General features: G+C 41.6%; 4 protein-coding genes across 12 annotated transcripts; 1 reads left to right on the forward strand and 3 right to left on the reverse strand.

Moving 5' to 3' along the window:
- The first annotated feature begins 5,979 nt into the window (after nt 1-5,979).
- Nucleotides 5,980-86,910, forward strand: CYFIP1 (cytoplasmic FMR1 interacting protein 1). 3 transcript variants are annotated; one of them, XM_075737298.1, is made up of 31 exons: nt 5,980-6,206; nt 25,069-25,192; nt 25,346-25,435; nt 26,839-26,916; nt 27,943-28,044; nt 29,272-29,453; nt 31,106-31,202; nt 31,331-31,459; nt 32,757-32,861; nt 33,036-33,127; nt 34,325-34,442; nt 35,164-35,286; nt 37,722-37,847; nt 38,144-38,310; nt 39,612-39,759; nt 41,640-41,793; nt 43,018-43,174; nt 43,759-43,855; nt 44,198-44,274; nt 44,368-44,476; nt 45,056-45,175; nt 47,156-47,355; nt 55,403-55,490; nt 68,739-68,882; nt 70,430-70,520; nt 79,050-79,180; nt 81,454-81,526; nt 82,790-82,884; nt 84,071-84,309; nt 85,248-85,395; nt 85,844-86,910. In XM_075737298.1, the coding sequence occupies exons 2-31, from the start codon at nt 25,076-25,078 to the stop codon at nt 86,006-86,008; spliced, it is 3,762 nt and encodes a 1,253-aa protein (XP_075593413.1). In that variant the 5' UTR covers nt 5,980-6,206; nt 25,069-25,075; the 3' UTR covers nt 86,009-86,910. The 3 variants fall into 3 exon arrangements, with proteins under 3 accessions (XP_075593413.1, XP_075593432.1, XP_075593424.1); XM_075737317.1 differs by having other exon boundaries at nt 6,046-6,206; nt 33,039-33,127; XM_075737309.1 differs by lacking the exon at nt 5,980-6,206 and adding an exon at nt 19,291-19,448.
- On the reverse strand, nt 60,459-65,429 carry LOC142598546 (fibronectin type III domain-containing protein 9-like). Its single transcript, XM_075737397.1, has 2 exons — nt 65,079-65,429; nt 60,459-62,417 (listed from the first exon to the last, which is right to left on the reverse strand). Exon 2 carries the CDS (start codon nt 62,279-62,281, stop codon nt 61,610-61,612), a length of 672 nt encoding a protein of 223 aa, XP_075593512.1. The 5' UTR covers nt 62,282-62,417; nt 65,079-65,429; the 3' UTR covers nt 60,459-61,609.
- A 2,336-nt stretch (nt 86,911-89,246) lies between the features above and the next one.
- Nucleotides 89,247-102,408, reverse strand: NIPA2 (NIPA magnesium transporter 2). 7 transcript variants are annotated; one of them, XM_075737339.1, is made up of 8 exons: nt 102,130-102,408; nt 99,719-99,775; nt 94,833-94,893; nt 94,267-94,489; nt 92,549-92,605; nt 91,709-91,799; nt 90,986-91,146; nt 89,247-90,240 (listed from the first exon to the last, which is right to left on the reverse strand). In XM_075737339.1, the coding sequence occupies exons 4-8, from the start codon at nt 94,403-94,405 to the stop codon at nt 89,603-89,605; spliced, it is 1,086 nt and encodes a 361-aa protein (XP_075593454.1). In that variant the 5' UTR covers nt 94,406-94,489; nt 94,833-94,893; nt 99,719-99,775; nt 102,130-102,408; the 3' UTR covers nt 89,247-89,602. The 7 variants fall into 7 exon arrangements, with proteins under 7 accessions (XP_075593454.1, XP_075593464.1, XP_075593471.1 ...); XM_075737349.1 differs by lacking the exon at nt 102,130-102,408 and adding an exon at nt 101,761-101,807; XM_075737356.1 differs by lacking the exon at nt 102,130-102,408 and adding an exon at nt 101,302-101,387.
- A 2,426-nt stretch (nt 102,409-104,834) lies between these two features.
- NIPA1 (NIPA magnesium transporter 1) lies at nt 104,835-120,505 on the reverse strand. Its single transcript, XM_075737409.1, is given in 6 exon segments — nt 104,835-110,148; nt 111,461-111,621; nt 112,909-112,999; nt 116,900-116,947; nt 120,147-120,399; nt 120,401-120,505. Coding segments are annotated over 6 exon segments (1,170 nt in total). The 3' UTR covers nt 104,835-109,636.
- Between the last annotated feature and the right edge of the window lie 327 nt (nt 120,506-120,832).

The raw sequence follows: 120,832 nt of genomic DNA on the forward strand, positions 1-120,832 counted from the left end.
GTGCATGTCCTGTGATGCCACCAGGACCTTTTCATCAGCCCCATGGCAGTAATTAAAAAGCTATTTACGTGTTTGGAAAAAAGAAGGCTTGCAGTGAGGTTTGGGGTATTTTAGCTATTTATTTGCTCAAATTTCCTTGTAACATTTTTGTGGTTTTTTTACAGAGCAGTATTGTTACTTGGCTTCTGTGCTGGGTCCATTCCTTCTGGACATTTTTTGACCTTGTTTCCAAATTCCCATTGTTATCAGTTATCTGTGAATTGATTTGAATCTTAATTTTTGGACATTCTTTGCTGAGGAGACCTAGCACATGTGTATGCTTTACTTACGCTTCTGGAATTTCAAGTAAGCAATTGCAGCAATGTTAGAAAAATGATGTCTAATTTACTGCATGTGTGTATAGATTTAAGGGGGTTCTGTCATAGTCTAGCTAAAGGAAAGCAGAAAAAAATACCCAGCAAAGCATGTAGAAACTGAACTTTCTAAGCTTTTAAAGGGGTATCTTCTAATTTAAAACCGTATTTTTAAAAAAGCCCGCTAGATGGCAGATCTTAAAGTTTCAAGGGAATTTTTTATTAGTTGATCTCTTTCTGGGCTCATGGCTGTTGCTTTCATAATATCAAAAGGCTAATCTGTATTTAAATGAGAAGGCATGTGTTTCCCCTGAATACATCTGATCTAAAAATCATAAAATAAGAAATAATTATTTTACAGTTTTTTCTAAAAAATCATTCTTGATTATGGAGAAGAAGTTTTAATGAATCATTGAAGGAGGAGAAACATAATCTGGTTTTTAGTCATAGCCAGATTATTCTGATCCTAGAGTACTTGAAAGTAGAAAGAGAGAAACTGTTTAGATCTTGGGCTCAGCCATGTTCTTCTATTTTATACTAAGGCACAAAAAGGCCTGCCTGGGTCTTTGAAACATGGGAGTAAGTACTTAAATTATCTACAAGGGAAAGTGAATGGCTTTAAAAAGCAGCAGTGATACAGGTGGAACAACAAGCATGGATTTGGGTGCTTAAAAGTAAGGATTTGGTTAGGTGGTATTAGAGAAAATTGTAATATTAATGGTAAGATGTTATGTCTGACATTTAAAATTCTTTGGAAAAGAACACACTGTATTATTGGATGCTGTCACAGTTTCATCTATACTTCATTTCCACATTTGTTTTCTTTATCTTCTGGGCGCACTCTCTCATAAAAGTTGCAGCATAGAAGCCCTTATCTATCTGGCTCAGTACTTTTTTTCCTTCTCCTTGTCTTTCCTGTGGGCTTCTATAATCTCTAGGCCACATTTTAGCACAGATTTACTAAATTTTCCAATGCTTTCTTCCTTGTTTAGTTTTAATAACCTTAATTAACCACTCGGTCCTTGAGAACCTTTGCTTGTGTCAAGCTATTGATATCCAAAACTTTAGCTACCAGTTGTTGATTGCATGTTTTCCATAGTTGCATGGATTAAAGATAGTGTCTCCAAATTGCAGACTGATTAAAAACATTATAAAAATCCTTCTTTTTAATCTTACTAACTGTAGAGATTTGTAAATTTTCCAGCTTTCCTCCTGTACACAGGTGGACAGCTGGAACTGTGTCTTTAGCACACTTACAGAAAAACCTTTCCTCACTGGTACAATTCTTATTGGATTGTGCAGTGGCTTGTTGTGCTATGCATTTATTGCTGGGAAGACTGTAGGGGATCACAGGTCTTGGGGTCATGTTAGCTAATAAAGTTGCCAGCATTAGAGGGGCAGGGTTGGGGTGAAGAGTGGGTGGGATGAATTGCCCAGCGTGCGTGCCCTAGTTTCTTGTATTGATGTCCTGCATGAGCAAAATGAATGTAATTTATAGTAGAATCAAGATGGGATTTAATGCTTGTTCCTGTCTGTCAGGGAGTTAGTTGGTGGCTGGACTCTGGTGCGGCTAGCAGCACAGCGTGCATCATTCTTGGAAAGCAGAGTAGGGGGATATGGGCCCGTTTTACAGATAGAGTGAAATCCCTCTGAGTTAGCAATATAATGTTTATCTAGGCATTTCAGGGAGAACTAGGAAACCCTGCTTGCTCAGATCCATTTGAGGTAGCGGCAACTCAGCACTAGGAGGAATATCGGAACCAGACATCTGCACATCTCGTCATGTCCTAATGAGCGTTTAGGACCGTGTAGCATGCTTGCTGTTGGGAGCTGTGCTCTTGGTGGCTCGTGCTCTCAGGGGTAGGAATCTGGCTTTTCCTGGAGTTAGAGGTAGGTGTGGGTGACCAGATCACTTTGCATTTGCAGAAGGCCTTGCGAAGCAGAGAGCTCCTGGCTGTAGCAATGGTAGGAGTTACGTCTTTACGTAGCTGGCCAGGCTTCCTGCTGTGGGCAGGTTCTCACTTTCTGAGCGGGCTGCTCATGGAGACCTCTGAGACAGTTGCTGCTTTCTGCTCCATCTCGTCTGCTTAAACTCTCTCAGTGCTGTGCCCTTTACATAGGCGTGTACCTCCTCCTGAGAACTGAAACAACAGGTTTGCTATATGTAGTGTGGAAGCATACAATCTTTTTGTGGGCTTGCTTATGCTTTAAAACCATTTGCTACATCTGACACAAAATGAAGTCTGCACTGATTTCTTGAGTGAAAAATCTTGTCCAGTCCTTTACAGTATGGACAGGTGGCTGGCCTGTTACTAGAGGTTGGATTTTATTTTTTTAACCGATTTCTATACAATTACCTATTTTCTTTCTTCTTAGTTTTGCATGTCCTGTTCTTGGGGTCATTGCTGCCATTGCCCATCATGGCTTCATAAATACCTTTCTGTGTCAGGCTATGACAGTTTCCTGTGTTGCCTTACCTCCTTTCCAAGGATGAAAAGATCTCTGTGGACTCAGCAGATTAAAGAAAAAAAAAAAATTAGATATGCTGTTAAGCTTAATTGCTAAAATACCTGAGTGGAAAGACAGTACATCAGCATCTTAGACATAGCAGACACCTTGTGGCAGGTCCACAAAATTCCTGTTGAAGCTCTTGGACTGCTGTGGAGTGGAATTCTTCCGTGAATTCCTGTAGGCTCCTGCTGAAGACTTTCCTTCATTGACTTTGGATAAATACTACAAAGCCCGAAGACAGAAATTCAAAATGAAAATAGCTGGAATTCAGGAAGTAGACTTGTGGGTGTCTGTGGCTAGCATAGTGCCTTGAACAAAGGCTTTATCTGGTCTTCAGACAATTGCATTAAGCTTGTTACTACCATATTATCTGATGTTCATCTGATATAGGTGTAGGGTACATAAATTACCAGGAGCATGATACATTAGTGTTACAGATCTTGCTCAAGATCATTGACAGGCGTGGGTTAAATATCAGGTTTAAATAAATACCACCCAGGAAAGGGCTGTTTGGCATCCTAAGTCTAGCCATTGGCTTCATAAAACCCACACCTGTATTCCTGTGGATAGGAGATCAGTTAATAGCTTGATGAGGAATATGTAGACACACGTATCTTTAGCTAGGCCCAGAAGGCCCACGTTCAGTGTGGCAAGGATAATTAAGAGGGATGGATACAGTAGAGGGAGGAGGAGGTCACAGAGACCTGCTGAACCCCTCTAATCAAGTACTGTCATTGCAGTATGTAAATTCCACAAAAGTGGAAAGAGCAGGGAGTCGTGAGGGCATTATAGAGTTAAATCAGGCAGCTGGAATGGTGTGATGTGGGCTCTTATTTTAAAATAGTTTTGATAAGCATGCCTCATGTTACGTGAGAATATAGACATCCGGATGGTAAAATGTGACTGCCCTCTAATTCCAGTATCAAATAATCGAAAACCAGTACAAATCTTGACTAGCTGCACGTCATCATCAATTATTGTCAATATGTTTTATCTGACCTTGTAAGTAGCTATAAATTTGAGTATGGGAATATTGATAACGAGCAGATTGCCCCAGCAGTGGGGAAATCCCTCGTTCGCCCACTCAGTTCCTTTAGAAGGAGCACAGCAAGACCTGGGGCATCGGCCAATCCTTAGAACAGGCTGTTGGCACTCAGACGGCATGGCACCGCTTGGTGCAAGGCGGCTGCTCCTGGCACCAGGTGGCTTTCGGCAAGTTCGGGAGCTGCAGTGGCAGTCTCGCTCGGGAGCACTGCGAAGCGTCACCATCCAGGGGCAAGCTGCTGCTGATCACATCTCACTGGGAGCTCTTGGCTTCGCTTGGAGCAAGTCCTCTGTCCTTGCTGCTCCCCTGTGGCTCAATAGCAGAGGTCTTGTTGTTGATGTAGGCCAAGTGGCTGCATTAAGACAAGGCTGTTCTGAAGTTGCACTCGCTCAGGACAAGGAAACAAAATCAATCCTGTTACAAAGGTGAGTTGTTATTTTTCTTTAGCGAGCTTGTTTCCCTAAGCAGGGTTTGGGGAAAAGGGCATGGGATGGATTGCATTGAACATCATCGGCTGTCACTTTAGAGACTGAAGCGTCCAGCTCAGGTTGTGTTTTGACTGAACTGGGTTTAGAAGCTAATAAGGAGCTGTGATGGGTGAAATTCATTAATTTGGTATATGTACTCAAAATGCTTACGAATATATACAAACAGAGAAGAATAAGCAGCCATGTCCTAGAAAAGAAATTGTTTCATAGAAAAGGCTATATTGCAGTACTGGGAAAAATATGACTGTGAAGATGCATCTGTGATATGATGAAATGGTAACAATAATGTTTTGCAATGATGCGTAACTTCTTCTCCACGAGCTGTGGGAAGCCTTAACGATAGGAGTGAGTGGAATAATAGGATGAGCAAGTACTTGAAATAATGAGAATTAGGGGGTTTAGCAACTTATCCCCACTTTTCAAAGGCTTTCTTGTAGATGCTGTTACAAAAAGGCTAAGAAAACTTAATAAAGTGGAAACTTGTTTGGGAAAAAAAAACAATGGACGAAGTGAAGGACTAATTATTCAGTTCTCAGCACAAAATTCATTAATAGCAGTGTCCCACTAGCAGTTGTTGAAAACAGAGACCTAAAATTGCTTGCTGCAGCAATACTGTGTAGTTTGCAGATGATTAGAGAGGATTTTCAAGAGTAAATAAAATGTTGGATGCAACTTAAAGCAAATACAAGCAAATAGGCTTTTAGACAAAATTATTTGGAAGTTCCCATGCACTCAACTAACCCCTACACATAGAATCTGCAAACCTACTATCTGCCATAAAACAGTGGATGAAAAGAACAATCTTGACAAACATCAGTGAAAAAGAGCTGCTGATTTCATTTTGTGGTGCAGCATCAAGTTCACTAGATGAAAGAAATAAAAACAGAACTTGCAATGGGAGAACGTTACATGGAAAAGATAGGCAAAGTTTAAAATGAGCAAGTATATACGGATTTGTTGTGTTTTACAGAAAATTAAAACTGAGAGGGTGTCAACAGCCACTGGAAAACAGCAATTCTTGTTTTTTCTGTTTTTAGTTTCAATGAACAGTGGCGTTTCGGGTACGAAAAAACATGCATGAGCACCTTCTAGAGGACGTTTAAAAGGGTTTCCTGCGGGAAACCTTTGCTTCTTTAAGGTTAGGTCCTCCGTCCTTACTGCTGCGCTCTTTCCCTCGCCATCCTGCCAAAATTGTCGAGTGGGAAAAACCCGAGTGACCTGTGAACGCCGCCCCGCAGTGCCCGGGGTGCTGGATTTGCCTATGTGGGGTCTCACGGTGATGCTGGCGGCGCCGCTTGAACGAGGGCGTTGGAGGGTCATTTTGCAGAATCGGACTTTCGTTCGTATACAAGGTCGTCTTTACGTACAGATTTATCTTCTTTTACATATACGGCAGAGAAAAGGTCGTTTTCATTATAAGCAGAGAGACGGGTCTCGCTGTGGCAGTCGAGCATGCAGTCTTGCTGCCCGCGGCAGCTCCGGGACGGCTCCTGGCTCCCCGGGAGGAGGAGGAGCTGGAGCTTGGCGGGGCGGGGGGGGGGGGGGGGGGGGGAAGGGGCGGCAGGTTTGGGATGAGGCGGGAGGAGGAGGAGGAGCTGGAGCGGCAGGAAGGGTGTTTCCCTGCGCTGCTCCCGGTTGAAGTGACTCAGACAGGAAACTCCCCGCCAGGCGCGGCCCAGGAGCGGAGCCGTCGGCCAACGCGACCCTCGGCGGCGGACGGACCGGGCTGAGCGGAGCCCCTGGGCAGGCGGACAGAGGGGCCCCTCCCGCCGCCGGGCAGCGCCGTTCCCGGGAGCCGGCGGCGAGCGGGTGAGCAGCGCTTCCCTGGGCCCGGGAGCGGCCTGCCCGCGGGGTGGGGGCCGGCTCTGCGGCGACGATTCCGCCGCTTCGGATGCGGCTTCACCCTCCTCCCCCCGTTTATCTGAGGCGCCGGACGGTTCCGCGCACTTCTCGCTAGTGACCGCGGTCCCCATACGCTTATTTTTTATTTATTTATTCCCCGCGCTCTGTTTGTGGTGCTCCCCTGGGTTGACCCCCTCGCAGCAGGCTGCGGGGTCGGGCCTACCCAGCCGTGGGGGCGCGGGGTTGCCGCTGCTCGGGCGGAGCCGGGCCCCGGGCGGCGCCTCAGCGGCGCTGCTGTGGCGGGGCGGCGGGAAGGGTCGTCCGGCGGCTTGGCCGGGCGCTGCGAGGCGGCCGTCGGGCCCCGCCGGTGGGTGAAGCCTCGGGGGTGGTTACCTGAAAGCTAATTTTAGTGTCGTCTTCTGGGTGCGGGGTCTGAAGTGTTCTCTCTCACGCGTAGCCCGTGTGTCTGTAACACAGGGGTGGTCGGAGTTCCGCTTCCCGGAGCGGATTAGATAGGAAAAATAAAAGTAAAAAGCTCGAAGCAAGTTCCTCCCGCTCTTCAGATGAAGGAGATGATCTAGTGTCTTTCTAAGGACATAGAGTGACTTCCTCGTGAGGAAGTTGAGTTTTATCCAGTTAAAATAACTATGCTGTAGCGAGAGCAGCATGGAGCTGCCCGGATGGATGGTCTGGTACCCCATCCCTCTCCTACCTGTCTCTGACGAGCGAAGAGATGAAGGCAGGTGCACACTTCATCTGTGTGAGCATTCCTGTAGGTAATCAGCAGCTCTGCTAATCGACTTTGCCTTCAGTAGGCTCTCATTGCCTTGATTTTTATTCCTGTGCCGTTTGATGACAGGTTCGAGTAGCATTTAGACATGTAAATGGTTGGTTGTGCCAGGGAGGCTGCTAGGAGGAAGTTGTCTTTGTGGGATGTAGCCAGTCTGCCTGAAGTGGTGGCTGGAGAATGCACATTAGAGAGGGAGGAAAGCTGTCTGGAGGAATTTCTCCTTAATTAGAAGGTCATACCAGGCTTTGCTGTAAACTGTGGGAAATGGAAGGCTTAGGCTAATGAGCAACTACAGTCCTTATTGCATTCCAGTTTCTTATTTGCCGTAACTTTAGCGCAGTAAACTTACTGATCACATACACATGCAGTGTCACTGGTTAGCATGTTTTTCAAAGTGGAACTTCTAATAATGCCGTAAAGTAATTCTGTGATATCTGGATTATCTTTATATTAATTGCACTTAGACAAACTGTTTTATGCTCAAACTGAGTATCTCTGAGCTATATGCTTGAAAATGTGGTGTTTGTCCTTACTTCAGTGTTCTGGTTCTTGGCTCTAAGTCCTACTTTTACCTTCTAAAAACTCTTTCTGGCTTTTTAAACACAGAGCTCTTCCTGATTTAATGTAAAAGGCTCTTTAAGCATTCCCAGACAACTGGTCTGTGAAGTCTGGCTGGTGTAGGCAGCCAGTGTCTCTGTAGCTGCCAGGAAGGAGGAGGAGGAGGAATTCAGAAGGAGCCTGTACAGCAGGAAGGCTTAGTCCCAGTATCCTCAAAGCTTGCTCAGCTTGTCCTCTAAGAAATATACAGTGGTGTTTCTCTGCAGCAGCTTCGATGATTTTTTTTTTTTTTTTTAAAAGGACAACGTGATTGACAGAGTATCTCAATTGTACTTTGCGGTTTTCAGATTGCCACATCCAATTTATTTAGTTTGAGAATAAACCTCTGAAAATCTTAGAAAAATAAACAAAACACCACCACCTCAAACTGTCCTGCTGAAGATGAGTAAGACTTTGTGAATTTTGTTTACAGACCTTGGGTTTGGTCAATCCCTTTTGAGGGTCATGATGAGGAGAGTGGAGTGGTGTTTGAAATGTGTTCAGCAGTGTTAACTTAAAACTTCTCACTTCATAGATACCACAATATTTAAACTTAAGTGGAGGTGAATTATGTAAGTTTTAAAAAAATAAATACTAAATCTGTGTTCTAAGAAAGGGAATGTTCCAAGAACAATCCCGGCTTTTCAGTTCTTAACTTCTGAACATGTGACCTGCAAAAGCTGGTAGTCTTTTAGTGTGGTGTACATGAAATACCCATGTGTTCATGAAGAAAATTCTTACTTCTTCAGTTTGCCTCAGGTGGAGATTGGCCTCTGGGCTTGAACCCACAAATTCTCTTGACCTGTTACACAGACTTTAAAGCATAATTAAATAATTAACAGATCTCTGGTCCAGATATGTGTTTTATGTTAGAAGTGTGTCTGATAGACTTCTTAAGTTTTGGTTAGTGCTTTGTTTATTCATTCTGTGAGAGAGGTGCCTTGGAGGGTGGCTTGTTCCCAAGGATAGATTTCACAATCTTGTCATAACTCTCCTCTTGGAATCCTCTAACTTTTATTTTTAATTTTGTTTCTCAAAGATTTCCAACATATTCAGGCTGAGGTGGAAGGTTCGGGGTGGTTGGATTTGATCTGCAAGGCTGGAACAAAAAATCCCCACAGAGCTCCTTTTCTTGATTTCAGTTTTATTCATCCTTTGGCCTGAAAGCTGCTAGAACTGCTTGCAGTGCTATACAAGACATAATTAATTTTAGCATAATTTCCGCACGTATTTATGTGAGCATCAATATGGTTTTATTTAAAGTTGTTGCTCTATGTTCTTGAGGCAAGTTCTTCATGTGGTTCCTTTGCTGTACCAACAAATAAACTTTGTCGGGCAGCGTGTTATACCATAGTGAATCAGAAGTCAGCCATATGATTGACTCCACTTCTCTTGAAACAAGGACAGTGTGAGTTTCTGAATTTTCATTGTTTATGTACTTTTAAATAGCTTTAGTTACTATGGCAAGCCCCAACTTAACAAGCAATTATTCTTGAACCAAATTAAGTGCTTGTTTACCTTAGGATGCTGCAGGAGCTTGACACAACCCAAGGGTGAATGGCCAGTCACGTCTTTCTGGTGGATCCATCCATGCACTTGGGAATGTGGTTCGTTTAAACAGTCCTGAGCTTCCGTTTGGACATGCTCTCAGATCACACAGGGAGGGAGTGATAAATATAAGGGACTTGGAAACCATTGATATTTAGAACATATACCTCATTACAAGTAGCCTCTGACAGACCTTATTCTTGCAGGGCATTTTGTTAGTTTTTGGCTACATTGTTATTTGAATCCATAACAAATGAAAGCCACCTGTATGTGTCCTTTTTGTTGGTGCTGTGTGGTGCAGGGTTGGGCTGGGGTGGAGTTAGTATTCTTCACAGTAGCTAGAGTATGGGGCTATGGTTTGGATTTGTGCTGGACACAGCGTTGCTAACACAGGGATGTTTTCGTTACTGCTGAGCAGTGCTCACACAGAGCCAAGGCCTTTGCTGCTTCTCACACCACCCCACCAGCGAGTGGGCTGGGGGTGCACAAGGAGTTGGGAGGGGACACAGCTGGGACAGCTGACCCCAACTGACCAAAGGGGTATCCCATACCATATGACGTCATGCTCAGCATGTAAAGCTGGGGGAAGAAGGAGGAAGAGGAGGGACATTTGGAGTCATGGTGTTTGTCTTCCCAAGTACCCATTACCCGTGATGGAGCCCTGCTTTCCTGGGGATGGCTGAACACCTGCCTGCCCATGGGAAGTGGTGAATGAATTCCTTGTCTTGCTTTGCTTGCGTGCAGCTTTTGCTTTACTTATTAAACTGTCTTTATCTCAACCCACGAGTTTTCTCACTTTTGCTCTTCCAGTTCTCTCCCACATCCCACCAGGGAGTAAGTGAGTGAGCGGCTGTGTGGTGCTTAGTTGCTGCCTGGAGTTAAACCACAACATGTGTGTATGCAGCTCTGACACAGTAATATGAAAGAAAGACATTTCTGAATTGTGAAATATAACTGTATACCTACAAAAAGTTACTGAGAACTTGTTAATGATATTTATATTTTAAGCTATGGACATCAGTTTAGGATTCTTCTTTACTATACATCTGCCTTTAGAAGCTGACATTTGTAAAGCTTGGGTACACTTTGCTGTGTGATACTGATAACTGAAAGTGCGTATTGATTTGCTTGTTCTAAGTATAATTCCATTAATCCACATCACCTGACTTTTCAGTGGTCAAATTAATGTATGATGCATCAATGAGACTTGCTACAGGCAGGCAGAGGGTGCAAAACAGCAGATAATCTTTCTATCTCTTGGCACCAAAAATGTTGTAACAAATCTTTTGAGTAGATGTTTCTTATCTCTCATAAACGCACTGGGAAAAAAAAACCAACCCTGAAGCTTGTTTTCTCTATAGGACTTAAAAGATTTTTCTCTGTCAGTGTGTATTGTTTGCTCTCTACCTCTATTATGTCTGTAAATATGTGTCCATTCATAAATGCATGTGTTGTGGACAAAATCCTGTGTTCAGACAGTTAAATGTTTTTTGGGAAGTGCATCAGTTTCAGACTTCTAGGGTGGTGATAAAAGTGGGTATGGCACAAATAATTGTCAGGCATTTGCCACCTCAGTAGAAAACCCCCTCCCCTCAGGCTGTCAGCAGGAGGGCAAGTAAATTTATAGCTGTGTAGCCTTTCTAGAGAAAGACCATTGTAGGGGAGGTGATTTAAGGTTGTGGGCTGCAGAGTTGAGAGTAGATCTGGCTGGGGATGCTGGGGAGGGGGCCCAGCTCTCTGAGCTTCCCTGGCTGGGAGGTGGTGGTCCAGGGGTGGCTAGAAGCAGCACTCCTGCTGTGCTGCCATATCCCTTCCCCATGTCTTCCATAGCTATTTCATCCCGCCAAACCCCTGCTCCTGCTGTCGGGGACCCAAAAAGGGCATCAGTCTCACGGCCTGTTGAGGTACTGAGCTTGGAGAGGAAAACCCTTTGCAGCCAAACAAGCTGCTTGCTGGACGCTCCCTGTGTGGGACTCACCTGGCTGTGATCTGCCAGGTGGAGATTTGCAACCCTCCAAGTCACGTAGTGAGGTCACCGTTAAATGCTTCTCAGTAACCTGAGAGAAGTAAAGGTGAACGTGGTGGTCCTTCAGCTGGGTGGCTGCTCTGTGGTTCTGCATGTCTGTTGCTGGGATGGGTGCCCTGGCATCATGGGCACAGCTTAAAGTGAATGATCTCCCCAGGAGGGGAGGTTCTGTCTATTAACTTTAATAAAGCTTTTCTTTCAAATAATTGGGTAACGCTAACATGTGAGGAGCTGATGCTTCTGTTCCTGCTTTTGTTTGAGGTAAATGCCAGAGCAGCAGGCTGTGGTGTCCCCCTTTCCCTGGTTTACAAAGTAGTTACTCTTGGAGTGAAATCGCATGACTTCTCTGTGCTTAGACCAGATGTTGGGAGATTTTCTCAGTTTAACAGTGTGTCTCTCAGCAGGCCTCTCACAGGGCTTGTTTCTGCAGGTCTGCTTTTCAGGAATGTTGGTCAGGAGGTAGTAGAATGACCAAGCGTCTTTTTAAAGCCAAGAATTACTCATTTGGAGCAAAAAATGCAATTCCCCCTCCTCTTCCTCCACCAAAAGACATCTTAAGACTTTAGACAGTGGATAGACTTACGCTTACTAGATGACACTCTCTACAAATGATTAGAAGGGTTGAGTCTCAGTAATGTTCTTATGAATAAATACAATATTAAGTAAAAGAAAAAAATTAAATGATGGTTTTGGTTTTAGAAGAAAATATTCAGATTTCAAAACCAGTACTATGGCTTTATGTTAGGCCATGAGTCTCAAGAGTTGGCAGGCTAAGTAGTGATTCCAGCTGTGTAAACGGTACAGGGAGCTTTAGAAATGCTTACCTTTATGCAGTTATAGGTATGCAAGAGATTTGTTTCCAGGGTCTACATAAAAAATATGGTATTGCTGTATGTCACTTTAAAATACTTTAATTCTGATAGGAATGTGAACACTTTGTTGGAAGGAAATAAAAATGCTATAGATTTGAACTTGATTTATAGTCTTCTTTCAGTGTAGCTCTAATTATTTTAAGTGGATTCACTGACATATAAAATCAATAAGGAGAGTGTGCTGAATTATGTATTCTGAATGTAAAGTTCAGGTAAACTATCGTGGCACATTGCTTAAGATAGATGTGGGTGCTTATCAGGTGATATCATAAGTAAAGCTTTGATGAATTTTCACTAAAACTGCATATTTTCATGTATTGTATAAAAATGAAAGTATAAAATGTTACAGATAGTGAGGTCATTCAGAGGAAAAAGAAAGCTGAAGACTCTAAAAGCTATTTGCTTATTTCTTTCTCTCCACCCTGCCCTGTAGTATTTCCTTAATTTTTTTTAAGAGAACTATTACATTATAACTTGCTTCTTGTCTGATTCTCCCCCTCCTCCGCAAAATGCATGTGGTGGTACATTTTTTAACAGCTTCTGAAGATTTTTTTTTAAATACTGGTATTTTGCAAAATTGTACATTACTTTTATACTGTGTTGGATATTAAATAAAAAGCTACTTTTAAGCATGAATAGTACCAATTTGCTTAAAATACTTCCCAACTTATTTTTCAGATAAAGAAGCATCCTTTTTTTTTTTTCTTCAATGAAAGTTGAGGGAGTTATACTCTTGATTTTTGCTATATACTTTCAGGTAGAGGGAAGGAGTAGGAGTGACAGCACACAGCCTTTGTGTTAAAGAATAATTTTTATTGATTTGTTCACTTTTAAAACTTAAAATAAATCAGTGCTGAAGCCAGAGCTTCACCTGCAGGTTTGCATCAAAAAAACCTGCTGGATATAATTAATGTCTGTCATGTCATCAGGGGCAAATGCTGTAAGATGGAGCTGGAGGCATACTGCGGAGGCGATGTGGAAGGGAGACTTGGGGGGCTGCTCCTACCTGGGCAGCTGCCCCTGGCGGTGCTGTGGCTGGCGGCCTCCCCGCAGGCAGGGGCTGCTGCCGGGTGGGCTCCACTGAGAAGCAATGTCTAGAGGAAGGGTCCAGACTCTTTTCAGTGGTGCCCAGTGACAGGACAAGGGGCAATGGGCACAAACTGGAACACAGGATGTTCCATCTGAACATGAGGAAAAGCTTCGTCACTGTGAGGGTGACCGAGCCCTGGAACAGGCTGCCCAGAGAGGCTGTGGAGTCTCCTTCTGTGGAGATATTCAAAACCCGCCTGGATGTGATCTTGTGCAACCTGCTGTAGGTGATCCTGCTTTAGCAGGGGGGTTGGACTAGATGATCTCCAGAGGTCCCTTCCAACTCCTACCATTCTGTGATTCTGTGACCCTGGAGCAACTGTGTCTGGAAATGAGATCGGGAAGAGAGTGCTATCCTCCCCTCCTCTGAGCAAACAATGTTTTCTTCTTTATTTCTCCCCAGTCTTGTGAAATGAAAGTACAGTTCAGGAACTCACATGCTTAAATAGACAATTTTGCTAAGATTGAGAGCTTGCGTTATTGCTTAGATTGAAACCTAAAGACTCCAGACTAAAGACTTTCTCTTGATCTCTGTGGCTCATCTCCCTCACCTGTAATGTGACAGACTGGTGCTCAGCTCACCATGCACTGCCTCTTTCAGCATTTGCATGCAGGTACGCCCTTTCTGATTAAAGTAACAGCAGTCCCTGCACACCAGATACAAAGGACAACCAACCAAACCCGTATCGAATGGGCATGAGTGATCTGTGACAGCAGTCTTTCTGCAGGAGGAAGGGCGCTGTGTCTGAGCAGTACTGGGTTAACTCCATGCACAAGTGCTTTCTCCTCTTCTTTCCAGGGTAGTTACTGCTCTTGCTGCTTCCTTCCTTGTTCTTTGCAGAATCCTTACCTTGGGAATCTTATCCTTGCTAAGGAATAACAGAGCTTTTCACAATTGCTGAACATGCCATAACTGCTGTGCTTCAGCGCTAAGCTGTAGTTTTGTCCAAAGCAATGTCGTGCAGCATTGCTTCCTAACACGCCCGTGCAGCAGCAGGAAGAATCAGAAACAGAAGTATGGAAGAAATGCACGTTGAGGACAGCTGTGGGAGGTAACAGGAGCTGCACAGCAAAATGGCCAAAGCAGCAAAACGAGAAGATGAAACAACAGGGAAGGGGAGGAGTGAACTGGGTGAGAGGAAAAGAACATGAAAAAGAGAAGGGGAGTTAGTCAAGAAGCAATAAAAAGAAAGAACTGGAAATTGAAGGACAATTAAAACATAACTTGCAGTCGATGCAACTCAAAGATGTAGTATTGGGGGAGTGTTAAAGGGGTGAGGCAAGTGTAGCAAACAGATCTCAGCACACTTAACCTCGAATGAGGCAACGGTTAAATCTTTTAACTTCATTCCAGCCTGAAGAGAGGCCAAGTATTGTGGAAGAGTTTTTAATATGTATGTAGGTTTAGGATTAATACAGAGCTGAGTTAGAATTCTGAGTGAACATGGAAAAAAATGTAAGAATTAATTAATAAATCAATACAGGCCCCCTCAGCCATCTAGCTCCACCAATAGCAGATTTTTAAATTTTATTTTATATTGAAGTCATATCTTGGACTTCAGTCTTAGGTACACAGATAAAACAAACCAAGAAAAACCCTTCTGTGAATTCTTGTAGCACAAATGCCATTGCAGAGGGGGTTGTGTGCTGCAGACCAAGCTGCAGTGACAGGCCCTCCCTCCTTGTTCACATGCGTGGGATGCCTTTGGAGCAAACTACAGGGTTAGGCTTCTCCCGTATCATTGTAATGGATTCTGAAATAAAACAAGTGGCTACAAACAGAATCGGTTTCCCATTTTTGAAGTGCGTGTATCGCACTACGCTTGAGATTCCTGCGCGAGGATAGCATTTGACCCTACGTTTTATCATCAGGTTGTTGCATCTCTTCTCCAAAGCTTCAAGACGTAGAATGATGCTGCAGGTGCACAGTACTAGCCAGGCTGCGTATTGAAATACCTGGTGATCACTTGCTACGTTGGCTGCTGCAGGCACTGCTGCTGTAGAATTACTATGTGCTCATCCAGGTGCTACTGCTGGCTGCTAGCACAGCAGGAACAGAGAAACCCACTCTTGTGCTAACTTGCTAGGAGGAGTATAGTGACTCCAGCCTTGTGCCGTGGTATGGGAGCATGAGGGTTACACAATGTTCTCTAATTGTGGGAGAGTTTTCTTACTGATGCTATGAAAAGGAGTAGCTAGTAGACCTGAATCTGGTGGCAGGCATCAAGAAAAGTGATTCTGGCCCACCATGGCTCACCAGTCTTGATGTAGGCTTTGTTCAAAGACCCTGAGAGTTCCCATTCATAACCTGTTGTGACAGTAGTGAGGTCTCAGACCTTCCTGTCATTGGAAACGAGCTTGAATTCATCCAGGACGTTGGAAGGGAACACCTATAGTTAATTGGCAAGCGTGACCATTTGTTGTCTGAGTGCTGGTGGTCAGTGTGTCAGTGAGCCATTTCAGCTACATGACGGCATCGTTAAGAGCGATGTCCTCCTGACCTTGATTATGATGAGGGAGGGAGGAACAGTACTGACTCATGAAAGCATGGCTTTTAGGTGGCATAAATGGTGGTGCCATTGCTTACCAAAGTATCTGATGCTGCGCAGAATTTGGTGTCCAAGGTGATAAGACTGGTGCATCACTGAGCACTTGAACTTTGGTTGCACAGTCATAGCATAGTTATTGCTTGTGGAAAGAGAGGGGAATCACTTGTCGTGATGTTTCCCTGCAGGGGACAGAAACTGGACCAGTAGCAATGTTGACTACCTTAATGAAGAAGGGTGAGTGAAACATTCACGCATGACTGAATACAAAGTGCTTTTAGTTTGGGAAATTGAGATTTTTCTAATAAAATATTTTCTGTGCTCTGGCATTATGTTTTCCTCCAAATCTGTGCCTGCTCGTGGAAGCCTGCTTCCTCCCCTGCATCCCTCCGACAGCAGGGCAAAGCAGTTAACGTGAGCCACGCTGCCCCATAGGAGTCTAATACTAAATTAATTGTTTCCATTATGTGGCCATTCTTCTGGGACTTGCTGTGGTGCTGGGATGGGATAATTCAGCACTGGAATTTTTGTTTTCCCTTTTGCACCTATTGAGCCTTTTTTTATTCCAGTCACAGATGTATTTTTGAAAGCTTAACAGTATGTCAAATCTGTTGCACAAAGGACTGTCAGCTGCTGTTTGCTTTCTTCTATCTTTTACTTTAAACAGGCAGGCCAGCAAATGATATGAAAAGCATTTTTCTTTGCTCCTTCAGCTTATGCAAATCTGTTGCTTAGGAACGAAGAGGAGCTCCAGTCCCGAAAGGAACATCTTACGTTGATCCCCTTGGCAAAAAGGCAGTTTGTGCTGTCCAGAGCACAGAAAAAAGAGCATTCAGACAGAGAAGATCCAGCCCGTTGCTGGTCTCTGAAGCACTTTAGTTATCAGTATATTAAAATGTTTTCTGCTCAGTCTGAATTGATAGGTTTAATTAACATAGAACTAAAAGGGAATTTTTGAGAGAGATCTTGGAGGTTTGAAAGAAAATTGAATATTATAGTAATCGCTGTGCTGTTCTTGAAAGAGAAAATCCCTTCCTTTTGTTAGGTTTTCCCTTCACAAGGACCTTTTGTGATCAGAGTCTCACAATTTAACTTGACTAAGATACATTACACAGAATATTGAATCGAATTTTCTTCATAGAAAAATTATTTAATTGATTTTCTGCAAGCCAGTAACATAGAAGAATGACACAATGGAACAGAAGAAACCTGAAAATGTTGTGTTGCTATAGGGATAAAACTTCTGCTGCTGTGCAGACCAAGCCTATTCCTGTGGGAATGTTGTCACTAGTTCCTATGGAGTTCACTGAGATTGGTTCCACAGACCCCAGTTCAGCAGGTCATTCAATCATCTTTTAAAATTTATCTCTATTTTAATCTCACTCCTTCTGTGCATGGACTGCGAAATGTCTTTGTTCCTCCTTTTTGCAGGATATGCTTTTCTTTTCCCTCTTTAACTGTTGTATGTAGAACTTTCAGTATCCATGCCAGGCTTGAGATTTTGTTTTAATTTAAGATTCAAAGATGCTTTTGCAGACTTAGGAAAGAAGAGAGGCAGTGTCAAAGGAAGTGCTGTTTGAAGTACAGACAGACTTCCTCTTTCTCTTATTTTGAGCCTGGGAACATGTACAAGCACTTGGAGATCAAATGCATCTATTTAAAAGCAAAATGAAAAAATGTGTCCAGTGGACTGCAAAAAGGCACAAGCCATCCCTTCCCAACACCTGTTTTTGGTCAAGTGAAACAGTGTTCTCATCTGCAAAGTCATAAAATATTCTAAAATCCTCCATAATCCAGCAGATTTTTGTTAGTCATTTAAACTCCACCTTAATTATCTCACTTTTTGGCATGATTCTTCTCCATATTTTTGGCTATGAAATAGTTTTTTTCCGCTAACAAATTTCAGTGTTTGAGATCTTTTTGGGTTACACAGGGCATGGTCTTTCAAAAAAACAATTCCCTGAAAGTCCCAAAACACCTCTGCTTTCTTGGGCTGTGTTCTCATGCTAATATTTGCGTGTGTTTTCTTGTTGTTCCAAGAGCTTACGTTGTACTGGGTGCAGGTGGGATGTGCTGCAGCATCTCTTCTTGCCCCACTTGTGCAGTTGCACGACCACATCGCTGAACATACTGCGGTGACTTCTCCCGCAGTGGGAAAAGAGAGAGAAACTGTGCTCGAGCGGGTCAGGCTTTGCTGATCCCAGCTCGGAGCGTGGCGTGCGGTCCCTGGCTGCCAGCTGCAGCCTAGAACTGCTGATCCAGCCTTTTGTGACTGGGGGGCCCCAACTTCTCTTCTCGTGTGGTGGGAACTTGCCCTGCAGTTATGGTGGCCGTAGGATATGGTTTTCCTGAACTGTTTTAGGCTGTTTGAAGTGTAACTTTCTGTATTTTGAATGGAGTCATGCTTCTTTTAAACTTCAAGTTTTCTTGGAGCTCATGGTTAAATGACTGAAAATACAAGCTTTGGACAATTTCTTAATTTTGTTTTTTTGAGATGTGTATTTCAGATACTGGTGTCCAAGAATGGTGAAGTAAATGAGTCCCTGAGGCCTGACTTGTAGGGTTTGTAAAAATGAAGAGTTTATGATAATTTCAGTGCTCAACCCTCTTTTTTTGCATCTGCATGGTGACTTTGTTTTGCGCTTTGTTCCTGGAAAAGCCCTTGCACTCTTGTGTTTCCCTGCGTGCCTTGTTGCTTTTCATTAATTACAGGGGGAGGTTAGCCAGTGCTGCTGCTCTGACTCTTCTCACCCTGTGATTCAGTGTGGCTCAACTCCTTGCCCATTTAGCTCTTCCCACCTGCCTGGCCAAGCACAGTTGGAGATGGTGGTGTGTATGTTTGGGGCAGGGAGGGAGAGGGTCTGCACCAGAGGAAGCAGCGGTAGGTGGGCTGCTCTGAAGAGGATAGGACCTCAGGAGGGGTTTGCTCCGCTGTCGCTGCGATGGGGACAGCCTAGCAGCAGGCGGTTCATTCAGGAGCAGATGGGACATGCCTCATTTTTCAGCACCCCTCTTCAGAGTCCATCAAAAAGTGGGATGAATGAGTGGAGGGAAGTTATTTCATCCATCACTTTTTCAACTGCCATTACTAGCTTGTTGCAGCCCGTCATGCCAGGGCAGCTTGAGGACCCGACTGAACCCAGCTGAGCAAAGACACTTGTTTTACTCTCAGACTACTGGGGACATTCTGGTAATTGAGCTGAAGTTAAGCTGAAAAAAAGTGCAAGTCCTTTACATTATTGTCTCTTTCATACGTTTGGGGTTTTTTTCATCAGAGGTTAATGATAAAAGTAAATCACTGTTCATGAACATAGGCTGTTGCCTAAATGAGATGAGCCTTTGCTCACCTTATCAGCTGGAGTGCCCTGGGCGGTGAGGTTGGCTGCTGCGCCTCCACCTGTAACATCGGTGCTGGGGAGGGGTTCCCTCTCCGCAGCATCGCCTACTTACTCCTCACATCTTTCCCTTGCTGTGCTACCAGCTACAACCTTCTTTCATTTTCCATGGAAGTTTACCTTCCAGGGCACGAGATGAGCATGTGGTAGCAATAGACTCTGTTGTGTCTGTTGCCCGATCTTTCCAGTATACAGCAGTATGGCAAAAGTTGTGCTGTAAAGAGCTGACAGCGAAAGCCACCTGGAAACTGTCACTGCTGCAAGCAACCTGCCATGTTTCAAGTGGGAAGACTGATGGCTTACTGCTCTGATGGTTCCGTGATGATAAATCCTTAAGGACTTCAAGGTGGGGGTACTCAGATGTTCCCAGGGTGTCAGATCTTGAGGATTGCCATAAAGCTTGCTGCAGAATAGTCTAAATCAGTGTCTTCTGAAGAGAAGTTGCTTTCATTGTAGCTTGATACTCTCTACTTTTTTTTTTTTTTTTTTTTTAAACCAAAGGGCTGAATTACACTATTTATCTGTTTTCTGTGGGAATCATCATGTGACAATCTTTGCCCCGGGGTAGTGCCAGTTTGCAAGTAATTTAAATGGCATATGTACTTGTACCTCTCCAAAGAGTTACTTCCCATTCTTTCCCTATATATTTTCAGCGTACTCAATATACATTTTGATTTTTTTAAAAAATATTTTATGATAACGTGATACCATCCTCATATCTCCTGATCTTGTCTAATGCAGCCATAGAATTTCATCTGATAATTTTTGTAGTGAAGGCCTTTATTTTTCATCTGTAAGTAGACATTATCAAACCCAGTTATGTGATGTTGAACTTTTAATGTTGGAAATGGGTGTCTTTTTAAAATTCAGCTGGATAGATTCTTAAGGCCATTAGAGGCCATTTCTGGGAAAGTCTTGGCCAAATGATTGTGGCAGAGGCTAAAGAGGAACCATGTGGTAATTTCTGCATTTATTACAATGTCTCAAGAAGCCTACAGTTACTTAAGTTCATTTGCTTCACCCATATTTATTTTTTTTTAAACTTGGTTGCTAGCTACAAGTACATCTGTTGGATTGTGTGCACTGTTGCTGAACAAGTATAAGAACTATCTCATCATCAAGCATCATTTTCCTGTTTTAGCTATTTATAGACTGAGTGCCCAAGTTCTCTTTTGATCTTCTCTTTGATAAATAATCTGACCTGCTTAACTCTGTCACTGCAAGAAATTTTAAAAATGCAAAGGGTTTTTTTATAACTACTTAACTCCCTAGAATTTGGGGGAATTTAATTAAAAACAAAGTTAAAAACTTTGAGCTCCTCTCTCTCACAGTCATTCTGAAGTTAATGCTCTTTTCTCTACTCTCTGCTTTCTCAGTCCTTACCTTCTGTTTTTGTATTATTTCTTCTGGTCACTTTTCTATTTTTTGCCCCAAAGACTTTTTGCTATAATTTGCTCCTGTTCATTTTTTTTTTTCCCAGGTAGTTTGAAGTCTAAAAGAGCAAGGCTGAGAGAGATGCATGCCAGGTGTTTTCTGATATGCTTGGAGTTAAGAATATAGATCTTTTTGGAAAGACTTCAACGTTATTCTGTAAGGATGGAGATGTGAAAAGAGTCTCTCTATTAGGATTGACACTCCTATCCTCTAAATACCAGAGCAATGTTGTTAGCAGGGCACTGCGTGCCACGCAGTTGCATGGCTGTGAACAGTACAGAAATTATGACATTTTAAAAAGATTGGCAAATCTTTTGTCTGAATATGTTTCAATAATAAGCCAGCTCTGAAGTTAAATCAAAATACAAGCAATGCTAAAGGGACATCAAGATCTGGTGCCTTTTTTTGTTTTGTTTTTCTTGTGAACAAAATGTGATGGAGGCGGCTCAGTTGAGCTGCTCTGCAGCACAAGCTTTTCTGAGCAGGTCAAGCCCAGCCAGTGCTCATTTCCTTCAGAACTGAAGAAAAAGAAGATTATCTTTAATTTAAGCTAGACAGTGGCCTTGCACTAACATACTCAGTTTCCCTAAAAACCCTGTGATTGATATCTCTGATCCTTGGACACAGTGGCACTTGGCACTGTAAGGCTGAAGCTTGTCTGTGCAAGAGACAGGGATTTTCTTGCTTTGAAATCCAGAAAAAGGATCTGAGAATCAGCACAGATGCTGCTGTCTCCTGCTTAGAAAGCTGGGTGTGCTCATCAAACACCAAAATTTAGCAAAATAGCATGCTGGCATATGTGATTTTCTCTGCTGGAGAAAGGATGTCAGATAATGAATATATTTTAATTAAGTTGTGTACATCCAGGAAAATGTGTTCAAAATGCATCCAGGAGCGCATTTTGATTTTACTGCTGTAATCACGGGTCATGATACAAAGTTACAAAAAGATTATTATTTCAGAAATAATTCTTACGCATCTTCTACCTGAGAAAATCCATCCTGGGAAATCTTGGGTAGGTACAAAGCTGAAAACACAACATTGTAGGAATTTAGTAAGAAAGTAATTCTCACAGCTTAGGTAAATTTACCTATGTAACTATAATTGTCAGTATGACTACAGGGTTTTAATCTGTTCTCATTAAACTCCTAATCAGACTGTAGCTTCTGAATTTTTTAAGCAGGTCTTTGAAGTTCCTTATGTTCTTTGCCATAAAGGAGTCTGTTAAGGTATTAGCTCTCCTGCCAAGTAATTTCACCTGCAAGAACTCATAGGGAATGACTTTTAAGGAGGCAGAACCATCCAATTTTGTGTCTTGGGAATTTTAGTTTTCTTAAATTAATTTTTCTGAGACTTAAGGGGGAAGAAAAAATCTGGTTTTGCCAGCCCTCTGTTGTTGTACATTAGAAACAACCATTGTCTTTTGCAGCTGGTTTTATTAACAACAGCAGAAAAGAAAGGGGAAAAAAAAAAAACCCCTGAACTTCAAGGAAATCTTTTCTGTCCTGGTCCCAAGGCTTACACATCAGGCGAGGATGTGGCAAGGACTTCGTGGTGCTGTCACCTGGCTGTGGGATGTTGTCTCCTGGCTAACACAGCATGAGCGTAGCCGAGCTGCCCCCAGCTGTCCCCCCCCGCTGTTGTCAAACCTCTGCTGCTCGCTTCTCGGGGGGGCGGAGGGGAAGCGTGAATCATGCCCTCACAATATTTGCAAATGTGTCAAAGCTGAGCAGGAAGGAGCCGCTTCCTCTTTCATGTCTTGCTAGGTGTCAGAGTAAAAAAGCTGGAGAAGAGGAGCATTGAAGTTGGCCAGTGAAGCACCAGGCATGTGGAGACCTTTGGCAAAATTACGAAGTGGAGCTGTCAGCAAGCGACCTTAAAACAAGAAGGCTTTTGTAACAGGCTGTGCCAAATTGCTTATGTTTTCCCGGTTTGAAAAATGCTGATCTGTCTTTGGGAAATCATGCCAAAGGGCTTGGGAAAATGCACCTTCCCATATTTATTTTCACAACCCAGAGGGCAGCAGGAAGTTTTTGTTTCTTAGCTTGTGGCTCTGGCCTGGTAACAGGGCTTTTGCAGACTTATGCTATTAAATAGATAGCAGTGCAAGGGACATGAGATTTTGATTTCGCTTATGCTTTAGTTTCTATTTTTAAATTCTTTTCCAACTATTAAAAAAAATCCACAGTCTAACGTCTGATAGTCTGAACACAGAAATCCAATTCTGGAGGATTACTCCTGTGCAATTGTAAATATTGAGGCCAAGAGCATGCAGGTGTGCTTTCTGAAACAGCACATGCGGGGATTAAGGGCCATATATTCAGAATATTTCCTTGTATTACTGAGGAAACACAAGTCAGGAGCCTGGCTTTTGTGAATGCCTGGCTTTTTTCTGCAGCAGGGACCTGAGTCATCGATGTACTGTGTTTTGGGAGGAGAAGGAAGATGTGTGGGTTGGGGAGAGGGTGCTGATACTTGCCTTGCACTCAATGACAGCTCCCCTTTGCGTGGATAGGTGCACTAATTTGTGGTGTAGAACGGGCAGCCATTTTTTCGCTGTGATTTTTGGAGCACAGGTGGAGCAGTTTTTTGTAGCATGCCCCTGTTGTGCTTTCTTGGAGCTGGTGCTTTGCGGCTGTTTGCCTGTCCAGCGGGGCAGCAGGGGAGAGGGCTGTGGGCCCATCGGTCCCACCGCTGGCGTGTCCCGGAGCAGCCGCTCAGCCAGGTGCTCCTGCTTCGATAGAGAGGCTAAGAGGAGGAAAAGTTTCAAGTTGGAAGGAGCATCTCTGTTAAACTAACTAATGTAAAGTGTTGTGTTGTTTTCTTTTTTAGCTAAAGCTTCATCTATAGATACTCGGACTAAAAATTAAAATATTGTTTATTTGAAGTGCTCTGACTTCTTGACAGCTCTCTTCTGTTTACTCTGGGGTAAAACTGTTGAGAATGTGACCTCCTCACAGGATTTTTGCCCAGATGTGGAGGTTTTTTGGCATTTGTTTATTTATTGAAAGGAGGATGCCATGGTTTTTTGCTGGTCTCTAATTTGAGAATAACTGTGGGTCTTGTGATGGAGCTTGAGCTGGGTGTAGGCAGGTGCTGGGCAAGCGTCCTGGCACAGGTCTGCCAGCCAGCACTCCTGTTGGTACAGTCCTTCCTCGTTTTTCATCAGGGAACACAAATTGCACAATGTGGGTGTTCATTTATTTATTTAGTTTAACAAAACCTCATATGCTCAGGCTTGAAGCAAGGCTTAGGCTGGGATTTCAAGAAGCAAAAGGCCCCTGGACCTTTCCAATGGTGGTTGTTTAAAGTTGTCGGTGAGCTCTCTCCATACACGGTTTGTTAGCTTTGTGGCAATGGCTTGGGACACAGGGTTCGTCTCTGAACCAACCAGATAGGTAATCACTTCTGGCTCCTTCCTTCCCTTTGCTTTGGGTTTGGGGTATCTTTTTTTGTTGGCTGAGCCCTTCCTTGGAGGTAAAGCTGCTGTTGTTTCTATGGGGCTTTCCCCAGGAAACCATAATTAGGTAAGAGAAAGTGAGGAGGCTTTTCTGCCAGGCCACTAAAAGTGCAGCGAGCGGTGGGATTGCCAACCCATCCTGGCTCTCTTGTGGTGAGCGTTTGGCAAAGCTGTGGTGAGATCTGCCCGTTCCCCCGGCACGCGGGGGTGGCAGGGCTCCACAGGGTGACATGTGCCAGGCAGGGCCCCGCTCCTGTGGAGTGTGGGTGCTCAGCGTTCCTGCCCTCCTGGTTAGAGCTGAGGGCAGTGTTTCTTTCATGGTAGGTGCACAGTTTTGCTCTGGTAAGTGGGGGAAAATAACTTGCAAAGCCCTATAGAAAAAAAAGAGAGCTTTATTAGAGGTGTTACTTTAAAAATGAGGGATTTTTTAGTCCACCAAGGAGGATGAGATCATTATACAAAATGAATGATTGGGTTGTTCCACCCTGTGCTTTCTTCCTATAATTTCTTCTTGTTGCTGTTCTTGATGCAAAACCCCATGCTGCAGTGGCAGCCATCAGAGGTGTATGGAGATTGCCATGAGCTTGAGGTGTTTTGGGCCTCTCCGTGACTAACTACTCAAAGCGGATCTGCGTGTCCTAGGACATGAAACACTGGAGACTGCTGGTGCCTTTTGACAGCCAGGTCTTCTGAAGATGGGCTGGTAGTAGTATCTGTGCATAAGGGTTTGAAGACACATCAAAACTGAGCATTAGAGGTCATCCTTTCCTCTATTTTTTGGTGTATTTCTGGTGTGCAGCAGTAGGGGAAGAGAAACATTTCTCAACTCATAAAAGTAATGAGGAGGATGCTAGTCCTAAAAGTCTTTTTTTAAACTTGTATACTAACACCGACTGGGTTTCAGTTTGACTGTTTCCTTTCTATTTTGGTTGAAGGGAAACCCTGCATTTCCCACAACATAACTAGTTCCCTGCTCTTCATATTACTCATTTGTTTTCTGTGTATATAGTAACACATAAAAACTTACATGTATGCATGTATACATATCTGTATGTATGTATTTTTTAACCAGGTGCAAAATGACTGCTCAAGTGACACTGGAGGATGCCTTGTCCAATGTGGATCTCTTGGAAGAATTACCATTGCCAGATCAGCAACCGTGTATTGAACCCCCGCCATCCTCTCTACTGTACCAGGTATAGTTTTTCCATTTCCATTTGCTGTTAAGCAAGAGTATGTGCTTAAAAAAACAAAAAAAAAACAAACCAAAGTGTGTTTATATTTGCAATACATACAAAACTTCTTTTCCCTACCAAAGATTTAATTCTGTATTTTGCTTTTTGCCTTAGCCAAACTTCAACACTAATTTTGAAGACAGAAATGCATTTGTCACTGGCATTGCAAGATACATTGAGCAAGCTACGGTCCATTCTAGCATGGTAAGTAGATGTTCAGATATATACTTTTGTATTACTTGGAAAAAAAGGAGAGGAACACGTCTTCTTGCAGTTCACTGTAAGAATTGTGGTCACAGAAAACCAGAAACCAGGTTATATACAACACTTCCAGGAGGCAGTAAGATTAAAAAGTGTGTGGCTTTTCTTTTTTCGTTCATATACTTCTTGATAACTTTAACATTTCTTCTTGATCAGCCAATGTTGCTCAAAAGTTTCCTGCTTTCATTGTGTGTTTTTCCATTATGCTGAGGTGCATTAGTTGTATTGACAGCTAGCTGCTGTAACTTGAATGGAAAAATTACCTTCCAGCCTCCCAAATTTCCGCTATTTCTCTGTCAGTTTAGTGGTGTTGAAGGGTTTTTGCTGGCTTCCTCGCTGAGCAGTGTGTATATTAGTGGTTTATTGACGCCCTTTTGTGTAAGGTGTTCTGTGGTTTTTAACAGTTCCACAGTAGAAGATAAGACCTCATGCTAGTAACTCCATCTCTGCTGATGGCAGAGCTATTTTGAGATACAAAATAACTTGCAGGCTGCAAATGCTGGTCTGTGCTCAACTTGTCATTTCATGGCATTCATGGTAAATGAGGAATAATAATCTTGTAATTCTAGAGGCCACTTCACAAACAGTGGAATGAGCAAATTAAGCTCCTGATTACATGCTACTGAAAATCATGTGAATTTACACCAGATAATTTTAAAAGTAATCTGGTGACTCCTTAACCTGTTTTGATTGTTTGGATGTTGTTGGACCTCTCCTTTGACATGTTAAAAAGGATATTGCTCTGCATGTGCTGACTCTCTCATCTTTGACCATTCTACCTGCAGTGCACAAATTTAAAAAGAAAAACAAACACCACTCCGCCACCCAGATTAGCATTTTTATTTATATTTATAGATCACAGTGTCTTTAGTTTTGGGAAGAAAGAAAAACACAAAAAGCAATCTGATCTGGGGAGATGATAATTTGTGTCATTAGGTAAGCAGAATTGCTGCAGTTGTTGGCTAGTTATGATAGGTATTTGTTGGTTTAAGTGGTATGAAGATGGTGATGTGAATTCTCTCAGGATTAGGTTGGGTGCTACAACAGATGACTCAGAATAAATGGAATTTTTTTTTAGCTGTTGGATTATAGCCAAGCCAGACATCAATAGCTGGTCAGCTCTGATACATGTAATATGGCCGAAAGAGCTTGTGAATTATGGTAATATTACTTTACATGCATACACAATGATGTATCATTCAGCTTGCAATATATGTGTGTTTGTACATACACATTCTGGTAAAAGAAATAGGTTTGTTTGGGCAAGGGTTTGGAATGACAGAAGACAAGTGGATTTAACCCTTTTGTATTACAATGCTTACTTATATTGAGTGTCTGTCTTACAGAATGAAATGCTAGAAGAAGGTCAGGAATATGCTGTCATGTTATACACATGGAGAAGCTGCTCCAGAGCCATTCCTCAGGTAAAGGATGAAAATTAAACTGTCATGCAATATGTGCACTTCTGGCTTGTTTCGGTATGGAGCTGCAGAGATCGAGCTTTGTCAATGAGCTCCAAAATTTAGTCTAATTTGACTCCTGAATTGTTAAGCTGGGTATGCTGTAGAATAGTGTCTTTTAGCACTTGGGGACCAGGTGGATTTTTTTTTTTTAATAAGAGACCTATAGCAATACCTCGTGGGTTTTGTGTCAGTCAAGAGTAGAACAGGGGTAATGTGCTCTAGAAAGAAAACCTTTGATTGTTGGGTCTGTTTGAGGTCAAAATTTCATTCAAGAGAATGGACCCTTCCCACTCCCCAACTTAATACTTAAATTCAGAACAGGTTTAACAAGTAGTATACCATGTAACAACTAATGTTCAGGTTAAACATTTAAGTTTCTAGACATCCTAGATAGTAATTTTCTAAATGTCAGAGCTATGTAGTGTTTTCTTGATCTGTATACAAAAATACAATGCTGTGAATAGGTGACAAGTCAGCTGCAAGTGTCTGGGAATGGTTGTACAGGTGTAGAGTGGGAAGAATATTAAGATGCATCAGAAAACTGAACAAAATTTCAACCATGAGTTGACACCTGCCTGCTTTATAAGAAGCTTGTAATGCAATTATTTTTGTACTTATATGCAAGGAAGGCTTATCCCATGGTCTAAATATTTAAAGTGGAAGTCAGGTAATCTGTTTTAATTTCTAGTTCTGGCCTTATTTTAGTGCATGATTTTGAGCAAGTGGCTTAATGTGGAAAGAATATTGTCCTAACCATACAGAGGTGTTTAACACTAAATTATTTGCTGTGAGGTAATAGAAAAATCTTAAATTTTTTCTTCTTTTAAGCACATTTAAACTCAGAAGACTAGCATAAAATTACCAAACCCAGAAATGCATGCCTTAACTTTGTCTCTTTAGGATGATAATGCATTTTCTCAGGATCTTAGTTTCTGAGGCTTTATCAGGGAAAGTTCCAAGTGTAATGATCTCTCTAATTATCTTCAGGTCAAGTGCAACGAGCAGCCTAACAGAGTAGAAATTTATGAGAAAACTGTGGAAGTTCTGGAGCCAGAAGTCACAAAACTGATGAATTTTATGTATTTTCAGGTAAAAGGAATGGAATCAAAATTTGTCAGTAGGCTTGCATTTTTATATTCCTATTTTGTATGCTTGATATTGTGTGCTCAGATACTGAACCTAGTCGTTATACTTTGAAAAAAACCCCACGTATTGTCTCACAGAAGGGCAGAATTTCCAATGCCTATCTTAAAAACTTCAGGTGATCTCCACTAAGACTTTGAGCATAAAATCAAAGATAATTGCATGTGGTCCCTACATAGCACGTGGGAACAGAGATCTGGAACTTTAGGAAGAAAGGAAATAGAAATATAATATGTGTCACGTGTATACACACAAATGTCTCAGCACAGAAACCATTTGTTGAGGGGTGAGGGATCCACAAGTCTGGACGAACACGAGAGCAGCAGGTGCAACTTTGCTCTGGCAATTCATAGTTGAGGCAAGCTAACCCAGTTGTTGTGACCTGCCAGCCACCCGAGTTACACGGGTGCTGGAGAATAGCGGTCTGTCTGGCTTTCTCCTCCTGTGCTGGCAGCTTGCCATTTGGTTCAGTGGACTGATGATGTTCCCAGGCGTTATTCAGAGGGAGCCAGAGCAGTTAGAGCCTACCAGGCTTGGAGCACACAGGAAGAGGAGACTGAATGAAATGCAATATTTCCTGTCGTCTTCCCTAATTGGTGAATCTTACTGAGTACAAACAATCTCCTTTCATTCAAGGACATTAGTGCTCTAAAGTCAGAACAGATTCCTCTTTACATTCAAAGTTGCTGTCTTTTTTTGTACTTGTAATCTCGATCTCAGACAGCCCTGATGCATGCTTGGAAATAAGCCCTCCAATAAACATGTGCCAGGATGATTTTGAGAGTTGGCATGTACAGTGTGCTGTGATTTTTTTTTTTTTTTTTTTAAGGGAACATACCTTTTGATGCATATACGCTTCCTCCCTAAAGAGCATGAAATCACTTGTTTCAAAGGGATTTTAAACTTTTATGACTTTAATCTGAAAAGAAGAACCTAGCCTCTTGTGCCAAGCAAGCTTTGTGGCAAAAATCATAGGTTACACTTGTAGCACACAGCAAGTACACAGAGGTGGAGCTGAAAAACCTGTGCTGATGCCTTGTTAGCCTTGCATGCTTTAAACATTTTTCTACTTCAGTGGCACTTTTCATTGGACCAACTCCAGTTTCCTGGAAATGCCATAGCTTTTACTCTCTGTTTCTTCTCTTTTTTCTTTTTGTTTCTTTCCCCCAATAGAGAAACGCGATTGAACGATTTTGTGGGGAGGTGAGACGCTTGTGCCATGCGGAGAGGAGAAAGGACTTTGTGTCTGAAGCATATCTGATCACGCTGGGCAAATTCATCAACATGTTTGCAGTATTGGATGAGTTGAAAAACATGAAGTGCAGCGTGAAGAATGACCATTCAGCCTACAAGCGGTAAGTGCAAGGAGTAACAGGATGTGGGTTTCTACTGCCAGGATACAGGCCTCCCACGAGATGGCAGCAGTTGCTCTTTTTCTGACAACTTTCTCCTCAAAAGTAGTCCCTTTATGTGGGACCAGATTTCCTTGAAACTAGGGATGCATTGGCTGCACTTAGGCAGTTCAGTAAATCTATTTTCTTTATGCTGTTCTTCCTGCATGCAGCAAAAGGTTCTTCTGCCTCTTAATGCCATGCTGTCAAATATTTCTGTCTTAGTATATGCTAAACATAATCGTAGAGTCATGGAATCACAGAATGGTTTGGGTTAGAAGGGACCTCAAAGATCATCTAGTTCCAACCCCCCTGCTGCGGGCAGGGACACCCTCCACTAGACCACGTTGCCCAAAGCCCCATCCAACCTGGCCTTGAACACTTCCAGGGATGGGGCATCCACAGCTTCTCTGGGAAACCTGTGCCAGTGCCTCACCACTCCAACAGGAAAGAATTTCTTTCCAACATCTAATCTAAATTGACCCTCCTTTAGCTTAAACCTATTACCCCTTGTCCTATCACTGTAATGAATATACTTTGCTCAATAAAGCTATTATTTTTAAGTTTGAGAGGAAACTGGCTTTCTGGTCACTTGTGCTACTCCTATCCTATTCTGTTTTTGGCATCCACTTTTGACATTTGTAGTTGAGAGTTGTTACGCTTGTTCTTAAGATGTTTCAGCTTTGCTGTTTGATGTCATTGTGACCACAGGTGCAGCAGGGAGGGGAGGAGGGTGAGATATCAGTGGCCAAGTTTTGTGCTTGAGCTGCGAGATGGAATTGAGTATCTTTTGTTGAACATGGTGGTCAGAGCAGCAGGGGAAGACAGTCTTTATGTCAGCTGTAGCATCTGTGGTCTTTCATAAAGAGAACTATTCAGGCAATTACTAGCCAATTTTATCTACGCTGCTTCCACTTACATGAGATTTAATATCCACCTCTACCAGTAGTTGCCTTTTGTAGTTGTTGTTGTGCCTGGAGACCTTTTAAACTTTCTTGGTTTGCCTTTCTTTTTCTTTGGAGGCATGCTTCTAGAGGACAAACTGTTTTCTGGAAGGCTGACTTTTCCTGGATTGTTGCATGGCTTGGGTCTGTAGAGCCACTGCTGTCCCCATCAGTTGAGGGATATACCCAATTGTTTTTGGTTTGGGATGGATTTTAACTAGGGTGCAGTGGGGGATTTGGGATTGAAAACAGTTCATTTGGGATAAATTAAGTCTATCTTCTCTTATAATGAACCTTTCTTTTCAATTGTTTTCTTAAAAAACCTTCTCTTCGTCTTTTACGAAATAGGCTTTTGATGTAGCTTTGTTGAATCCATAGCCTGTGTTTGGATAACTCGCTTTTAAAAAGCTGTGGCAAATAAGTACTGACCGTGTCTGCCAAGTTCTCTTTCTGCTCAGTTCAGGAGTTTGGAAGTGGGAGGTGCACTGAGGTTGACAATCCTGTATGAGCAGCGAATGATACACCGTTGTACTAGTGCTTAAAGATGTGCTGTCAGCGTACAGTTCCCCTGGCAGACTTGGGGATGGGTGTGTTTCTACTGAGAAGGGATGGATTTGCTTACAAGCAGGCCTGCCAAAGGGAAATACTGGTTTTTTTCTTCTGTTTTCAAAGAGCTGCTCAGTTTCTGCGGAAAATGGCAGATCCTCAGTCCATTCAAGAATCCCAGAACCTCTCCATGTTCCTTGCCAACCACAACAAGATAACACAAGTAAGCTTTTGCAAAGTACTTAATACTTTACGGAACTATTAAAATAAAACTATTCCAGTTTGGTAGTAACTGTTGTTCCCCAGGGACTGTAACTACTCGACTAATATCCTTTTCTTCTTTTTTCCCAGTCTTTACAGCAGCAGTTGGAGGTGATTGTTGGCTATGAAGAGCTGCTTGCAGATATTGTGAATTTGTGCGTGGACTACTATGAAAACAAAATGTATCTAACTCCCAGTGAGAAACATATGCTTTTGAAAGTAGGTTTCTTTTGGGTAAAAATAAAAAAAAATGATTGAGACAGGACACAGATGTTTGAATTCCTGATTGTGGGGTTTTTAAAAAAGAACCAGATTAACCAAATAAATTATTGCTTTTTCTCCCCCCACCCCCCCTTGTCTTTTTATTGTATTACATGCTAAATGTATTGAGAAAGTTTCTAATCGGTTTTTGGTTTTCATAAATTGAAGTTGACCCAACTGAACTGCTGCAGCCTTGCTAGAAAACCAATTCTATGGAATTGTGTTTCTATGAAGTATAATAACAGCAGAAAAGAACTACTGTGTTTTCTTTTTAGATATGTGGCAAGTTTGTATAAAAAGCTTTTGAGGGTGAGGCTGTGTATCAAATATTTCAGGGAAAAAGCTTAAAATAAGGGTTAGTAAGCAGCTAAGCTTAGCTAGCTGGAATATGTACATGTAATAAGAGCGTGCTGGGCAATATGAGGTGTGGTTGATATTATCAGCTGTATGTCTTGCAGTGCAAGAAAAGGTATAGAGTAAGAATTGAAAATTTGCCTCATGACAAATATTTTAAGTCACTTCAGCATTTAACTTCTGAAGAGCTCTGTTTATTAGGACCAAATAGAAGGATCTTGTAACCACACACAAACTCTAGAACAGTTGCATTCTGTCTGCAGGAATGTCCAATGTGTCTTTCATATTTAGGCCTTTTGTTCAGTAAATGCATGTTTAGAACACATTAACTGGCTCATGCTCACCTCCTGCTATTGTAAATACTGAATTATGACTTTATGTTAATGAATAACTTAGACAAAATGTAATTAGATTTTTTTTGGATGCTTCTGAGCTCTTGTGTGTATAATTCACAGATGCGCTGAAAGCTATAAAAAGCAATAGCTCGCAGATGTTAGATCTAAACTTCTGTTACAGATCAGTTTGCACATAGAGAATTTTAATCAAATGGAAGTGGAAGAAATAACTGTCTAAAAATAGCCAGACACTAGTTTTAGTGAGATTTTTTTGTATGGTAGACCTTTGTAAAAACAAGTATCATCTTTTAAGGATAACCAATCAGGCTAATGTTAATGTAAAAACTACTAATATATATATATATATATATAAAAAAAAAATTAAAAAATACTACAGAAATGTATGTATTTGAAAATATATTCTGTTTGAAGGAGGGTGGGTGTTTCAGGACTGTTTTTAAAGTATTACCTTTTTTTTTTAATGATATTAAGCATGATCTTACTGCAGCAGGTTTTTACCTCTGAGGTGCTTTGTTTGTTTGAGGTTTGATTGTTTTCTTTTTCAGGTTATGGGGTTTGGATTGTACCTGATGGATGGAAGTGTCAGTAACATCTATAAGCTGGATGCAAAGAAAAGGATAAATTTAGCCAAGATAGACAAGTTCTTCAAGGTTGGTTAAGATGTGATCTTATTATGTGATTTTAAAGGTAGTTCTCCTTGCATTTTAAATATAATTAAATAGAATAAAGTTCACTTTGGACTGTAGCATGGGTAAATAATGGTTTCCTTTCACTAAGATTTGTGTTTAATAATTTATCTAATCTGATTTATTCCTTGTGTACAGCAGTTGCAGGTTGTCCCACTGTTTGGTGACATGCAGATTGAACTTGCAAGATACATTAAGACCAGTGCCCATTATGAGGAAAATAAATCCAGGTAAGAGGGAGAAGGAAACAGAGGGGAGCATCCGGGCTGGGGAAAGTCAGACCCTTGGAGTATATTTTCATAATCACCCATTAGTCTGTGAGTCTGTCGTAATTACTTTAATAGGGTTTTCACCTTGGTCTGCTTTTTGGTGTGGGTATTTCACTATTAATGTAATTCATGTAACATACAACTAAAGAAACAGGTTTAAAGACCTTTCTATGCTGCTGAGCTCATTCTTGTATCTGTGACGTTTCTTATCACCTGGGTTGGAGGAAATGAGTTTTATCTTACACTAATTTCATTTTTATTTTTTCCTTTAAATATGAAACTTTCTTTAAAAGAAATGAAGGATTTTACTAAGCAAGGTGAGCGGTAGTAGTGCATGGGTAAATAGGCATGTGTATATTGTATATGGAGCAGCAACGTAGCTTGTCTCCCCCCTCTTTTTTTTTTTTTGGCTAGGTATGCAGCACAGCAGAATGGCTGGAAAATGCAGCCAGTTGTTACATAAATGGTTCCATGGTTTATGGTTATTGCTTTGTTTTAGTGAACGTTTCTGTGCCTCTCCAAGACCTTCCCTCCATGCAGTTACATGAATTTAGAATGCAGTGCTTTGCATTTTAATTCCTGCAGAAAAAACACATAACCTGCATGTAATTGCTAAGAGAAAATCAACAGCAGTGGGCCTACTGAGCTACTAAAAATATGAGGCTACTTAACATGACATTCTTGGTAGCATGTCTTTTGTGTCCCTCTGGATAACATGTTAATAGTATTTAATAATGCCCTTTTTTATAGTTGGGATCACACTGTAGGCTCTTCATAGTTAAACAAGAATAACGATAAACAATCTGAAGGTAGCTAGATGTGTCGTACAGCCTGTACCTATGCTTCTGCCCTGCCCTTCAATCCTGCTCCTGAAGAGAGACACTGGTTTGTATTTCATAGCAACAGCCTTTTTAAAAAAAAAAAAAAAAAAAAAAGTTTTTGTTTTTAAGACTTGGAAGAAGTACTATTTGAACTCAGAAGGGCAGTCCATCACTAATGGATTGTGCAGGGTGAGAGGTAGAGGTGTGAAGAGAGGAAAGGCCTCAGAGAAGGAAGACTTTAAAAAGAGTTGCGCATTATGGATCTTTCTTTGCAGTATCAGTTGTACTGTTTATTGCCTAAACTGATTTAGGTGGGTTTTTTTGTCTTCTGAAACAGATGGACATGCACGTCTTCCAGCAGCAGTCCCCAATACAATATATGTGAGCAGATGATCCAAATCAGAGACGACCATATGCGTTTCATATCAGAACTGGCTCGTTACAGCAACAGTGAGGTGTGTGGGATTAAAGCTATTTGTGCAAATTTCATGTCACTGATTAACAGTTATTGTTAAGTATCTGTAGAGCAAGTAAACCTCAGGCTAGGTAAATGACAAAGCTTGATCACCTGAATCAAGAAAAGCTGGCTGCAGGGCTAGTACCCATTCTCTGCATGATATTTGCACTATTTCAATTTAAAATAATAATGACACATCATATATTCTTCTGTCTTTTTCCCTCTCTCTATATATAGGATACATACCCTAGTACTTTTGGCATGTCTCTTTTGGAATAGGTGGTCTAGCCCTTACTCCAAACGAGTGCTCATAACAGTTTAAATGAAACTAAAAATTAAGAGATTAGTTAAAAAAAAAAAAAGAAATGCATGCATATACACATACACGTATATGTATACATATAAAAATACACATATATAGAACATATAACATATATATAATATATATAACTGATGTCTTGAATTGATCTGTGTTCATCTGTAACAATATTTTGGTGATTAGGGATACCAGTGGTTTCCATCTCTTGACCTAAATCTGTGAAGTTTAACTATATAAGTCTCTAGAATAAAAAACTGATATTAATGCAGGTGTTGGTACATGATTCTGTTTTAATGCTTAAAAGAAATCTATGTAGAAATTTGGCTATGGATGCTGGGTACAGCATGTTCTGATGTGGGTTTGATTTGGGTTTTTTGTTTGTTTGTTTAATTATTTCTAGGTGGTGACTGGGTCTGGTCGACAGGAAGCTCAAAAAACAGATGCGGAGTATCGGAAGCTCTTTGATCTCTCTCTCCAAGGTCTGCAGCTTCTCTCTCAGTGGAGTGCACATGTCATGGAAGTGGTATGTTATCTGGGAAATAAAACCAGATGAAAAGAGGCAGCTTGGTGAGGTTGGACAGGCTTTGCTTTTACCGAATGAAAAATGCATTTTATGTTTTGTTCCCTTAATTGCCCTCTTCCTTCTTCCTTCACTCCTTTTCTCTTCCTGCTCCAAACCACATTCTCAGAGGAAGGCACATGAAGTTCTCAGAGGCTAGGAGTAATGTTGCTGCTTCGAAGATCCAGTAGCTCATACAGTCTCATATAGTACATTCAAGTTGTTATATTTAATGGATAGGTGATCACCTGTGAGCCTTGACCAGATGTTTTTATGTTGCTCTGGATACATACATTTTGTAGATTAAGACTTCATTGTTTTCTTCTAAATGTTGTTTAAAATTATATTCTGTTAGAAATATCGTACCAACATGCAGTCACACAGGAGGTGATCAGCTGGCTATGTTTAGACGTCGTCGCTTCATAAATTGAAGCATGCAAGGTCTTAACCAAAGACACAAAAATGGATGGAAAGGCTCCCATTGGCTTTACATTAGGCTTTTAGTCAAAAAGAAAGTAAATGTGGGGAAAGGAAAATTTGAGAGGAGATGAGGGAGGGAAAATAAAGAACCTGCAGAGTTGTTTCTGTATATTTTAATAACTTATTTTAAAAACAGATGCCAGTTAGAAAAGTGACTGTTTTTTCCAATAAGAAACTGCTTCAGGTAGAGATTGAAGAGGAGGATGCAGGAGTCCTTTTTATGCTGCAGACACTTAGATAAAAGCTGCATGTCTTACCTGTACCAAAGCATGTTCTAGGAAGGGTTGAAACAGATGACATGTTGTATGAGAGAAGCCAGACTTGCTCCTCCTCTGCCTCTGATGTCTGAGCAGATGTCAAGCCTTTTGCACTGTGTGAATCCAGTGCAGTCACTGTGGGAGATCACTAGCTAGAGACCCAGTTTTCTTCCTCTTCTATATTTTTAACTGCCTCTTTTAAAAGCCAGTAGATGAGTCATACTTTTTCCTGTATTATCCTATTCCTATATAAATCAGCAGTGTATGTTATGGTGAAAATCTTGTTCTCCTTTTCTCCTTCTTAAGAGAGGTTGCTGTCATCTATTTATGGCCTCTGCAACCCCCAGACTTGCTCCCTGTGTTTCTGTCATTGCAAATTGCTACATTCAGGCTCTCTCTTCATAGTGACAGTCTTCCTTTGTATTATATCTCTGTAGAAAGTCTCTCATTCTTTGCTCTGTTTCTATCCTCCCAGTTCCAGAACAAACTTTCTCTGAGGACCACAGCAGGGGGTTTTTTGCCTATTATCACTGCTTTGCTTTGTCTGTCTGATTTGTATGGATTCTCTTTAAGTACTTCTCATGTAAGTTTGTGTTCACCTTCTCCCTGTCCTCCTACTGAGAATTTATTCTGATCTGGAGTATCCTACTTATTTACTCGTCTTCTGCATTCACTCACTGTCCATGAACCTCGTTACATGCATCATGTTCAGATAAAAAGTTTCAGCATATGTTTGATGTCCAATTTAACCCTGTCAACTTAATGCCTCCAAAATACTTCATCTTTGTTTAATAATTTGCCCAGTGTCCTCTTTGTAGCACTTAGGTTGCAGGGTGTGATGCTCTTCTTTGCCATAGGTCAATTGGTGCAAATATTAATCCACGATAGTAGGCAAATTTATATTGCTCTGTAATCTAACACTTATGCAAAGATAATATCAACCAGACCTTACTGTTCACTGAACTCAAACTGCGAGAAAATTGTATTTGAATGGGACTAGGATTTTTCACTAGGTGCACCCCAATGGTTATTAGATCAGCCTGACACTGCACAGGAATTTTTTGAGCTGTGTTTGCCGTGACTGAAAAGTCAGTAATTAAGAGAAATGCATGCTGTGCAAATGATGTTGTCATAGATAATACAGCTATTTCCACACCTTTAAACATACACCCCCCCATTCCTCCTCAAACTGTAGTTTTCCAGTTGTCTTTTGAATTCTAAATGTGAATATTTGGCCAGTTTGGAAGCTCTTCTTTTTGTGTGTGGGTGTGATGGATGTCTTTATTATGCCCTGAGGTCTCTGTGTTTCTCGTGCTTGAAGTGGGGAAGAAACTTCTGTCTACGGTAGCATTTGCTCAGTAAAAAATACCCTGAAGTGTAACACCTGCTGAGTGTCAGTTAAATTTTTTGAGCTAATACAGGATTGCTTGTTTTCAAGAAAATTTTTTAGGCAAATTATTGTTTGGCATTTCCACTAGGTAGTAGTTTCAGAATTTATGCAGGTTTTGAGAATAGTACTATTTTTTTCCCCAGATATTCTTGAATTCACTGGAGTATTTCTTAAAGCATGTTATTTGTGTCCAGCTATGTTTCATGTTTCTCAGGCTTTTTTTTTTTTTCTTTCTTTTCTTGTTTCTCCCTGTTGTGCTGCATGAACTGCAGTATTCATGGAAGCTGGTACACCCAACTGACAAATATTCTAATAAAGATTGTCCTGACAATGCAGAAGAGTATGAAAGAGCAACAAGATACAATTATACTAGTGAGGAGAAGTTTGCTTTGGTTGAGGTAAGGTAATTTTTTTTTTTACAGGGATTTTCCAAAGATTAATTCTATACAAAGGAGAACATCCTCTATAAGCATTTTCTATACCCAGTGCAAAAAGACAGCATGCCCTGAGTTGTCTCTGAAAGAGCATGTTTTCCTCCATTCAGTACGTAGGAGGAGCACAGTAAAACTATCCTTCATCTTTTGGAACTTGTTAATTCCTCTTTTCTCATTTTCTGTATTTGAAAAGGGGCTTTTTGAACAATTATGCAAACAAAATAAGAAAAAATACACCTTTTTTTTTTTCCCCCCCCGAGGTGATTGCCATGATCAAAGGTCTTCAGGTGCTGATGGGAAGGATGGAAAGTGTTTTTAATCATGCCATTCGCCATACCATTTATGCAGCTCTTCAGGACTTTGCTCAGGTCACGCTTAGAGAGCCGTTAAGACAAGCCATTAAAAAGAAGAAAAATGTCATTCAGAGGTAGCATTCTTGTTTTCATCTTCTCCTATATTGTTTACCTCATATCTTACTAAATTTGTTACAGAATTGCACAGCTGTTAAATTTTGTCTCTTTTAAGTCTGTACTCCCCTACTAGTCTGTCTGGTATTCAAAGTTAGCTTGGTTGAATAGGTATTGAAAGTTGAAGAATTCTGAAGTCAATGGTTGCCAGCATGGGTACGGTAAGAGTCCAGGCTGTCTTGAGCCACTTAGGACAACCGCAGGAAGTCTTGTGTTCCTGGTAATTTATTTTTATTTTAAGGAAAGAGAAGTACCGTAATACAGAAAGCAAGAGTAGTATTTTTATTTTGAAGAAAGGTGTTACTGTCCACCTTCCTTACGATTCCAGTGTTTTCTCTCCTTGTGTCTCATGTTTACATCCCACCCCATAGCCTCATCTCTGCCCTCTTAGTATCCTGCCTTCTTTCTCAGCTTCTGCTGCTTTTGGTGTATTAGCCTTACACCTCTCTTCCAAGTGCTCCATCTGCCCACACTGATTGGCAGCATTTCCTGACTTTACTTTTTTGTCCCTAATTGTTTGCTTTTAACCTTGACTTGTTTACCATTTGTTTACTACCACGTTTCATTGCAAAGCTCTTAAAAGTGAAAGACTTTGGCTAATTTGCAGGGACACTCTTTGTCCTAGGGACTTTCATGAAATAGGGAAGTGTTACTTTCAAATCTGCTCAGATTTGGGAGTAGACATTTGCTTGATCATTCAGCATGTCATGGGATATGGCTGGCTGTGTTTCTGACAGGTGTCTGAAGTCTAGTTCAGTATTTGGAGTTAGGAGTATGAAGCTGTAAATTCCAGCTGAATTCTGGAGTTCTGCCGGAAGCAGGAATTCTGCTGCTTCTTTTAATTTCAAGCCAGAATTGTGTGTCTCTCGTTTGGTTGATAAGCTGCTTTCATTTGATTGAATAATCTGCTTTTTTTGTGGTTTAGGAGAACAAAGTGGTTTGATGTGCTTGCTAAGGATCCCAGAGGTGAATTCTTAACAAGTGACTTTTATCTCTGGTGAACCAGTTTCAGAGGTCAGCTTTCTTCTGACAGAGGAGAAGGGCTCTGGACTATTTTTTTTTTTGATAAACAGTGTGGAGCCATTGTTTCATGGATGTGGTGTCGTTGAAGTTGTTGGTGAAATCATTTGTGGTTGCTCTGAGTTACCCTGAGCTCCCGAATGCTGTTGCAAAATTTCTGTGCTTGTGCAAGAGTGCTTAAAACCGTAAAATGTTCTTATCAGTGCACCTGGATGTCTGAAATAGTGTGAATTGTGTTCAGTGTCTTGCAGGCCATCAGAAAGACAGTCTGTGACTGGGAAGCGGGTCACGAGCCGTTCAATGACCCAGCTCTAAGGGGAGAGAAAGACCCCAAAAGTGGTTTTGACATCAAAGTCCCAAGGCGTGCAGTGGGACCCTCCAGCACTCAGGTATTTTCCCATCTGGTGGTTGCGATATCTGTCAACAATTATTGCATGAAATGTTTTCTCTCTGGCCTGAACTATTTAAAAATTGCAGGTTTGTTTTTTTTTTTTTTTTTAAATGCTAAAAATCTACTCTGATTAGATTTATATTTACAAAATCATATATACTTAATCAAAATCCTCTGTCTGGGTTGCTGTCACTTTCTACTCTGATGCATAATTTTTCCAAGTGTTCAATATCTTTAATTTGGCTTCCTGGGAAGAAATATTTTCTCATTGAGCTCCTAATGTTTTTTAAATAATATTTTTGAACTATTTGAATTATTTCTTGACTGACTCTCATCTCTGCTATGACTGGTGGATTTTTTTTTTGTTACATCCGATTATTCAATAGATGTCTACGTATTTTTAAAATACATTTAAAATATAAATGATTGCCTGTAAAATATGGGAGAGTATTTGACTTCTGACAAGATCCCTCTTACTGTTCAGTAATGAATGATAAAACTGCTCCCTAAAATCAATTTAATTTGCTGCTGCTGGTAAAACAAGAGTGTGTTTCAAGTGTGTTTTCTGTGGTAGTCATTGAAATCCCATACCTAGATGCTCGTTCTTGTTACCTCCATATAATTCTCTTTTTTTATTTTCTTTGTGGGTTTGTTTGGAGAGTGTATGGTCTGGTATTCATAGCTCATCTGAGAAAATCAGGTGCTGAGCACTTTGGGTGAAAAATTGAAGGCAACTATGGTTTGTAAAGACAATCTTTTAATTCCTAAAATCTGCGGGGAAGAGAACACATATGAATAATGATCTTGGGTAATAGAAAGTTGCTTAAATTGTAGTTGAGATGAGTTTAATGAAGATTTTGTTTTGGAAATCAGGAAAAAATGTTTTGATTTCTAATTTTCTGGGGGGAAAAATTAAGTATTACCACCAGTGTGCTTCTCCTGTGCTTAGTATGTTTAAGGGCTTTGTTTCACTGGCTGCAACAGGCTGTTTAGAGCACATGGTTCTCTCTGCTTTTTCTGCTTTTGCGCTGGCACGCTTGTCTGTCTTGGCTGACAGGAGGAAGGGAGGTCAAATATATCAATTTTAGATAGGTTTTTCTCAGTTTCATGCAGTTCTAAAATGGCTGTGTATGAACTGGTAATACTTGGAAATCTTTGCGATATCATTTGAGAAGCTAATGGCTCTCTGAGCATCCTCTGAAATGAACGGGAACTTTTCCCTTTGCTCGAGGGAGCCCCGGATTGCAGTGATTATTCTGATCAGAGAAACCTTTCTGTATGTCCTCCTCTGCATGCGTACTGTGCTGCTTTTCACTTTTAACAAACTAACACGTTTTCTCTGCTTCTGTTTCCCCTTCCTTATTTACCCTTGTGTTTTTATTAACGGATTCTCTCTCCCCTGCCTGCCCCTGTCTGTTGGTTTTTAGCTCTACATGGTTCGCACTATGACAGAGTCCTTAAACTCTGCTGAGCTGTTGAAGCAGCTCAAGTCTCTGGGATTGGAAAAGCTATTGCATGTGACACACAAGTTTCTGAGGCAGTCCTACATCTATCCGCCTCTTTTAAACTTTGGTGGTAAGACATTACTTATTACTTTTACTTTTTGTGGTGATGTGAACTGTTCCACTGCAAATGGTCTGCTGCTAAGCGTCAGTGGAGGTCCCCTTGGCATGGGTAGGCGTTTGTGCTGGTGCGTAGGCTAGCGTTGCTTCTGTTCCTCTCGCCTGAAAGGCTTTTACCCACACAGTGCCAGTTTTCAATTTGAAGTGGAGCAGTCGCTTACTGATAGTAATTCTCAGTGTTGCTCAACTAATGTACCATGTGTATTTTCCTTTTTTCCCCCCCTTTCCACCACAATTGTTTCCTTTAATGATACAGCTTTACATGGTGAGAACTATGTTAGAGTCCCTCATTGCTGACAAAAGTGGTTCCAAGAAAACCTTGAGAAGTAGCCTTGAGGGGCCCACCATATTGGACATAGAAAAATTCCATCGCGAGTCTTTCTTCTACACTCATTTGATAAATTTCAGTGGTAAGATATGTAGATGATCAGTGTCCAGCTTAGCATGTCCTAACACCTCTAACACGACCTGGAAAATGTTTCCGATTGCCTAAGTCAACTTACCTTTGGTTTATTTATCAAAAGCCTTGGTCTGTCCAAACTTTTTCTGAGACCTGATATTCAGTATTGTGGTGGGATTTTTATTTTGACTTGTTATACATTTGTTTATAATGCGTCAAAATTCATATTGTTACCTCCCTTTTCTATTTTTTTTATGTACATATTTATATAAACAAGGGACAGATAAGTCTATACACATTGAAAATTTAAAAAGGAAGTAGTTTTTGTGTTTTGGGTTTTTTGGGGATTTTTTTGTTTATGTTTTAAGTACGGAGGAAACAAATTCTCTGTTGTGGTAAATTTGATGTCATTTCACTACTCTTACTATTCAGTTAATTGTAATCGGAAACATGCTGTCCTAAAGCATTCACCTACTGACATTGAATGTATCTAGTCTTTGTCATCACCATGCTGTGTTGTCTTTCATTTTTGTTTTGCTACCGGACTCTACCCTCAGAGCCTGTTAATGTCAGTCATAATGCTGCTGGGGAAAAGCACTTCAAAAGGTCTTCAGGACATCCTAATGTAAAAAGTTCATTCCCATTTTGGTTCTCAAGCCTTCCGCAAAAGAAGGCTTGTGCCGAGTGTTTTCTGGAGTGGTGGGAAGCACACCTCGGCGCCTTTGACAACGGCCTTAGAAACTTTTTGTTTTAATCCCTCCTTCATGTGTGTGTCTGTCATTTCCTGCCCATCTAATCAACAGGAAGGTGTGGAGCGATTCAGTCCTCCAGAGGGAGAGATGGTACTGGTGGATCTGGTACAATTTTGTCTCCTTCGCCTGCTGCTTCCCAAGTTCAGTGTACAGCTGTCTCAGCCCCCAGCTGGGAGATTAAAGTAGAAATCCCCATTTACTGGTGTACATAGTTTTTCTGTTTAATTGGTAGTCTGTTAGTCTAGTTAGTTTTTTTTGTTGTTGTAATAAGGCACCCCTTTGGGGGCCAACGGGGAATTCAAAGCTCTTTGAAAAAGTCATGGGCTTTATGTTTTGAATTTGATTTACATATTTGGCCTATGTATAGCTCTAGTGACTCACGCCTGCTTTTTTTGTTTCACATTGCATCATCAGAATCACAGTTGTATTGCTCCTGATGTATTTCTATAAGAAGTGTAATTCTTCCTTATTTATTCTGAAAGAAACCCTGCAGCAATGCTGTGATCTGTCCCAGCTGTGGTTCAGGGAATTCTTCTTAGAGCTGACCATGGGCAGAAGAATCCAGTTTCCCATCGAGATGTCCATGCCTTGGATTCTGACGGACCATATTTTGGAGACCAAAGAGGCATCAATGATGGAGTAAGACCTACTTGTGCTCTTCCACTGAATGATTATTCTTAATGATTGCCATTCCTTATTAGTATAACTGCCATTTCTTATAACTGCTTTAATTGGTTTTAACAAGCAGTCACTGAGAAGGTATTCTACACCTTCATAAAATTTTCCTCTTACATTTGCCAGTTTCCAGATTCTCAAAGTTTTCTTTTTGAAGTGAATAATTGAAGTACAAAACCTTTCATATAAGTATCATTGCACCAGCCAAATACATTGTTCCCTGAGTGAGTTCTTACTCCTGGAAGATGTCAGATACAATGTATAGTGGTAAAAGCATAGTTCCCATTTTGATGGAAAGCTACATCCAGAAAACAAGTTTCAGACTGCAAACTTCTCTATACAATTTCTTGGAACTAACAAAAAACTTTCTTAAAGGAGAAATGGTGATACTTTTTTATGTAAAACTCCAACAAAAAAAATGATCCTGTTTGCATGAACCACGTGTGGTCTACAATATTGACTGGCTCACATCATCTTGACTGCACCATCCTAAAGAATTATAATTTCTATAGACATGTAACTCTTTTTTTTAATTCTTTTTCATTCAGGTATGTTCTGTATTCTTTGGACCTTTATAATGACAGTGCTCATTACGCACTTACTAAATTTAAGAAGCAGTTCCTCTATGATGAGATTGAGGCAGAGGTAAAGTAACCTTAATACTGGAGAAAAATAGTCTGTACCTGAATGTGAAAATGATGTTAAAGGCCAAGACCTATTACAAGAGATTCAGAACAGTTGGAGATAATAAATAAAATGAGAAGAAACACCAGAAGATGGGTAACTGGTTGGGTGATATGTTGTGAGGAAACCTGTAGACCTGTGCAAAATGCCTCACATTAATGTTGAAAATTGGATGTCGTCATCTCTTGTACTGGGAAATTTGGGTGCATTAACTTTAATTATGTTTGACAAACAGTGGGAAGTCTTGGGTAAGCTCCCTTCTTTTAAGTATCTCTATACACGAAATTTTTTTTTCTCCCCAAGGTAAACCTATGTTTTGACCAATTTGTCTACAAGCTGGCAGACCAAATATTTGCGTACTACAAGGCAATGGCTGGCAGGTAGCTATTCTAGTAGTGAGAACTCTCATTCATGCATTTCTGCTCTGCTTTGCTGTCTAATATACTTTAAGCATTTTCTTCCTTTCTTAATAGCCTGCTTCTGGATAAACGATTACGTTCAGAATGCAAGAATCAGGGAGCAACCATTCAGTTGCTACAGTCCAACCGCTATGAGACACTGTTGAAACAGAGACATGTCCAAGTGAGTTAAATCATGCTCTATGGTACGCGAGTTGCTTGGCAATTTTTCAATGGGGTTGATTTATGTAGGTATATGAAACTCTTCCTGTGCTTTATGTTCTGTCATCTAAGTGGCATAACTGACATTTGAGATCAGCTTTTTTTTGTCATATGAAGGAATAAATTAAGAAAAAAAAAAACCTTAAATGATCCTGTTTTAATGCAAATGTCTGTTGTAGTTAAGCAAACACAAGCCAAATAGGAATGTCATGTGTGGTAGCGTTGTCTTCCTAGTAATGTCTTTCACCAGTTTTCAATATGTTGTCGGCACAATGTCATGGAAGCATAAAATGCTGATATAAATACTTAGATGTAAATGCAACATGTGATTTTACTTCTTTTTGTGAGAATTGGGATGTAAATTGTAGTACCTCATTTGTTCATGAATTTATAAATTTTGTCCATCTGCTTTGTTTCCGTGTGTTTGGAATGCAAGTTCACCATGTGAGAGTCTGTTAATCTGTGGAGTCTCATATTCCTTGTACAGCTTGTCTCGTAATTTGGCAGTTCAAAACTTCATAGCATTTTTTTTTTTTTTTAGCTTCTTGGAAGGTCAATAGACCTGAACCGACTGATCACTCAGCGAATTTCAGCAGCCATGTACAGGTCAATGGAACTGGCAATTGGTCGATTTGAAAGTGAGGACTTGACTTCCATTGTGGTGAGTGTTGTGTTGCAGTTTTGCAACTAATGCTGCAGTTGGGGTCTAGATGCTAATTTTGTTTTGGTTTAATTTAATTTATTTCTTATTTCTTTTATTTGTATTGAGAGTGATAGACATCTAGCCTTTTTTTTTTTTTTTTTTAATCGGATGTGCTAGGATTTTTTTCTCCCCATGCTTTAACCTGTATCTCTCTTCGGACAGTGCTTTGGCCTGATCTGGCACTGTACTCTGGAGTATGCTGTCGTACATGGCACTCTGCAAGTCCCAGTCCTCTTGAGACTGAGAATCTTGTTCTTTCCTTTCCTAGAAAAAAAATAAACCTGCTGTAACCGAGGGCCTTGGGAGTAAGGTGTAAACATCACCTGTAGAGAAGGCATATACTAGGAGCCAGGAGGAAACAAGGAAAATGAGCATTCTTGTGATTTAAATTTTTGTAAATGCCCACTTTTGTCCATGCTTATAGACAAATTGGAGACCAAAACAAAACAGCCTTCTGCCTGGTGGATTCAAAATGAGTTTATTTACCCAGGCAGCTTGGCTTTGTAGCATGACAAAAATAATTTTTTTGTGGAGGAACAAGATCTGACTTTCCTGTAGAAGAAGAGCATCTGTGCAATATTGAGGTGTCTTTTTGAGTTAGTTTCCTGATTAAAATGCTAAAAACTAAATTTTATTTCCAGACGGCATGAATTTGACAAGTAAATATGTCGTCAACAAGAAAAATATCAGACACATTCAGTTCTGCTGGAATGAAAAAAATATAAAAGTTATGCAAGAAATTTTATCATTAGTCTTTCCATAATAAATTTTTCACCAGTGAGATTTTGTCATGCAGTTAACTGCCTTGATTTAATTTCATTCTTTACTGAAAATAAATCAAATACTGAGGCCAAAGAGTCTCTTGACTTTTCAGCGCTTGGTGTTATAATCTTTGATTTATTGAAATGTAGTTTTTTTCTTTATGTGCAGGATTTTCTTAGTTTCTGACAGAAACAGAAATTATATGAAGGCAGTTAGAAGACTGAGCTGTTTTTTTCCTCAGATTGTACTCCATGCTGTAATAACAATCATAGTGGTTCTTTTTCCTTAAAGTAACTGTTACTCACAGGTTTGAAAGTCCTTTGAAACATGGAACAATTAAATCTGACAGCACTGTATGGGAAGATGACCGGTAGTTTGATGCACAGCCAAACAAAGCCACTGGACATTCCTTCACTAGGTCATTGCACAACAGTTTTTAAAAGTAGTGCTTGGGGTTTTGTTGGGGTGAGAGGTTGTGTTCTTTGTGTTTGGTGTTTTCAGTGTCTGATGTCAGAGATGGATTTATCCCCTTCTCCCATACTAGGAATTTCTTGTCAAGAGGAGAAACGTTATGAAAGGCAGTGCTCATATATAGTTGTGTACTCTGCAGCTACTGATTTTGTGGATATCTTCACAACACTTATAAATGTCTGGTCTGGTCTTTCATTGCATCTTAATACATTCTTCACTGGAGTAAACCATGAGAAGGATTTAGGGTAAATGTGATGTTATCCCTATCAGTACCACTAGAAAAGTTAGTTCACCACTTGCCCTACTGAGCAGAAATTACTTTGTGATAGCTTGTAAAGTAGGAAATGCAGAAGATGCTTCTTGGCCTATGTCTGATCCCATTTAAATGTTGGAGTTTTAACTTTTGCTCGGTGGAAGAAAAGTTGGCACAGATCTGTGTTTGAGACCCGTCTGCAGTGTGGACCGATCTTAATGAATACACTTAAAGTCTTAGAGGGTTTTGGTGGGAGATAGTTACAAAACCACTCCCAAGAGCACTGATTCTTTCCAGCTCTTATTATTCAAGTAAGAGACAGCGGGAGAGTCATTTGTTTTGTTTTGACTTCCTCCTAGTCTTCTGTCTGGTCAAGGTTATTTATGTACTTTGTTGAGTTTCTCCACTTTATTAAATGCACTGCTAACTTTCTTTCCTCTTGCTTTTTGTAGGAGCTGGACGGCTTGATAGAGATAAACAAAATGACTCACAAGCTTCTGAGTAGATATATGACCTTGGACAGCTTTGATGCCATGTTCAGAGAAGCCAATCACAATGTGTCAGCCCCTTATGGAAGAATCACTCTTCATGTCTTTTGGGAACTCAATTATGATTTCCTTCCAAACTACTGCTACAATGGATCCACTAACAGGTTAGTGTGGCAGCCTTTTGTTTGCAGCAGTTCTTCTACCACCCTCCTGCAACTTTCCTACCAAATGCTGACAAGTCCATCTCCATTCATTTAGTGTGTTTTCCACTTCTGATGCTTTACTTGAAATGAAGTGGCATGAGTCATTTTACTAAGTACTGTCAAATGTTATTTGTTCTCAGTAGAAGTCAAATGTAACCACAGCATCCAAATTCTGACATTTTAATGACTTAGCTATGATATGCTGAAAAATAAAGTGTGTCCAAAAATACTGAAAAGTGCATATCAGGAAGATATTTTTGTAAACAGGATCCTCAATTGTGAGATGATGGAAATAAAATTATATTCCTGATTCTGTGTTAATGCGAAGAAAAGGATTGTTTACCGGAGAAGGGAAGAGTTCAGGGTTCACTGCAACTGCAGTGGCAGCCTTTAAGGAGAGTGAGTAATGGAAATAGAAAGAGGAAGGTAGTATCTAAAGTTTGAATGAGTGGAAGGCGCAGTGCTTCTGGGCTTCCTGCTTGTGTGTTCTTTTTAGGATTTGTGTTGCTTTTAGCTTTTACTCAGGTTTTGGTTAAAGCATTGTGAAGTGACAGTAAAGTGATATTGAATATTGAGCTGTAGAAAGAGAAGGAAGCCTGTTCTCATCTTTCCCTGTCTCCTTGGAGAGCTTTCCCTGTTTGACATGTTCCGTGATGGTTATGTTGCATTTTAGATCCAAGATTCTGTCTGTGCAAAAAAAAAAAAAGTGGTTTTTGTGGTTAAGTACTTTTAGCCAAGAAACTTCGGTTGCATGAATCTGTCTCCATGGGAGAGGTGAATGTATTTCCAAGTAAGCTACTGTGCAGTTGATGTATCTGGAGATCAATATTGGAATATCCAGTGTGATGTATTTAGAATCATATAAGCCTAATATTAAAAGAAAATCTTAATGAAATGCTGATCCTTCACCTGTCAGCTTTAATGAAAGCCATTCAATAGCTCCTGTAACAATTCAGTCTGTGCTCATCTTGGCTTATGAGGACTGCTGTACTGCAGACCGCAGTGCTTGGGGAGGGAGCCTGGGACACCAAAGGGCACTAACGGGATCCTGTAGGGCCGTTGCTTGTCTGTTTAAACACTGTACTCACAAATTGAGTTAGGCTGATCCTCAAGCTTGTTGGGTAATTAATTCAGGATAATTAATTTAAGAGATGATAAAGGAAGACAGATCTTAGGCAGTATGTGTACTGCGTGTCCAATTTCATCGCAGAATTGCTTTGGTTTCAGTCATCACTGTGGAGAGAATTAATGTGTGTTGCACATGCAATACTGTGCCCACTCATATTTTTGCTGGGAGAGGGAATGGGGAGTTTCTAGCCCTTCTACAGTTCTTAAGTACATTCATTACGTCTATTGCTGCCTCGCTGTTAGCATGAACTTTAAATTGATGAGCTCTCTCTGCATTCAACTGTACAGGGTATTGTGTCAAATATAGGAGTACACAGTGAGCAGCTCTGTGTAAACAAGGGAAGAAAAGTAACAACTGGAAGAAAGAGAAGTAAGTGTGATGAAAAGCAGAGAGGTTGCTTGATGGTGAGGGGTTGGAGGTAGAGCTCCCAGGAAGTGTGTAATACCTGTGGCTTGCCTCTCATTAATTTGACCACAGCCTAGGTGTAAGGCTCGCTCTTTTAAAGTTCGTGTTTTGGTCAGATTAACTTGTATCCAGTACCTTTTGAAGCTCTTTTCCCAAGAATGTTTGAACATGATGATTTCAAACATTTGTAAAAGAGTGTTTAGTAAACCCTGCAGGTTTGATTCAAAGTCTAAGGCTATTTGTAGAGAAGCGTTGAAACGTGTTGCATGTTTAATTATTTGGGACTTAGGAATTTTTTTATATCTGATAATGTACTGAGATTAAACAGTGAGGCTGCCGTTAAAAGATTTAGCAATTTCATAATTACAGTTGCCGGTTTTTTGAAATTTAGTCACATTAGTGCTGGTCAGCTGCACAGCCGTGTCCAGGCTGTGCAACAGTTTGTGGAGAAGGAACGGGGAGATGAGCGAGGGGACGTCTGCAGATGGACATTAGCAGTGAAATCCAAGGGTGTTTTTAATTCACCTGTTGTCGATCAGGAAAGAAAGAGAACAAACTTTTGGGTAATGGCATGAGCATATGAAGTGCAGGTGAGGTCAAAGCCCTCTTCAGTCCAGTGTCCTGATGCCAGCAGCAGCCGAGTATGAAAACAAGGGAGGCTTATGGTGATTTTTCTCCCAGGAAATGTGCTGGCCTCTAGCAGTGATCAGGTGTTTCTGTAAAACAAAAATGGTGGGATGTTAGAGCATTTCTGGCCCTTTGCAGGTAGGTTTTTTCCCCGTTGCTTTGTCCAGTCCTTTTTTTAAAGCTATGTGAGGTTTTTGGCATGCATGACGTGCTGTAGCGAGGAGTCTGCAGTGAAGCTGTGGGCTGCACAAAAAAGTATCTCTTTTAGTTTGCTCTCAAGCTGTTGCCTGCTAGCTCTTGTACTGAAAGAGCAGCCATTTCCCATTTGTCTTTTCTGTGCTGCCTGGGATTTTTTTAAGAGGCCCCTTTCATTTTGGCCCAGCCCTCAATTGCATATTCTTCCAAGCCAAAGGTCTTTCCACACCAGGAATCTTTTTCATGCTTATGCCCATGTCTGTACTTTTTTCATTCCCCTGTATCTTTGTGGAGTTAGGAGGACTAGGACTTTCCAGAGGGTTCACATGATTCAAGGATAACTTCCAGATTTTTTGTTCTTTGTTCCTTTTCCACTATCTGTAGTGTTCCTTTTTTTCTGCCTTATTTTCTTCACTAATTCAAAGCTGGTCTTTTCCTTCCATGATAGCATGTTTTGTTTTCAGGGCTAACAGGAGCAAGTGTGAGACAGCCTAGACATTTATTTGGATTGAGGATTTTCTGTGCTTTCTTGACACAAATGGTATAAGCTTCTGGAGACAGTCGTCAGACTTGTAGCTTCATCTCCTCTCAACACGTTATCCAAATCTGTATTCTCTGCTAAAAATTAATGTCTATAGCATTCTTCCAAATGCAGTATGACATGTTTCTTCTGAGGATACAGATTTGTCACAGAATGAACAAAAAGACCAGCTTTTTATTTTTTGGTCTTCCTGCCTGCCTCCCCCTTCCTTTCGCGAGCTCTCTGTCTCTCGTACTGCTTTTGAGACTAGTTTTCACAAGAGAACAGATGTGTCTTCTTGTCTTGCGTATACTCTGTGATAGTCACTCTTCAGAAAAATTTTCAACCCTTTCAGATGCTGCTGGAGCAAACCCGAAAAGCAGCACTGACAGTGAAAACTACCTAGTTTCTGCTACAAAGAACCAAATGGTGCAGTTATAGAGGCTGATGCAAAGTAGGGGTGACTGTAGTCAAATACTCCATCAAATTTGGCAACAAACAACTTATCTTCCTCCACCTAGAAAAAAAAAAAGTCTTTCTGCCAAAAGGAAAGGTGATAGCAACGGAGTGGTGAATATCTGTTACTCTTTCATGCTCTGTTTCGTCTGTTGTTTCCTCACACTTCAGTTTGTAGCCTCCTGTTCTCTCTATCTTGATATTCATGTTCAAGAAGGGTGAGTTCAATCTAGCGTTCACTAGGAGAGGAGGTGTGGGGCTACCCTTAGGTCTGGCAGACAGGACAAGCTAATTTGAGAAGGCTGGAAGTTAAAAGCATTCATATCAATTAGGCAGGGAAGTGCAGAGAGATACTTTCTGTATGAGCAAGGAGGGAGGAGTGTGATATCTTATTACTTCTGAGATGAAGCTGTGGTGGGTTGACCCCGGCTGGAGGCCAGGTGCCCACCAGAGCCACTCTTATCACTCCCCCTCCTTAACTAGACAGGAGAGAAAAGGTATAACGAAATGCATGTGGGTCGAGATAAGGACAGGGAGAGATCACTCACCAATTATTGTCATGAGCAAACAGACTGAACTTAGAAAAAAAAAATCATCTAATTTATTACGAAGCAAAACAGAGTAGAGGAATGAGATATAAAACCAAATCTTAAAACACCTCCCCCCACCCCTCCCATCTTCCTGGGCTCAACTTCACTCCCGGCTTCAACCTCCGCCCCCCTCAGTGGCACAGGGGGACGGGGAATGGGGGTTACGGTCAGTTCATCACACAGTGTGTCTGCCGCTTCTTCATCCTCAGGGGGAGGACTCCTCTCATCGTTCCCCCGCTCCAGCGTGAGGTCCCTCTCACGGGAGACAGTCCTTCACGAACTGCTCCAGTGTGGGTCTCTCCCACGGGGTGCAGACCTTCAGGAGCAGACTGCTCCAACGTGGGTCCCCCATGGGGTCACAAGTCCTGTCAGCAAACCTGCTCTGGCGTGGGCTCCTCTCTCCATGGTCCACAGGTCCTGCCAGGAGCTTGCTCCAGCGTGGGCTTCCCACAGAGCCACGGCCTCCTTCAGGTGTCTCCACCTGCTCTGGCGTGGGGTCCTCCACGGGCTGCAGGTGGAATCTCTACACCCCCTCATCCTTCCTCCATGGGCTGCAGGGGGACAGCCTGCTTCACCATGGTCTTCACCACGGGCTGCAGGGGGATCTCTGCTCCGGCGCCTGGAGCACCTCCTGCCCCTCCTTCTGCACTGACCTTGGTGTCTGCAGAGTTTCTTACATCTTCTCACTCCTCTCTCTGGCTGCAAAAGCTCTCCCTAACTGTTTTTTTTTTTTTTTTCCCTTCTTAAGTATGTTATCACAGAGGTGCTGATGGGCTTGGCCTTGGCCAGCAGCGGGTCTGTCTTGGAGCCGGCTGGCATTGGCTCTGTCAGACACAGGGGAAGCTTCTAGCAGCTTCTCACAGAAGCCACCCCTGTAGCCCCCCCTGCTTCCAAAACCTTGCCATGCAAACCCAATACAGAAGCTCAGGAAGTTTATGAATGAGATGGTCTAATCTGGTGACTGCAGTAGCAAGGAAGTGGGACTGAAGTGGTCTCTTTCAGATTTATCCTTATTTTCTTAAATAGATTATGGTAATTAGAATCATAGAATCATTTAGATTCATTTGTGAAGTACTCACTATGAACTCCTTCCTGAAAAGTATCACAGAAACACCAATATAAAATTATTTGATCCCTAAAATATTTACTTTGGGGCTCATGTCATCCTTTAGCAATCACTGTTGTAAAACTTTGGTAAGCCAGCAGGCTTTTCATCTGCTTAATCTACTTTGACTGCTTACAACCTGTGTTGATTAAAATGGATAAATTGCTGTGAGATCATCAACACTGATTAAAAATGAAAAGAACTGATTATCTTGGAGTATGCCAAAACCTGCATCCAGCGGTATCCAACGGAAAGTAAAAATTTGCCTAGCTTTAGCATTGATATTCAATGAGCTTCAGTTCTTCAGAGAAATGTTTCTGTTCCTTGGAGAAGGAGCAGGAGGAAGCCAACCAGCAGAATGTCAAAAAGAAAACACACACACACGCACACACTGAAAAAGTTTGAAGAACAGCAGATGATGCTGAGCTGTAAAAGTTTCTATATAGCCCTTAGTTTTGAGATAAGAAATCCCTAATATTTATCCAAATTATATATTGAGATTACTCACATACCATCTAGGACAATGCACTCTCTTTTCCCTGTTGTACTCTCAGTACTTAGCCATAGTCCCACTGTAAGAGATCAAGTGAGTGTATCTCTTGCTCCTACTTCCTTTTCTTAACCTCTTTCTTCCTCTCTTGGCATCTTTCCCCCATGCCTGTCTCTCAAGTATAATATGGGTGCTTACTTCAAGTCTTTAAGAAACCTTTAAGGTTTTTTTGCTACTATTCTAAAACATTAGAGATTGAGAAACCCCTAAGAATGTAGAGGAGCACTGAGGAACACACAAGAGTTACTTGTGTTTGTACAAAGCTAATGAAACTTAGAGACTGTGTCTCAGAAGTATTTCTCTGGTATTTGATTTCTGAGGCTGTGATTTTTCTCAATCCAAATACAGCCTGACTGATTAGCTCCCAGACACTAATGACACTGTAGTTCAAATATATTCATAATACCTTTTTGAAAAGAGAAAGAATAATAGTTACAACTTCCCAAGTTATGGGATGCACCCACATTTATATTCTGAAACACTGTTTTCCTTGTGAGGGTTTTAATTTAGTGACAACAAATCATCTCTTGCCCAATACCTCTCCGTGCTGGAACCCAGTCTTATCTCAAATTACGTGGTATCTCTTTTGATTTCTTTCATTTTAGAGATTTTCTTAGGGCTTGAAAAGTGATGTCAGTTTATAAAGGATTAGGATTTGGAGAGAAAGAGGGGGGAATAGAGTAATCTCTGGGACTGTCGTATGTTGCAGATTACTCTGAATTCCATCAAATGTTTACAACATCTCTGGTAAACTCATTAGTGAAGTATCTGTGCAGAGACGAGATTCAAGTAATCTCGAGGAAGTTTTCAGCTCCTATGTAAGTGAGAGAGAAGGGGGGAACTTGTAAACTGAGGAAATGTAAGGAGATTTAAATGAGATATATAATGTCAAAAATAATACACATAAATTATCTTTTTTTTCCTCAAAAGCTTTAAATGCAAGCACTTTCTGGACTTCAGCAAGTACAAGTACTTTTGGAAAGACAGAGCTAAAATACATATGAGCAAATAGCTGAAACTGTGGGTATACCTATTTTTGAGCAGGTTAAAAAAATACAGAAGCCTTTGTTGTGAAGTTATATTCTCACAAGAATGATTCAGATTACTCAGAAGTAAAACACAGCGGAAATAATTGTAAGCAACATGGTGCAATTTATATGTGCTTGGGTGAAACATTTTTTGATTAGCATGTCTGTTTTTGTTGTCAGCTAGAAAATGGACGTATTAATAGAATTTCTATGTTGTTTCTAGGAAAAATTATTAATGAATCATTTATTTTGCATGTTGATTAAATTCAAACATGTTTTAAACAAAACCAGATCAAGATGTAATTGTATCTTACTGATATTATAATGTACTGCAAACTTCCTTTCCTGAAACGTTTTCCTAGATGCATTTATTTTACTCAGCTGTCACTCAGAACAGCCTGATCTGATACAAACACTTGATGTACATTTCTTAAATAGCTGTTTTTCTTCTTCCCTATGTACATACAGCTTCGCACCATTTACCAAGAAATCCTTTTTATCAAATTAAAAACTAAAGTAGCCATCCAACCCGTAAATACACACCCCAATAATTTTGCTCAGTTTAGTAAAGCTAAGCAGAATCAGAACTGTAGTAGATGCTGATTAACTTCTTTCTGCACTAAAACGGTAGTCCTGCAAAATGTGCATTACGCAGTTAACACGCAACATCAGGGGAGTAGGTCTGTGCTGCTTGTTCACGAGGGGACTTGTGCCTGCAGAGTTCTGCCCAAGCGCCGTTCTTCTGGGGCCCTCTGTTTGGAGGCTGTTTGATCCTATCTTTCGCAGTACTCCATGTCTTTGTAGTTCTCTTGTCATCCTCTTAACCGTACATAAAGGTAAAGCTAAACACGATTTGTATTGGTACATGCTCGCACTAAGGTATGATCAAACTTTCGAAACATTAATTTTGCTACAAGGATTATACCCTTCCTCCTGACCTTTTTTAAAAGGCATTAATCTCAAGTGTTTCTCCTGCTGTGAGTTTCTTTAGGGGGAAGAAGCTCCAAAACATTAAACAGAAATGTCATGTTCTTCTTTAAGGTGTAGTTCATTCCCAAGGACTTAATTTTGGAAGCACAAGCCTTACTCTGGGAGAGGCTATTGCTACTTTGTTAGTTGCTTCTCTTTCTGCTGGACTAGGCTAGAGTAGAGGTGAGAAACATTTTGGGACCCTGCACACCACTGGAAGAACGGGGTCCCAGTAAGTGATGGAGAAGTGCATTATGATTTGTGTCCAGGCTTTTGGGCAATGCAGGCTATGTGCTTCTCCAACTCTCAACTTGGGCTGAATAGTGGTCTGGCTTTGGTTTTGTATGTAGACAGTATTACACAGGATGAGGTGCATTACACACACACCTACTAACCTAAGTATAATTAATGAATTCTTTATTTTATTTTTATAGATTTGTTCGGACCGTGCTACCATTTTCTCAGGAGTTTCAGAGAGATAAGCAGCCTAATGCACAGCCGCAGTATCTCTATGGATCGAAGGTTGGATTTAATTCCCTTTATATTTATGGTTTGCTAATGTTTAAAGGTATCTTTTTTAATTATAGAAATTATGGAATATGAAAGTTATTAAAAATGGACTCAGATACATTCTGTGAGTATTTCAAATTCAACATACACTTTTTTCCCAGACTTTTGCTGTGAAGCTCACCATATGTTTCAGCCAAAGTGCAAGTGATTAGTCTGGTGGTTAGTCTTATCTGACATAGTTAAAAATAAGTCCTTCTCTCAACCACCTTGCATTGCACAGTTGCTTATAGTGGCAGAGCAGACTCAAAGAAGAGATTAATTAGTCATCTGGTGAAGTGAGAACAAGAGCCCATCTTGGGTGCAGCTGCTCCCTTGTTACAGTGATGAAGTCTGTGATGGCAGGAGAAAGGAGAACAGATAGGAAAAACTGCTTCAGATGTTATCTGACTTAAAAGGAATATATATTCTGACCATCCTAATTTATCAGATACCAAACTGCTTAAATTATTAAAAAACCCAAAAACAATGTCGCCTTTTTTTGGCATCTTCCATCCAAGGACCTCAAACTCTTTGTGATGAACTTGGTCTTCTGGCCATCTCGTCTGTTGTATTAGCATCATCTTTCTTGCTTTGCAGATTAGGAGTGCCTGGGAAGTCTATGCAAGTTTTCAAGAGAAGTGTAAATGATATGCAGTTGCGTACTCTGTGCCTTAAGGCAATGCCTAAAACTGAGGTTGGAAAGGCGCTTACGTGGGTGATAAGTTGAGAGAGTACTTGGCATGAGAGAATAGTTGTGGGCTTCCGTGGAGCTACCCAAGTGAGGAAACTTAGCCTGTATTCACAGGACTAATGCTATGCCCATGTGTGCAGTACTGTCTGTTGGAGGGATAGATTTATTCTTCCTGATCACTGCAGATCTATTTTCTTATGCCTAGGAATTATTACCCGAGTCTTAACAGCAGTTAAAGGCATAGCACGTTAATATGTATCTGCATTTTTAATATCCAGTCAGAAATATTAATGTACTTCCAACAGCAGTAAAAAACAGTAGTGGTATCTTGAACAAATAATTTGAGAATATTTAGCAGAATGTTGCTCTTAATTTTGCATTGTTTTCTTGAGTACCAGGGAGGCAAAATGAAAGTATGGCAAATATCAATAAAAATATAAGGATCAAATTAGAGGACTGTTGACTAAAAAAAAAAGTTTTAAAATTATGTACTCACTTATCCTTGTAATTTATACAAGTGCACCATGTCATTTTTATGTCTAGCTACTTTCATTATCTAGCTCCTACTTAAACATGTGCATAATTAGTCCTTGTCTTACTGTTATTTTCTGCACATCATATCCTAGTTATACGGTGCAATCTCTGATTTGCTCAGCAAGCTGTTTTTTGAGAGCTGAAGAGATAGCTCAGAAGTTACAAACTTCAATCCTGATATATCTACTGCATTTGTAAAACTTTCATGCTTTTAAAATGTAAAGGAGATGGAAAAGGATTCACATGTCTTTAATGTGGAATGTAACAGCTGATTGGTGCTGTGAATAGTGTTTTATATAATTGCTCTCCAACAGGGAACAGTAAATTATAGGAAAGTGGGATTTTCTTACATTAGAGTTATTGTGTTCCTTACTATTTTAAGAATTCACCAGATGCAGTGTAAAGAGCAAAAACCCCACTGAATTTAGTAGAGATTGCTAACTTAGTTTATGTAAGTGATGATACAGTGGAGTGAGTGACAGAGGATTAACTGGGGAACTCTTTTTTATCAGTCAGGTTACATTATTAAAATGAGTTTAGTAATCTTTACTCTGAGCACTACACATTTTCAGAAATCTGATTATTTTCCTATATGAGCAGGAGCAATTGAGGGGGTTCTTAGATGTGTTTCTGGAGCAAGCTTCATAACTAGATATGCCTGTATTAGCAAATATTCCTGACTCTCTGTAGTTTTAAATTTTTACAAGAGTCTATTTTTATTCTTGAATCTAATGTGTTTTGGAATTGAGGATATCTGAATGGAATTTTAAGAGGACATTTCTACATTTCTGTAACAGTAATTCTTACATGATAGAATGCTACACATTCTAGCATGTGATGTAATTGCATAATACTATTCTGTGTAGTATATAGCTAAACTTGTCACAGAGCACATCCTTGTTTGAGTCCTTTAATGGTTATATTGTTGAATTGCATTCTGACTGGATAATAGTGGAGTATGGAGTACCTCTGTATTTTTTTTATTTTATTGTCTTTTTTGAGTTCTCTAACTACTCAAGATACTCAAGTGAGCACTTTGATCATATAGCCAAGGAATATGACTTTTTATTGTCCTTATTAGACTTTGGTGGTGGTGGTTGGTGGGTGTTTTTTTTCTGGGGGTTGTGGGGAGTATGTGTGGGGTTTTTCTGTTTGGGTTTTTTTTGTGAGGGGGTTGGGTTTGGGGTTTTTTTAGCAATCCATGGTGTTTGTTTAGGTCAAGTCGAGCATTGTGGTTTCTTGTGCATATGTACGCTCATACATGCATGTATTGGACTGTAATGGCTAAACATTTTCTGTGCAGAAGCTTTGCACAAGCAATGTGCTTGCTTAAGAGTAATTGAAGAATTTTTTAGTTCTGACCTCAAAGTGTTCATATATTCTCAGATATTTCTAAATGGATCAAAGCATTTGCTCTATATTAATGTGTATTGGTGCTTAGCACAGACAGTTGTGTCCACATGCTCTTTTGCATCTAAAGTTTTCTGAGTGGTATCTTCGTCCAATTTGCAAAACAGAAACCCTCAGATACAACTTACTTCTCCTGGCTGACATGGGAGCAGGACTGTCAGGTGGGAAGGAACTGACCAGCAAAAGCTTGTCAGCCTTTTAACTGAGCTGGAGTATTTTAAAAGCTCATTGAGCACGGTTATTGAAATCCCGTTACTCAGGTGCAGTGTGTGTAGGATTAATGAAATTAATGTCAGCAGACTGAAGTTTGGCAGCATGGGCTGGGTGCATAAAATACTTACAGAATCATAGAATCTCAAGGTTGGAAAAGACCTCTAAAATCATCAAGTCCAACCATGGACCCAACACCACCATGTCTACTGAACTATGTCCCGAAGTGCCACATCTACACGTTTTTTGAATACCTCCAGGGATGGTGACTCCACCACCTCTCTGGGCAGCCTGTTCCAATGTCTGACCACTTCTTCGGTGAAGAAATTTTTCCTAATATCTAATGTAAACCTCCCCTGATGCAACTTGAGACCGTTTCCTCTTGTCCTTTCGCTAGTTACTTGGGAGAAGAGTAATGTACATATAAGAAAGAGTCTCTTCTGGGGATATGAAACTAACTTTGCATGTTAATGAAGTACCTGGTTTTATAGAGGTTGTGTAGACCAGAATTTAAGAATTTCCTTTTTGGCTTATACAACATATTCCAAAGATTTTCATGTTTGTATGTCTCCTGCATTTTGTAGATGCTAGCTTACTGTTTTGTGAAAAAAGACCCCTTTGGAAAATACTTCTCAATGTGAATAGAATGTTTTTTATCTACTGCTGGTGGACAAATTAACACCAGTTTGCACTATGTTGCATCTTATTATCGGTTTAGTGATCACTTTAAATGTTTATCCCTTACTAGATCACCATTAAAACTGGACAGTGAACTACAAAATGCAGAATTGCCAGAATGAACCTGAACGAATCTGTAATAAAACTTTCTGAGCAAGAGACAAAGAATCGTGTAGCTCTGTGAATGTGTGATGACATGGGTTCTTCAAAACTAGTGCAGAAGGCAGATGACACTCATTATGTGTTGCTCATTTGCAGTGGGTGCGAGATGGTCCGTTGCTTGTGAGGTCATATAAATGTTTATCTAAGTAGTGCACAGTAAACTCTTTGGGTGGAATGGTTTTATATTTAGATGAGGTAAATCCCATTCCTGGGATTTGCCTTCTCAATCTGATATATACATGTGTTTTTTTCTAGATATGTGTTTTGTGTATAAATAACAAAATTCAGTAGGTGAATTGCCTCAAAACTGCTTTAAGACTGAACTGCTCCTTGTTCTCAGTATGGTATATACATTTGTGTATAACATATAAATGCATGTAAATATATGTATTGGAATGCCTTAAAACCAACATAAAGAAATAGATGCAGAGAAGTAAACATGTTTTCAAGGGCCCAAGATGTTGGCAGAGATGACAATATATGTCTCTTGGCTCCATCTCTCTTCAACAATAAAATCAACTTTTCTCTCTTTGATGAAATCCTAGTCAGAGAAGCGTTACCGTTAATTGGATTACAAAAGCATTTTAAAGCATTTTTTTCTGTCCTTACTACCCAGCTGCCTTTTTTTGGCAGTAAACCTGTGGTGTTGGCTTCATGCTCTGAGGAGAGGTTTTCAGTGTTTGTCTCATGAAACACCTTCATTCAAAACTGCGGTAAACTGTTGTCATCTTCACAGTTTATTCAAGACCGGTGTGTAAGACAAAGAGAAATGTGCGTCACCTGGAGGAAATGCTACGTAGGAGGTGGAGAACATGTTATTGCTAATTTAACATAATAAAGACACCTTTTGAAGTGTTTTCTAAAAGTAATATTCGCCTCCATCGTACCTATCCTAGTAGAAAAAAGTTAAGACGACGCATCAAACTTCATGCCAGCTCCTGTCTTCCTAGCAATATGAGAGCTGACGTCTTTCACAAGTTGTGAGAAATGTTGTCAAAATACAGTAGCTGAAAAGACCCACTGCCTGCTGTTAAATGTTTGGCGGGCGTTCTCTTGCCAAAATTGCACACCCCCTCGGCTTCCAGGGTGCGGTGGAAAGGGATGGCAGCTGCCTAGCCAGCAGTTCTCCAGCCTTTACTGGGTCAACAAGAGCTGTGTCAACCCAAGCTGACTTTACGCGTGCGTTCCTGTCAATAGCAGTTTAAAATGCCTGCGGTCACGGTGCATCTTTGATTTTTAGACATACCATACTATACGGCAATGCTAAGATTTATTATGTTTTTATGGAACATAAATGCACTTAAGAGATTTAAACCAGGGTGACTTATACACGTAAGCCAGACAGGACACGTCACGTTGGTGAGCAGATTTCTGTCCGAAGGGCCTTTCTTGGCAATTTTGCCATGAGGCTCAAGGCAGAGCGTGAGGATCGGCAGATTTGATTGTTACAAAAATAAAAGATGTTTTGGTGTGTTTTTACTTCCTTGCCCTTTCATTACATAAAACGTACTCTGCAGTTGGATAGCAATTTGCAGCCTGCGAATGAGTTTTATTATTAAAACTGAAAGGGAAAGAGAGAAGGAAGGACCAGGAGTTGCTTCTCTGAATTCTGTTTCCTCTGCGGGGAGTCACTCACCCAGGGAGCAGAAGGTGGCGTGCGGTGGGGGGAGCAGAAGAGTGCAAAATATGATAACCCAGGATATTGCCTTGGTTTCATTAGAAGTGTCCTTACAGAGTCGCTGTCTTGCAGATGTTTTTAGACTGAGGGGAAGTTTCAAAGACAGGCAAAAGGATACCGTTAAAATACTGGTGAGTTTAGCGTACACGCTGAGACTGACCTCATTTGGATGGGAGCACCGTGGTCAGAGAAGTCCGTAGTCTGTGTGTAGTAGTGTCTAGTTTGAGGAGCAGTCAGGACTGTGGCGGTAAAACTCACCCTGGCAAACCTGCACTCGGGGCGTTTGTTCCAGTTGCTTGTAGTGTAGCAGTTGGGGTTGCCATCTGAAAGCTTCTACTCAGTTTTAATTTATGCTAGTAAAAAAAAAAAAGTCGTCATCGTCTCTTTGTCACTCTTGATTGATTTTTTTATATTTGTTTGCTGTTTGAGACTAAAGAAAAGCAACCAAAAAATCCCCCCAAAATGTAAACTGATGATTTGCTACATGCTTCATTTTTAAATAATGGAGTGCAGCTGAAGTGCTCATTTCTTGGGAATCTGAACCTTTGCCTCTGACTACCACTGGCTGTACGTAGGCTGTTGGAAAGGGATGTGACATTGGGGGTACAGCCGGGAGTGCTGCGGTAAGCAGTCGGAGCTCCCCGTTCTGAGTGCCAACAATGCACACGATGCGTTTGAAGCAGTTGGGATGTCGTACGTAGTAAAAATCTCCTCCCTGACGAAAGGTTTCTAATTTATAACAGAGCACTGTCCTGTCATTGGCACTCGTTCCTGGCTTTTGGAAGTCGGCGTGACTGGCTCCTTGCACGCTGAGGGATTCTCTATGATTGTGGCCAGCTGGATGCCACCTGGATGCTTTTCCTCTGTGTCCTGCATCAGTTGGCTCTGCCTGGCAGGCTCCTCCGAGGCGTACGCCACGCTTTTGGTCCACACCTTACTGTGGTCTTGTTCGGAGGTCTCGTTTCGCCCTTGCAAACGCTCGCATCTCCTGCGGCACAGCAGGTGCAGGCAGCCGTAGAGGAGGATTGCGGCGATGATGAGGAGCAGGACGCTGCTGGTGATCCAGATGCCCAGCGCCAGCTCTTTCTTAGTGTTGCTCGCGGATGCCGGGTCTTGTTCCAGCGTGTTAAAAACTTTGCACTGGTCACTGGAGGGGTTGGCGGACTGGCAGGTCACGCACACGATGTATGTTGTCAGTGGGGTTAGGTTTTCAACAACAAAGGAGGAGCGACTGGCGGGAACTCTCTCCTCCTTCTGAAAGCTCTTTCTCGAGTAAGTTGATAGCATGCTGTTCCAGTTAGGGTGGTACATGACGCTGTAAAAGCTGTCGGCACAACTGGCCATTTTTGGCCAAATTACCATTGCCGTGTTTCCGGTGATGTTTTGGACGGTTATTCCCATCGGGATGTTGCTTAGGTAGGTTTTTCTTCTTTCCTGATGCTGATCTTTCTGTGGAAAGGGGAGATGTTCGTTTCCCAGGGAGGTAATGGAGAAGTTGCAGCACTGGAGATGTCACGTGGATCTTAATTGTAGTGCTCTGTAATGTAGGAAAGGAGTTTTTTAGGAAACTATGTTCTTATTGTTGGTACTGCTGCGTCAAAGTGAGAGTTGGCAGTTCATAAAGTTTGGAGTATTTTAAACTGTGTACTTTTTTTTCCAAGTGAAAGGCTTACAGAAATTCAACCAGAGCTGCTGCCTGTCCAGGAGATCAGTTGTGTCTCGTCTCTGAGAGAGATGGTGTATTTTGCAGAATTTGCAATTGGGGAAACGCTTCCGTTCACAGGTGTTTTTCAGATGACCCTGTTTGCAACAGGGAACGAGGGGACGCTGACCCTCAGCATCCCCTTCAAAATTTACCTCTATGTCAACTTTGGTTTACGCACTGCCTACGTATTTGGGACAGTCCCTAGAATAAGGTCACTGGATATTTTTGTCTTAAGGAATTTGTGGTTAGGTAACATTAAGGGAAATGAAACCTCGTCAAGACTATAAAGGGGAGAGGTGAATATGCTTTGTACTTCTGAAATATATACCCCTCCCTCAGGGAAAAATAAACGATCAGAAGTTTACACAGATGTACTAATAAATGCCTCTCTCCTTTGGAGCAATGCTGGAGTATTCTTTTTAATAGAACAAACATTTCTAATAGGAAAAAAAGTTTGATATTTAACATGATTTTATGTTATGAATCGAAACTCTTATGGAAGAAATGGCATCGAATTCTAAACTGAATTGGACCACTGTCTGGTTGGGCATTAAACCACAGACTGAGAGATTGACCATCCCACTAATTAATTCTACCTGTCACAAAATACTTGCCCCAGTGAGTGTGTTGATAAGTAAGGTTGGTTGGTTTCTTTGTGTTTTTGAAGGAAAGGGATGCAGCATTTGCTTTTCTCTGTAATCTGAGTATTTTGCATTGTATTTTACTTATTTACCATTTTCCGTAATCTTAAAGCTTGCTTTTGTGAGCAATGAATTTTCTTACGTTAAGTGGCAAGGGGTGGCAGGAGTGGATCTTGAGAGATAAATTCCTCTACAATCCACAAGTCTTGATTTTTGCCTGTCACAGTCAATTGAAAACCAAAACAGTATGTGGTAACATCGCCAGATCTTATTTTGTCTCCAATGTCATTTTATATTAGTTTCTCATTCTGTGATACTCTCCATGTTTTGCTGGTGAGTTAGCACATCTGTAGCCACCGCTACAGCAGCGGCTGCGATGATTGTATGTTGGTGGCATGCGAATCACAATATTTAGTCTTGATGCTAGTCAGCCTCTTGGAAAAGCTTTCTCGAGCTACGCTTTGCTGGTGAAATAGTTATTCACTATAGCGTACCTTTTGGATAAATAGTGGGTTTTAAAAAAATAACTGATATTCCTTTCTGTGCACAAGAATTGCATATAATTCCATAGTCTGTCTGCCCTGAATTAATACTCCTCCTCATAATACTATTAACATTGGAAAACCTGCCAGTATTTTGAGATTCTAAGTTTGTGTTAACCCTGTAAATAGCGTAAGGAAAACATCTATTTTCTGCAATTTTCTAGAGGCTTCTGTTGAGGAATATCTATCTTCCTTTTGGGACAAAAAGTTGGCTTCTGCCTTGGTAGACTTTGAATTGAAATTTTTATTTCATAACAAAGCAAACCTTAATAACAGTGTATATTTTTGCTTGTTTGACAGGTTTTTTTTGTTTTTACTGTTGTGAAGGTAACTTTTGAAAAAGAGCCTACCTCAGCAATTGAATCTGATTCTCTTTTAGTTTAATAGTTTCTAGTAGCACTCATGGGAAAGTTTTTTTTTCCACTGGGAACATTTCTTACTTTTTGAATGAACATAAATGCCCACGACAGTAACACTTGTGTTTCATTGTTTGTGACTTCATTATAAAAATTAGTTGGGTTTTTTTTTTTTTTTTTTTTATGATCAGGTTTCAGATGTTAAGTCTCCTGGCTAAATAACAATTGACTACTGAAAATTCTCCCAATGAAGAAAGCTTATAAGATTTACTCGTAACATATTCTGAAATTATTCTAGAACACTTTTATTATATTTTATACTAGATAGGAGGCTGCCAAAATTTTTTATTTTAGTGGGATTTTGATAGTTACATTACATTAATAGTAAGAATTCTGTGACTGTTCATGTATGAAAATTGTTGCTCGAGCCTTTTGGATTATACTAATTGGGAAGTGGGAAGAAAAAGATACATGTTTATTTTCATTACAATGTAAAGCCTTAGCTTTGACTGATCGGGTACGTGCTGCCGTTCTAATCGTGTGATAAGTGCACTCTTTTTGGTACAGCAACATTATAAAGGAAGGGAGTTTGCTATCAAATAAACTTATTAGACAGACACATTTTGGCATCTACCCAACTTCTGCAGATATTAAAATCGAGTGCATTAGTAAGATCAGAGCTTTTACTTGCTCATTTGTCTTCTCTTTAGCTGGTAGACCCCAATTACTTAAAATTATAATTTATTTTTTATGGAAGACTTCCTAACACAGTTTAGAAACAATAGTTTTATCCTCACAGCATTCTGTAAGTAGAATGTTTGGATTTTAATTAAATAACAATAATACATTTCTCTTGTTACAAAGCATCAGTTATTAGAAGACGCATAATTACTGGCTTGTAAATGTTTGGAAAAACCCATTTGATGTTTTATAAATTATAAAATCAGTACTTACCGTCACTTCCTGACGGAAATTTCAGAATAGAATTTTCATACGGCAATGCTGCTGCGAAAATGACATAAACACTAAATTTTCTGTATCCTTTTTTCACATGAGTTATTTCCTGCCTGATCTCTGCTTGCCAGTTTGCTTTTTATTCCCCTCAGATTCCCTGGACTGAATCCTCATTGCTTGGTGCTTTCAATTTTTTTCTCCGACGCTGCTGGTGGCATGGTTTCTTTGTCTTTTTCACTTAAATTCATGCAAGAGCACATCTTTTCTAAAGGTGCTGTTGCCTTGCTTTTCAAAGAACATGCAGGAGAAAAAATAATGTCTTTTTCCCCCCTCTCTTGCTTGCCTCCCCTTGGACAGAGTACTGCCTAAACATCCCTGTTATATGCTCTTGTGCCTGTACCAGTGATGCTGTGAGTGATTAATGTTAGCACTTTGATGACATCAGCAACTAGCAACTCTCTCCTTTTTTTTATTTCATTTAAGTAGGGGAGGGAGCAAGCATAGCTAAAAAAAAAAAAGAGTTCCCTTTCTCTTTCCTTCCCTCCTTCCCCCCTCCCAGCTTTGTTAGTGGCTTCTTTGTGAAGGATTTTTATGCTTTTGTGCATCATGGGGGGGGGGGGGAGCAGCGGTGGTGTGTGATGGTGTTTTCTAAATCCCTTGTCAGAGTTTATAAAGCTCCACTAATCCAGCGTTTACGGGTGGACCATTTTAGGTACTTTCCCATGAGGGTTACATTAAAGAAAGATGTATTTTTAGATGGACTGGCTTCTTATTATGTATTGGTGAGTTTTTAAATATTGAAATCATGTTTTCAGGGCTTGCTTTTCTTTGACAAATTTCTGCTGTTGTCTCCCCTTAACCTCATGACAGTAAAATGCTTTAACCTAGTGGAGTACAATTGTCCTTGTGCTATAGCCAAAATTGATAGTTTGGACATACTTATTGTGGAGACCTGCATGATTGGAAACATCAAAAGGAAAAGATGAAATCTCACCTTTTACAGACAACTATATAAACAGTGTATTGGGATATTCATCCGCACATATTTTGTTAAGGTTTTACCAGTTGTCTCCCCTGTCGATGCCCCGGACCCCTTTTCTGTAAGCCGAGAGCTATGCACATGCACATGTTGTACTAGAGGGGTGCAGATTTAGGCTGTCCTCCCGGTGGGGAGTGTTTGAAGTTTAGCCTTTTAGCCAGCTTTGATCTAATATCAGGACTGCGTCGTGTATTAGGAGTCTAATAATTAGCCAAGTGTCTATTTTAGTTTGCGTTCACAGAAAAGATGACTGACTATTTGGAAGCAGCCCTCCTCCACAAAATCAATATGGTCCTTAGAACAGAGCTTCCCAGACTGATGGACAGCTGAGGCCGGGGGACCCTCCGAGCAGGGTGACCTGCAGCAGGTTGCTCAGGGACGTGTCCAGACAGGCCTTGAACATCTCGGAGGACAGAGATGCCACAGCCTCTCTGTTCGACCGCCCTCACAGTAGTGAAGTTCTTTCTGACGTTTAAATGGGATTTCCCGTCTGTGCCCATTGCCCCTTGTCCTGTCACTGGGCACTGCTGAGCAGAGTTGGCTCCATCATCTTTACTCCCCCCATCAGTTACTTATGCCTGTGGATGTGAACCCCCTGAACCTTCTCTCCTCCAGGCTGAGCAGTCCCAGCTCTCTCAGCCTTTCCTCGTAGGAAAGATGCTCCAGTCCTTTAATCACCTTTGAGGCCCACTGCTGGACTCTCCCGTACGTCTCTCCATGTGTCTCCTGTGCTGGGGAGCCCATCACTGGACCCAGTACTCCAGGTGTATCTCACCCATGCTGAGTAGAGGGCACAGATCATCTCCCTTGACCCGCTGGCAGTGCGCTGCCTGATGCAGCCCCACTGGCTGTTGGCTGCCTTTGAGGACATACTGCTGGCTCGTGTTCAGCTGCTTCTTCACCAGGACCCTCAAGATAAGAAAAAAAACCCCAAACCCACCTTCTGCAGGCCAGGCTGTCTTGCCGTATAGTTTCTTCATACAGATGGAGACAGAAGTTCAGGCATGTAAGAAATAACTAAACCTTTAAGTAAATTTCAGTACTGGCAACTTCTTGAATTTTCACATTGCAGAAATAAATTGCTGGTTGTAATTATCTGTGGTTGTTGAAGCATGATAAAATTTATGTAATTTTCTGTGTGTTTTTTAATAACTTATGCAAAGTTTCTCACTTAGGTTAGAAGTTGCCTGTTTCAGAAAGTTTGTTTTGGATCTCTAGTTCTCTCTTGTTATGACCTAGATGGCCTCTCCTGAGCCTGTGCTTTTGTGTATTTCTTTCATAATGCAACAATTTTTGACCCATGAGGGTTTGTGAAGTACATCTAAGGCAGCCTAGAAGTGTTAAGCTCTTGCCAAATTTGCATTTGCTATATGTCAGTCTAGAATCCAATTTTTAAATTTTTAAGACCACGGTTCAAAACATGTTGGAAACTATTGTTTATAGAGAGATTTGCAGCATAAATAAAAATGTGTATCTTCTATCCCAATCTTATCTAAAGATGATTTGTAAGTCCTTTTCTTCTATGAGACTAAAATCCTCCAAGAGCTTGGTAGAGCTTCATGACTTGAATTCCTAGTAGTCTTTTTGCGCAGTGCTGTGTATTACCGTATCTGCTATTGACTTGCATGGACAATTGGGGCAGGATCTGCGTTGGAGGGAAGGTCAGTGTTCTTCCTGGATACCAGTGAAGGAAAATTTTGTTACAGCTGGTGTGTGTGGAATTGAAAGTCTAACAGTGTGCTGTCTTTCATATATGTATTGGAGAGAATGGAAACTGCAGAAATAAAAAGGAAACACAACAGAACCTTCTGTAAGAACGGTTGACGAAAAGCCCTTTTAAAATTAAATTTCAGGATATTAGGAGAACAACCCACTTACAGAATTGGAAAATGTTAAGTTAGCTAACTCCCCTTTGATCCACGGCTTCAGCGAACAGTTCCTAAAGCCCTACGCAGCATCAGTCTGTACAGTTGTGTTTGCTTTGAAGAAATAGTCATTAATATAGCAAAGCACCTGATCCTATCTATACAACTCTGGAAGAATATCCATCAGGTTACATCCCAGACTTAGATTTGCTTTGATCTTGTGTAGAGCTAAGGGATTTGAAAAAGAGAGATCCTTATTAATTAGTTGCAGAAAGCAGTAACTGCAGAAGGCTGGTTTTTTGTAGTTGAGTCCTCAGAGACTTAAAGCACCTATTATGAACTGAAAATTGAAGTAACTTCTTTCAAGATGTTTTGTACATAAAATGGACAATATAGGAATAGGAGCTGTGCTTTAAATTCAGGGATCTTAACATTGGCATTGACTACTCTTTTTATACCTGTATAAATAGAAAAATATGAAAGAGGAAATGTTCATGGCTTTATAAATGGTAAGTGGAAGATGCCTCATAAAAAAAAAAAAGTGTTTACAAGCTTTTCTTGCTAATACAGAGATTTTGGTTGGAATTCCTGCCTTACAAAAGGGAAGCTTTGTATTTTAACTTCCTGGAGAAAGAGAGAGAGATACAAAATTATTATTTTATTTTTAATATGCTTTAAAATGCTGTTTAAATGAGATTATTATAAAGATGCAGTCAGCTGAAATTGTCATTAATCATATCTGTTCTCTCATTTTAGGCATTGAATCTTGCGTATTCCAGCATCTACAGTAACTACAGGAATTTTGTTGGTCCCCCTCACTTTAAAGTCATCTGTAGACTTCTTGGTTATCAGGGTATTGCTGTGGTGATGGAGGAGTTACTGAAAGTTGTCAAGAGCCTGGTATGCCCATTGTCTTTCATTTTCTGCTATTCCAAATGGCTTCTAATAGGAAATGTCTCAAGAAAAACAATGTGAAAGTAAGATCTCAGATGAAACTAATTAAAATGTTATTTCCATGGAAGTTCAGTATAAGCTGTGTTTGAGAGTACTCAATGTCTTGTGAAAGCAATAGATGATGTGCCTTGGTAGCCTGAGCAGTGTTTGGAAAACCTTGGATTCTGCATTGGAGCGGAATTTAATTTGTGGACACCTATGCTGTTAGGTCCCAGGTAAAGTCTGGAAAAATATAAATGTGTTGAATTAGTTGGCTTCAACTTACAGATTGTACTGTAAATTCACTTTCTGGATATTTTTTGAGAACAGCTGGAGTGTGCTTTCTCCCTTCCCTAACTTCAGGGCATTCATTAATAACACCATTGACAGATGACACCTTAAATAACAAGGACGGTTTAATCTCTGTGCTTGATCTAGCAATGGATAGCATCAAGCCTATTTAGAAGAGTGTCAGACCAGATGTTGAAGACGTTATCCATACAGCCTGGGTATCTTGTATTGGAAAGGACCTTTTTCTGTACCCAAGAGGAGGTTGAGGGGCTGCCTGTTCGCTATGAGTATCTATGTATACAGTCATAATGCATTGCAGTTAAGTTTAAGCCAAAGAAATGGTCTTTTCCTCCCTGTCCCTGTTGCCTGTAAGGAGCATGCTGCCAAAATAGTCCAGCTATGCTAGGGGATAGCTGTAGTATTCATAATCTCACTTCAGACACTTGACATATTTGGCAGTTTGTTTACAGTAATTCCCACAATGTTCTAAGTCATGTTTTTGATGTTCTAGAAAGGCTGGAGCCTGCTTGAAGGGGTACTATGGTCTAATCTTTAGGGAAAGAGGAAAACATATATTTTTTTAGTTGTTTAGGGTCAAATGTTGCTTTATTGGTTTGGGGGGACTTTCTTTAATTCATTCCTCAATTCATTAAAGGTAGCATTGAACACTTGGGCATTTATAAAGGAGGTTAAAAGACTGGGGGGAGGTATTCTGCTGATGGCTGATGCAGATACTCAGATGACAGATAGAGACCCATATGAGATAGGTGTCTAGTGGGAGGAAGGCAGACTGACTTTAGGCTGGGGCTGTGTCTTAGCTGGTATATCCGGAATAGCCAGTTTGACCTGTTACAGGCATACCTAATGCTAAGGATTTTTCTGTTGTTGCTTTTGAAAGCATTTAAATGCAACTTTTTAAACCCAAAATCTAAGAATTGGTTAGACAATAGAGATAGTCTGCAGGACAAGAACATGATTTCTTCCTTTTTACCTTCCTGGCCTTAGCTGTTGTGCCACTCTTCCTGTAGTGAAAGGTGGCCGATGCCGTATGAAGGAGAGTGCAACGGTATTAATTTGAAAAAGTTGCCTTTTTGAAGATGAAGATGATGACTGACAGAATTAAATGCAAGACTTTTAGAGGTTGTTCAATTCATGTGTAGTTTAAATGCAATTTGTTGTAAAGTTTCTCTAATTCGGTAACACTGACCTCTGTTTTCTCTTAGTTACAAGGGACGATTCTTCAGTATGTCAAGACCCTAATGGAAGTGATGCCTAAGATCTGTAGGTTACCAAGACATGAGTATGGTTCTCCAGGTTCGTTCATGTTTGGTGTTACTATACTAGCCTTAATAAGATGATACTAATCACGGTCTTCTGGATCATGTGTACCGCTGTCTTTCCCTCCCTCTCGATAATCAGCACTTACTCTGGTTTTCTATTTCATAACAAGAATCACTGAATACTGGCTTTGTGAAAATACTTAAAGTTTTAAGGCTTCTGTGCTTAGGGAAAAGAAAAGGATGGCAGTCTGTATATAGACAGCCTTACGACATAATTGATCTTGAGCTGGGATGTTCACAGCAGTTTCTATTTTTAGTTTTTCTCATAAGGATGTTGAGCTTTCCCTCTGCGAGTTAGCCTCTCGCCCCTGTGCTGTTTAAATGCCTAACTTAGATAACCTGGATTCTCTGGAAAAGCCTCTGTTCCCTCTCCCTTTGCCCTTATCAAATGTAAGATGAAGAGAGTGATACTGCTGAGAGGCAAACTGGTCCTGCCAGAATAGTTCTGTCTGATGCTTGTGTGGGGCGCATCTTAGCCACTTGACAGGAGGTGTGACAGTTGCAGAGGAAGAAATGGCTTTGAAAGCTGCTTGCCACTATGGAGAAATAATTGGCTAATTAGTATTTTTCACATTGTTCACTGAAATTCTGAAAGTGCTCCCCCCCCCTTCAAAATATTCCTCCTCCGCAACTTCTAATTAACACAAATTAATCCTTCCATGTGCCACCCACCTTCTGAGTATATCTTTATTTTTCCAGAGTCGCTTAGGTTTATTAAATGCCACTCCAACTGGAATGAGGTTGGGTTTTTTTCTGCTTCCCACAGCTTGCTTGACGCTCATTACCAATGTTAAACGAAATCGAGGACTTACTAAGTGTTTCCTTCCTGTTTTTCTCCCTGGAGCCTAGAAATGGATGAATCATGGTGGTTAGCAGTATAAAAATAATCTGTCTGAGGTTTTTAGCCACTCATTAAGGTTTGACCGTACAAGCAGTAGGTATTCGCAAATATAGATTATGCATCACCAGGGTCTGCGATGCTGCAGGTGACAACAGGGAGCTCATAGTCTCTTGCCAGAAATGCTCACCTGCAAGGAGTAAGTGTTTGGCAGGAGATGCCCAGGGACGTAAGCATCTCTTGACATTAAAAGGCAATTTGTCCTATAGGAAAGGCAAAACTTTATTTGTGCAATGGTAGCCTTCACAGGATTGATTAAAACATTTGAAATTCCTTCATCACTTTCCTGTTTTGTAGAGATCACAAACCGCTTTTTCCTCATATTTACGCTTTGCAAAAGAAATGCCGTATGTTTAGATGCCTACTGTATTGAGAGACAGCGTAACTCTTGGTGTTAGGATAGAAGATCATAGCAATTAGATTCGGACTGGATTTCAAAAATCAATCTCATTCTGGGCTCCTTCACTGCCCCTGTTCCTAACAGATTTTGTCTTGACATGTGTATTTTTCCTGTTCTGAACTATTTCTAGCAGTGGACACTTAATAACTTCCCAGAGTCTCTTCCTAGAAGAGGCAGAGACAGCCTTTATAGCACTGTCACGCCGCCTTCCCCTTTATTTTTGAAGACACTAGACAGAAAATGTGTGTATAAGCTCAGAGCACCTCCATCCCTCTCTTGCATCACTGAAGAACTGCATGAGCTGTCTGCTCTTGGAGCAGCTCTGACTGATGAAGGAAAATGTTCTCTGCGATGGGGACATGCTGTAGATTTTAGCCCTCATCTGGCATCTGGAGAGGGACTGCCAGATTGCAGAAGGGCAGGCTCAAACCATGCTTGATTTGAATCACTGTCCTCTCCTTTCTGTGCTAAATTCTCCTCTGTAGCAGTCTTTGCCACACCCTGTTTACCCGGTTCACCACAGAAAATGCAAGCTAATAAACACCAACTGTTGTCTGTTCCCTCCTCTGCCTCCGAAAGCTTCCTGCAGAAGTTAGTAGTTGTAGTAAGTCTGAGTGCTATGGAGCATGTCTGTATGCTGCTTCTATTCTTTCATAAAAAAATCATTTAATCACTTCTTTATAATTGGCACTACCTACACATGCAGAGCAAACCTGTGATTCCAATCTACAGATTAGATATGTAGATTCTCATCTGTCTTGATGTAACATGCATTTATCAATTCAGAACTAATTTCCCGAGTCCATTCTCCAGATGCAAAGCAATTTAAGTATGTTCAGTAAGTAAGCCTTTTGGAGAGCTTTGTTTGGACTCTGTTGACTGCAATTACTTGAGCCCTACATAATCAGCCCTCTAGACTTGTGGATTTCTAAACGGTGATTTATTCCTGCTAAAAGGAGCAGAGTACAGACAGTGGCATCAGAGTTGTTCAGGACTCCTGTTTGCCAATGGGTTTGTTTCCATAGGAACAGTCTAAAGCAATGGAGAGCTTGCTCATCCTGTAGTCATAAAAATATTTGTCTAAAAATACATTAAGCATAAGGGTTTTTAAAGGGACCTTTTGAAGTCACTAAAGCTCTTAAAGGAATATTGGCCTATAAGAGTTTAAACATGAAATTTCATCTTGGAGGTAACATTTTCTTCCACTATTTTTCTAGTATTTGAATACGGCATTCCTGCTTTTGATAAATGAGTATTTCATATCCTGCCACTCTGAAGTATCACTGGGCACAATGAGGAAAGTCGTTTGTCAACTCTGCTGTGAGATGAGGCTTAGATTTTTGTCACTGGTATATTACCCCTCCAAAATAAAGTTTTTTAAAAGAATCGATGAGCTTAGCAAGATGGAAACTTGGTGAGAAGGGAAAAAATACACAGTTAGGTTACTAAGTATAGTATTTCCATGTTTCTTCTTTAAAAAAAAAAAAAAAATCAAAGAAACAAAACACCCCAAGCTGGTGCAGGGCAAAGCACTCATTACACCGAGCCATGATCTCTTGAAATCCCACGTGTTCGCGTGGCAGTTTGGGGAAGCCTCCCAGTGCCCCATGCTGCCGGCTGCTGCGTTCCCGTCTCTCCTTGGGCTGATTGTGCTGCTGGCAACACCTTCTGAGCTGCTGCAGCACAGCAACCTGGCAGAAAACAGTCTTCCACCCGCCCTTTTTCTGGGATATTTCGGGCCAGGGTCTATAGGAACTGGAGCTAGCCTGGGCCGGGAAGCATGGTGCAGGGCAGTAGTGGCTAGAGGCTGCTGGGGAAACATCGCTTGGGCACGGCAGCAGGGCCAGTAATGCTTCCCAATACCCCAGGTTTTTGATCAAACTTGGATGAGTGGTAGAGTAAGTTAATTTCTTGGTGGGGGCACGACAACTTGAGTCCTCGTGGGGAAGAATATGAAAGGAATTTGTTCATAGGTTTTTCAGGAGCGTTGGAGACAGATTTGGGAGCGAATCACAGACTACTGGAAAGAATTTGAGGGCAACCCAAATCATCTAGATGGTTGTGAAAGGGCAGTAAGGACTGGTTGGATATGCAGAACAAAAGGATATTTCTTTCTAGCAAAATAAACAGAGCCCAGGCTCCGTGATCTTAATTCCCAGATACGTGTATATGCTTACAAACATTTGTGTTGAAAGGAATGACATGACTGCTGATATACAGAGTTAACGATGTCTGTTGTGAGCCAAGGAAGTATTTGTAGGTAGCATTTGAAGGTCTCTCTGAGAGTGAGCATAAACTAAAGGTCATTACAGCACCCAGGTTCTTGGGAGCAGTTTGTTTGTTGCGGATTAGCAGATTTTACTAGACAGTAGTCAAATAAGTACTCTGCAGAAAATAACCCATAACACAACTAGACCGAGAATTATATTCAAGGTCTGGTTTGTTGTTAGTCAGCAATTCAGTTCTAGAATTGATAGCCAATTTTCATCCTAATCTTTTAGGTACCAGAATTACTACAAGCTCTAGAACGTGTTTGATTTGAGTCTGTAGGTGTGAATTGAGATTGTTTTATAGAACACGAAAGGTGCCTGAAGGGAAAAAATCCAACCAGCTTTACGTTGCATGTGTTGACTTGGTCTGACTTCCTAAATTAATTGGTGTACAGACTGCACAGCTAAAACTTGGCATCTGCTGTTTGAGTGCTGTTGAGATAGGATTTTGGAAGCAGAGATGGAACCTAATCCTTTACTAATCTTCTATACTTTACTAGATTTATTTTATATCAACAGCCTTTGCTTCTGTTGAGATCCGTGTAAATCAGAAACTGGGATTATAAAATCGATTATTATGACACCTAATGTCATCCCATCTGCAGGAATAGAGGGGTTTAATTAAAATTGCTTTCTTGGAGAGAAGGAGCAAAAAGCCTCAATTCATTTGCTTTGCAGAATGCTATGTATACATAACTAATTCAGTAACTTAGGGATTGCACCACAAATAAAATTAGGGGAAGGAGGAAAGTTGCATGCACTTAAGTGAAATTAACTTTTAATGCAGGGTTTTAGTACGCGTGCATAGTTTTTCACAAAAATAGCGTTCTGTGTGCTGTATAGTACAAGGAGGTGTAATTGGGAATGCCCTTGCTCAAACCTTAATGAAGATGTGATGAAGTATTTCTGCTACAGGACTCCATTAGGGAGCAAATCGTGCTTTCAGTGTCATTTCTGTTCCATCAAAAATAGTCTATGTAGCTCTGTAAACTTGCACCTGTTTTGCCAGTAAGTCAGGCCTTTCATCTAAGGGGAAGCAGTGCATTGTTGATAGTGGCACTTGCAACAACTGCATGCTAAATACTGGGTGTCAGATTTTCAAAATAATGACACAATTTGTTCATGAACGCATGTGTGTGAGTGTCTGTGTTTACGTGTCTCTATATGGAGACTGGGACTTTGGGTGAAGAAATAGGGATCTTTGTTAAGGACTTGGAGAGGAACTCTGTCACCTGGAGTGACTGTAAAAGTCAATATGTAATTTTTCTGGTCTAAAAAACCTCAAGCCTCTGACTTCTGCTATCCTGCTGCTTTTGGGTGGACTTACTGTCCTGCTTTGGTTTCAGTTGCACCGTCAGTATGGGTTTAGGTAATAGCATTCCTTGTTGCTGATCACAGTCCTCTGTGCTGCTCCTGGTTTCTCTGTATGCCATCCTGCTCTTTTATATTTGCTGTATGGGTTATTCTCAGGATTTCACTTCAGAGCTGCCCATAGAACATAGATAAAATTTTCTCAACATCATTCCAGGCATCAATCTCTCTTCTGAAACTCCCCACAAAATCCACAGGCTGGCCAGGAGATAAGGGGAGTCTGAAGCCCCTCTCCTTTCCAACCCCTTACTGACTGACTGATGGTCATTTCCCTGTTGCAGTAGCAGAATCGTCCTTGCTGCTTTGCTAAGCTTCTGTTTCTCACCAAATTGCTCCCCACTCGCCACACAAGGTAAAGGGAAAAACATCCCCGTGCCTGTCCTTGTAGCCAATATCCTACGTGCTCGGGTAGTGCTTTCTCACCATGGTAACTACGTGAAGTCTACAGTTAGTCACTGTGTTTTGGGGAGTCTTCCAGCCCTTCTGGCGGTTCGCTGTCTGTGTACGTGCCATGGATACTAAGGCCAGAGGCGTTGGTAGATATTCTAATTTGATTTCCTCTGTGGCAGAGACCCAAGTCCAGGATGACACAATGGACTTTTCCCTTCCAGAAAGGCATTCAGTCTTGGTGTGAGAAGTATTTGACTTGACTTCTAGCAGTTGATCCTTAGAAGACCTTTCTTGCTAGGTGTGGAAACCCTTTCATTGACAGAAAAACACAAAGGAAATACTAGAGCGTGTAACTACAACACACTGTGGGCTTGTGGTAAAGCTTGCTTCAGTTCCCTCACTCTACATTTTTTCCTAGCATCAAAAAATTTTTGTGGAAAATTTTCTGCCGTATCAGTCTGCCTTTTCAACCTCATCTTTAAAATAGGTATCCCAGTATTCAGCACTGCAGCATCTCATTGCCGTGGTGGGCAGGTGTGTTTAAGCCGCAACTGCTTACTGCTGCTCAAGCACCTGGGAACTGCGATTGGCCTTTATACCACAGCGTTGAATGGACACCGACAGTCTTTTGTGGAGCTTTTTGTATTGGCTCTGGCTGAGATGGAGTTAATTTTCCCCACAGCAGCCCTCACAGCGCTGTGCTGTGCTGTGCGCTGGCAGCCAGCAAGGTGTTGGTAACACACTGGTGTTTCGGCTACTGCTGAGCAGCGCTGGCACAGCACCAAGGCTGTCTCTCTCCAACATCCCCCTCACCACTAGGCTGGGGATGGGCAAGACCTTGGGAGGGGACACAGCCAGGACAGCTGGCCCAAACTGACCAAAGGGATATTCCATACCGTATGGCGTCTGCTCAGCGATAAAAGCTGAGAGATAAGGGGAGGAACTGGGGGCATTTGTTATTTACGACGTCTGTCTTCTGGAGCAACCGTGATGGGTACTGAAGCCCTGCTTCCTGGGAAGTGGCCGGGCATTGCCTGCTGATGGGAAGTAGGGAATAAATCTTTTGGTTTTCCTTTGCTTCCATGTGCAACCTCTGCTTTTGCTTTATTAAATTGCCTTTATCTTGACCCACGAGGTCTTTTCCATCTTAATTTCTTCCCCCCCTCTGTCCTGCTGAGGAGGGGAGTGATAGAGCAGCTGGGTGGGCACCTGGTCTCCAGCCACAGTCAACCCACCACACTTTTTCATTATATGGCCCCAGTGTTATGGGAAGGGGGGGAGTTGGTGATGAGCTGGCGGGACTTCTTTGCTTTTTGGCTAGATTTAAATGTGTTTTCCTTTTGAATAAATCAAGGTCAGCAAGCACTCGTTACATCTGATCTATGTCCATTAGTTTTTCAGTTCTGCTTTTCCATTGAGTCACTAAACTGCTCAAGTTAGGTCTGAAATTTATCTCCACTGAACGGGTGTGGGAACATTCCTTTACTGCAAATTTTCTATTGACAAACAGTTCTGTGAGATGTAACAGAGCCAGCCCTGTGTCCCCTCCCCGTGCACTTTATTGATGTTTCATGTTACTAATTTTAATGATGTGAGGCTTTCTGTAGAAGTGCGTGGGTTAGCTGTACAGTCCTTCCTTCGCTGTACGTTTTCAAGTTCCTCTACTGAATTTGAGGGATTTCCTTGGCGTAGATACGCTCCAGGCTGTATCTTATGTTTGCGAGCTCCCCTTTCAGCCATTGCCTTGCTGGGTAAATACTGAAATCTAATCTCCTGCATGGTAAGTGCTCAGCAGCTGTGCCCAAGGAGCACATGGGAAGGTGTCGGGGGGCATCTGTGCTCTTTTTCCTTGTCTCCTCTCAATTGCTTTAGATGTGATTGGGTGGATATTTAACTGTCTGATTTAATTCAGCATAATGGCATTGAACTGCTGTATGTAGCATGCAAATTGAAAGCTTTGCACAATGTATTTTCTTCTGTCAAAAGTCGAGGGTTTGGGGGGCTTTTTAAAAGGGCCAGGCTTGTGCAGACAGATGGGAAAATGCTGATAAAAATTAGTTTGTAAAAAGCCAGACATCTGACTGACCTACCGTAGTTCTCTGCTCTTCCTTGCCCATCCCACACATCATTTTAACATCTGTGGTGCTGACCAGATTGTGTCTCTGCAAAAGCTGCTGAGCCCAGGACCCTGGGCTTGTCTGCAACGAAGGGACTGCACAACCTCTCTGGGGATGGGGAGAAGGAGCTAGAAATCCACCAGCGCGTTAAGCGTCACCGTCGTTTGGGAGAGGTTGGCGGAAAAGACGTGTGTTTATCTAAATTACGTTTTGAAAATCATAATTTTAGCTGTTTTTTAACAGCTTTTGGCAAAACTTTGACAGAAACAGTGTTCTGCCTGTGCTTGTCAGGAGGATCTGCTGTACCCTTGCCAGCAGAGCTTGACTTGTGGTTTTTGTATTTAATTGTTTGGTGATGTTGCAGATCCCCCCTGGCTGGCTGTGGCACTCAGAGTCGTAGCTTGACACCACCCCTGTTCCCTGTATCCTTGGTGCTCTGCTCCTCACTGGCCCTGCCAGCCCTGAAAAGAAGACCTGTGAATTGAACGTATTGGGTGGCGCGGCGGGTTGGGGAACAGAGGCTGGCGCAGGACTAATAGCAGACGAGAGCCCCCGTCTCTCTTCCTGCTCCTGGAAATTATTTTCTTACCTCTTACACTGGCTCCCTTTTCCAGGAGTGAGAAGCTGGGCACTCCATTTTCATGATTTGTCCAGTTAAAAAGGTCAGCACACCACCGGCTTAACACTTCATAACTCTGATTTTTAATGTATATAAACACTTCTCCTTTCAGTTCCCTCTAGGCTGCACGTCTGGGGATAAAAAAATCTCATGTGCTGATACATGGAGAGAGAACTCTAAATCCGCAGCCTTGGTCAGTCGTGCTCTGACGCAGGGTATTTGGGCACATTCAGTGCAACCTTTGCATAGGCAAATTGGTTAGAGAGTTGGTGTGCTTTTCAGGTGAAAGAAAAATGAGTCCTGATCCTCATGACTCTTATTCACATGACCTGAATCTTTTGTCTGCTTTCCTAAGGTGACAGGTGTGCCTGTGTGATCATCACTAGATATTGTTCTGGCTCCTGAGATTTAATTTTTTTGTTTCTCTTTTGATTTCAGGTATATTGGAGTTTTTTCACCATCAGTTGAAGGACATAGTTGAATATGCAGAACTGAAGACTGTCTGCTTCCAGAATTTGAGGGAAGTGGGAAATGCTGTCCTGTTTTGCCTCCTCATTGAACAGAGCCTGGTAGGTGCCTGCTGTGCTAGTTGAAAACCCATCTGCCTCTCAAAATGTACTCTCAAATTTTGTTCCTAACGTCATAAATAACAAGGCTGAAATCTGCAAGTTTGCTATTGCTGATGGGCAGATGGGTGGAAACAGTTCCCTGCTCTGATCTCTTACAGTCCTGCAGGGGCTTTCATGTCTGCGAGATAGCAGGACTTTGCTGGATGAGAGACGTTGCCTTGTGTGCGGTACCTGAGGATCAAATATTATGACCTTCATCGTAAATTATGATCAAATATAGTATTCCTGCAGTCAGTCACAGGGTGGCTCTCTTTATGTCAATGAGTTGTGCATCTGGTACTGTTATTTTCCTTCTCTGCTTGTCATTCCTGTTGTCATCGGAAACATTGCAAAGTTAACATGGACTTCTTGGACATCCTTCTTGCTGCTTGGATGGCTGGCAGTGGCGCCAGCTCTGCCAGATGTTTATCTGTCCTAGTTTGAATGAAGCTGTGAAACATGTCCAGTCTTTTCAGCTGCTTCCTGTATGCCTAGCCTCTGCCTTACAGCACGCGAAGCTGCTTGCTGCTGAGGGCACGATGCTACAATTGCTCTTTATCCCTACCTCTCGTTTTCTTTTCCCTCTCTTCTGCCACGTTATTACTATTTGCTGTTCAGACAAAACAGCCAGATGTGTAATTTCTCAGTCTTCATGCTTTTGAGCGCCTACAGAGGGAATTGCTTATGGGCCAGAAAAGCATCAAGTGAGCTGTCTTCCCCTTCTTTACCTGCATTGTGAGACTTGGGTGAGGAGTCTCTCCCCTGCCTGCACGTGCAGGAGGCTCTGCCCAGGCTGTACAAGCACACGCTGCCGCTGAGGTGGGGCTGCCCATCACCACTTTGCTGCCTGCAAACCAGCTACGTCGTTTCCTCAGCAAGCTGGCTGGGGGCCTGCTGTTGCACAAAGATAAATGCTCGCATAAGACTCCTTCTCTGAGGTGTGTTAAAGCTGCTGGTGTTCGATAAGGTAACAAAGACATGCTGTTCCTCAGAGTCCTGGTCAAGGTGTTAGAGGCTCCCTCCCTCGTGGTGGAGAGTAATTGGAGGGACAGTCACAAGCAGCGAGCCCGTATTCAGTAATGGGATAGCTGAAACAAAATGAGAAACTGGATTACTTTGGATTCAGGCTACTAGGGTACATGATGAAAGGCCAGGCAGGTGAGGGCCCTCACTGCTTGAGGGTGTACCAAAGACACCAGCACTGGAGGTACCTTCTTTGGGACGCCACCTTGGTGACACTTTCTAGTAATACACCCCTGCTCGCTGCCCCTCCTCTTGTTTTTGCCCTCGGTGGCGGCCTGGTGTTCTGTCCCAAATTTCAGTATTTTTCCACTGCAGTCATCTATCATAACTAGACTTCACCCCGGTTCAAAATGTAGGTCTGTAGTGCATTTCTGCTGGCGGGTGGTCTTGTTAATCTTGATTGCCTAGCACATGCATTTTCATGGTGTTGACATAGAATTACAGAATCATTTAGGTTGGAAAAGACCATAAAGAGCATCGAGTCCGACCATAAGGAACTAGATGTGGGAAGGGCGTATGAACTTGGGTATCCTGGCCTTGCCGAGGGTATGACTGATGAACATCACTTCTAATGCTAGTGCTGAGGGATTACAAATGAGCAGAGCTTCTGCTCCAAAAATGAGGAGAGGGGCATAGCTAAGTCATGAGTCTCCTTCTGGTCATCTCTGCATTTTCTCTGCACGTATGGCAGCCAAGAACCAGAAGACAGCTGTCTTCCTTCCCCCCATCCATAAAGGTGTAAAATACTTCCCGAGAGATGGGTCACCGCTGCTGTCCTGTGTCTCAGCCTGCCTGGCAGGGACGTGCGCCCGCCACGATAGATAACGGGTTGTGGGAGCAGCGCTGGTAAAAATAACCCAGCAGTGCGTCACCTTCCTCACCGCCCTGTCTGTCTGCGCAGGAGTCGTCTGCTGCTCTCACACTGAAATTACTCATTCTGCATTAGCCTTTTTAATAAATACCCTGTCCTTTACAAACTGCTGGCTGAGGGTGGGAGGGGAGCTGCTGGAGTTTATTTGGGAATCCAGGGTAACCTGGTGAAATCAAATCGTCTTTGGGAGCAAGAGAGTGAGGGCTCGGAGCGGCAGAGTCTGGCTGCCCTCTGGTGTTCCTGCACAGCGTTGGCATGCTTTTGGAAGCCTGTTTTGGGGATCTCCCATGGTTTGGGGATTCTTCGGCCCTAAATATCTTCCGTTTCCTTTTCGTTCCAGTCCCTAGAGGAGGTGTGTGACCTGTTGCATGCGGCGCCGTTCCAAAATATCCTGCCCAGAGTTCACGTCAAAGGTATCGGCTAAGTGAAAACACCTTCCTCGGGTAACGCTTTCCACTTGTCTTGCCTGCTGCTGTGGTTTCGGTGGCTGTCCCCGCTCATCCTTTACACCACCCCTGGTAATTACGGGACAGAGGTAACAGATTCAGGCTTGTTGGCCTGCCTGAAAAATACGTCATCCTTAGCGAGGCTCAGTGCAAATTGTGGGAGGAAGAGGAGGAATGCCGTGACAGGGAAAAGTGGGATGGATACCCAGGGCAGTATTACCCCTCTGCGTGGACGTGGTTGGCGAGAGGCTTTTCCGAAGGTGCCGTGTATCTTCTGTGGCTGCCAGTTAAAATGGGGTGGGCTTGGTCGTACAGGGTATGGGAAGTCTGTCAGCAGAGTAAGTAAATACAGATTCACAGATTGGTAGGGGTTGGAAGGGACCTCTAGAGATCATCAAGTGGTCCCTGGGCCCAGTAGACTTTTCACATGGCTTTTTGCTAAACTGGGCACGCAGTGGTGAATGTTTGCAGGATGGCTTCCTCTGGTATCTGCTTTCCTCATCCTCCTTCATCAGAAGTGAGCTTTTTATTCCCCTCACACTTCGCTTCTTTCTGCGTTGCTCCTCTATCTCCTTTTCTTTCTGTTTCTCGTTGCCAGAGCAGCTGATTTGTTCTGCTCGGAGAAATCCCGTCAGCTAAAAATCTTGGAGAATATTTCCAGACTCACCGTAGCTACTTGCATCTCTGCATAAAACTAACTAGACCGTTGTAAACAGTATTTTCCCATTTGCCGGAGAACATTTCCTACTCACCAGTGATGAGGGGGTGCCAACTGCTTTTTTAAGCCTTGTTATACACAGAAATTCCACCCTCATTATACTCCACCTTCTAGAATGAAGCTTTTTATGTGTGGTAAGGACAATTTAGTTGGCTTAGTACAAGTGGGAGTCGAATATGTTAGCAGCAGCAGCAGGATAATAGAGCCTTATAGTCAGTCTTCAATTTAGTTAATTAAATGAATTCTACTACAAAGCCATGGCTTCTTTTTGTTTGCACATACAATGCAACATTTTAAAATATAAATATATATTTTTCTAAAAGCACATCAAAGATTAACCAACTATTTAGACCTATAAAAATAACTTACCCAGTTTTCTACCTCACTGAATAAAGGTTGTGTAAAAATAAGAATTTTCTTGCTTAATTTCAATTTATAAAATTAAGTTGGCTACCAATTAAATGAATCAGTGCTCTCTCTTTTTTTTTTTTTTTTTTCCTTTTCCCTTTCAGAGGGTGAAAGACTCGATGCTAAAATGAAGAGACTAGAATCAAAATATGCTCCGCTACACTTGGTTCCTCTTATTGAAAGACTAGGCACACCCCAGGTAATCTCTCTCGTTTGTGTCAGAGGCAATTAAAGACATTTCTGAGCACTAGAAAGCCTGGTCTCTCATGTATGTTGATAGCTGTGTCAGAACTCCAACCTGCCCATCCGGCTTGTTCGCATAACAGGATTTTTTTCTTTTTTAAGATCCATGGATTTGATAAAGCTGTTAAAGCTCAGAAGTTTAAAAATATTTGATGCTGGGGCAGGGGTGACATGTTTTGAGGAAAATGCTGATGGTTACGTATGTTGCTATGTGATACCCTCTCAGTATAAGGGCCAGCCCAGAGGCTCCTAGTGCAAATTCCACTAAAAGCAATCAGTTTTCTTGTGCACGTGCACACATATAATTTGAACCAATTTATTCCTCTTTCGGCCAGATGATTAGAAACTCTTGGAAAATAAGCAGTCATTTGAGTTGAGCTCTCCTGGAACCAGAGTGACCAAAGAGAACGTTCTTGAACTGCATTGCAGCTGCAGCACTATTTTCTGTCACAGTGGGGGGTACATTAATTCCCTGCCAACCGTAGCAGTTCAGGAGCAATTTTTGGGGTGCGAATAGTAGGAACTAAGAGCAGACTGCGCTGAAGCAGACTTCAGCCTGCTTTTATCTTCATATGTGCTGCAGCTGGGTAGGTGCTGCTGCGCTCTAGAAAAGACCTCTCGGTGTGATGGCACAAGCCCTAACCACCGTTGCCACCTCAGAGTTTTGTCTGAGCCTGTTAGTGCTGCCTCCGGAGCTTTCCTGTCTCTAACAGCAGCGGGCGAGGGAGACAGGCAGGCGGGCGCAGGCAGGAGCTGCTGCCCGTACTAGCACCGGAGCGCTGAACTCTTTGGGTTTGCTTTCTGCCTCCATTCAGGCAAAGAATTTTTGTAAACTTCCCCGGGGCTAGTCCAGGATTAGCATTACCACAGTTAGTGTTACTGACTACAGCAGCAGCCTGGCTGCTTGAAAAGGCTTTAACGATCTTCTCTGAATGTTTTTTCTACTGAACTGAGCCCCAGGTCAGTGGCCTCTGACCTCACTTAAAGTCAGGAGAAATTGCTCCTAGAATAAATGAAGTGACACTGAAAAATGTGGTGGTGGTTTTTTGTGGTCTTTTTTTGTGGGTTTTTTTTTTTAAATAGTGTCTTGTAGTTAAAGGGGCTTTTACCAGGATTCTGCATTTTCTTTCTCTCCACCTTAGCAAATAGCGATCGCAAGGGAAGGGGACTTGCTGACCAAAGAACGCCTCTGCTGCGGCCTGTCCATGTTTGAGGTTATCCTGACGAGGATTCGCTCCTTCCTGGACGATCCCATCTGGCGCGGGCCCCTGCCCAGCAACGGGGTGATGCACGTGGACGAGTGTGTGGAATTCCATCGCCTCTGGAGCGCCATGCAGTTCGTCTACTGCATCCCCGTGGGAACACACGAGTTCACGGTGGAGTACGTACCGCCAGCTGCCAGCGGTCCACCTGCTGGCAACAGTACTTGGCTTGTCCTCCCTGGGACTGCCGGGGGGCCTAGAATGGAGGCGTTTGTTTGCCTGTCTGCAAGAGCTGAGTGCAGAAACAAGGGAAAGTGCTGCGGTCACCGGGAGGGGCTCATAATCCACAAACACAGATATTATTGTATTTTTAACAAAAATAACCCTCTATTTTGAATATTGCCACTGTATAATGAATGATCCCATGACAAACAGGCCCCACCACGCGTCTTTCAGTAGCAGACTCCTATGGACGCTGAACTTAAATAAAATAGCTGAACGTTTGTGTATGTATTTCTAACAAGTATTTTCTCTCTGAATTATAAGCAAGAACAAGCACTAGGAGGTTAACGTGATTAACATGACTTAACCAGGAACTGTAGTTCTTGGGTTTGTTAATTTTGAGAACGTTCTTCTTTTGAAAAACTCAAGAGTTTCTCAACTCTGATTACTCAGCTGTAACGTGCTTTTCAGTGCGCAGTTACGGAGGCAACAGCATGGGACGTTTGCTTCCTTTCATGCCTGCAGCCCAAAGGAGCATCGTGCTGTTGAATTCCCCATTTGTGCTCTTTGAAAGTGTTGTTTCCTTTGAAAAGGAAATGTAATGCTACTGGCATCTCATGGGGTGTAAATTTTCTGGAGTAACTATGTTGTGTAAAACTGGGGCGGGGGGGTGCTTCTGGTTTTTTGTTAAGCATCCATTTGCATTGCTTGTGGTATCTGGAAAGAGAGCTTAATTTACTAGAGATTTAGCAGTATTTTCTAGATTAATGTCTAACATATTCTAGACTGATATATACGTAGTTTAGTATAATGGCCGATTACCGAGCATTTATTGTGGCTCTGTTTCTGAAGATTTAGGTGAAATGTGTTTTACGTGGTGTGTTCCCTGTTTCAGGCAGTGCTTTGGGGACGGCTTGCACTGGGCTGGCTGTATGATCATCGTACTTTTGGGACAGCAACGTCGCTTCGATGTGTTGGATTTCTGCTACCACCTCTTGAAAGTCCAAAAGCATGATGGCAAAGACGAGGTTATAAAGAACGTGGTGAGTTGGAAGCACCTGTTCTGTACCTGCTGTAGTAATAACAATAAATCAGAGCTGTTTGTACACTGAAGCGGTGTAGATGTAGCGATTGCTTTCTAGAATGAAACGTCAAAAACGAGAGCACCAGGGATTGTAGGAACAAAAAACCCCAAGGCCTTAGTACTGGAGTTGGAAGACTGCTCAGTGTGAATTTTTATTTCCTGGCTATATGGGATTTTCGTAACGCTTCTCATGCACGTGCATTCAGACTATGACAAGGCTGCTGTAAATTGCCCTTTTTTGTACAAAAAGCAGCACTGTCAAAACCCAAAATGTGTCCTGGATTTTCACTGGGTTAGCAGTGGAAGGGAAACATTCCTAACATTCCTGGGAGAGGCGAGGTGACGGCATTTGCAGCTTTTTATCTCCAAAGCTGATTCCTGTGTGTCTGGTGTTTGGATGTTTGCAGCCTTTGAAGAAAATGGTCGAGAGAATTCGCAAGTTCCAGATTCTGAATGACGAAATAATTGCTATTTTGGACAAGTATCTGAAGTCCGGCGATGGAGAGAGCACACCCGTGGAACACGTGCGCTGCTTCCAGCCACCTATCCATCAGTCCCTTGCCAGCAACTAGACTTCCCACCTTAACGATAAAAGTATGAGAAAGGAAGAAAACCCCAACCCACAAAACACACCCAGCAGTTTTAAGGCGTCCTGTCGCCTGCATTTTTCAGTATGCCTGTGCCATGTGAGTGGTGCACTGTCCTCTTCAGTCTCCAAGCACAGTAACTGTATACGATCGATACTTATTTTTCTAGACTAAAATTTTATACACTTTGATTAAAAACCTGTGACTGTAAAAGATTTTCAAAATCTCTTTGCATTCCTGTAACGAGGTGGCCATTTTAGACTGGACTGGCACAATTTCCCCCCGAAGCTATCAAAATAATAGCTGTGGAGGATCAGAAACTGGGTTCTGTAGGAAAAAAAAAAAAAATTTAGAAATCAATTCTTGTTTGTATTAGAGCATTAATTGCTTAATTAGCCTTTATTAAAAAAAAAAACAAAAACAACCAACAACCTCTGCTGGTGCTTTGTGAATAATTTTTCTAGTCAGTTGATTATTTTTTCCTCTTTGAGAAACTATTCTGAGATCAGTAATTATGGAAATGAAGGCTAATTAAGGTGATTGTTTCAAAGTTATTTAACACGGAGGTGATGGATAGTATTCTGATCTTCTAAAAAGCAGTAGTTTGATTGATTAGAATGGGAACTGTTTACTTTTTGCTAATGAGAGCTTCTAACTCAGTTTCTCTTTTGGTGGGTGACACAGACCTGTGTACCGAAATACTTGTTTACCGGTGATAAGGAATTCTTGTTTACAAGAGTCCTGAATACAGTGATCAGGTGTAATCTATCCCAGTACATCAGCTCTAATGATGTTAGTCATGATTTACTTACAGAAAATGTTTGTTTAATTCCACTAACTGTATTATTATGCAAACACTGCATCAGTAAAATCGTTTGTAAAACTTTGCAACTGTAAAACTTGAATTTTAAAGCGACCTGCTCAGGCACAAGAAGTAACTCCTGCTGCTTACTGCAGGATCCTCACAGAGCTTTTTGGTTGCCTGTTAGGATCAAGCCAAAACAAATGTGAGTTAAGCTGGCTGGGACACACATAATGGACTATGACACATTTTACCCAGGACGTGGATTTCTGGAAATGTTATTCGGTTAATGTTTCTAACCTGTAGTGTGAAACGCGTGCCTTTGCGAACCTGTTTTTCTCCCTTCCCTTTTGCTAGCTGAAGCAGAGATTACAGCACGGCTTTTCTCCTGCTCAGTTCTTTTCAGATGTTTCACAGTGCCAGAATCGCATCCAGTAATGGGTAGAAACAAGTGTTTGACAGAGGAGGCACACAGGAGATGAGGAATGTGTGGGTACTGGGGCGGCAGGGAACTGGATTTTGAGGAAAGAAATTAACTGAAATTCTTCAGCAAAAGAGAGGATAGAGATTTGCCAGGCAATCTATAAGCAAATTTCCACCACCCCAGGTTGTCCCAGGATGCCTGTGCTTGAGAGCTGCCATTCTGGAGTGGTCTCTGTGTGGTGAGAGCACACAGGAGGCTGGCCCAGTGGGTGGAAGACCTAAGTAGGAAACGCTTGGGCTTTGTTACACCAGCTCCTTGCAGGATTTCTTTTACAAGATGCTTAACAGACAGTTTTCTTTAAGAAACATTTGCTGTTTTGTCCTTCATAGCACTGTGCAAAGATGACTTCTAATCAGCCAGTTGTTTCTCTGTGCTTCAGGCTTCAATTAAGAAAACTAACAACTTTCTGAATTTGTTGTGATAATCATTGGTTTAGGGGTAAGTCTCACACACCTGACACTTTGGCTCAGCACTGTGGTACAGAAATGGTTACTTAGTAAAGCCTGATAATTGCTTCAAGAACTATTTAAAAGTAACTAATCATGGTGTGAGTAAAGCAAGTTCCAATTCCTACCAGTTCACTGGTAGCAGCAAGCAACTTGGTCTCCCATCAATACATATTTTATGATCACATTTTTTTTTTTCCCTTTAGTATGAGATTCAGAGAATTCAGACACTAGTCCTATGTGTCACATTTTTCCAAGGTAGGTTACTTTTATTTTTTCTCAACAGGAGTATTAGACTCAGTGGGAGCTAAAACATCTTCACATGGTATTAACTGCTTCTCCTACATAAAAGGAAAAATGCAGCAAGGTGCACAAAGGCATAACTGTTTCATTTTTTTATTATTATCTGGCAGCCAGAGTGCCTATCACAACATAAAGTAACAGACTCTACTGTATGAAGTTGTCACCTGCTCTGGGGTTAGGCTGGTGCTTTGGTACTAGAAGTGGCAACCTGGAGTTCAGTGACTCCGTGGCAGTTTGACTTCTTCCCTGCCACTCCCCATTACCATGCTCTTTGTTGCACAAGTGCAAGAGGGATGTTTTCATGACTGAGCACTATTGACATTGTGGCCCTTAAAATTAGGTAGAAGTTCAAATCCCATTCTTTAACCAGAATTTAAAGAACCTTTTTCTTGCTTGATACTTTGGCCTCTCCTGCACTTAAGACACGTACCAAAGGAAGGCAGCAGAGTTAAGTTTCCCAGGTGGGAACTGGGGGTTTTTTGGTCCCAGTAATAATCTTCAATTTACTCAAACAGTAAGCACCAAAACTGACAACCTACACTAGTAACTGGCTGGCTGTCCCAAATAATTTCTAACCTTCACATCTACAGTAGAAATGTTCTTATAAAAAAAAAAAATCACTAATTTTTATTTTCTGCCTTTGAGAACATAAATTGCGACCTCCATCCCTCCCCCATTTTTAAGCAACACCATTTAAGTTTTTAAGAGGGCCAAAAAATTGGAACGTAATGTCATAGCCCATAACTGTGTTACTGCAAACAGAACCGCCACAGTGCAAGTTCAAGCTGTAACATCCAACACACTGAGCAGCTCCACAGAGCCAGGGCAGCATGGTCCAGCAAAAGCAGAACTGGACCCATTTTACAGAGGGAGCAGCTTTTTTGGCTACTGTTAACAACTCAACTCTGTCCTCCTGCATGAGCAAGCATGGGAGGGGCAGAGGAGAAGCTCCCTGCCTTGTTCTTGTTGCCAGCCAGTTACTTTTTGAATGCAAATCCTACAAGTTTAGCATACAGCTTTAGTTAAGCAGTATTTTTCAAAGGATTAGTCTCGTGCAATTGTAGCTTTCTCTTTCCTCTCTTGCAAACTGGGACAAGAGTACTCACTGCAGCTCCTGGTTCAGCACCTTTACAGTCACTTAGTGTTCAGCCAGGGCACAAGTACAAAGGATCCGGCTCCACTGCAATCTTTTTACCACCAATGCAGAAATAAAGCAATTTATTTTTTGATAAAATTGTCATTAGTGCAATACATCTTAAAACAGAAGAATGAAATGACAGTATGCATAACTTAACTTAAACAACAAAAACCAACTGGGGTCTGAGGTCATTTTAGTATTTTTGTAAAAGTAAAGTAAAAATAAGGCAAATAAAAACCCTTTCAGTGTTCTTTATCCAGACTAATCGAACTTAAAAATTAACGATTGTCTACACATACTGTTCAAAAGTACATGATTTTTCCAGACAAGCTCAGACATTTCACAGCAGAAAAAAATATTCCAGAGTTACAGAATTGTTCTTAAGTAAAGTAACACGTAGATATTTTCAGAAGGCTGACAGGCTTCCGTTTCTCCTGGCCGAGAGACTCTCGGTGGATTGTATTTCACCTACGCAGGTAGAACTTTCTTCATCGTGATTAAAGCAGTCGTACGGGCTCAGCAAAGTACCATTTGCTGCTCTGTCATCTTTCCGCAAAGAGACGGGCAGATTTGCTAGGGTGAAGTTAACATCTTTGAAGGCATGCAATAAAAAGATCCCCACAATAATAGTCAGGAAACCACTGAAGGTGCCAATAATGTCATCAGCCGCCATGTGTTGCCATTCCTTGAAAAGGATGGCAGAACAAGTTAAAACAGATGTTGTAAAGATCACGTAATATATTGGAGTCACTATCGAAGTGTTGAATATATCCAGAGCCCTGTTCAAATAGTTGATCTGTGTGCTCACACAGACAATAAGGCTTAGCAGCAGAATCCAAGACAAGGGATGTTTCAGCACTGGTTTTCCTGCAAAAAGTTCCTTTATAGCGATGCCCAAACCTTTTACACAGGAGACCGATAATGCTCCAATTACAGAGCAAATTGTTATGTACACAAGAATGTTGGTCTGTCCGTGGCGAGGTCCCACCACGCATATTAGAATTAAAGAGACAATAACAACAAGAGTTGCGAAGACCACAAAACCTGTGGTTAGGGGAAAGAAAAAATAAAATCTTGTTATTTATGGACACTATCAAAAGCACCATAGATGTACTGAGAAAACATACATTAACAACGCTCGGCTTAAACAGAAGCATTCAGGATATTTCTCATTACTCCTCCAACAAAGTTAAAGTGATTTTAGCATGAACTAGCGAAAACAAAGAATGAAGCTCAGGCACATTGTATTACCTTTACCAGAACTTCAGCCAGATGACTACAGGATTCGATTGCTCTATTGCCTCATGCACAGAGTCGCTGAGGTGTAGATGCCACTGGGTGCAGGCTTGTGTCTGAAGGCTTTTTAGGGAGGTACATTTTGGCAGGCTGCTACATTCATCAGCAGATTTCCACTAACCAGGTCATTCCTTAAGATTGGCTTTTTAATCTCTGTGCTGCCTAGTTGGTGTTTAAAGTGGGAATTGTCTTTGCATTTATATAACATTTTGCAGATGTGTATAGACATTGTGTTTATGGAACTGTGCTGCTGCATTTGTTTAAACTGTCATCTCAGTGGTTCACATCAAGACACCTTGTTCGAGGCCTGACAAGTTCACTGGCATCACGCAAAGCTCCCTTACGGAATTACGTCACGGAATTCAAATCTCTACTTCATTGGGACAAGGCAAAGCAGACAAGGGCTGTCTTCCTGGGACTTGAAAGCAGCAGTAATGAAACTATAGTACAGAAGTGGTGGGCTGCTTACATATCAAGTTACCAATTTTCTTACCTGGATCACCTAGTTTGTGGGACATTTCATCCAAAGTTTCTACCTCCTCCTCTTGTGGAGCGTGAATTACCATCACAGTTGATCCCAGTATACTTAGCAAACACCCTATTTTTCCATGTAGATTAAGTTTTTCATTTAAAAAGAAGGATGACAGAATGGCACTAAGAAGAAGAAGAAAAAAAAAAAAAAAAAAAGCACCAGCAAACATAGAATTAGTAATAACTCATTCAGGTTGCTTTGACTGTACAGGTCACTTGCATACACCATGTGGAGCTTAAAAATAGCTACATAGTTGATTTTTTTATCTCAAGATACTTACTATGGACAAAACTACCTGTTCATGTTTGGCATCTTTCCTCAGAACCCTTTTTTTTATGCTGCCTCCCCAAACCCTCTGTAGCTAAGTACTTGCAAAAATTATTTTTAAAAGACAAAAATCTTTAATAAGGAATTAAAATACTACTCTGTTGTATACGACATGGTTTTGAAATGCAGAAGATGATAGCTTTTCACAGATCAAGGTGTAGATGCATTGCTACAACACTTTTAAAAGCCTAGTCGCTTCACATTTGGAGAAACTTAAAGTTACTCCTGATGTTTATAAGTTATGTATAGTTACAAACAAGCCACACTTATTACAGCATAATTCAGTGACACATTTCTAAATAAGTATTTTATTTCTCTCTCTCCAAAGTCGCACTGCTTTCTGTTAGTGTTTCTTACCTTACAAGAACACTGAGAGCTCCTAAAGGAGTCACTAACGTAGCTGGTGCAAAAGCATAGGCAGCAAAGTTAGCTACTTCGCCAGCTCCCACTGCAGAGTAACAATAGTAATTAAAAAAAAAAAAGGAGTTATGCAACCTGTGAATCAGTGCGAGTGTTCCTGTAGACACAATCATGCAGTAAGGAAACAACAGCAAATTCTAATTACAGCATTCAGCTTACAGTACCAGCAGAACACAACATCTCCCATTACTATATCTTAAAAACAGACTGGAGGACTACAACAGGTATTAAAATTAATTCAGCCAAATTAGAAGGGGTTTTATTTTAGTGTCTGTGTGGTAGCTCCCCAGCCTGCCAACTCAAGTCATCAACTACTTCTGCATGGAGAAATCTGCAAGAGCAGGATGCAGGGCAATGCATATGTTAAGCCATAGGTACCTGAACACAGCCAGTAAGTCCAGAGTTTAAGCAATGAAAAAAACCCAAGTTCAGAACATAGACATCATCCCAAAATATGCTTCATTCTAAAGAATCTTGTATATCTGAGCACCCCTCTGCTAAGACACAAACCAGAATGCATATGCTAGCAAAGAGATACAGGAAGTCCAAAGCCTGCCTAGTTCCACTACCCAAAGAGAGCTGTTAAATTAATGAAACTACTTCTGGTGTGAGAGTAATTGTATTAAAATCATTAGAAATGCATCCATCAAATCACCAGCTAGCATCATCATACATTGTACAATCCCCACCTTGCTCCTTTTTTGTAACCATTGCTGCGATCTGTGGTGCAGTTATTTACTTAAATTATATAATGCAGATGATATTTTTACTACTTACTTGAAAGAAGTCCAGCCCACCACAGCCACTCCTTAAGGTATGCATGACCACCTTGACCTAAAATTGAAAGAATGTTTGCTACTCCATTAAAACATTGACAAACAGTAAGCCCCATCACTAATAACATCACCAAAATAATTTTTGCAGCCCATGCCCTTAAAAACATGGGCAACATTTTGATACTTGCGCTTCAGTTAAAGGGGCTGAAATAACATCTTCAAATTTCTGATGTGCGTATGCCTCCTATAGCCTACTTTGAAAACTAGTTACTTTACTTCCTTTGCATTAGAAATCGCACTGATGACCATATCTGCATTAAGAAAAACAGTTCTTTCAACTCATTGTCATGACATGAAAAACCAAGTTATGCTTCTCTTATGGGAGTGCTGCTTTGTGGAAATTGTGCATGACTTATGTGGCTGATTACATATACAAACATGTGAAATGTAGCCACACTTTCCCATTCTAAACCAGGGAGCATGAATTATGTATCTCAAACGTGTTTTACAGGCAGAGATGACAGACACTGAATTAAAAATATTCAGATTCAACCATCTGAATCATCCAAGGATGCTGCAACTATCCTATCTATCCTCTTTCAGTTTAAAACCGTTGTTCCTTGTCCTGTCACTACAGGCCCTGGTAAAAAGTCTCTGTCCACCTTTCTTTTATGCCCCCTTTAAGGCTGCTTTAAGGTCTCCCCAGAGCCTTCTCTTCTCCAGGCTGAACAACCCCAACTCTCTCAGCCTGTCCTCACAGGAGAGGTGCTCCAGCCCTCTGATCAGCTTCATACCCCTCCTCTGGACTTGCTCCAACAGCTCCATGTCCTTCTTATGTTGGGGGCCCCAGAGCTGGATGCAGTACTGCAGGTGGGGTCTCAGGAGACCAGACTAGAGAGGGAGGATCACCTCCCTTGACCTGCTGGTTATGCTACTTTTGATGCAGCTCAAGATGCAGTTGGCTTTCTGGGCTGCAAGCACACAGTGCCAGTTCACGTCTAGCTTTTCATTCACAAGTAGACCCAAGTCGTCCTCCTCAGGGCTGCTCCCAGCCTGTATCGATACCAGAGGTTGCCCTGACCCATGTGCAGGACCTTGCACTTGGCCTTGTTGAACTTCTTGAGGTTCGCACACGCCCACTCCTCAAGCCTGTCGAGGTCCCTCTGGATGGCATCCCTTCTCTCTAGCGCATCAACTGTACCAACTGTTGTCAGCAGCCTTGCTGAAGTTGCACTCAATCCCACTGTCCATGTCATTCGTGAAGATATTAAACAGTACTGGTTCCCGTATGAACCCTTGAGGGACACTACTCACTACATGTGATCACTGCATGTGATTTTTAGTTCTCTGAAACAACCTCCCAACACTCACACACAGTTAATGTTATCCTAAATTAGGATATCCTAAATATCCTAAAACGTAGTTAAGTGTTGTTTCCAAGTTCAATTTGCAAGTACAATTCAGATTTAACTGACATGCGAAGGAATTGTTCAACAAGTGTCCTCAGAGGGCATTACACGCAAATTAAATGGTGTGTATCACATGCAGAGTTAGGTGTATCTGACACCAGAGAAAAAAAAAAAAAAGACATCAGCTACACGTTTTAAGTTTCATATACCTGTAACAAACAAAAAAAGTCAAAACAAGATCATAAGTTTAGCAGTCTTCTGTTAAACGGCAAAACTTAAATGTTAGCAAGTTTCTTAAACGTGTATTTACCTGCTCTCATGGAGCCTTTCCTAGCTAACCGGAGAAGGCCTTTCTTTTTCAGGATGAAACTTCCTCCAATGAAAATGCTGGAACTCATAGCCAACACCAGACCAATGCAGAAGTCATATTTCCCACGAGTTTGGCTCATCTCGTAAACTACTAAAGACTGTCACATTGATCAATGAACAGCAGAACTTCTGTTACTCAATACAAGATGATGCAACACTGAAACCTGAGCAAAATAAATACATCAGAATTAAACTGGTAGAAATACATGCTGCATAGGAAAATTCTCAACAGTTCATGTGACTGGTTTTCTGCTATGAGTGTTTAAAAAAAAAGAAAAAAAAAGAAAAAAGAAAAGGCAATCTTTGAAACATGTATAAGCAACTAACAAGTCTGAACACGCAGAAGGGCTTCTGACCTAGCATATAAAAACTGAAACCCGAACAAAGTCCTTTGAGAAACATTAAAGAAAACTTAAAGATGTATGATTTATTTTTCTTGTCATTAAGTACACAGGTCTATGTCCAGCACACCATGTAACTGACAACACTGATCAAACAGTTACTTACATTGAAATCAATTTGTAAGAGAGTTTGAGAACAACCACAACATTTCTTCCATTTAAACTCACTAGAAAAATGAAAGAGAAGATTAGAATGGGTGTTTAATCATATAGTGATTTCCTTAACAGAAACAAGCTTGAGATGTATGCACATGCACTCATTCTCTAACAATTTCCAGGGAAATCTGGAAAAGAAATAAGGCACCTGTTTGTTGATTTATTTTACAAAGAATTCCCCATACCTGTATGAAGCATCTTTTCAGCTTAGCTACAGTAACAATTAGGAGTTTACAGTTGAAAGGCTTTCACCTATCCTGCTAAGACTCCAAATTTAGCTAGGCAAGATATTCAACTACAGCTTTGTAGAAGATACTAATTTTCAGACTAGAAATCAAGATTTTACACGCTCAACCTCTACCTTACAAGAAGATCTATTTCAGTACATCTCTTCTCCTGTTACATGCTGCAATGAGGATATCCTAGATTCCATCTAACACACAAGATTTTGAATTTAAGATACCTCTATAAGTAATCTTTAAACCAGAAAAAAAAGCTCAAAGTATATTCAAGGTGATTAACTTCTCTATGGTATGAAGGAAAATTAAAACTATTGTCAGGCTTTGACTTCAAGACAACTGGTAAGTATGACAGTATAGAGAACTCTTTTGAAGGAAGAAAACACAATTTTTAAAAAATCTATATATTTCCTGGGAACACCAATCACAGATGTGCCAAGACTAGCATTTGGTTCCCTAAGCAATTATTTTCCAGATATTCAGAAGCATGGCGTGTGATCTAAGTTGCACTAATAAGTTTTTTATTTAAAAGGAAAAGGGACCAAAGAAAAGGAGAGACTGAAATATTTCTACTTCAGTGCTTATTAGAATCTGAATTCCACAGCCTTAACGTTGAGATACAGCAGCAGCTTCCCCAAGCGGGAGTACAACGCTGGTGTCGAGACACTGCGACATCAAGCAGCCTCTTGCACGCCCAGGCTCCGGCACAAACAGACGCTCCCACTGGGAGCCCAGGACTAGATAAAATCATATTCTGGTCTGCTGAGCCAGCTCACAGTTCTGATTCCTGCACCTGTTCCTTCAAAATCTGTTTTCTTCCAATACTACCTTTCACTGTATGTTCTTGCTTCCCACTTTGACTAATTTGCTACACTCCTAGGAAAACCTGGCAGAGAACTACAGGTGGGTTAAGGTTAAAACTGAACACAGATCCTCTTATTTGCATCCAGTTAGGCTGTGAAAAAGTATAGGAAAACAGTCCCATTTAATAAACACTCAACGTGGTGTTATTCAAAATGCTGCAAGATCCACAGTTCAAAATTCTCAAATCCTCTTCCCTTAATCCTTGCATAGTAATTTCTAATTACTTCGTAATTATTATTTTGTAGGGAAAAATAAGTACATGAACTGCAAGGGTCAGCTTTAATTTTCTAGCAACTTTTAAAAATAAACTTAAGTACATTCTGGTGTGATACAAAATCATCTATCAAACAACCCAGAAAGACAAATCATTAGTGCAGAAGATGGACCAGAACAAGCCACCTCACTAACTGCATCAAATACTTCCCTGGTTTTGAATTCAGAGCAAGACTTTCAGTCCCCTGAAGAATAAAGGCATTTTTTAATGCAAGGAAAAGACATCAAGGGACTTTTGCAGCTGTTCTCTCTATTATCTTTTCTAGCAGTTGCAAGTCACACTGTTCAGGTAATCAAGCTAGGAGTGTTCTAGCTCCAGCTGGTGTAAAATGTGATACTGGTATAGCATCACCTGGGGGAGGGGGCTGCTTTTGCTGAGCTTTTCTATTCTACCAGTGTTTCCAACAGTTGCTACTGTAGTTATATTACTAATGGGAGTATTTTTACTAACGTAGCTTTTGACTAAAACAGAACTCACCATACTGGCAAAACCAATTCCCCCCCCCCCCGCTGCATAGCTTCAGCTACACGAAAACATTTCTGACAGAGGTAAAGAGCATCAGTTAGTCCCATCCAGACATCTTCCACCCACTGCCTTCCAGAGACAAGGGAGAAGCACAGGCTACTTTTCTTTTGAATACAGGAAGAATTTGATTACCAAAGAATGGAGGAAAACTTGTAAGCTAACAGGTAATTTTCTGAATTTAGACTTAAAAACACCCTAAGGACGCTACACTTCAAAACTAGTAGTTCTACTCTCCCTCAACTCCCAAACACGTTAAAGAGTTTTTGATTCCCTGTCAACCACTTTGTTAAGTTTGTAAACAACTCAAATCTCAACCACTTCTTCACCTAAATTACTGCTAGCTCTTTTTTCTAAGTTTATTTGTCCTCATAGACACAGCCAGTCCAACTTCTGCTTGGGCTGGACTGTCATACTTCCATCTAAGGTTTATACAGATGTCTACGTTTGCTGACCATTTCTGCCACACAGTCATGGTGAACCCAACTTCTTTCTGAAGAGATGTGGTTCACTTTGCATACAGCACAGATGTAATTTGCATGTGTGTGTGTGTGTATATATATATATAATGACACGTATAACTGCAAAGTCAAAGCAATAGCAGGCACAGGAAATTTTACACTTCAGGAAATCAGTGGTTTAATTCTAACCCTAAGACTTAGTAAAGGAAGAGGAACTAATGCATCCTTGTAAATATCATCAAGAAAAATTATTTTTGGAAATAAGAAAATGCCATGAAATGAGCAGTTCCTGGAATAAATACTCCTCTCACGTTTCAGCTTTGACATGTGCCAAAGCTGTCTTGTTCCAGCAGCCAGGGCCACTACTAAGTTACAAGCAGGAGAGAAGCCAGAAAATGTAGGAGTTAACAAAGCTGGCAGTTGTTTTACTTGTATTTGGTGTAGTTCTGCAAAGGTTCTTTAATCAAGTTCACAGCTGATTTTAACACAGAAAATATTTCATCCATCCAAGACTAGCAGTTTCATGGAGGAATACTAATTTGCCACTCTGATTGCAGACATGTAATGAGTGGATGAAACTTTCCTACCCACAGAAGCTACAACATTTACAATGCCTCAAAGAACCACCCATTTACGAACTGCCTGTGGATCATCTAGTATCATGAGTCCTAACTCTCAGTGCGCAACTGTACAGTGACAGACAACAGGGAACATACACCGAGTTTGAAGGTTATCAGACAGAGAGAGACAGAGAACAAAGCTTTCTGGAAAAAAAAACAACAACCCAAAACCAAAAATCTGCGGGACATAAGAAAGTCCAGATTAGCTACAAAGTTTGTTTTGCTTATTTTTAAGATGTAACTGAGAAGTATCACAAATGCTGACAAGATACAGACTCTCTGGTCTAAACCACAAACCACTTGTCTCTTTTCTCCCAAAAGCAGCACGCACACTGTTCGAAAGATGTGACAGATTTATTTTAACAAATGGGCTCTCTAAATATTCAGAACCACTACAAGTGATGTCATGAGATGAAAAGATATTTTACATTTAAAAGCAGGTAAGCATAAGTATAAGGGCGCTAGCAAAGAAAGTTAGTATCGCTTCCACAAGTTGTACATTGAATGGCAGCAATAATTACAGTCAGAAAACTAAGCATGGTGGATTGTTCCAACTTTGCCTACTCGGCCACCAGCCCTCTAGGGTTAAGTAGACTTTTTTCTCCTAGAAGTAATCTAAATGTACGTAAAATAATTAAATGCTTGACTTCACAATTCTCTTGTCTAAAAACTGACCTTCTTAACTGTGAACAGGATGATGTCAGTAAGCTAAAAAGCACCTTAACAGGCCATTTACTTCTCCCCTTTGTCAGGTACAGCACCATTCACTATTGCTCCTCATTACAAATAATTCAGCCAAGCTTGTCCCAGGAAATACTTACAAAAGAAACTTCACAAACACTGCAGCCGTGCTTTGATGCCATTAGGAACTCTCATTATCTAACGACCTTCACCTAGATCTTCACTTTGATTATGAAAGCCTGTTACATTTGTCCACTCTGGACTTGGAAAAGATGTAACTCCCTTTATCTTTGCACCCACACCTTAGTATCACTCTGCAAGTTAGGTGCTTGGTGCTTCCTGCTGTGCCACCCTCTGAGTCCTTTCCCAATAGCCCGTGTTTTCTTTATGAAGCGCAACTCCCAAAGCCACATGCAGTATTTTAGCTGAGTTGTTATCATTACTTCCGCAATAGAGTGGAAGTCTATACTTCTTTCCATAAAACCACCCATTTTGGATTGTCTTAGCCCTTCCTGAGCAGTTATCTACTGTTGACTCTTCAACTTCTCTTATTAATACAACCTCTAAGTTCTTTTCTACAGAACTACTCTAAAGTGTATTTTGATAGTAAATTGTTCCTGCCTGGGTGTAATAACTTTCATTTATGTCTACAAAAAGCATCTCTTTTTTCAGAAATGTTTCCTCAACACATTCATCTGAGTTTACAAACTGGCAACACTTCCCTGCTCAATGCCATTATTTCTTTGTCCTTTCAGACAGATCACCAATACTAAACAGCACAACATTCAGACATGACTCACACGGAAGGATTTTTAAACAAAGGCCTGTTTTAACAAGACATTAGTAATAGTTACTCCAGGTACAGCCGTTCAGCATCTTTTGAACTGTTCTGTGGTATTTTATTTTCAATTCTGCTTATTTACAAGAGCTCCATGAGAAGTTTTATGTTTCTAACACTGAAATAGAGCATCTATTTAATGCCCTCCTAGCCATAAAGTTCTTCATGGAAGAAAAATGGGTTGAATCAACAAGTTGCTTTTAACGAATACATGTTGACTATTATGTGTTCTCTTCCTCCTTTCCACAGGCACAGAGCCACAGGAAACAGAAACACTCCCTAACAACAAAAATGCAAGTGTTCAGTGACAAGCCTTTCGAAGGCTCATTATACATACCAATTCTGTTCCAAAATCCAGAGGCATTCACTTCTTAAATATGTCAGTGTTAGGTTTCTAAAAGAAGTTAAAAATAATATTAATTAGCATTTTAAGAATTCAGCTAAAAAGTTACGTCCATCATTTCAAGTTAATCTCATTTTCATGCAAGACACACAAGATTATACATTGTCTCATCTGTGCTTTAAAAAGGAAGAGGATTTTTCTTTTAAAAACACTTGAACAACAAAGGAGGTATGTCTCACCTGAAGTATTAATTATTTCATCCCTTTGCCTTTCACTTCACTTACCAAAGAAATTAACTGGAGATCTAAAGTATTCTTTACAATAAGAAAAGGCTGAGATGCGCACATACGGTACCCAAAGGTTCTGTATACATTATTTAGGAAAGAGTACCTCCAATTTTGCACTGTAAGTCTGCCCCAATACAGATACAGTTTTCCAGCTTTGTCAAAATTAAATGAGTGTGCACACTCATACATGTAATTATTTACATATTATGTAGGCAAGGTAAAAACATATTTGTTTATAAAGGCATCATATATATATAGCATAACATTAGAGGCACGTACTCAGAAAGCAAAACGTATGTTAACAGTTCTAAAGTTGCCTATTTTAAAAATTTTAGTTAAACTGTGAGGAAATTTATCCTTTATAGCAGATTTCTATTAAATAAAGCAAAAGCAACAAACATTCCATTTTAAGAAACTGGGAGAAAACATGAAAAAATGCCACAGTAAAAATTTTTGTACATCTTATTCTTTGTATTTGCTATTTATAGTTACTCTCTTCTATAGAAGAATGACCTTAAAGTAAACCATTTCCACATAAAACTAAAGAGTATCTTTACTAAAACACAGTGCTATTCATTAATTAAATGCAAACTATAGATGGTGCTTTACAGCTGATACTGTATTGACTGTATTTCCTAGAAGTTTATAAAAATAGACTCAAGAGTAGAAGACATGACTTGCTTCATCTTTGCTGTATCTAGTACACTAGCTCCACTCCCAGCAGGATGAGTCACCAGCACAGGTTTGCTTAATTACCTTTAGTATTTAAGATGGGCAGTTTCAAATTTAAGCTAACCTAATTAAGTTAAAGTCAAATCTAGACATTAGCCACTGTTCTTCCTTTGACATGACTGATAATCTGTTATAACTTGCTTTCTATTTGCTGGGATTTTATCCTGAAAATTAGTAACTGTAACGAAAGCAGAACTGGGGCGGCACTGAAATCTAAACACAACAATACCAATAAAAACTGACGCAATCAGTTCCTACCAATGAACTTGTTACCTTTCAGAGGAAAAAGATCCTAACTATACAATGAGGCACATCAAAAGCAGTCAGAAAGGCATGGTGACTTCCATTTATTATGTGTCAATTAAAAAAAAAGTTAAAGATACTGCCAGAAAATGGATAAAGTTGACTGGTAGAAAAAAAAGATCAGAAAAAGAAGTCAGGGACTAAAGAGTCAGACCCAGCCTATATATACATATATATCTCTCTCTTCACAGTATAAGAATGAACACAAATCATTGCTTTGAACTACAATGCAAAGCTACAATTGTTTTTTTTCACCTCAAACTAAAGCACTGACAGGGCTCTGAAGTTCTGTGGAAGTTGATCTGGATCCAAAGTGCACAACTCTCAACCTCAGCTAAACTCACTCCTGGGCCAAACGGAAGACAAACTGGTTTAGCTCCCTGATTAACAGCACGCACACTCCATGAGAAGTACGACAGCTCTGGAGCTCTGGCAAAACTACAACACTGTAACTTGCCAATTCTGTCCAGTTAAGAGAACCAAAAAAAACCCCCCAAAAAACCTGGACGTTCGTGAACCTTGGCTTTCTGAGCCCAAACCACAGAAAGTTTCCCGCTACGGAGAAACCAACACGGCGAAGGTCTCCTTGGGCTTCAGCAGCCAGGTTCAACGCCCGCTGCCCCGACAGCCACGCAACCACCGCCTCCCGCCCGGAGGGAGCACGCTTCGCCCCGGCCTGCTGCCCCCTCACCCGCAGCGCCGAACGCCGAGGACCTTGCGCGGCTCACGGCGGGGAGGAAAGCACGCCGGCCCCGCCGCTCCCGAGGCGGCATCAGAAAGGCAAGCACCAGCCGGAACGGCGGAGGCCCTGGGCGGCGGGGCGGGGCCTACGCGGAGCCCGGAGGCGCGGTCAAGGCCCCGCCGCCGGGAGGGCCGAGGCCGCAGGCGGGGGCGGGGACGCGCCTCATGCCCGCAGGCACGGCCCGCCCCGCCCCGAGCGCCCCCAACCACCGCCTCCCCTCCTCACCCACCCCGCCCTCAGAGGGGCCGGCCGGGCCCGCCACCGCCCCCACCTCTCAGCCAGCCCGCGATCAGCCAGGCCCCCGTACCCCCGGCGGGGCCCGCCCGCCTCTTCCCGCTTACCTGCGGTCACCGCCCCTCACATCCCCGCCGGGAAAAGCCCCGCGGCCGCCGCCGCCGCCGCGCGAGAACAAAGAGGAGGAGACTGGGGAGGGGGAGGCCGGAGCGGGCGGTGGGAGGGGCCGGTGCCCGCGCGCTCCACCGCCATGAGGGGAGGGGGGAACCGGCAGCGGGGCGCGGCGGACAACGACGGCGGGAGGCGAGGGCAGGCGGCGTCAGAGCCCGGCCGCCCCCTCCGCGCTGATTCCGGCAGCGCCCGCCGGAAGGGGCGCGGCCCGGCCCAGAGCGAGGCAGCGGCGGGGCCGGGCGCCCCGCCCGCCTCGGGTCACGTGTCTCTCCCCTAGCCCCGCCCTCTCCCTCCCCCGGGGTCACCGCTGCCGTTAGCGGCCGGCAGCCGGCTCCCCGCGCGCCCCCTGGCGGTCACAGGTGAACGTACGGACGGCGGCGGGTCGGGGCCGGGACGGGGGAAAAACTCGCCGCGGTAACGACTCTGCCTTACCCAGCGTCAGCTTCGGCTTTTAAAATACCCTGTAACGGATGACGGACAGTGCCTCACAGCGACGCTGTTCACCTGCAGCCGTGCCTCATTTATTGCCGCGTCTTACCTCAGGCACTCCGGCCAAGATCCGGTACTCTCAGACTCTTACACAACACACTTAAACTTACAAACCATACGCGATAAGGGAAAGAGACGTTTTAAGGGATTGGGTAGCTTGCAGGGTCAATTGATCTCCTGAATTCAGGTCCCATGCTCTTACTGCACGCTTTACAACCAAAAATGCTTTAGCCTCATCTGAAGTATAATTGATGTACGTTGACAAAGATTTCTCCTCAGCTTATAGCGAAGACTCTGCAAACACAATCATAAAAAGTTTCAGACTTGGAGGGCTGTTCAGTTTCTTCAACACTATTTAAACAGGCTTTACAACATTGGGTCTAGATAACCAGTGCTGCCAAAATACATGTGATGCATCTTCCCCGTGGAGGTAACTCCTACGTCTTTATCCTTCCTTTCTCAGGGTTTGTGTTGACATTGCCATAGTTTGCACAAACAGCTGCTTCATTTTCGCTAAACTTGGAAATAAAACCGGTGAAGCAATCCTGGCTTTCCCATTACAAAGCTGTTCCTTGTCACGTTAGCTGTTGCGTTCTTTCTCATTAACTGCACCAACGTGGTCCCTCACTCCACCACATAATCCCTACAACTTCTAGGCCACTCAAAGCAAATGGATAAATTTTAGGCCTAAGGCAGCATTCCATTCCCCAATTTAAAATTGGGTCAGTATTCATGACATAAACTTTGCACTTGTGAGGTCTGTACCTGGCAGAAAATCGATCAGGGAATCGGGCAGCTGTAACGGGCTCTGGCAGCCACATCCCTGCTGCATTTCACGAAGACAGCTGAGCAGAACAAAGAAGCCATGTCTGCGAGTCTACGCGTACAACAGTTGCAATGTCACATACAAGGAACTTAAGGGACTCTGCTTAAGACTTAAGCTCTTAGAACAAACCTTAGAAAAATCAATGGGACTTTTTTTTTTTTTTTTTCCTTTTGGCACTATCAGAATTTGGTCTTTAACACTTCCCGTACGAACTGTGTTGGTGAGATACATATGGTCGGGGATTGGTTCCGCCCCAGACTTTCCACAATAGCAGTGACGTAAAAGGCACACTTGCCTTTACCACAATGCTGCCTGCGAGGTCTAACTCCTGAGATGCACAAGAAGGGAATAGAGAGTTGGATCTTCCTGCTAAAAAATGTGTTCTCAAAATACATACTCCTTATCTTATTTACTTAAAAATCAGAGATGCTGCCTGTAGAAGGGGAAGCCTCTCTAGTTTTCTGGTTTATCTTTGTACATTGCATTAGTGTCATCAAAACCTTTGAAAATACAATTACAATGACGTACCCAGTAAAGAATCCATGCCAACCTTTTCCACCGCATACAACATTTTATATTGGAGAGGAGCTTATTTCCTTGTTTAAAAGTAACTTTCAATTTTGACCAGCGCTAATACTGATGCAGCCCCTAAAACACAAGTGCAAAGAGTGAAACAGTTCTTAATCATGAATCCCACCATTAAAAAAACCCAAACCACAACAAACCCCCCGTGCCTGAAAGTCACGTATTTGCCAGTACCTGATATGAGGAACTAGGAATTTCAGATGAAGGATTAGATGGGCAGCCACTGTAATTTCCCAAATGATTCGGTCTGCAGGAAGCTCTTGTGAGGGTAAATTAAACTGGTGACACAGACTTCCTTACAGCTGTTGCCACTCGATGCACCCCCAACTGTGGAGTAGTAGATACTGAAATAAAAGCTCCAGCAAGTAGCCAGTGTACAGCAATGCATGAGTAGAGCACGTGGTAACCCTCAAGACACAGCCTGAAGTGACCCGGGCCCCAACAAACATTTCTGCCAGAGAAGCTCTACCTGTGAGCAAACTTCAGTACAAGGAAGACAGTAAGACTACAGCTTGCTGGCAGACACCACTACACGACAACCAAGCCCTTCATGTGGCAACTGATGTGTACCCATGAAAGAATCTGCTACTCTCAGTAAAAGCAAGGCTGCTATTTTATGAAAGGGTAATGGAAATAGTTTGGCTTTATGAATTGGGATTAGGCTGGACAGCAGCTAGATGTGTGGGAAACTGATTTTCCCCCCCACCCCCCATGTGATAAAGAGGAGTCACAAAACAAGCATTGAGCTAGAAATAAATCATTTATTTTAAAACAATACAGGTTAATAAATAGGTTATCAGAAAACTTAATAAATAGCCTTTTATAATTTACACAAGGCAAATACAACATGCCTATAACTATTTTTTAAAAAGCAAAGAGAGTAAGCTTGACTTGTAAGCCATTAACAAATCTATATATACATTATTTGGAAGCTAATAAAATAAACCATTTTTATGTAATCTGTAGTAACTATATTGCAATAGCATTGAAGCAACCAAACCTGACACTATGTTTGTTGCCATCCACCTTTTCCCCATATCCCATTAGAACTATTTTTTACATTCCAGGAAAAAAAAAACCCAAAACAACAAACCACAAACAAAATTTAAAAAAAAAAAAAAAGGAGAAAGTTCCACAGTTGAAAAATGATTTAACTTAAAAGTACCCCTTTTGTGTAATATTTTCCACTCTGTAGAGCAACTGTCTGGGGGACAGGCGGAACCCAACACAACAAAAACCAATAAAAACTAATTATTTGCAGCTTTTAAAAAAGATTTCTTAATCTGTAACATTTCGACACTGCTGTCTGAAACGCTTGGGCACTAGTAATAATAACTGTTGACATCATTGGTGCCTAACATGGTACACACTAAAATTCTGCATCACTTAAGCCCATATTCAGTAGCACCAAAGAGGTATTACAAAGACTAATCTCTGTAAAGAAAAGATAACAGGCAATAGATAAACATTTAACAGTAAAACTTCAGCAGTTACACCATCTCAAGACAACTGAGGACAATCTGTAGAATCCTCGATGGTTTGTAGTTATGAAACAAGAAGGTAAGAGGGGTACAACGTGCAAACAACGGCCCACTTAAAGCACCCCGTATTTAATAAACCCAAATCTTCCTTCAAATACAAACCGTCTACTTTTCAAATAAAAAGGAAAGCTAGACCTCAGATTCTAGTATTTCAACAAATAAAATCCAGTGTTTTCATTTTTCAGTGCTAGCTACTTCAGAAAAATACGTAAATTCATTATAAACCAAGATTATTAATAGGAAGCCTCACTTGTCAAACTGTGATGTGACAGGTTCTTATTAATGTTAGTTGCAGCTCCCCAGTAAGTAGGCTCTATTTACACAGAGAGTCCTGGAAAGTCAATACAGCAGATAACGTGTTTAGATATTTCTCTTTTTTACAGAAGTGTAACAAATTTGGTTTTGGTTGTATCAAAAAGGTTTCTATTCTCCTACTGAACATTTGAGGGATTTTTGTGTTTGACACCTAATAAAGATCGTGACTGATGCATGTAAATCCTCCATACACTGAAGGGATAATGATCAAAGAGCTACCTTCAAGTGAGTACCAAGTAAATACGTTTGACAAGTATAATAGAAGCCAGACAGACAGTCTGAAATGCCTTTCATATGGATTTGAATTTAATTCAAATGCCTCCCGCCACTGTCATGAGTCCACTTGTTGTACGTGTAGCCTCTCCCCACTTCTACTTTGGAATCAGAACTGAAGTCATCTGGCTTGTAGCTACCGATAGATGTAACACAAAGAGAACGTGGAAAGGGCAGACCCGCGAGGGACGCCAAAGCTCAGGAGACAACTATGCACATTTGCTCCCTGAGATGATGGAACTCAGATATCTGTCTTATTCAAAGTGCTTCCTTGTCAAAGGGGTGGGAAAAAAAAGAGGGAATGGCTAAAATTCTACTTCAACAGTGCCTCCTTTTAAATCAGAAAAGCAATGGGACTAAAAAAGGTAGGACACTGAGAACGAGGAGGGTGTGGGATGGAGGGGGGGAGAATCATACCAACAGTGACAACATAAAATGCTAATACATTTCTAAAGTTAGAGCTGAACCAGATTGAGGTACAGCAGAACTCCAAAGAACACTGCTGCATACCAAAGAAAGTAGCAAAAATAAAGGTTTCCATTATTTAGCATTCATGATGTAAAAGGCTGCAGATATAATAATGTGCAAGGCCACAAGAATTTCTTTCACCTTATGTGCTGGCTTTTGGCATCTCTGTTTTAAAGCACAAGGTTAACTAGACATCTCTAGAAAGCTCATCACAGATGAGGAGCAGCTGGGGAGAAGAGAAGAAACCTATGCAGACATTTACCAGCTGAGAGGGTGGTCAAAGGACCACAGAACACAGCTCTACTTTATTCTTACTCTGCATAGTGAGTGCTATCAAGTAAACTTGTGTGTGTGGTGCAGAAAATGGCAAGGTTTAGACAGGGCAGTCAAGTTATTTGGGATCTAATGTTTACTAATAATTTGCATACACACCTAACATACTAGGATAGGCACTTTCTAAATAAATACAAATGAATTTTAAACCAAAACAAGACAAACAAATGTGGCCAAAGGAGGAGTAAGATGAGACCACAATCATTTCCATTTTAACCTAAAGATTTTCACGGGTCTTCAGAGATTAAAGGCTAGCACAAAACCAACATGCAACTCAAGAACTCTGAACCTGAATTTTGAAAAGACAACTTGACTGCTTCGGAAAACAGCTAACACTGTTTTAAAAAGTAGGTCACTACAGGTCTCATTACCTATGTAAAATTCCGGTTTCAATCAGACAAAGGGAATTGATATGACAAAACCTAACTGCTGACAACCAAGGTACCATTTTCCAGTCAGTAACAGGCAGAGGTTAGTTTTAAACAGCTTTCCTAGTCCAATTCCTCTCACTTACAATTCTCAAACTTTCCAGAAACTGCACACAATATTTGAAAATCCATGAAGGTGGCCTTTTCTCTGCTAGCACTGTTTTATTTCACCAAGATACCCAGTTTCCATGCTGGCCTATAACAACATGCGTTTCTGCCAACTCAGAGTCATTCCCCCCCGGTTTGGAGTTATAAAATAAGCTTCCAAATAACAACACAGTGGGGCTCCTACTCCCTCAGAATAGTCCCTTTGGAATACTACATCTTTAGGATTCACCATTCATGATGATTGCTGCCATCAGAAGGGCTTATAACTTTCCTTTTACATGAAAAGGAGGCTGAGTTTTACGGTAACATTAATTCAAGTCAACAAAAAACTTCACAAGAGTGGACAGCATTACTCTTGATTAATCAACGCCCGCATTCCTGTCAGCCAGCCACAAAGCAACATTCATGATCTCTTGATAAAGCATCATGAACTTTTTCAAATGCTGTCTCATAATCATGTTGGAGTTTTTTTGGTTTTTTTAAGAGATGTTCTGAACTAGAGATGTTGAGTTCCGCTGTACTCTTCCATTTTTGCACCTAATGGAAACCAACATTTGTTACTCTTCAAGCTTTTCTTACAAGTTTTTGACTCATGATGTTTTAACTACCAAACACAACACAAAAGTTAACTATTTCTTTCTTTGACACGTCAATATTCTCTAAGTGGTTTAAACTGAACAGTTCAGCATCATTCCAACCACAGCTTAAGCTATTTGTACTACTTGTCAAAATACTATTGCTGAACTGTTCACACAGGTCTGTAAATTACTGGATCTGAATGTATACCCCTGTTGGTTATCATCTGGAACTCACTCTTTGAATGCCTCTGCTTCTTCAGTCTTTAACCTCATTTTCCCAAGTTACAAGAAGATCACACCATCTTTTTTTGAGCTATGAGAAATCTCACACTCTTCTCCCTCTTAAATTTCTTTTTTGTGGTCGCTGCTTATTAGCTACTTCACAAAATGGTTTCCTGTATTTAATCACTTAACCAGAATAAAGGGATGCTGGATGGCTTTAAACAGTCCTCCTGTAGGTTACCTCTTCCCATTCAGACTATGGGTTTTTCAGAAGCTGTCAAGGCATCTAAGGGTTTCAGTTCAGGTTTGTAAATTCTTCCAAAAACATGTGGCTCCTTCTAGATGCTTTACGTTTAGAATTTGAATATGGTCCAATATTATAGACAGTGAAATTGAATTATTAAACTGGTATAGGCCATCTGAAAGAGATACATTCACATTTATGCAGTATTTTTGGATTACAAAGGCACTGAAATAGTTCTGAGCTGCTTACAAATAAGCCACCATACAGGCAATGAGTCTGTGCATCACTTCCACATCCTTCACAATCTTTCCGTCTGCTCCCAATTAAAAACTCTCAGATGAATGCAGTATGTCTTAATGCACGAAGTTACAAAGAAAAATGCATGCCTGGACACTACCATCAGCTGATAAGTAATTAGTGAAAGATTTTTTTTTTAAGGGTCCACCACTCTGTATAAAGAATTCAATTTAAAACTCCCCAGTGTCTTCACCGCATGGCAGACCAAGTTGCCGAGACAGCCACTAAAAAGGACAAATCTGCAGTCCATGGGTCAACCGACATTAGTCTCAGAATTCACAGCCTTGACGGTGAACGTGTTGCTATATCGAGATTAACAAATTGTTGCACTCACTTTTTCCCCCCCATATTTTAAGGTATACATCACTCATGAAAGGTGTCAGATTGAGTGCATTAGAAACTGATGTTCTCTGTCCACAGAAACGGTACCTCAGAAGCCACAATACATGCTTTAACTTGGTCTGTCAGAATACCCCCCAATCTTTTCTGATGGATTACCTTTTACAGTAAGGAAATACATCGGTCTCTATGCTGACTCAATCAGTGGTTCCAATTAAGGTCATTTATTGTGTAGACTGGGGTACATGGACAACTGTTCCTTTGAAACTGGATGGAGGCCTCCAATTCATTTCACGTAGGCCACCAAATCATCAGAGGGTAACTTGAATCAGTGACCTAGAAATGAAAAGCTCTGCACCCTTCCCTGAGCCATCCAGTTTCCCCTCAAAAAACTATTTTAATCTGTCTTCATGTTAGGTTTATTTAAATCCCCGATATTGAAGTTGAATTCCTTGAAGACTTGTATAAGAACAATTCCAATAGATACTGTGGTGAATCCACAAGCCATTCCCAAGAAATCTACCACTCCTACATTACTCCATTCCCTGAAAAGGATGGCTGAAGCCAGCAGGACCAGGGTGGTAAACACAACGTAGTAGATGGCACCAAACACAGAGGAGTCAAAACATTCCAGTGCCTTATTGATGTATCTGAACTGAATGATAATGCTACATCCTAATACTGCCAGAAGTACCAGACAGAGGTACAGAGCCCTTTGACTTGAGGGGTTATTGTGAAAGATATCTTGAGCAGCCAGCCCGATGCCTTTTGTGCTGGGAACAGTGAAACTGCCCAACAGAGAGCAAATACTGATGTAAACCATGATATTAGTAGGTCCATGAGCTGGAGCTATCCAGAAGATAAGCAGGAGAAGCATTAGCAGCACTATGCAGAGATAACCCACGAAAACTGGAAAACAAAAAGAAAACAAGATAATAGCAAGGTGAGAACTCTTGGTCTTCTAAAGATTTTAGCTGGCAAATCATGTTATACCAGTGAACTCCAGGTATACACCAGGATTAAGATCTGCTATTGAATATAGATCCAAATCACTGAGGTTTTAGAGATGTTGTGGGCATCTGCAACCAATGCTGTTGTCATGTTCTTTGGGTAAAACAAATCATCACGTAGTAAAGTACACACTGTTGCACATTTGAACTGGATTTAAGATGGCTTTTTTTTTTTTTCATTCTCTCTTCCATCAGTATTATATTCCTTAAAACCTTCTATGACAGACAGCAGTGATAACACCTTGTTCATAACCAGTTAATAAAGTATGGTGCATGGATCTAGCAAAGAGCTTAAACAAAGTTAGATCCCATTAAGGTGAGTAGGGAGAGTTAGGAGAACGAAGAGGCCATATCGTTTGCATTATAGCATCAGTACACAGATTAGACTGGTGAAAAACATTTCATGCTTTACAGTTTTAAAGAAATACATTTCCAATTAATTTTGGTCAGATTGAAAGGGTAAATTTAGACCAGGGTATTTTTTTTCTTTTCTTTGTTTGCAATTTTTTTGGATAGCTGTTGTTATTAGGTTTGAGTTTCTCTCACCTAAAGCAATTAAAGGAAATAACAATAGTTGGCAGTTTAGCCCTTATGCAAGAAGAACAAAAGTGGGTCTGGCATGTATTAGCACTAGTCTGTGTCCTCCAGGAGCTAGTGGGGCCTTACATTCTCTGTGAGAAAGAACAGGCATTTCAGCATGCATTTCAACAGCATATTTCTACACACCTTTATTGTGCAAAGAATTCTGCTTGGAACATAACTGGTATTTAGTATAAACTTTTAATAAAAAAAAAAAAACAAATGCAGAATTAAAGAACAAAAGACAATCAGTATTTTTTGTTTTGTATAAAACAACTTAAATTGAGATCCTAGAATTGGACCTCTCATCTCTGAGTAGGAAGATACACTTTTTCATAATTTTAGAAAATTACAAGTTCAAGTGGCCATTGTTCTGAGCGTGCTGTGCAGGATAACGTTTTCAAAAGTATCCACATTTTCCTTTCTGCACACATGTATCAATAAATCTGACGAGTTCCAAGTACAGCAAGGCATAGTTTTCCCACACAAAAGCTGTACTGGTTTGCCTCTGTCACGTCATGGTTTCTTCAGAAGTCAATTTTCCTACCTGATGGAAGTGGTAAGCCTCTTCCTCCTGCGTGCTCTTGATCAATCTCACAAAATCATTATGAGTTAATAAAAGAACAAAGTACCTGGATTTGTAAGCTTCTCTTCAAGCTCAGCCTGAGTTGTTACGCTCTCGGACTTTGGGGAATGGATGATGAGAACAACAGACCCAGCGCAGCTCAGCAAACATCCCAGCTTGCCAAGAATGTTCAGTTTTTCTTTCAGTAAGTAAGAAGCTAAAATGGACCTTTCACAAAAGAGGAAGAAAATTAAAAGTTTGACTACATCCTGTTAATAATGCTCCAGCAGTGATGTCCTTCGTGAATTTCCCTCTTAAAGGAACAGTATCAAATGTTGGTGGATCTTTGATCAAATGTTGGTGGATCCTCAAAATGCATTTCTGACTTATCTTAGGAAAAAATCATCCACTCTCAGTTTTACTCGATCCCTGATGTTTCATCTCAGAAGAAAAAACCCCACAAACAAACCAAAACAACCAACAAAAAACCCAGCCACATCACTCCCAAAACCAACGCCACATCACCTCCTCCAAAAAAACCCAACCTCCCAAACCAGGCATTGGGCACCCGAGGCAGATATCTACCCGTTGCCCATTTGGTGACCTGTCACAAAGCCCCATTTTGTAGGTGCTACACATTCATGAGATAAAAGTGGCCTTTGGTTACAAAGATCACAGGGCTCACCTCAGACACGTAGCTGACCAAAATACCAAAAATTATGTAGCCTCGGATAAAATAATAGGCGGTAAGTAGAGCACCACCAGTGTGCTTCATAGTGTTTAAAACTCTGAAGCCACAAGGCCCATACAAAGCAATCTGCACTCTGACATAGATGACCAGTGCAGTCAGATACACAATTCAGCAGCCAACAGTAGGCAACAGAAAAATCTCGAGGCAATGCACAGCTTTGTTTTTAAAGAATTGTACTTTTTCACCGCAATAGGTTCACAAAAGTAGTTTAGCTATTCACAAAACAGTTGCATATTGAACTCCTTTTAGGACCACTCACTGCCTTTTTTGTCCCCTCCCTTCACATGAACATAACATTCAAGAAGCGTGGGCATGCATATGCAAGGGAGTCCCGCTTCAGAAAACGGGGCCAAATCCAATATAAATGAAAATCAGCATCAATAAACACATGTGGGTTGTGGATAGCAGGGGAGAGAAAGAATGTGAGACAAAAGGACAGATCTACATAGTAAGAGAACTGTGAATAACAGAATAAGAAAAGTCCAGAACAACCACAGTGAAAGGGAAAAAAAAAAAAAGATGTTTATCTGTTTCAGATCATAGTGATAGTTAAAGCAGAAGATACTCAGGAACCCTTCCTCCACCATCACTTTCCCGCCCTGTCACTTTGCTGGGGAAAGCAGGAATAGGTGACATTATAACACATCATTAACAGTCATAAACCTGACATCTTCTCAGTGCACCTCCAGTGATCACTGAGTCTATCTGACATTTTATTGAGTAGTAACAACACTCCGATAAGAACGAGAAAAGCAAACTCTTACCCAAATGGAACGCCAAGAGCTCCCAAGGGTGTCACTAGCACAGTTGGGACTGCAGTGTAGGCCAAGAAATTCCCTATTTGACCCAGAGCCACTGTCAAGAGAACCAGAAACGAGCCTTTAAATCCCTTTGTAAAAAGAAGTAATGAAAACTTAGCCAATACTGTTTAGGAAAGACTGACCTAACTGGAAAACAGATGTTACAGATTTGCTTAACTCTGTTAATTTTGCACTTAAACAAAATGGTTGGAATTTTTCAATGAAGGATTTGTATTTGCCACACAAGAAGATCCAAGAGGGCACAGTAAATCTCATTTGCAACTTCTCCTAGTTGAATATAAACTCTAACTCAATAAATTGAATTAGAAACACTCATGGATTACACTCATATCTCAATATTACACTCAAATATTTATATGGGCAGGGCTAAAAGTATAAATGATTTCAGCTTTAGAACGTGCATACATGTAACACAAATGCACTTGGCTATAACTCCTAGCAGCAGTGTTGCTTTTCGGGGGGAAATAAGGACAGTACTAAGAAATCTAATAATGAAATACTAAGCACATGTATAAAGGCTTTTCAATACACAGTAGACCACATCAAATTTTCACAACACTATGTAATATCAAAAATAATTCCTGATCATTTTAAAAACAACAGATTCCTGACCAGTCACAATAACAGCCTCACAATCTTTTTTTCTCTTCTTTCCCCCAGTAAAAACAAATTCCAAGACGTACCACACTATTGCACATCATAGCTGTGATAAACAGTTCATGCGTTCAAGTTTTCAGTCACAAAAGGAAATCTGGATGGTTTTGCAAGTGCTGGCAAGTTTATAATAGGTCAACATGATGCCTGCAGTGTTACAGGGTCTGTGGTAACTGGCAAGAACCCCAACATTGAACACAAATTACACACAGCTCAAATTTCCAGTTGATTTTAAGAGCCATTATCAGCCTATAAAAACATTTCAAGAATCCAAGCTGTCTTTATACTCAGGCTGGCATTGCCCTCAACTATCACATATCATTACCATCATCCTGTTCTTTACACCTGCAAAGCACTGTGCAAACATTAATTAAATTACCAAATTAGCTCACGTTATCAGTAGAGCTGAGGACCTGTGTAACCTACAGGAAACACAAAGGAGACAAACCAACTTACAAAATTGCAAAGTGTGGTAAAATTATATTAATTCAATTCACTGTGGCTTTCTCTGTGTGCAGGAGTGAGCCAGAGAAGTTAATCAGCAGCATTTCCAGAGCACAAGAGTCAGTGACGGTCTCCCTGCCCCTGGGAACAGAGTAACTCAACTATCAGCCTCCAGCTTGTTTTTCAACAGAGGGATGTAGCAACTTTGGCGTTATCTTCAAGGCATCCAAAGGCACTGGGGCAGGTCTTGCATGGAGGACGGGACACAGCTAGCAGGCAGTGTTTCTGCAGATTACGTACATTTCCAAGGGACCTGACAAAAGGTTGATTTTTTTTTTGGAGGTCAGGTGCCTTAAATTTCTGTTGGAAGAACCCTAACAGATGGCACCAACACTGACCCATAAATCAGGTCTCTGAAGCTTCAGTCAAACTGCATGTTGTAAGGCAACTGAACTTGCCAGAAGTTTTCAGCATCACCATGGAGTAATAGTAACAGTCTTGAACACCATGAACGACAGACCAGGACTAATAAAGATAAATTAAAAAAAGAATCTCAGTAATTGTTCCCACCTAACTGACGTTGAGGACCTTTGCTGCCCACATATGCAGTCCTCTCTGGATAGAACATTGCTGTGTCAGGAGAGGAATTTCTAAGTCAAGACACACTTCAGTTCTTGAAGGCACACCAAGCTTTAAGCTTGCTAAAGGAGAGCCAATATCCCTGAAGTTATTGCAATGCAAAACCTGATGCGCACAGACATGTCTACATGAACAAGGAGACCAGGAGTAGATCTGAACAGCAAAAGATGTCTGCTCTACGCATGTCAGGGGTTTTATTTCAGACTAACTTCAGCCTGATCCCACAGACTGAAAGTCTGTTTGCTGCTGGTGTGCTTTAGGCATGTTCCTAGAGTGCATCTTCCAGCCTAGTTTCATCTTAAAGACCAGTTCAGGAGCTCCAACACTGCTCCACAATGTGAAAGAAAGCCCAATCCCTGGAGACAAACAGGAGATTTGCTTCACAAGTGCATTCCCCATCTGCAGTAAAACACTAACATTGATGTTAGTGTTACCAGATGATCTTTCAGGTCCCTTCCACCCAAACTGTTCTATGTATCCACTATAAAAACCAGCCACATCCATGCTGCTATCAAAACCTGCACCAAAATTAATTAATTAGCCAATTAATTAGTTTCATGCTCATTGAAATACCTGTATACATGCTGCAATCACTCTTTTGACTTTAAAAAAAAAATCCCTTAGCAAAATCTGTAGCCCTTCCTTTGAAGTCTTCAGTAATCCAGCGGATCCCAAGGCCCCAAAATGTTTAGGCAGCATGCCAACACAGAAATGCTTGTTCACCATCTCAACAAATATTGTGAAAACAAGTTGAGAGAGTTTATGTGGGCTTTGTTAGTCATCCAAACTCCAAACTCCCTGTTTGAGAAGATGATGTCAGCTGTTATAATTTTGCCCAGATAACTGGGGATATTGCTAATTCCCCAAACATCGCCTTTCTCTGCATCCCACAAGTGCATTCCTGGCCCTTCTTATTGCTGTTTGTGAATCTGTTGCAATTCTGAATCTATAATATCCTTAAGCAATTCTTCCCTCAGTTCCTTTGTAAACTTACCAATGCTTTGTTTTGAAATACCTGCACCTAGCTACTGGACAAAAGCCAACTGATACCATTCCCTTCAGCTATTCTGCCTTCAATCAATTCAGTCAGCTCTTTTAAGCATGAAATCGTTTTCTCTGATTCACCAAGATAAACTCCTGTAATTAAACCTCTCCTTCTGCTTGGAGAGTCAAGGCTGGAGCCTTGTGAGCGACAAACAGCAGTGATTAATGCACGGATTTATTGCTACTTAGGCAGGGGTGATCCTGGCAGAGGAGAAAGCTGACAAAGTACTACTTAAACTCAGGTTAAATTAGCCAAGGACTTTCCTCTGAAGCTCCGTTGGCTTCTGCACTTGCTGTGAACTTTGTCCTTCAAGGGATCTATCAGTTTCCATTCTCTCTGCATAGCTTGAAGACAACAAAAGCAGAGACTTACCTTGTTGCCACAAAACAAAGGGCACAACTAGATCGATATACTTCTCAGAAACAGCCTCAGAGCATTTCCAAATAATTCGCAAAAGGCTGGGTTAGAGTCTAAAAGTGGGGTATGATTTTAAGCTTGTGGGTAGAACCAGGTCTGAACTGCAAGAGGAGAAGGCTAGCTGCTCCCCATGCTCTGGATTCACATCAGAGAGTGAACTTTGCCTGGGCACAGCTTACAAAGATACTAAGAGTGAAATTACACTGATCTCATATCAGCACCACACAAGGCTCCACATTAATCTTGTAGATTAAAAGCAAAACTGAAACTGTATCTGTCAAACTAGAAATCAAAAAGGATTTTTTTCTTTTCAGTTGAGGCTGGCTAAGTGCTTTCTGATCTAAAAAAAATAACATGTGCTCAATGAGCCCTTTTGTGCAGAGCGACAATTTCTTCTTCAGCTTTGACTTTTATTAAAAACTGAGCGGACCAGAGCAATCCAGAGACACCAGAGTCAGAGCAGCGCGTGGCTGCTAAGGGCTGCAAGCACCAAACGGTTTGGAAATCTGGACACAGGTCTGACTTGGGATTGTCCCAGCTCTTTGCCTTCTCAAACACCGTCAGACACAGTAGCCAGTGAGAGTTTACTGAAGCTGGGATATTTCTGAGGGATGGGAATTTCGTGACAAGCGAGCATGAGATTCAAGATGAGAATCCGGATTTTCTGATGTCTCATTTCACCATCTAACTGCGACTTCTCCCTTCGAATAAAATCAAACCTTTTAAGATACTTACTTGCAATAGTGCCAGACCACCATACTATATCTGTTAAGTACGAAGTTCCTGGAAGAGGAAGTATAGGAAGATGTATTAGAAAAATATGAAATTGCAATATTGGAACTACAAAAGAGAATAATTTCAACAGTTTCAGATATTAAGGACCTTCAGCTTAACCCTTTTCTTCAAGGCAACTAAGTGGGAGGAAAACAAGAGACAAGGTGCTCGGACTTGGCCTTAGTGTCCAAGTTGGACCTTCCTAAGACAACATATTAGTTAGAAATTCTGTTTTCCAGCAAAGTACCTATGCGACGCTGACACGGTATTACCTAGAAGAGTTCCATTTAAACATACACGTCAGAACCACTACTAGGAGAATGGGAAACCTATGGAAACAAAACATGATTCAGATCAATTAGTTTGGCAAGATAGCCTCAATGAAATTGTATCGGAGAAATTGCAGCAGAAAAATTGTTTTGGCACGCAGTTTTGGCAATACCGTAGTGTAGACCAATCCTCCTGCATTTAAGCATTGGACAGTGCTCTGAAAGAAGCCTCTGAATTCCTCACATACTGCCACGTTTCAAAGAGAGGAGTAAAACCTCTGGATTGTCCCTTAGTGTCTCCTAAACTCAAGGATGATTATTTTCATTGTCAGATTACAGGCTTTTGCCTTGGGACGCACCAGGGGAGCCTATGCACCACATTTTTGTAAGTTCTGCTTCTGTAGAACATCGTGGCTAATGACCGCTTACTAAACTAAAGCCTGGCCTCCACTGAGCATGACCTTGGCATCATGCTATGCTCTTACATTCAGCTCCTCTTTCTAGCAATTCAGCTCTGCATTTATCTGGGAAGGTGCTCTCTCAAGAGCTGCTGGAGCAATAGGCAATATTGTACCTACCCCAAAATCCCAAATGAAGGAGAAACACAGTAAATCTATAACTCTGGAGACGTATAAAATATTAAGCGCTTGGAAATCACACTATGTAATTGAAATGAGATGGAAAATGACTAATGAAAATGGCCAGCTTTAGAGTGGGTGTAATAATTTTTTATACTTTTGTTATTGCATATAAAATAAAAACACTGTTGGGGGCACAAATTATAGAAAATATTGACTCATGTAAGATAACTTTGCAAAATATTTGTCACCCGCTGCTGTTTCTAACTAAACAAAGATAACTAATTGCATTGACACTATATTATTGATTCACTAGAGAAGACAGAGAAGACTTGAAGTGCCTCCTTGTTAATTATACAAGACCTACTGCAGCCAATGGAAAAAAGACATCATCTGACACGATCTCGGGCTCACAGCTCCGACTGCTAGATTCAAGGCAGAACCACACTGCTTCGCAACGTTAAATCTAGAGAAACTGAGGGTATTTGCCTGGATGTCTCCACACTGAGCAGGGCAACAGGAAATACTATGAATCGCTCAGCAAGACACACAAATAAACATCAGTAATATCTTCAAGCCAGGGTGCTTTACATCTGCCAGCGCGGAGAAGGCCGGCACACACCCATCACCCGCTTAACCCAGTGCTCCACTGAAAGCTCTTCAGGAGTAATTAGACCCAACTACAGTGCAAAATAGAAACTTCTCTGGCTGCCTTGGGAGGGAAAGTCATTCCTTTCTCTTTTGCTTTCTCATTGTTTCCCTTACTGAAAAAAAAAAAAAAAGATTTGTATTTATGATGCAAACATGATCTCTGAGGGAAAGGGAGACTATGTTTGCAGAACAATAGCTTGTCTGAGGCCCTTACCCCTAAGGTCATTGCAGAAAAGGCAAAATAATCTTGTTGGATCAGGCTGGCAGCTGGTAGTAATGTAATTGCAAGCTTGCTCTGCTCCACTGCATCCACCCTGACCACGCTACATGCAGCAGGCACTGGAAATGCACTGCTGCTCTAACTCTAGCCATCTCAAATACATAGTATGTGTGTATATATGCATATATTTACATACACGCACATATACAGAGAAAATACCTAGTATGTCCTGGTCACTAAAAAGGATTTTTCATATGAGAGAGTTCCCAGAACCTATGGACACGTGCTCACCGCCCCCCTACCATCTGCAAAACAAATGGCTATTGACCACAGAAACACAACTAAATGGTCTCATGCAACCTGTGTTTACAACTTTCCCCTCACATAAAAGCATGACATTAAGAACAAATAAATATATTGCACTTTCTTACATTCAAAGCATCAAGGTGCAACCAGCGCAATGCTATTCAGAGGCTGCATGCTTTGAGGAGCTCCAGTTTCAGAATAAAATACAGAAAATCTTCGTTCTCTGTGAATTTACAGCTTTGTTTTAGCTGAACTGGATAGACAGCACAATCAGTTAATCTCAGAAAACAATAATGAGGTATGAAATTCCAATATGAAAAATAAACGAAAGAAATTATTTCACATCACCTGTGTGCCTCTCTTTCCTACAAAAGGAAACCACCACGTGACTGATGTAACTTGTGGTGTACGTCCGTGCAAGAGCTAGAACAAACAAGGGACAAGATGCGCCGGTGCTGTTCATGGCAAGAAACTCTCTGAGCCAGCAAAATGGGTGGAAGGTCCCACAGGTACATGAAAATACCGCAAGAGAAACCTATGTACGCACACACACGTACACCAGTGTCCAGTGTTGTCTCACGGCGTGACAGAGGACCAGTCAGCAGGCCGTGCATCGGGAAGCTGTTGCTGATGACTACGCTCAATAAACCTTCATTGCTCTCCACCTGCCGTCTCTTCAGTAATTTATCACATCCCTTACGCCACGCTCCAGCCATCGATCTCTGATGTCAAACACGCTTAAGGTGACAAACTAAGGCCGGCTGCCCCCGTCCGGCCGCCCGGAAGGTGTCCCCCGCTCCAGGCGACACCGTGACTGCCCCCGGGCAGAGGGTCTGCCGAGCCCCGGGGGTGCCCGTCATCCGCGCCCCCCCGGGACAGCCTGGGTCCCCGCGGGACGGGCTGAGCCCCACGGCACCCCCATCTCCCCCACCCCCCCGGGGCCGGCCGGCACCGCAGAGTGGGGCAGCGGCGGCCCGTCCGCGGGGGCGAGGGGGTGAGCGGCCCCGGGGGAAGCCGGGGCAGCTCCCGGGGCGGGGGTACCCGTCCCGCACGGTGCCGGGGACGATGCTCCGGAGACCGGGGAGGTTACCGGAGGGGCGGCGGCGCGGAGGGGAAAGGGAGGCTGGGAAGCCCCGGGGGGGGGGCTCTCCCGCCCGCCGCCACCGCAGCGCCGGGGTCCCTACCTCGCCCGCGGGCCCTCACGATCCCCTTCTTCTGCAGGACGAAAGTGGAGCCGTTCACCAGGCTGGAGACCACGGCCACGCTCAAGCCCAGCGACACGGCGGCGGGGCCGGGGCTCTGAGCTGCCCCCTCGCCCGCTGCCGCACTGACCGCCATCCGCATCGCCCCGCCGAGAGCTGCTGGCACGGCGGCTGCCCGGGCCCAGCGCACCCGGCAGCGGCTCTGCGCCGGGACCCGCCCTGCGCTGCGCTGCGCCGCGCTGCGCGACCCGCCCCGACGGGGGCGGCTCCGGGCGGGCACCGGCGGCAGCCGCGGCTCCTGGCGCCCGTCCCACCCGGGGACGGCAGCAGGATGACGTCATAACAGTGGCATTTCTCTCTCTCCCCCCAACCGCCGCTCTGGCGTCACGGCTTTGTGACTCCCTTCTCCGCGCTGGCACCGCGGGGGGCGAAGCGGCACCGGGCAGAGAGCTGCCGTGCCGACCCCGGTGCCGCTGCTGGCGGCTTGCAGCGTTTTGGGGTGCGGGTGGGGGGGTCCCCGGCGTGGGACAATAGGGACCAGAAACTGCGGTCCACGCTCGAGGGAGCTGCGAGCGTCTGTGGGCAGGGGGACGCGGGAGGACGTGCAGAAGGATGCGGGAGGACGAGGATGCGGGAGGATGTGCAGAGGGATGCGGGAGGACGGAGAG

Source organism: Balearica regulorum, chromosome 1, assembly GCF_011004875.1.
Source record: "Balearica regulorum gibbericeps isolate bBalReg1 chromosome 1, bBalReg1.pri, whole genome shotgun sequence".
Lineage (NCBI taxonomy): Eukaryota > Metazoa > Chordata > Aves > Gruiformes > Gruidae > Balearica > Balearica regulorum.

Excerpts from the sequence above, each read along its gene's own strand:
- LOC142598546 (XM_075737397.1), bottom strand. The coding sequence starts at position 62,281 with ATGGGAATAACCGTCCAAAACATCACCGGAAACACGGCAATGGTAATT.
- CYFIP1 (XM_075737298.1), top strand. The coding sequence starts at position 25,076 with ATGACTGCTCAAGTGACACTGGAGGATGCCTTGTCCAATGTGGATCTC. Across the intron at positions 44,275-44,367 it reads TACAAGGCAATGGCTGGCAG|CCTGCTTCTGGATAAACGAT; the intron begins GTAGCTATTCTA and ends CTTTCTTAATAG. Across the intron at positions 55,491-68,738 it reads AGTATCTCTATGGATCGAAG|GCATTGAATCTTGCGTATTC; the intron begins GTTGGATTTAAT and ends CTCTCATTTTAG.
- NIPA2 (XM_075737339.1), bottom strand. The coding sequence starts at position 94,405 with ATGAGCCAAACTCGTGGGAAATATGACTTCTGCATTGGTCTGGTGTTG. Across the intron at positions 92,606-94,266 it reads GAAAGGCTCCATGAGAGCAG|GTCAAGGTGGTCATGCATAC; the intron begins GTAAATACACGT and ends TTTCAATTTTAG. Across the intron at positions 91,147-91,708 it reads GCTCTCAGTGTTCTTGTAAG|TGCCATTCTGTCATCCTTCT; the intron begins GTAAGAAACACT and ends TCTTCTTCTTAG.